The sequence below is a fragment of the Argiope bruennichi genome, chromosome 6, assembly GCF_947563725.1.
Source record: "Argiope bruennichi chromosome 6, qqArgBrue1.1, whole genome shotgun sequence".
Lineage (NCBI taxonomy): Eukaryota > Metazoa > Arthropoda > Arachnida > Araneae > Araneidae > Argiope > Argiope bruennichi.
In genome coordinates, this window is record NC_079156.1 from 120,468,557 (window position 1) to 120,612,735 (window position 144,179).

Sequence of the window (144,179 nt, forward strand, 5' to 3'; positions counted from 1 at the left end):
ATATGTAAGCATTGTTAGATCGATAAATGTTTAGGTTCGTAAGTATCATTTCTAATTGTATTATTCGTAAATACTATTAATTATGTATAGATAAATGTTTAGGTTCGTCGGTATCGTTGCTGAATGTTTTATATGTAAGCATTGTTAGATCGATAAATGTTTAGGTTCGTAAGTATCATTTCTAATTGTATTATTCGTAAATACTATTAATTATGTATAGATAAATGTTTAGGTCCGTCGGTATCGTTGCTGAATGTTTTATATGTAAGCATTGTTAGATCGATAAATGTTTAGGTTCGTAAGTATCATTTCTAATTGTATTATTCGTAAATACTATTAATTATGTATAGATAAATGTTTAGGTTCGTCGGTATCGTTGCTGAATGTTTTATATGTAAGCATTGTTAGATCGATAAATGTTTAGGTTCGTAAGTATCATTTCTAATTGTATTATTCGTAAATACTATTAATTATGTATAGATAAATGTTTAGGTTCGTCGGTATCGTTGCTGAATGTTTTATATGTAAGCATTGTTAGATCGATAAATGTTTAGGTTCGTAAGTATCATTTCTAATTGTATTATTCGTAAATACTATTAATTATGTATAGATAAATGTTTAGGTTCGTCAGTATCATTGCTAAACGTTTAATTCGTAAGCATTATTACTTGTACAGATAAATGTTTAGATTCATCGGTATCTTTATTAAATATTTTATTAAGTATTAATGCTTGTATAGATAAATGTTTAGGTTCGTTGGAATAATTTCTAAATGTTTTTTTCGTAAATATTATTAATATAGATAAATGTTTAGATTCTTCGGTATCATTGCTGAATGTTTTATTCGTATATTTGTAAAGATAAATGTTTAGATTCCACGTTATCATTGGTAAATGTTTTATTCAGAAATATTATTACTTATATAAAATCATGTTTAAGATCGTAAGTATTATTACTACATTTTAGGTTTAAGGTAAAGACAAATGTTTAGGTTCGTAGGTGTTATTGCAAATTATATTATTCGAAAATGTTATTATTTAGACAGATAAACATTGAGATTAGGAGATGTTATTATTCCAAGAAATATATATCTTTTGTTTTTTTGATATCTTCTCTGAAATAAGTATATTTTTAGATACGTAAATATTATTGCTATATCTTTATTATTGTTATTGCAGAAATAAATAGCATTATTTAGGTACTTAGGTTTTATAGCTATGTTCTTATATTTGTAGGTTATTATTGCTTAAGCATACAACTTTTTTCAGGATTGTTAGCATTATTATAAAGTGTACGATGATTTTGAATTCCCAAATTTTGTTATTAATGATATAAATTTTTAGGAGCATTGATATTATTTCCTAGGTTGGTAATTCATAGGTGTTATTCATAAAAGATAAGTAATTTTCTAAGTTACAGATATTATTGTTAAAATATGTAATTATCTATATCTGTAGGTATTACTTTTAAAGTAGAAATTTTTTTAGGTGACAAGTAAATAATTTTTTAAGGTTCCTAAATATCATTGCTAAAAGAAATGTCAACAGAATGATCCTTAACTGTTGCAATAAATCATCTGTATTATGAAACGTTAAGAAACACATTACTGATTACTTTTGTGACAGCTTTCGCCTGCAATAAACGGATTAAACATAAACCGTTTGACTTCCGTTCAGTGAGGTACGCTATAGAGGTAAATAAACTGATCGTAGTGACCTTAATCGGGACATAAAACGTTTATATCACTTTCGTTATCGCTAATCCGTTTCTTTAATAGAGGAACCATCAACCATCCGGTTGCAACACCCCTGAAATCGAAAGTGCCAAAGACATGTGCGATGGAGTATTAATTTCCGACGCAGTTACCACACTTCCGACATTGAGATCTTCGAGGAGTCATTAAAGAGGTTCCGTTCGACCTTCGATCATTGAATTTGAAATAAAATCGTGTTTTCTTCGGAAAAAATGGCTTTTGGTGGATGACGGGCCTTGGAAGAAGCATTTTTTCCCCCTTACCCTGTTACCATTTTTTTTTCTTCCTTTTTTTACCACTGGCAAGGTCGCCTGAACGTTTAGAAACGCATGGAAGCTTCCACAGGTGTTTTTCGGGGGTTGCCAAACAATTGCCGCCATCCAAAATGAGGTCAAAAACACCAACTTTTCCTACTGCGAAAGTTTGCAGACTGTTAAGTCTTCGTTTTTAATGACCGCCTTTCTTGTGATTTAATATTGTTTGACACTAATTAAGATCTTTACTTAGAGAATTATGTCATTTTGAGTGTTTTATTGTTACAGTAATAAAATAATTAATTAAAATACAAACTTGCTTTGGTAGCCTCCGTTTGATGAGAATGTAACTTATCTTTAACCCTTTGCTCTCGGAAAAGTAATTTAATGCCTAATTATTCATTTAATACATGGACTTGCTTATTACACCAAAAAATGAATGCATACAATTGTTTTAATTTGAATTTCCTTGAAAAAAATGAATCGTCATCTTTTTACCATTGTATAGGTATTTTTAACAATTAAAATGAAAAAATAAATAAATTTAAATGTGAAAATGATGCACCATCTTGAATGGTGCTTGAGAGAAGATGTTCGAGCGCATAGGGTTAATGTCTTATGTCTGGTTATAAATTTTATATGAAAAATCTTTTTGATGTACGCTCCGCAATGGTAGCTAACGAAACCAAATCTAACCATTGAATCAAATTTGCTGTAAAACAGTTTTTTAATGCGAAAGTTTTTAATAAACTTCTTGTAAACAAAAATTAATGTATCTAATTTGGCCTTTTAACCATCTTAAATGAGAAAATTTTAATATTTCTTTTATCTATTCCCTTCTCATAGAGTGCAATAGTATTATGTTAATATAATATAATATAATATAATATAATACAATATATGCAAGCAATACTCCTACCTAGCCAAAGGCCATGCGGGAAACTTGATCCAGAAAAAAAAATTACATTTTACATTACATATTGAATTGAAAAACATTAAAAAAACATTAAATATATTAAATGTGTGTTAGCTTTTTACATAAAGAGAGAACAAAAGACAATATAATATAATATATAAAACTCTAACGTATATGGCACAGAAATCGTTTTCATTATTTACTGCCGAACAGTCAAATGTAAAAAAACTATCGTATGCATTTCAGATGCATTTTATGAACAGTTTTAAAGCTTCATTCAAATAAACGCTTCGTGAAGCTAATTAATGGAGCTATAAATATAATTATAAAAGTTTGGAAATCGGTTCGCGTCACCAATTTTTACATTCAGTCAGATGGAAGAAGATATAAAAGAAATCAAGAAATAAACTAAGAACAAAGAGTTTAATCGAGCGCAAAAATAGGCTTATCCATCGCCAAATGGGTAATAGTTATGACTTGCTTACCTGCTGAAATTGATATTTATGTCTCGCAAAAATATTTATTTTACAAAAATATTGTTTGCATTATCTTAAGATTAAAAAAATTTACATCTTCAATAATATTACTTTTATTTCCGTAGAATTTCCGACTAATTTTAATAATAATTATAATGCAATTTGATACACCAAATATGATAATGTTTTTAAATATTATCAAGCAATTCAAACTCGTTCATCAAAACATTCATTTGCGCGATTTTGCCAAACTAAAGTAAGATTTTTATTTTGTAGTATATAAACTTTTTAATTTGTAATAAGCTGATTCAATTGAATTCACGATTTTCACTAGTATTAAATAACCACGGAAATTCCTTTTTTTAATAACTACATTCCATATTCAGGGTGTAAGAGACTAAAAAGTCAATAATCTGGGCGAACAAACTGGTTGCTAAAGACGACTAGTATAATATAATATATATGCAATGAATTCGATTTAATGCATTCTTAAAATTAATTAAAAATGCATCTTATCACTTAAATTCAAACATAAAATAAACTTTCCAAAATCACTTTTACTTTTTCATTGCCTAGGCATTTAGCTTATTCATGTCGCAGGGAATCTAATTTCTGTAACTTTAATTCTCTTGTTTGAAGCTGCTGTATTACAGGAAACAAGTGTCTTACGAGTAATAATTGTTTGCTCGGCTAAATTTCGAAACATTCCATTTTGAAACTATACATGCTCTGAATGCCTTTTTGTATATTTTTTCCTATCTGCCTTATTGAAGTGAGAGCGTCTCTCCCTAAGCTTGAATTTGAAAAATCTACTAAAAAATAAAACAAATTGATATTTTGCTTAACTATGAAGAATAAGATCAAAGTATATTTATCGCCTGTTCATTTCCCAGAAGGCGTTCGTTTTCTTGTTTCCATTCTTGCTTTGCGGAGAGTGCCGTTCTAAAGCTGATCATGGATTCGAAAAAGAAAAAAATTAAAATCGGTTCATGATGAGTTAGTTTGCAATAATTATAAAAAAAAGAATATAGCTATCATTTAAAGAATTCCACGTCTTTTTCCATTCCTAAATGATATTTGTGCTACTTCTCTAAAAAATAATTCGTTTTATTTAAATAATTGATTTATAACAAACAAAATAAAGAAAAAAATGTACAATAAGTAATGAACATGAAGTGTCCCTCCCCCTTTAAATATTAAAACAACATATTTAATAAAATATTATATCAAAGATTGAATTTAGAAGAGCGTGAAATAAATATAACGAGAAAGATTTTGGAAATGTAACAGTTCTTGATTTTCCCTGCTATTAAGAATCTCTATTAACTTTGTAGTCCTGATAAGGATACAAAGGCTTTGTTTTTCACTTTTTCTTTTTTTATCATTTTGGAGATTCTATTTAAAATATTCTAATTCTAAACACTCTTTTCATTTGAATGAAGATTTGATAGAATAAGTAAGACATTAAATATCAAATTGAAACTATGTGATTAGATTAAAAAACAATTTTTATATGTTAATGCATTTAATCAACAAATTTCATTTTAAAAAATCTGGCTCTTTTTGTAAAATAATTTCAGAAAATGTAGCACTTCTACAATCCTAATGAATAAACCGCCATTTATCCACTGTATCTATGATATGATATAAGTGAACTCTATTATATTCAATTTCCTTTTAAACTATATTTTTTTTCTTCCAAATCCAAAATACTAAAGTTTTATTTGAGATTCAAAGTTATTATTGCTTAAGTAAATGCGCAACTTTTTTATGTAATTTTTTAAATGTCTGTATTGCGGATCCTTACAGACTACACTTAATTAAAAAAACGATATTTTCGAGCTTAGATTACGTCATAAAACAATTATCTCGGATCTACACAGCTAGATTCATATTAATGGATAATATGGATATTATAGATGGGCTTTTTCTTCTTATAACATAGAATTTCCCAGATTGTGGAGAAAAAGAAATATCAAATTACCTACTTATTTCATTTGTAAAGTTGGATGGTCATAGTTGCGTCCTGTCAATTTTATTATTACAGATAGACTTCCTGGATATTCTTCAAGTTTAACATCGTTATTACGTTTGACCTTGTTATCATAATTCTTGATAAACAACTCATAAGATCTAGTTTTCTGAATTTGTTAATGAAAAGTGTTGTTTTATTCAAAAAGAAGACATTTTTGCTTTCTGTTTTTCATCATTATTTGCAAAAATAAAGTAATTAGCAAAAGTCACCAAAATGTATAGAGAATCATTGTCAAATTCTGCATTCAACGAGTAAATGAACCGGATACAGATGACAGAAAATGAATAGGAGCTTTAATCTCACCTGTTTAAACACTGACAAAAAGTTTCCTCAAATTTAATGCTAAAAAGATTATAAGAGTCCTTGCGTTTCTATCAATAATAGAATGTATGTCCAATTAATGGCTTAAATTTTTAACTTTTAAAATGAAATAAATACAGGCATCTAAAAAAAACTATAAGAGGTAAAGAACTGTATCTCAGTACTTACTAAACAACACTGGCACTGAAATTGAATATAATAGATAGTATGTCTTTTTTATTTTTTCATTTATAAAAGTCCAATTTATATATAATTTTAAAAAAACATAATGAAAAAAGAAGTACGTTTATAAAGTTAGATGATTATATTACAAAAATTGTATCCAACTTTTTAAAAAAAAATTCTATTTTGTAATTTGATGAATAAAAAATGATAAATTAATACATAAAAAAAACAGTAGAAGAGTCTTAAATTTATCATTTTAAACTCACTTTTAAAGGAACAAAATGCTTAGAAACGTTAAGTTTCAAATATGATTATGCCTCCTTCCATTCAACACAAACTATAAAAGAAGCAGAAAGAAGAAAAAAATGTTTATTTGCAAGAATATTTTAAAGAGAAAGTTAACAACACGACTGCAAATCTGAGGATCCCTGTTTCGATGCTGCATTAAATATGTTAAGTATCAAAGGCTTTTATGTCTCTTTCACGTAAACTCATTCGATAAAATTACCGGAAGAAAAAGAAAATGGTTTATTCAAACTGCTCAAATTTAATGTGAATACTATCAGATACCTCAAAAATATGGGAAACCAATATAAACCAAGCCAAGATAGGACATTTTATGTCGTATTAATCTACTCCAATTCTACATTTTATATTATAATTTTCATACACCTAATTTTAATTACATTAATTTTACATATAAATAAATAAATTTTCTATTAGAATAATTTCAAAATTAATTTGCATTTAGTTTTAAAATATTTCTCAGACATATCAGACCTTTTTTCTACATTAAAGCCACCTTAAATAGACAAGATTTAAATGGTTTAGTGCACGTTATTATTTTATTTTTAAAATCTTATGTAATAATGATGAGCTGTCTACTCGTAAAACAAATATCAATATGGTTTTTTGCTATTCAATTATTATTGAAAGATTACACAATCATCATATACAGAAGTCACTCAACTGTGACATTTTTTTTTATTTTCATGCACTTAGCACTGATAATTTAGCATGTAAGTAACTGACAACCTACGCCCTACCCGTAATAAATCTTTTATCTTACGTCGTCTTCATAAGAATATCGAACCTGAAAAAAAATTAGTGAATGCTGTCTAGAATATGAGAAAGTCGTGAAGAGAATTAATTATAATGCTTTGTAATGCAGAACAGCTGACTGGGAAGCAGATAAAAAAATCATCAGTTTAGAACGAATAGACAAAGATACATTTTTAGTTGTCATCAAACCATTCCTCCAATTAAAAATTCAGTTCCATAGAGGTTTAAAATGAATCATTGCCTTAAGTGGTTGCTTATTTTTTTTCAGGCGCGCTGCTTACAATTTGATTAATAACTGCAATGGAATATTTAATCTTATTTTATATGTGATTCCTTTTGTACAATTTTCTTGGTAAATAAAAGTTTTCTTTCAGTTCGAGTGAATGAATTTAACATTCACTCGAACTGAAAGAAATCGAGAGATCGAAACGAATTTTTACAGTGTCTTAAAAATAAAATGCCGGATAGATTTTTGCCCAATTCTTATTGGAGGTATTGTGAATTATAAGAAATATTTTAGCGAAAAATTTGTTACAATTAAATAAATAGTTATTTTTTTATTAATTAAAAGCTAAATGCATGTGCGCAATATTAAGAATGGGAACAACTCAGAGCGGCGTCCATGATTTGTAAATTGAATTTAAAATAACCAAAACATAAGAAAGATAAATATTTAATTCAGATTTATTTTACCTTATTAATATTCAGAAATCGTTTCTTTTAATAAGATAACTGTTTTGCATTTTCTTGTTGTTCGAAAATTGATTGAAAACCTGTCTTCTTGCTTTTAAGGATTGATAAAGAATGGAATTTTGTTTTTAAAGTGAATACCTCCATATTCTATTTTGTAAACACATATTTTAGTTGCCATTCATAAAATTTAATTAAATTCTGTATCATATTTTACAGCTAATAGAAATGGGGCAACTTTTTATCTGTGGTAATTATAAATCATTTGAGACAAAAAGCAATTTTTTGGCAAACTACTAGATATAGAAAGTCTTTCTTATAACAGATTTTTATCATTTTAATTGAAAATAATATTTTATACAACAGATTGTTTATTAAATCAATCTGTTATAATTTTTTTGTAAATATTGCGTTTTATTTGCTTTGTGATTGGTAAATTACTAGTCACCTGACCCATGACATTTGAGATTTGTTTTGCCAGTATTGCTTGAAATATTTAATAAAAAATTATTATTCGTCATAGAAAGTATTTATATTGCATATTATTATATCTTGAAGGAGAAATGGTGGCAAAAAAAGCTTTAATTAATATAAAATTAACAACAAATGAGTTTTAAACAATATTATTTGTTAATTCTGCTTTTAGATACACCGTTTATGGCAACATTAATGAATAACATTGCATTTTGTTTATTTTCTTCGAGTAACGAAATTAACGAAATTTTTTCGTCTCTTTGTTACCAATCGTCTGAATATCTAAGCAATACATGTGTTAAGCCAGCATTGTATTTAAAAAAATAATAATGTGGCTTCCAGCGATATTAGGTGAAAAAATACGAAGAAAGACCGACCTAGAGTCTAACAATTTGAAAAAAAAAAGTTTGCCGTAAAACGGTATGTTAGCTGCAAAATATAAAAAAAATTAATTCAATGTATAGATACTGTAGATATAAACAAAGAATGCTCTCATGGTGAGCCTTTGAATTTTGAATCGGAAAAAGGCTGATCTGAATATGTATGTTCTCATTATGGAAAAATTAAACTTCCAGCATTGAACGAATGGCCAGGGGAGTTTACAAACTTGCTAATTCGAATTGACGAACATCGCGTACAATATCGGATAACATAGGAGTTACCCAGCGAAAGCGAGCAGCAAGCGAAGCCCCTAATTTCATAATATTAATCCTTGAGATGAAAAATATTTAAATTACTTCATTGGAATTAAGCTGAGTGCTGATATTACGTAAATTGTTATTTTTAATTTCTTATATATATCAATATAAATTTGCACACAAATGCTAAAGTAAAAAACATTGTTATGAAGTGTTTTAATAATTAATCAAACCTTTGATTTTTCATAAGTAAAAATGTGGAAAATTTTATACCATGCAAAGCTGGGTAAATATCAAATAATAACTTAATACAACCATTCTTGAGTGAATGGTTGTATTAAGTTGAGTGATTCTTAATGAATATCATTAAGAATTCAGATTTGTTATAATTAAATTGGCAGAAAAATGTAATTTCTCAAAGTCATTTTGTTGTCTTGCATTGATTAAATTATTGATTTAGTATCATAAAAATAATGCATCGAAGGATTCAAAATATAATCTTTGGAAATAATTTATTAAAAATTCTCTAATTAATTACAGTAATATAAAAATGTGCGACTTAATATTTATTTTTGACAGAGTATTTTATCGATGGAGATCGCAGGAATTATTTTAACTCTTAAATGGAGTCAACTGATCCTCAAATAATGCACTGAAATGATCGAGAAGATTTAAATTTAAAATCTTTTTACATCTTAAAGGAAGATATAGAACAAGATATTGCAATCGAAAAAAAAAAAATGTGGACTGCATTGTTAGATGATATGCACGTTAGATGAAATTACCGTTGCCTATTGGTAATAACTAAATTCCAATATCCAAATTCGAAATTTAAATCGACCAAAGAACCATAGTATTATTAAAGCTAAAACTTGAAATTCTGGCATATAGAGTCAAATATAATCTCGCTATTGCGAAGAGTTTTAGGAAGTTGAGTGCCAGTTTAGAGGGTACCTTCATCATTTAACCGTAGACAAAATTTGCATCAATTTACCGCATATATCGATCCCCAAAAAAGCCCTCGTCTTGAATCGAAATAAGGCATTAATATATACCTTAACCTTATCTGATAGTAGGGATTTCATTTCTGCAACTACTTAACATTTTTAATAGGTTGAACATTAAATAAATAATTCAAAAAATAATTTAATACGATTTTATGGAAAAAAAAATTTCAAAATTTAATATTTTTAATCAGTTTTTACTTGATTTATTATTTAAAAATAAATAATTTGTTAACGAAATATTTGGATGTTTGCCTAGAAATGGGAATATGTTCCAAACTCTAACAACAAATCCCCATAAAATCTCAAACATTTTAGAGAGTTTTGATAATATTTGCTTTATGTTATCACTGTCTCCCACCGGGGGGCACCACGTAAATGAGGACGAGATGCTTCCGGTATGGTGGTTGGATCTCGCCACCTTATTGGGTACATAAATAGGTGGGGGATCTAGCTCCTCCCATCGATGACGGGACGTACTTCCCAAGGGAAGGTTTGTAACGTGGCCGGTGATGGCCCTTAGGACTCGACCACAGTTCCCTTCAGTGTTGCTATTGCGGTGGTCCGGTCATTCAAGTTTTTCCGTGTGCCTTCGGGCTGGGCGGAGTAGCCAGTTATAGGTCAAGTTAGGACTGTATTGTCTGAAAAATAAAACAAATCATTAAGTCAAGATTTAGAGTTTTATAATAAAGCAAACAACTGTAAGAGAGTATTGAGCGCAACATAAATCATAAGATACTTTCTTTACTCAGAATTATTACTTATTTAAAAGATGAGGAGAAGAATTTTATCCCAGACTTCCTTAAATTTTTTGACAATCTTACCCCTTTTGGGTTTGGATTCTAGTCGAAAGACAAAGAATTCTATTCAAGAGAATGGAATATTCTTTTTGGATTTTAACCTCTAAGAATAACTTAAATCAAAATTTAACACTGATTTGCAAGGTCTATGTGAAGTTAATAGACCTTGAAAATCAATATTCTATATGATCTATGTGAATTTGAGGTGAGGTGATCTAAGTGGGGTTGAGTGTTTTATGTAAGTGCATCTATGTGAGGTTTTAGATCTTAACTCACATAACCATATATGAATTAAGATCACATAAACATACCCATCTAGATTTTTACATTTCCAAATTACCACTTCTGTATATCTACAAGCAATCAGGTCAGCGGATGATAAAACCCAATGACGTATTTTGTCCAAAATTCGGCATTTACTTATAATTCTGATCATAATGGCATATACCAAATTCTATTTATCTAACCTTTTTCGTATTTTTTGCTGTTGTTATTCACTTACTCGTTACGGTCAAATTTCCTTACTTCTATGCTTCTATCAGGTTTATTGACCGGAAGACTGTCTGCTGCATTAAAAAAAAAAGACTCATATATCTAAAATGTGAAAAATCCATAAAAATCCTGAGTTCCTTTTTCCTTTTTTTTTTAAGCGATTAAAATATTTTGTATAGAGCATTGATAAGAGAATAAAGATGAGATTCTAAACCAAAAAATCTTTCTGAAAAGTTAATTTACTTTATAGTGCTATACTGGTTTCAAAATCATTGACATCACATTGCTTCTCTGTCAAAGGTGAAATAACATTGCAATATGAAACCATCTATACTAGAAAATACATCTTTATGAGACAATTTTATGATATTAAAAAAATTGATATTTACCTTCTTTTTTTAGTATACTTATGATACTACTTTAAGGCAAAAAACAGCAGCGACGATTTATTAGTAGAATATCGATTTTAGAATCCAAGAGCCGTATACTTGAAATCCAGTTTAGCCAAAAACCTATCATATATCTGAGACTGGTTTTTGCAAATTATATATTGTGACGTAATCAATGGAAGGCAGCTGTGAAGTAAGTATCATCCTGGACATTCATCAATCAGTGTACTTAAGTTCGTATGTGTGTTTGTGTATTGGTGTTCTACAGGCCAGACCACTTCCATTAAAACTTCCAAATTTGGCACATGTATATCTTGGAGAGTAAGAATGTGCATCTCAGAGCGATTTTTTAAAAAATATTTATGTAACAGATTTACTTTGAAATTAAGCTGAAGTTTATTGTTTTCAAGCAATAGCTTTCAAGACTATTCATTTTTTAAACCTAAAATTTAAAAGATTTTATTTTTAAAGTTGTCAGTTAAATAATCATGCTATTTTTTTTTCTAAATCTGGGAGATTTTTTAAAAACTTTTTTGTGTGTGAATGTGTTAGTGTTCTGTATACCTTTCATGTATTTGCTCTCTGCAGAAACAGGTCATTAAACTTAATGCTACCAAATTCAACATAGAGATACTTTGTAAGGGGGAAATATGCACTTAGAAGCGTTCTTTTAAAGATTTAATTTGATTTTTGATTCATTAAAAATCAAGCAAAATTTAAGGCTCTTCCATCATAATTTATGAATATATTATAAAACAAAGATGATTTTTACACTCTCTTAAAAATCAAAAATTCATCTTTTCATTGATGTTAATTTGAATTTTTACCTAATTGAATTTTTAACTCATTATAACCAATTTTGAAATAATTCTAATTATAATCAATTAAAATGTAATTATGGTAAAATCTAATTATAATCAATTTTAAGTATATTACAAAGCAATTCATTTCATCATTGTAATAAAAAATTAATCGTTTTCATAGTGGCTGCAAATAATTTCTTCTATCGTTGCTGGTCAAGGTATGATGTTAATAAAATTCGACAATTTTTCTCATATTAATTACCGGTTAAACGAATGGGTTAAACACTTTTTAAAAACATTTTTGAAAACCTTTATTAAAAGCATGTTTTAAATATGAACACGTACTTATAGTTAAATTTTAATTTCACATTCACTTCAAAAAGAGGCAACAATGAAAATTTTTCTAAGTTTATTGTTTTTAAACAATTTTTCTCCTTTCAGTAATATTATCAGCTGTATAAAAGTGTATTATGTTTTTACTTAAAAACCGCTTTTCTTATTATACCGCATTAAGGTTATATGTTTACTTTAAGGATGAATTTTTTTTGAAAAACACTGAAAATTGTAATATTTTTGATTTTTTTTGTGTGCGTGTGGATAAAACAGATTTTAAAAATATAAATGTCACCAAAATATTCCAATTAAATGGTAAAAGTTTTTTTTAATTGATTTTTTTTATTAAAAAAAGATTAATAAAGAAGAAATCTTCTAGTTTAAAAATTTATCTATTTCCTCAAACTCTTGCAACTAGCTTACTAAATATATGAACTAAAATAAATTACTAAATATACTTCGTGCTCCTGAAATAAACCAGCGAAAGTGATCTGTCTCCCCAAAACTTTATTGCATACTCTCTAATAAATGTGAATTTGTGTTTTAGATGCTTTTTTTCCCAGCTTATCGAAACTATAGTTTGATATAGCACAACAATGGTATTCAGAAAAATCATATACAAAATTTGATAAATTTAAATAATCGCGTTTATAATTTATCACATTTGCATGATCTAAGATACAGATTGCAGCCAAATACAGATTTAAGATACAGATTTTGAACCAAATACAACAATTAAATCCTTGTTGGATTTGGCTCAGAATTTGATAGACGTCTACTATATAGATTTTAAATCTGCATACAGAATTTTATCCATCTGACTCTCCGTTTTATTATTATTTTGTTAACTGATACTCAAACACCCAGACAGACAGACTTTCTCTGGATAGATTGTACATAAAATTTAACATAAATCTACGAATTTACCGTAAAGTCCATATGCCAAATTACATCCGAGCGAGATATAACTCAAATGGATATCTCAAAACATTTTTGAGCCATCTTTGTCACAGACAGATGAGTAGACATTTTCCAAAAATGAGTTTTTTGAACTCAGAAATGTCTGAAACTTGGAGTTTCTCTAAAATCTCGTGTTGAAATGTTTGACGATTGCAATACTTTCTGCATATTTTGTATACTAGAAAGTATGTTGGGATTTATGTTACTTCACAAGAGCGTTGACCGTTATCTGTCAACGATTTAAGCCGAGTGAGCGTCTCTTGTTTTTTTCAGTAGAGCCAACTAGGACCAAGAGTATGACTTAGCTACTCACGCGTCACAACCCTTTTTATGGGGCGGATACTTCATTCATGCATTTCATTCACTCATCCACAGATCGTAATTTAGACCTGAATCAGAAAACGATCACCCCTGAACCAGTACCCCCAATGGTATTACTCTCGATATGGAGGACTTTGTGACCACGACAGATTTATATGTGCGCCAGCCACCACACACACGGATACTAGAAAGTAAAAAGGCACTCTCTTTCGGCCCAGCCTTTAAATCCTGAGCTCCGACTGAAAAATAATATGAAAGTTTCAATTGCTTCGTATTGTGAAGCATTAACTTAGAAAACTTAAATTTTAATTTGCGATGTTTTTAGTAAAATTTTGAATTTGAGAAATTGAATTCAAAGATGCAAAATGGTACTAAAACATGTACTATGCAAATATAAAGTTTCAGTAACTTCCCAAAGAATACTTTTAGAAATAAAATTATTATATGAAGATTGTTGCATGAAAATAATTGATGTTGTCGCAAAAAATCGATTTTTTAACGTAGTCACTTACTTAAAATGTATGTGTTTGCTTTTCAATTAGAGTAGTTTTAATTGAATAATCATATGATACATTAATTATAAAATACATTCTATTGTAAAATGAAATTACATTAATTATGAAATACATTCTGTTGTAAAGTGAAATTACATTAATTATGAAATAATACATTCTGTTGTAAACTGAAAACATCTATGACAAATCATTTTCCTTTCTATCCTTATATTTTTAACTCTGTCTTTATTATTTTTAATTCTGGTAGTTTTATTATTTTTTTGACTCGATGAAATTTAATCATTTCCAGTTCCAAATTAAAGCTGAAATTTTAAATGAAATAACATAAACTTATAAACAGAATAGCAGAAAGCGTTTACCAATCCTGTCAAGTATTTTTGAAATTAAAGATGCTTTGATGAAGAAGTATTGAGACCAAATTACGTGTAAACGATTTAATTTTAATTTTTAGCTACCATTAATCCTGCCAGCTGGTCACCCAAATCAGTATAAAGACTCAAGATGAGTTAATTTTATATGTTAGGTGTCATCAACCCTGTTGCAACTATCACAAACATATTATTTGTCCTTGACTCTATCGCTGTTTTTACTTGTCCTCCCCCCCCCCAGCAAATTCACTCGCCTGTATGAGGTCGAAACTCACTAGCGAACTCGTGATGAAAGCACTATATTAAATTCCTCACGTTAATGTTGCGTATAAATTTGAAGCAGAGATAACGATCCGGGTGTTTTCCTTATCCTCTGGACGAAACTAGAACGAATCACGTATAGCTTGTAAACGAGTCATCGTTATCCATGCTAATGAAAGAAAGCGAAAATGTGTCTGTTAGAATACAATGCAGCAAACCATAGCATCAAAAGCAAGCAAAATTATCACAGATATACTATGAAAAGTTGCACCGAAAAAACGGAGTCATTGTAAATAGAATTTTAATAAACAATTAGTTTAAATTATGTCATTTGTCATTTTCAACTCTCAATAATATTATCTCACAAAAAAAATTAAGTCATCCTAAAATTTAATAACTTTTTTAATAATTTTATTTTTTGTGATTTTCCCCCCAAAATTTGATATTATTCCAAAAACAGATTTGTGCAGCAATACTTTCTTTTCTAAAAAATTGTTTTCATTATAGAAATATTGAGTTGCATGTTTTATTTACAAATTTGAAGGCTGAAATGTGAAAAATGCTGTTTATTTTTCTTATACCAGTCACCTTTGATGACCAACTGTTCCATAGGAATATTGATCGTGTTTAATTTCCATTAAATCTTTTGTACATTACTTGATACTCATGATTTCCACAGCAAAGTATTTTCAAATATTAAAATTGTATCAGATATTACACTCGGGTTATTTTAATCACCTTATATCTGTACTGGTTGTAGTGTGCATGAAACTTTTTAATGGAATTGAGTCCTATGGCATCATAATACCATGAAAATGTATTTGAATAACTTATTTCAATTATATATTGCTCTTTGCTTTAGAAGGATTTATCTTTCTATTTTCTCATGCTGACTTCAAAAAAAAAGAAAAGAAAACAGCTTTCTTCCTAGTTTTCGCCAATAAACGGAAATCACGTGATTAAATACTGATGAAATAAAAAATAAACTATTTTAATTTATTAGATATAAGGATATATGCTGTTAAAAATTAGGCAAAAGAATTAAATCTCAAAAATGAGGCAAAATTTGCACGGCAATTGAATTTTTGGCTTGCAAAAGACCATTTTTATTCTAAAATAATTAAAAATCACTTTTGAGCATCCATATTTTCAGGCGCTATTGCGGAAAATGTCGAAATCTCGCCCTAATTTTAAATTGTTAAAAACTCTAATAAAAATGTCTACTGTGCGTCTTGTATAAAGGAAAAGATAGGAAAGTTAAAGCAATGTGAAAGATATCAGAGAATGAAGATTTTCTATTATATGCAGAGTTTACACTTTTATGCGACTGCAGTCCGTTTTTCGGTTAACGTATTTACATATACCAGAATATAGACAGACAAATGATCAGTACATTTAATTTTGTAGTAAATACATTTGAAACAAAATAATCAGTAAATACATTTTGAAACAAAATTTGATTCGCATTTGCAATTCTAGTTATAAAACCGTAGATTAAAATTCAACTTTGTGTTCGAGAAGTGAAAATCGATTTATCTTTCATATAAATAAAATGCTATTATATTAATATTTTTCCTTTCCCACTTAATAGCACTATTTCCCACGAAATGGCATTATCTTTTAATGGTTATAAAAGATCAGTCTTTATTATCTTTAAAAGCTGAGCTTTAAAGGTGATCGTCTGCTCAAAGCTTCTGAATTGATTTTCAGCTTTCAGGCCTTTGCTCTAGAGACAATCTAATTAAGGGATATTCAAAAAATGTAAAGATTAGATTAAATATCTCACAAAAACTAATGTATATATTCGTATATACGTATGATATATGTATGTAATTCGTATAAAGATCATATTCCAAATTTCATTAATGCATTTCAAAATATTTCCGAATTATCGTGTTCCCAAACAGACAAAATTTCAAAAATTGCTTGCAGAATTCTATCCAAATTTGATAGAATTCTCTAGATTTGATGTAAAAACCATGAGATGAATTTCATTTTTCTAACAAAGCGTTTTGGAATTACTGGTTTAATTATATTAACGTCCGATTTTAAAGCAACAAGGGCTATTTTAGGACCGACCTCGTCATTTTGAACGGCGGTCAGATGATGAGAACGACATCTGAGCTGGCACTCTTCTGTCCACACCACACCAGCAGAAGGACGTTTGGCCATGACGGATTTAACGTGCACCAGAACCCCCTTACACAACAGGTTTTCGGCGGAATCGGGTCTCGAACCCAAGACTCTACAACTCACAAGCCAAAATCTTACCACCAGGCCACTGCGGCTTCCGGAATTACAGAATACACGACCAGATAAATCCAAAAATCTGTTGTTATTTTTTTTTTTTTACTAGGGGAGACCTAAAACATGAAAATTCCACAAAATTCGAATTTTTTTTCCGATTATAATGCTTTCGTACACGAGAAAGTAAAAAATATCACATGTTTCATTGTCAAAATCCTAATGATATCGATGTCAAGCCTGTAACTTCTAAGTCAAGCCGTCTGCCCTTTAGAACAGTAATGTATATACAGACAGATACACATTTGGACTTGTTATCACTAGAGATAACGGATCCCCGATAACTTTGGTTTTATTGCACTAATATAGATTAACGTCCGGTGACTTCAAAACGGAACATTTTATAGAAACAACCTCATGCATTGATCTGATAATATGGCGCCCAACAATGTAAGATAAGCATACAAGCAAACCAATAGAATAGGAACGTATAGTAATTATTGGCAAAACACGTTACGTTAAAACGTGATACAAAAATGTAACAAGTTTTCGTTTGTATTTGTATATTACATGTATACTTTTTAATTCCACTACATTCCAGACAAGTTTTATGCAATTGCCTTTTCAGAAATTCCACAATTATTTTCTTTATATCAATGATTAAAATATTTCCTAATCATTTTGTGCATACTTGATTAAATATCATGATAGAAATAAAATATATCTTTTACGGCATCTTTATTTCCTGACTGATGTAAGAGTCGAGACATTGTTTTTACTTTCTCGTCTACGTTGTATAGTGAAAGTATAGAAATCGTTAAAAATTCCGACTCCAACTTTTGTCGAACTTCCAGGTTTCAGACATCCCGGAGTTCGTAAAAGAAGTTTCTGGAAAATGTCTGTCTATGATAAAGATAACTTAAAAATGCTTTGACCTGGCCAGGTGAAATTTTATATACGGTCTTTATACCATATTTTTAGATTTCTATCAAATTTTGAGCAAAATCCGTTTAGAGGACGTCTAAACGGATTTTGGATATTTGAATATTTGTTTGAATATTTGTTAACACGATAACTACAAAATGAAGAGAGCTAGATAGACAAAATTCGGTACACAGATTCAACATCTACAATGTTGACACTCGCCAAACGCTTAGCCAAATTCAACTACGGGTGAACTGTTGTAAATTATTTAGATATAATTCCATGTGTATGAATCGGCCAAATGGACTGACATTAACACCATATTATCACAATTTTCCTAGAATGACTCACTGATGTTTGCTTTAGCATCGAAATTACTCGCTGTATTTTTACTCATTTCTAAAGGTTTCCCTGTAAGCAAAGTACAAACTCCAGTTTCCTCTTTCCTGAAAGAAAATAATCTGTACTTATACATTGGGATTAAGTCAAGCTTCTTCATTAAATCTACTTCGGTTTCTCGAATCGATTAGATTAATAGAACATGATACCATTAAAGAACTTTTGACTCGTTATTTTCCTATGATCCGAAGCAGGATTAACATTATACTTATATGTGAAATGTCAGAAACTTAACTGAATGAAAAATGAAGCCCCAAATGACTAAGCACACACATACACACACAAAAGCATACATAGGCTAAATTTCTCAGATTTCCTTTATGTTTATTTTTTCGTATACGAAATATATATAAAATACTGTAATCTTCAACAAATTCAAACTCATGAGTTTGACGAATCTTCAGTTTCAGAATTCCCTGAAAAACACATTTTTGAAATTATGCCTATCTATCTATCCTTCCGTCTATCTATCTATGAACTTGATAATTGAAAAACTTTTTGAGCTAGACTGATGAAATTTGTAATATGGACTCGCACCAAATTTTTAGATTTGTATTAAATATTGAACGACATCCATTTACATGATGTCTGTCTGTCTATTCGACTACAAGTGAAGACATTAAAAACGATAACTTCAAAAACAAAGAGTTAAGTAAATGAAATTTATGACACAGGTTTTGCATTTTAAACATATATTGTTATCAAATTTTGGGCCAAACCTGTCATATAGTTGACCGTTTGTCAGTCTATACTTTCATATGCATATAAACGGAGTAACTTAACAATGGAATTATGTATAATATCTCATAACTCATTCGACAAAAGGGCATTCAAAATACATATTCGCGCTACAGATATAATAAAAGAACTTATGATTCGAGGTAAAGATCTATATTTCGTATCGTAATTTTAATTCTGTATCAGATTTCGATTTTAATGAAACGAAAAAAGGGCTTACAAAATGCAATTGTGGTTTTGTTCGATATACAGCTGGGGCCGCGGTGGCCAGTGGTAAGATCATGGCTTTTCATATTCAAGCCCGATTCCACGGAAGAACTGTTGTGTAAGAGGGTCTAGTGAGCATTGAATCCCTCAGAGCCAAACGTTCTCCCGCTGGTTTGGTGCGGAAGCCTGCAGAGAGGGTGCCAGGTCGGATATCGCAGTCGTCATCTGACCGTGGTTCAAAATTACAAGTCCGTCCGAAAATAACCTTAGTTTTTCTTTAAAACGGAACATTAATATAACTGAACTGAACATTATTCAACTGAAGTACAGAATGCAAATTTGATTTTCTCTGAAAATAAAAGTTCGAGCACACATGGTATTAATAGCTTTACTCAAGGCCCACAATGCGTTGGAGATGGCATCTTTATGAATGAGTACGAGAGACAGCTTTGGAGAGACCACACCCACTGGCTATTTTTTTTTCTATAAATAATTCTTAAATTCAACTTTACAACTAAATAAATTTCATACAAAATTTCTCGAAAATAAATTTTAAATTGCGCAGAGTTTCATTTTTGATTTCACGCAACAATTTATATGCTACTTTTGTTTAAAGCTTCATGGAACTGATATTGAGAAATGTCTAACATTTCTTAACTTCAAGAATTCCAGCATGCGTTGACATGTTTATTCTATTTTGGTTACATTTTCTGGTATTTTGGTTCCAGATAATAGTTTTCTCTGAAATCGTCTGGGTTATTTCGTTTTGAAAGGAATAAAGTATTGGTTTATGATAATCTACAGATAAATCCTTAATCTGTTTTTGAGAATGATTTCTTTCATACCTCCGCTGTAAAGCATTTTGAATGAAAATGATACTCGTGTGATAGATTTGAAAATAATGTGATTGGTTTAATAATAAGTTCATGCCGAAATAAAAAAAAACTGTTTCTATTAATCTGTAAATATTTATTAAATGGTAAAATTATGATTTTTAAATTTAAGTTGCATTTACAATAACTAAGCTTCCAAAATGAATCACGACAATATAATTCAATGGAAATAAAAGAATAATGCAGAAAATCATTTTATAATTATTCATAAAATTATTATCTGCATAATCGTTATTATCATCATTCTCAGTCGCAGAATTCTAAATTATTTTTGTTGATCATGTTAGTTGCAGAAATAATAAATATACACGTTCTTTCTTAAGTTTTAACATTAGGAAAAGTTCCCGAATTGAAATGGAATTGGTTAAACCTCAATTAGAACAAAAACACTTCTTTACTGAAACTAAACATAATTTTTTTTAAAAAATATGAGTACAGAAAATTGTCTGGTTCATTACTGAAATCTTTTATGAGATAAATAATTTTTTATATATATAATTTATCGGTATCTCAAAGTATTATTTAATAAAAATTTCTCAGATTCATTATAAGATTAAACCTTTACTTTTCTTTCAAAATTATTTAGTGACTTAAACAATTATATTTTTTGTTTACATCAATAATTTTTTTCAAATTATCTCTTTTTTTTTATGTCACTAAATTTTTAACCCGCATAAATTTTTTCTAAGTCATACTTTTGAAAAAATTATATGTCTAAATTTTATGCAGTCCCTTACCTCAATTTTCGTTAAGTATGCAAATTTTAAACAAAACAAAACAAAAAATCGGACTAAACAAACTTGTTTAGTCCGATCGATCCATAAATCGATCGGACTTATGAATATTTGAATATCACTATTTTAGGCTTATCAAATTTGGATAAACACAGGGTGCGTATTCGCATATTCTGGCGCATATTCTTTGAGACGATCAATATAGTGATTTAAAAATCACATGTTTCAATAAGATAATGATGTTCAAATTTTCATAATTAAATCAGATTTAGATGATGCTTTAAACATAAACCAATTCATCATATTATATCTATTATATAACTTAAACTTATCATCATCTTATGTTTATCTTAGCATTTTCATACTTTCATCAATTATGGAATGAAGTTGCGATATGTGTATTAATATTGAAAATGCTGTGACAGTGAAATATATTGTTTTTTAATTGCATGTAAAATCTTTTTAAAAACTAATGAAAAATAGACAAAACGACGCTGTATAACAACGATCGTATCATTGAAAAGATTTTTTTTTTTTTTTGTATTTTAAATAAATGCAATCCTAATTTTTTGCTATAACATTTCACTAAATTGTGGTAACCTCAAAATTTCGATAAATTTTTAATTAATTAAAAAATTTTAAAAAATAAATCACGCCACGGTGCAAATTACATATTCCAAAGTATTTATATGTTAAATTTTATGGCTTCAGCTCTAACAGTCTTTCCTCTAATACACCATCACACACGCACATGCATGTTTAAAATTACTTCATCGTTTTTCTCGAGAAGTGCTTGGAGAAATTGATCCACATTTATGTTTCACATGAAAGAGCATTCATGAAAACCTCTAATTCCCAGACCGATCTCAGTGAGCATTCCGGTGCAGAACGAGATCGGCTTAGAGGTTTATGAAAATTGGTGATTTAGAACTTTAGAAGATTAGACTACAACTCTTCTTCTCGATTTCAGCTCATGTTAGTCAACTAGGCCATGTCATACACCAACCCATTAAGCCATTACTAAAAAAAGGAATTTTATGAAAAGATTAAATATTATGTAATAATCCTTACGAAACAGTTCAATTAATTCCATTCATCAAGGAGATTTGAATTAAGTTTAATGTAGCATCAAATCAACACATCTCAAACGTTTCTCCCGCTAAGTCGTTCTTCAGAAGGAAAATACTGTTAAGGATTTTTCCAACACCGGTTTTTTTATGGGTGTATTGTGGGAGAACACAGTCAGCAGGCCTCAGTAGAAAACAATGACGAAGTTTATTCACACGAAGACACAGACGACAAATATTTACAGCAGAGACGAACACAGGACAGCACACAGTATCACACTACAGCAGACAGTAGCCTAGACAGTAGTAATCGTCTACAGCACACGAAGCGGCCAGACAGAATCCAACAGGAGAGGGGATCCACGGAGCTTCGCTGTACGGTCTCTCCAAGCGGCTGAACTTCTCGCTGTCTCTTCTCGCTTTAGCTGTCGATTCACTGCTTCTCACAACTAGCTACTACACACAATATACGACGCTGCCTATACAGTAGATAACAGGACTCGATGCTCACAGCTCAGCTAAGCACTCGGTTCACACAACGCTGGCACTCCGCTGTTTCTTCACTATCCTCTTGAAGACTCGTTACTTGTCGGCGACTCCGACTACTATTCACGACGAATCTCGACGACACCATACTTGAGAGTTCCGGCCTTTTATAGTTCCTGCGAGGCGGGGTTAGAAGCTTCTAGATAAATTAGGCGTATCTCGGTTCCTAATGAACGGATCGACCAAATTCTCGAAGTTTCGAGCGTTATCCATTTTGTCGCCACATTCGTCGTCACGTCGCCAAATGGTCACCAAGTTTGTTAAGGTCACTGAAGCATCACCCGATCAGCAGTCTCAAGGCTGATCGTTGAAACGGTCTTTCTTACGATGGCACTATTCATGCTGGGAAGCAAAATTACAGGTTTGTAACAATACTTTTACAACATCAACTGTGTTTATCACTTTATTTAAAGTTGACAAAAAATATCAACATGAACCATAAATCGATCAATATTATAACTCCCGTCAACCAATTTTAATTTTCCAAAAATGGTCGGAGTTAGATGGATTAAATTTGATGCATTGTCATTGCATTAGAATTATGGATTTCTATCAAATTTTTAACGAAGTCCGTGCAGAGGAATTTCTTTCTGTCCGGCTGTCCCAGTACAAGTGAAATGGTTACTACAAAACATAAATATGAAGATGATAAAATTGGTTTCACTATTAAAATGTTGATAGTTATCAAATTTGGAAAAATATCTATAAAGGAGTTGAATATTTGTCGGTCTGTACGTTTGTACGCATGTAAATGTAATTATTCACAAACAAAACGACTTATATAAATAAAATTTGGATCACAATTTTAATTCTTAAAGTTTAGATTTTTATCAAAGTTTGAACTGTCAGAGTGTTGACTGTCAATTTTCTTTTTTGTCAGAGAGTTGATTGTCAAATTTCTTTTTCTGCCAGAGGGTTGATTGTCATTTTTTTTTTCTATCAGAGGGTTGATTTTTAAATTCCTTTTTCTTTCAAAGAGTTAATTGCAAAATTTATTTTTCTGTCAGGATGTTTGTTGACTGTGAAATGACTTTTCCGGTCAAAGGGCTGACTGTCAAATTTCTTTCTCTGTCAGAGGGTTCATAGTCACGTTTGTTTTTCTGTTAGAGATTGACATTAAATTTATTTTTCTGGTAAGGGTGGACTGTTAAATTTTGAACTGTTTAGAGGGTTGATTGTCAAATGTTAAGCTATCAGAGTGTTGACTGTCATTTGACTTTTTCTGTTAAAGGGCTGACCGTCTGTAAGGTCTGTATTTTGCATGCATGTAAATACGAGAACTCAAAAATGCAATGATTTAAATAAATGAAAAGTAGTATGTCATCTTGCTAAGACATGCCTGCTTCCTGCCATAAGGATAGCTCGTCTTCGTCGTGGTTCGGGCGTCCCGAGTTCGAGTCCCTGTTCGGGCATGGCTGTTGTTCTTTGTTCTATTTGTGAGGTGTGTGAATGTGCCCCCCCCCCCTGTAAAAAGCGGTTGTGCAAGCAAATGTGTCGCATGAAGTAGCTAAGTCATACTCTTGGCCCTAGTTGGCGCTACTGAAAAAACTAGAGACGCTCACTCGGCTTAAATCGCTGACTGATCTGTCAGTGGGCTTGTACAGTGCCATAAGTAACAACAACAACAGACTATGTAAAAATTAGATTTTGATCTGATGGAAAAAAAAAGACATCCAAAATTACATGTTCAATTTTTGGATATTTGTGCATTAGCCGCTTAAATGTTTTTGTGCAATTCATTAAAAACACAAGATTTACGTCAAAGATCGATATTTCTTAACTATTGTTTGCCAATATCATGCAATCAAGCATTATTTTTCTTTACTCTAGTATGAAACGTACAACTTATGTGTAAGACTCTGAAAATAAAATTCTGAGTACTCGTGACACTCATAGCCTTGCCAGAGGTTCACAATTTTATGCGAGATAACACTTTTCTTAAAAGTGAAAGTTTAAAAAAAAACACCACAAAGGTTATTTTGTGTGTGTGTGTGTGTGTGTGTGTGTGTGTGTGTGTGTGTGTGTGTGTGTGTGTGTGTGTGTGTGTGTGTGTGTGTGTGTGTGTGCGTGTGCGCGTGCGTGCGTGCGTGCGTGTGAGAGAGAGAGAAAGAGAGAGAAATTTAGAAAATTGATTTAACAAAACCAAGAATTTTTTTTTCAAAAATTTAATTTATTTCCAATTTTATTTAATATTCAATAGAAAACTTACAAAGTTAAATTTATTACATATTACTGACGTTCAGACCAGATGGTTCAATGAAAATATAAATAACATTTAATTTTTGTAAAACCTTTTAGGTATAATTTATTCATGAATTACACAGCAAAGTATTTTAAGCATTAAATTGTGTTAGACATAAAATTGTGTTATTTTAATATCCTTACATATATTCTTTTATAGTATATAAACTCTTCCTAATTAAGTTAAGTCATCTTTGTAGTATTCACTCTGCGGATATTCCATCTTCTAATTGCAAATAGTCTTTCGAAGTAATCGTAAATTCACTCTCTTATTCCGTGGACACTGAACAGATATTAAAAAACGTCTTTCTTCCTTATCTTTCAAAAATACTAGAAAATCATACGGCTTAATATTTCATAGAAAATAGAAATGAATTTCGTTATAGCAATGAAACTCATTGATGAAAATTATGCAAGAAATGTATTCGAAAATTATCAAAACCCAGGAAAAAAAACTGCATGCCAATTACATTCTTATCGATAAAAGGATTTTTTTTTTTAATTTTGAAAAAATGAAAATTATTGTTTATAATATTTTTGGAAGTTATAACGGAAGTTAAAACATACTCACATTATCTTTTATTATTAGAAAAGATTAAGCCTCATTATTAAATATTTAGCAATAATGCGCTGTATCCTTGATAATAAGTTCAAACCAAATATTAATTCCAATAATAAGTCCAATTCAAATATTAATGAAGAAAAGAGAATTTTTCCAAACTATCTTTTACCGTATGAGAAAAACGAAAATAATTATTTTCACAATTTTTTACTTTCATTTCTACCAACACTTAGCAAATTATTTTGAAAACTTCAAGACACATTCATAAACTCCCTTATTATTGCTTCGCAATGGAATTATAATATACTAAAGAAAACCTTTAAAATAACTATATCACAATAATTTGTTTATATTAGAAATAAATAATAAAAAAAACTGAAAGATGTGTTAATTGTTTCCAAACATTAAAAAATAAACCTTATCATTATTATTATTCCAGATTTTTTTTCATTCTGAGTTCCATGAATGTTTTTTATTGGTTAATAAAGATAACAAGATAAATAATACATAGATGAATAACAAATGACCTTCGATAAATTAGCATTATTATTATTACTAATGTGTGATTTTTTTTTAATTTTGCATTCAGCGGGGTTTTTTTTCCTTTGAATGATTAAGGAAAAATAAGAAAATAAAAAATACATTAATGAATACCGTTTGATCTTTGATAAGTGGTGCAATATTATTATTAATAATAATAATAAGGTATTATTATCATTAATAATTAATAACCATAATATTGTAGATTGTTTCATTTTGCATTTCGTGGAAGTTCTTTTTTTAATGGTTAATCAAAAATAATAAGAAAAAATGTTTGACGAAAAGGGATTGACCTTCGAAAATAATGCCTTAATATTATTATAGGATGTGAATTCTTTCATTTTTCGTTTCGTGGAAGTTTTTTTTTTTTTTTTTTTTTTTTTAATGATTGATGAAAAATAATAAAATTAAAAGTATTATTAATAAATAACATTTGACCTTTGCTAAGTGGTGCCATATTATTATTATTATTATTATTATTATTATTGATTGTTTCATTTCGTGTTTCGCAAAAGATTGGAAGATTTTTTTGACGATTAAACAAAAATAATAAGAAAAAATGTTTGTCGAAAAGCGATTAACCTTCGCTAAATAATGCCTTAATATTATTGTAGATTCTTTCATTTTGTGTTTTGCAGAGGTTGTTTATCAATGGTTAATAAAAAATAACTAAATAAAAAAATGATATCAACAAATAGAGATTGACCTTAGATAAATCTAAAACTATTCATTTTCAAATAGTATTTCTAAATAATTTCAACATCAGTTATTACTGATATGAATTCTTTCATTTTGCGTTTCATGGATATTTTTCGAATGATTAATGAAAAATAATAAAATAAAAAAATATATTAATGAATAGCATTTCATCTTTGGTAAGTGGTGCCATATTATTATTATTATTGTAGATTCTCTTCAGAATACTTTTTGTAAGGCGCTTTTTATTATTGTAGATTATTATTATTATTATTGTAGATTTTTTTAAATGGTTAATAAAAAATAATAATAAAAAATTGCATCGACGAACAGCGATTGACCTTCAATAAATAATGCCTTATTATTATTATACATTTTTTCATTTTTGTTTTGTAGATTTTTTTAATGGTTAATAAAAAATAAGTAGATAAAAAATACCATTGACCTTCGATAAGTCTAAAAATATGATCTCTCAAATTATATTTCTAAGTAATTTCAACATAATTCGGTCATATAATCATTATTACTAAATAATTTCAACATCAGATGGGTCATATAATTCACATGGAATCAAAGAATGCTAATAGTCTTAATAGCGTTATATAAAGCGCTCTCTAAAGATGAAGGTCTTTCTATCAAAAAGCTCTTGTAAATGTGTCAAAAGCGTTTTATCTCATAAAATACCGAGCCTTCATTTCATTGCGCAATACATCACACGTGTGCTGACGCAAATAAAAAAAATGGGAACAATGTTTTCGAAAATTCAAAATTAAAAGCAAATAAGATTAAAGAAAAAAGTTGTATTGTAGTTACAATTTACGATCTTCGTACTTTTTCATAAAAACTTCAAATAAATTTATGGAAAATAGAAGCAATAAAGCAGAAAATCCATCTGAAACAGTATAAATCCAAATAAATTTTGAATATCCAGCTTCCTTATGAATTACCTAAAATAACTCACCATGGTCAAAAGAGCTAAAAATAAAGAAAATTCAAATCTCTACAAATATCAAATTTCATCCGTTTAACTTAATATGTCTGCGAATGTTAATATTGACTTCCAGATAAATAAACATCCTTTTATTAGAGTTCTTTCAAATTTTAGCGCTCTAATTTTGGTATAAAATCATGTGCTAAATTTCACTCATTTAGTCATTCTTCAGTGGTACCATCGTGCGTATAAAACTGGCAAACAGGAATAATTTTGAGTAGAAATATTTCAAATATTTTAGATAGATTCCTATAGTTGCAACGATACTCCTGACAACTTTTGTATTTACAGTTTTTCAATAACTCCAATATCTTAGACGTTAGGGGCTGTAAAATAATTTTTAGACCCCAATTTTGACTGCTTCTAAGATCAACAATTTATGTTGCCAGATAGTAATTCAGATGTAAAGAAATACTTTTTGTCTTCCATTTTGTTTTGAATTGGGATGGAGTTGAATCTGATAAAATTTAATAATCAAAGATTTATTAAAATAATGAAGTCGAATTTCTTTCACGATTTTAATTATTTGTACAAAATAGAAGAAGGAAAATAAATCTCCCCAAAAAATCAATGGCTTTACGAAGATGTAACTGCACCCACTAAAATACTTATAAGCAGCTTCAGTGACTCTCTCTTTCAAAATAATTTTATTCATTTCATTTTTAATTTGAATTCAATATTTTTTATAATAAGTTATGAAAACTTTATTTTTGTATTTAAATTTAATTTCATGCTTTAGATATATAATCGTTTTTTAGATTAAATCAGAGGAAAACTATCAATAAATAACAGTTTCGTTTGTTTACAGAGGAACCAAACGAAATAAGAAGAAGACTTTTGTACTAATAACGTCGCTACAAGTCAGAATCTACGCCATATCCTATAGGACGCTGCATCGATATGAAAAAAAGAGTCGAAATAAAATAAATCTGATAAAAATATCAAAATAAGCAAAATTGAATTTATAACAATTTACCTGTGAGATATAGATATTGCACTCATTAAATATCATTACATCATTTTTTTCCTAAAGTCGAACACTTTAAGAAGTTTATCTGGTAAATAATGTTAATAATATAATTTCAAAGCATTGTTTTTTTTATTATTATTATTATTATTATTCGTCATGGGTGACCAGATGGTTCATCGGAAATACTGGTTGTGTTTCATTTTATTCTCTGATGCATAATCTGATTTTCATGATTCTTCCACCAAAGTATTTATAAGTATCAGACTATGATAGACATCAAAACTGTGTTTTTTTTTTCATAGGTTTGCACATGTTCCGCTGATTGCGTACATGAACGGTATACAGTATCTTGACAACATAATGTCATTAAAATATTAAGTGTGTGAATAATATATTAGAAATTGCACATTGTCTTTTGTTGTAATGTAATTTCACTTCCTGATTTTTTGTGTAAATATTCTTGATAGTAAGTGGAACCATACCTCTTGAACTTTAAACGGTGCAAGAAAAATTCGCTATTCGATATTTAATGGAGCAGTGAAAACGGTGAATTTAATTGCACAATAAAATTTCGGAAGTTGCATCAGTTAAATTATGCGATAAAGAAAATTAAAAATGTGTTATTGTATAATATTCAATAAAAATTATATGCAATTAAATAGGTATTAGTAAAAAGATATGCTTTTTCAATTTAAAAGTGGTGTAAAAATCAATTTTGTGCACAAACTTTTTGAGAGTTTTTACGAGAAAACGCCAAACATTTAATTTTTAGTTTAATTAATTTTTATTTTATTTCAAAAAGTTATCCATGATTTGTAAATTCTCCCCACTGATTCTGTGCCACATTTCATAGTTATAATTCGAATGGTATGACCTGTTAAGAATCAATACACACACGTTTTTATTATTATTGTTAGCGATAGAAATAGACAGATGTTTGGGATTCGCAGTTCAAATTCTGACTGTTCGTTCCGGATTCGTCTGACTTTTCTTCGCATTAAAAAAGAATTATTTACTTGCATATTAAGTTGTAAATAAATCATATTAAGTAGTTAATAAAAATAAAGTAAGTATCAGATTACCAGATTTTGCTGGGCATACAAAGTGACCACAAATCTCAAACAAAACAATACTGTTCTGACTTTTGAAACTGTTTCTCCTAAAACATCATCTTAAATTTAAAATTATCGCGAAATAAAATTAAATATCCTTGGTCAGTTCAATAATCTGTCCATTTTGAACTTAGAAATTAATTCATGTCCACTAGTAACTAGGTTATGTTGGCTTGTCCACTAGTAATTAATTCATATTGGAAAAAAATAAGACCTACTTCATTTAATTTTTCAAAAAGTTAGATTCCGAAGAATTTTCCTCCTCTTCTATTATATTTAGAGTATAGTTTTCTTAGTACGATTTTTATAGATAAATCAGCCTAAAGGAAAAATTGCAAAAGAAATAATAAATGTTCTGTGGGAATTTGATTCTTCACTGTTTTGAATTGTATTTATTATCAACTATTTTATTGTTTGTAGTTTTTTTTTTTTTACGATTTTTTTCTTAAACAATTCTTTTTTTTTTTTTTTTCTTTTACTCAAGGTTTCGGATTGTATATTTGGAAATTACAGAAACTAGAATAAAATTCGAAAAAATGGAAGCACTTAACAAATGCATGAAAAAGAAAAATTTTTCAAAAACCATTAAATTGTGATAGTATGGTATGATATGACGCAATGGCCACCTACCGCGGTTTCATGGTTTAATATGATAAATTATTTGACAGTTTTACCATTCTTGTCGGTCTAGTTCTTCAAAAGAACAGAAAATCTTCCATTAACCTCAAGGTTGTTCCATCTATTCTCCTTGCACTACAAACCCAAAACTGTAAATAATTTACTACGCAAGATATATATATTAACTTCCGTCAACTATCAAAAGAGCAAACTATTAAGTTTTACAGAAACCTTAGTTTTTATTATTATTATTATTATTTCCAGAAACGAATGTGTTCCATTAATTTCTCGCCTCGCCTGCATCAAACCGGTCAGGGATTCTGGCCTATACAGCCAGGCAGTATCTTCTTTTTTCATGTCGCATACTTTCAATCTCAGTTTGTGTGTGTCGGGTACCAATCAATCCGTTGCTCGCCAATCAATTTCCTATCCCAACTTCCGCTCGAAATATTTCCACCAAAGGAGGCCAAGGGTAACGGAGGGACTGATTGTCAAGATATCAATCCAGTTCCCCCCACACTGCCCGCGTCTTACGTCACAGGCGGTTCGCGCGCGTTTCGCGTGCCTAATAATAACCCCGCCGGATATAGGCTACAAAAGAGACATCGAGTTGTTTATTTGAGGGAGAAAAAAGCCTTGAAATGAGTTTTTCCACAAAAAATGTACATGTAGAGTTAGATCTAAAGGCGTTGCCATACTGGAAAGGAAATCAATTTATTAAACTGAAAAAAATATGACAACCTAACGCGCATGGGTTGCAACAAATGCAGTATCCCTTACAACAACCTTCGAGTTTAAATTCAGTAAAAGGAACGGAATTTGTTATTTTTTATTTATATATTTATCAACAATAACTGTTGTGACCCACTAGCGGAAGACATTATAATAGATATCCCATAAAGTCGTTAAGTTGTTACCGATTACTACATATTACTATTTAATCAGCCTTCAATAAAATGTTTATTATTATTATGTTTTATTTAAATTTTTAATGAAAACTTTTGTCATAAAAAGTAGGAAAACTGCCTGGAAAATGTTTAATTTATAATAAAAAACTTTGAGGTTATTTTGACAGTATTGTAACAGTACAGTAGCGAATTTAGGCGTTTTAATACCCTATAGAAAGCATATTAGGACAGCCCTCTTCAGAATAAATTAATTTCCCGTTTCAACATATTTTTAATTTAAATAAACTGTAAATAATTTATTTTAAGTTTTTTTTTATTTTAATAACTGTATCAAAGTAACTATGTTATTAATTACTATGACTTATTACATGGCATCCATGTTTGTGTACAGTATAATTGAAGCAATTGCTACATTCAATATTTATAAATACAATAATAAGGCAAACATAATGATACAGAAAGGAATACGTTAATTCGATAGTCATATTTTATTATTTATCATAACTCATATTATTAAAATTATATTATGAGTTATGATAAATTACTATGACTATTATTATTACTATGACTTATTACATGGCATCCATGTTTGTGTACAGTATAATTGAAGCAATTGCTACATTCAATATTTATAAATACAATAATAAGGCAAACATAATGATACAGAAAGGAATACGTTAATTCGATAGTCATATTTTATTATTTATCATAACTCATATTATTAAAATTATATTATTAATACACAAGCCACCTTTGGCTACCAGCTGGTTCGCAAGGAATATGGTTATATTAATTTTCTTTTAACTCTTTAAAGGGTCATTCTTTTCTAGTCATATTATGTTAAAATATTTTAGGCTTGAAATTAGAATAAGAAAAAGGATTCATTTAGCTTATTAGATAAATTTAATTTGATTCATTAATTAATTTGGTCAAAATATAACTAAGTAACAAATCAAGACACATCATGTTGTCTGAGATAAAGAACTGAAGCATCTAAGTTTCTGACTTACTAAAAAAATTTGCCAGAACTTACGCCAACCTGCATAATTTCATACAAAGATTGATAAATTTGGTGGGAAGCATACTTCCCACGGCCCTAGAAAGGGTTAAATTGCTTAGACGTGATCCCATGTTCAAGATTCTGCCAAAATAATAAACATCAATTACATGCTGTTTTAACAGTCTTACATACTTTCTATGCATTGTGTGCTTGGACGCATTTAATGGGGACTAATCCCATGACATCAAAGCGCTATTAAAGCAGCGACTGTCCTTTTTATCTCTCTTCAAAGTTTTTTCGATGTTGCAGATTCACTTTGTATACGATTTTTAAACTATTAAACTGAATGCTGATGCTAAACTGAATTTGGAAACTACACAGATATTAAACTGATTTTTTTCTTCTTTAGCTTTGAACTATGAAAGAAAATCACGCTACTAAATATTTCATGAAACCATAAAAATAGTTTAAAATTCAGTACAACAATGTATTTAATTGTTGAAATTTAGGTAAAAAAATATTTTTAAAAAATTATCAAAATTCGGGAAAAATTTTGCACGACCGATTAATTATCAAAAGAAGAGTAAAGAGTATCTTTAAAAAGACAATTTCAATTTCCTAAATTTTAAATCGCTATAAATTCAATTTTGTGCAATAATATTTTCCGAAGTTATTACAGAAAAACTCCAAAATTCAGCTTAATTTTAATTAATTAAAATTTCAGAAAAATTCATTCCGGGAAAAATTCATTCTCTTTCTCCAAAGTGTATAGATGACAAAATTTTAGCTGAAAATCAAGCGGTCTGGCTTGTACAGTGACAACACATTTACAGATAGACACACACACACACATTCATGCTTATTGTTAATAGAGGTTTTATAGAATTTTTATATTTTACTAATTTGTTATTTAAGAACAGGCTGATAGAATTTATTAATCGTGTCCTTCCCTCAGCTAAACAGCCCTAAGCAAGTGTAACCAGTGGCGCGATTTTCATTAGGTAATGAGATATTTACTTTCAGTGAAACTTGTTTCCGAGGGAGGGGGGAGGAACAGATCTACGGAAGAAAACAATGGAAAATGAAACAAAATATTATTGATATCATTTTACGTTTTTGAAGCTAAATGTTACCAAGAATTGAAAAGAATTTCTATGTACCAGCAGTTATTTTCAATTTCAACGCAACTATACGTGTTTATTTTATCACCACACGAAGTCAGAAATCTCATTTATAAAACATTTCTTTTTTAAATGTTCCGTAAATGGCCGTCTTTGGCGACCAGTTTGTTCGCCTATATTATTGACATATTAGGCTGTTAAATTATTAATATGGTTATATTGCTATAAAAAAACATTTCACATTGTAATTTGATCCGACCAAAATGCATGAATTCGATTAAAACGGTTTATTGCAAATAACAAAACATAATATTAAATAAAAACAGAAGTGAAACTTCTACTACGTATTGAATGATCGGAAAAAGTGCACGCTTGAATGTTTTGAAGGAGAAATTGGATCCCATAAAAGCATTGTCTGTGACAGTGTATCAAATTTAATTAAAAGTTTTATTAAAATTAAATGAAAATGAAATTAATATAATTGGAAAGGTAATTTTTTTAGTCTTAAAATAATACAAAACATTTTGATAAGATAACTGTTTTAAAAAATATGAGTATCAATTTCCATAGGCAAATCATAACGATTACGGCTAGATTTAAGATTAATATACGGGTACCTAACTTGAAGTATTTTGGATCGATTGCGCGCCAAATATAATCGTGGCAATTTTTAATTGCAACTTTAAAAGCCTTTTGTTATCTTTTCTCTTATATACCCAGGACTACAGACTTTTATATGATTTTTGGATGATTAGCACGATTTTGACTTGCTTAAAGGCCATTAATATTAATTCTTACTACCTAGTTATCTAGCAACGATTAAACCGATTTTTGTTTCCATGAAAAAAACACATCTACATTAAATCAAGTAAATTAATTTCTTCCTATTATAATAGGAAGGAAAACACACTTAAAATTTTACTTTTTTACTTTAACAATAATACTTTATTTAATATTCAATTGTTTTTGTGATATGTTTTAATACATATCAAAGCAAACATGGAAACAAAAAGTTAAAACTTTTTATAAAATTCCCTTTAAAAGTTTCAGATAAGTAACGGGGGAAAAAAAAGAAAAGAAGACATGATACATGTTTTCTTTGAAACAACAAACTTGCTTTTGTAACAAAATAAAAATGTAAACATAAAAAAAAAGAAGAAAACTTTATGTTTTGATTTACTTTGTTTAAACATTTGCTCAAAATGGATGATGAATTTTGCAGTTCAAGTACCTTTTTTTAAAAATCAAGTCCAAAACAAGAATTAATTATTTTACTTTTATGCTTGTATTTTTTCCAAGGGCTTGACCCAAATTTGCGTGAAGTACGTGGAAGTACAAGTGTTATTGTAAAAAAAGCAGTTAGATAACAATTTAAATTTCTTATTTCTCCACCTGGTGTGAGCAAGTTATTCAAAAATACTTTTTCCCTCTTCTATAAATAAATCTTTCAATTTTTTTTTCAAAAATCATTTTTAATTAAAGCACTTCTTTTACTGAGTTAAAAAAAATCGACAAAAATTCTTTTACATTCCCAAATAATCTGCTTTTGCTTCAAATGGAGTTCTCGAAACTGAGATAGTAAAATGTTGGAGGACATTGAAAAAATAATTTTATTGCAGCAATTTTTAACTAAAATTTCTTTTCTACCCTATCAAAAAATAAAATTGACAACTAATAGTTTAGGGTTTGTAAAAAGGGAGCGTTACAAGATAGAAAACGTGTATTCATTGTTGAACAGTATTTAAAAAATAATGAAAGTCTGACGGCCGTTGTTAGAAAATGTAAGAATTGCCTCTCCCCCAGATCGTGTTTTTTTTTCTATGGTGTTATTTAAGGTCAAAGATCTATGCCAATAATAACACAAGCACGCGTGCTTTGAAGGAGAAAATTCAACGCTGCATCAACGAAATTCAGCCACATTTAAGCAAAATTATCATGGAAAATTTCTATAAAAGAGTGCGTATTTGCCAACAAAGACGTGCAGGCTATTATTCCATCATAACCCCATACTGCGTACTTTACGATTATATAAAAATATAACAATTTAATGGGAAAAAAGTGTGTTTTTTATTTAATTCAAACCTTTCGTTAACGCTTTATTCCATCGTATAATGCTCTATTTTTACTAACCCTAAAGTAGCATCCGTCAAACGGTTTTTTAATAGGGTTGCCTACACTTTTCTGCATTAATGGTGGCAAATTCAAATCTTGCGTTAATTTTGAGGCATGCTTTACATCTGTGGTCGATTTGGTAGCCTTCAAACAATTTGCTCTATCAAACACAAACACATTTCTCTTTATCAGTTGCCATAACAAAATCTTTCATTTATATCTTTTATGATGATATTCAAAATAAATCTGTAGTGTCGTAGCGGTGTTAAGTGGCTTCGAAATATAATGTGATTATTTTGCATAATTTATCAACATTTGTTCGGGAAGCATCAACAGTGTCCGAGGTATAATGCGATTTTTTGTCCCGTAATACCCATTAGTAGATTTGCAAGTATGGCATAGTGTTACATTAGTAGCATTACAAGTGTGGCATAGTGTTGCAATAGTAGCTTTGCAAGTGTGGCATGGGACATGGTGTTATCCCCCCCCCCTTTCAACATATATATTCTTTTAAAAGTGATATATCCACATTTAAGTTTTATATCCATGTCTAACAAATTGTTTTATATTTAAAATAAATTTTATTTTCATGCGTATCTATCTAAAATGGATGTCTGGGGTATCTATGCCTCCCTGGTCGTTATACCTCTATAGATGTGTTTCCACAGCAATATGCCATACACCATGAACATTTAAAAAAGATAATTGTCTCTTGATAGATATTCTGTTAATTTGACCTTGACGTATCCTAGGATATTCTTTTATTATTATACATATTCTTCCGATATATTTCAAATATCTCTCCCCATATTTTATCATCTTTAGCTACACGACAAGCAAATATGTTTCCATAACAGTAGGCATCAACACCGAAATTACAACACCTGTTAGCAACAACCTGTTGTTTCTATATCTATCCCAGTATAAGAAAGTACATGTATGTGACGACAGAAGAATAAGAAACGACCATAAATAGTCATGCCTGCAAAAGACGCGACAAGGAGTGTTCATCTTTGTTCGATTGTACTGTCTCTTTCCCTTCCCCTATCCCCAAATTATCAGTGGTTTTTGCAGTTCCTCGATATGTCTTTGTTCTCTATCCGGCATTGACCCGAAGTTGAAACTGTGGATCCGTTCTAGAGTTCCACACTTAATCGAGAACTCGCGATAGCGTCAAATGCTGACTTTGAATCGTTAACTGTTGACAAAAGTACTTGAAATCTCCTAAGAGAGCTTTGTCAACAGAGATTCTTCGGTTGAAATGGTGTTTATTTTCCCTTGTTCGCTACCGATCATGTGAATGGGATTGGCTCATTCTGTTTATTTTGTTTTGAGATTAGAATATTTTGAAATGAATCTTTTGATACAATGGCCGGAAAGAGTGGAGTTGAGTATCACATAAGCTGCTAAGTGTCACCTAACTGCAAGAGCAAACACGCCGCTTTGTCAAAGAAATTGGATCGACTTTGTGTCAAACGTTTTTTTGACAATGTCGTTTTTTCCAGAAGATAATTTAGTTTTTATTATCTCTTATACGAACATACAAAGAGAAAGAAGTAGTTTAAAGTCTAGAAATTCGATATTTAGAAGCAAATATGCGGACCTCTTTCTAGGTATTTTAATGAATCTTTTCATTTCAAGCATCATTTTTGGAATTGTGTTTGTGAAATGGGATACAATTGGGCTGTGTATCACATTTTTGGAATTGTGTCTATTATTCTGTGAATACAATAGCTCAAAAATGATTTGTAATAAGCAAATAAAATTTAATATTTCTTTCTACTCCAAATTTGTAGATAAACTATGAAAATTTGAACAAAATTCAGTCAGAATAAGCCTATTTGTCAGGTTGTTTGGCTAAAAGAGATCACGTTCATTGCAAAAGAAAATTTGGTACACAGTTTTTCTATCTAAACTGCAAATTCGCATGCATCAATAGATTGATCCTTTGTAAGTGTGTAAATTCTAATGCATAACTGAGAAACGCAACTACATAGGTAAATTAAATTTAATATATAATCTTAATAATAAAATTGCAGTTTTGTATCAGATTTTCAGTGAAAAAGCATATTCAAATTCTTCATTACACTTGAAAGCCCAAAACTCTCAAGTTCGAAACTCTGAAAATGATAAATTTAAGCACACTTGATATTCATAATTTTTTTTAAGACCCGCATTTTTTATGGCGGGGAGAGAGAAGTTGTCATTTTTTAGAGAGTTTACAAGAAAGTTTCGAAGAGATCACACCTTCCGTTTTATATTCTGAACGGTCGAAATCTTTGAAATTTTCAAATCTGTTTCTGTAAAGTCATAAAACGAGAAAGCATTTCTTATGATCTTGCTTCTTCTGACATTTAAATTTGATTTGATATCTAATAATAAAATCTTGAATTTGGTTCAAATTTTAAATATCGTTTATTTAATTATTTCGTAAAATTAAAACTAATGGATTATTATTATTACCATTAAGCAAATGGATGGGACCCAATTTTATAAAGTTTATGGTAAAACAGCATCCATTTGACTTTATGTCAAATGGATGCTGTTTTACATCATCTAGAGATGGATGTTGTTATACATCATATAACGATGGATGCTGTTTTACATATTAGAAACATATAACGTTTACTAAAAAAAATCACAATGAATGTCTTAAAGCCTAGTGAAAACATTTAAATTCATCCTTAGTTAGTGATATTTTGCCTTCCTTCATGGGGATTATTCCATAATTTTCATTACTCATTCAACAAATCTTTTGAGCAATATTTTAACAGCAAGTCGATTTTTTTTATTTGGTGAAATGGAATAAATGAGAAAATTTCAGGTCGCGATTTTATGAAATTCGCGTATAATTCACCTTATTGTCAAATGCAAACATTTCCTCCTTTCATTTTTCCTCTCACCCCATTTTGAAAAAATAAATGCATTCTGGCGCATGCGCAAAAGTACAGAGGATTTTCGAATCAGAGAATGAACAGTATCTTCATGTCTTGACTGAACAATGAAAAAAACACCTAGGTTGAAAATTAATACCAACAATAAAAATGATTTGAGTGTCACTTTAGCTATTGCTAAAAATATACTTAAACTATTTCTTTAAAAATTAAACATTAGAAAACTTCTAAGACAAAATGTTGATAGTTGAAAAAAAAAAGAATTTTTTTTTTCTAATTTTTATGCAAAAATTTTTTTTGTTCGAATATTTTTGAATATTATCGAAAAAAAACCCTCAAAAACCCATTTGATTTTTATTTAATCAAAATTCTACTTAAGATTTGAAAAAACGGAATCTGAAGTGCGTATTCCCAACTTCCAAAGTGTATATGTACAAGTGTATAAACAGGCTGGTTAGTAGAACAATACACACACACGCGCATGCACACACACGTGCGCGTACACACACACACACACATACATTCATCTTTATTAGTAGTAATAGTAGAGATATTTTGAAGAAAAATAAAATAATTTACGCAGAATTTTCACAAGAAAAATTTATTCGAAAATATCATTGTTGTCATTGTTCTTTAATTCCTAAAAACTTTATTCAAAATCGTTTCATCTTGTAATCATGATAGTAGTCATTTGATAAATACAAACATTATGATCTTAGAATAATTTTTAAACTCCATCTTTAATTTATTCCTGCACTGTTAGAGTCTACACTACTCCTTTCTCTCTTTTTTTTCTTTTTATCAAATCTGCATATAAAAACACTGCAAAATAAAGATTGTTAGTGTTTCTCGTTGAAACGTAAACAAAATCAATTTTCCATGAATGCAGTCATAACAAAAACTGACAAACAACCTTCTGTGATAAGCTTAGTTCCCTTCAGCGGAATGAAACCGGTTTCTGGTTTCACTGGAGGAAATTTTTTGTGATGAATTCACTGGTGCACAATTATTAACGTTAACTTAATGAGTAAGTGGTCCAGTTTGATGCGTCTCGGACTCACCTTGAAAGCTTGAAGTCTTAATCATTATTCTGCAACGTTTTGAATTTATGTAGTAAAAAAAGTGGCAGCAGATATCAAGATATCTCCTTTTTTCTTACATTTTACAGGAATGAAGATGACTTTTATTACTTTCTTGTGTACGAAGTATAAAGAAAGTATATTAATCGTCAAAAAATTCGAACTCGAGATTTTAGGGAATCTCCATGTTTTAGACCTTCTCGAGTTCCAAAAACACATTTTTAGAAAATGTCTGTTTGTGAACAACGACCAATCTTCAAGTTTCAAACCTCCTCTAATTAGGAAAAAAAATTGTCTATCTGTTCGTCTGCATGACAAAATTAAGTCAAAAAAGCTTTGAGCTAGACTGATGAAATTTGGTATACATTGTCATTGTAGATTTATATTCAACTTTTGTGCAAAATCTTTTCAGAGGAAATTCGTCTGTCCGACTCTTCGACTATATTAACACTAGAACTACAAAACGAAGAAATTTAATCTATAGTGATTTAACATCTATAGTGTAGACGCTGGATTATATATAACATCTACAGTGGTTTTAATTTGGCGGGAAAAACGTGTCTAAAACATAAATTCAATTTTCGTATACTATACTATCTGCCAATAAGTAATTGGACATCTATAATAAAATAGAGAAACACAATTTATTCATATTCAGTAGATGATAGAGTATCCTCTTGAAGCAATTACAGCCTTAACCCTCGATTAAAGCTGTAAGGCTCGGTTAAAGCTGTTAATTACAGCCTTAACCTATGATAAAATAGAGAAACACAATTTATTCATATTCAGTAGATGATAGAGCTTCCACCTGAAGCAATTACAGCCTTAACCCTCGATTAAAGCTGTAAAGCTCGGTTAAAGCTGTTAATTATAGCCTTAACCATGCTTTCCACAAGTGTTTGGATGATGGACAGTGGTATTTTTTTCCACTCGGCTTGGAGAAGACATGCAAGTTCTTTCATCGATTTTGGATGCTCCCTAATTCGGCGATCCAACTCATTCCAGTGGATTTCTATAGGATTCAAATCTGGATTAATGACAGGCCAGTCCAGTCGGTTCACTCTATTGTCCTCGTACCAATCCATGGTGGATCTCGCAACATGACAAATTTCGTTGTCATCCTGGAAATAGCAATGATCCAACCCGTAATTTGCATGCTGGCAAAAGGTGGTCTCCATGCATACACCAAACCCAGATTCTGCCATCCGATTGATAGAGATTAAACCTTGATTCATCACTCTAGAGAATCTGTTTCCACTCATTTACGGTTTAATTTCGACGTGCCTAGCACCACCTCAACCGAGAAACACGGTTGTATTTTGTAAGTCTTATGGGGGAAGGAGCGCACAACCATGGAAACCAAGCGAATGAGCTTCCTTGCGGATGGTATATCGAAACAACAGGTCCGAATGCTTACTGGAATTCCTGGAGTATGTGGGTCATCGGTTTGGAATGGTTTTTACGAATTTCTTTGGACAGCACTTGTCTGTCTCAGTTTCGTGGGTCTGCCGGGTCAAAGCACATTCCGACAATCATTGCTCTCCTTCCACTTCTTAATCACAAAAACCACTGTCGATTTTCGAAGGTTTAACTCACTAGATATGTCCTTTAAAGATCGACCATTTCGAACTATAGTCTCTAATTTTCATGTTACCTCATCTTAAGATTACGTTTTGGCGACATTTCATTGTCCTCTTCGAAATATATATAAGTTATTTGGCGATTTAATTCTTTTGGCCGAAATAATAAAGAAGAATAGAATAATAAGCAGATATCGAATGAAGAATTTAATTATTAATTATAAGGAAGCTCAAATGATGTATTTGAAAGTGTATGTTTGGTCAAGGAATTTGATGACATTAAAAGACCAAAATTTTTATATGTACGAATGTTTCCAGAATTTAATACAAATAATTTTCAATCATAATTTCGAATAAAACTGCAATTTCCTATTAAGTAAATATCCTAAAATCAAAAATATTTTGGAAAATACTGCTGAAAATAAACGTCAAATATTCCTATTAAATAAATGTAAACGTATTTCTTATTAAATAAATGTAATATTTTCTGTTTACCTTTAAGAACCTTTAAACTTAATTTGAAAATGTAAACGATTCGTAATAAATATTCATATGCATTTTCCCTTAGCACAGAAAATAACTTTGTTTTTGACATTATTATTTATTTTCACAGAGCAGAAAAGGAGCTTTTTTAATAGCAATAACTGTATGCGAATCTTATCTTATTTCTTATATAAATAATCTATAAATCTCGGTTTTGACTTTCAAAAAATGACTCATAGCAATTCAAACGGTTCAAATAAAAGCATAATACGATCAAAGTAGAACCGGTAGAAAATAAAGCAATTTTGTTTTATGAGAACATTTTATCAAAATTAGGGCAAGGAAATTGTATTTTTAACATAATAAAGTGAATTAAGAGGTTTGTTTATCTGATTTCCGTAACGGTAATTCTAGAGTGGTTAGAAAACTTCAGTGTTTCATGAAAATATATGACTTTTGTTTACTGAGATATGAAATGTACTAAACTTTAATTATATGTTTCGAATTCGTTGCCAAACGTTCCTGAAATTTTAAACTGTGTGTTAGAATAAAGCGACAATGTTTTTCGAGCTTCACTCCTAGACACTTAACTCTGAACTCTGACCATAAGTAAGCATAGTAGGTATAGAAAATATCTAAAATACATAGCAATCTTTTACTCATAATATGTGATAAGATGATTGTGTGTGTATATGCTAGCGTTGGTTCTGCAGGCCAGATAGTTTGACCTAAAGTTACCAGACTTGGCAAATACATACGAAGGTGGAAATGTGCAACTCGGGGCGATTTTTTAAAATTTCTAATTATAATTTTAATTAATTAAAAATCAAGCTTAATTTTGCCTCTTTTCCGTGTGAATTTGCAAACATATTATTGCACGAAAATAAATTTCATATCATCTCAAATTTTTTTTAAAAAAATGATTCAACTAAAAACTAAACATTAACTAAATATTTCCCAAATTCTATCAAATAAAATATTTACTATAGAATCTCAATCTATTTTGGATTTTCTGTATCACAATGAAAGCAGGATTTCCCAAATAGAATAATAATTAATCATCGTTTATCTCCTATCTGGACTAATCTTTCTTATTTTGGGCTTTGTCCTCTGCGAAGCCATATGTTATTTTACTACAAAGAAAAAATGACTTTTAGTAGGTATACAAATTTTGCATTCCTTTTAATACTTCAAATGTTAATACCTTTGTAACATTGTAAACTTTAAATAGAACTCGACCATTAGCCTGAGCCCTTCAAAGTATGCATAGATAATGTGAAGCACTGTGAAAAGTAGACTGTATCTTGTGAGTGTAAGGGGGAAAAATGCGAAGCAAACTCTTTTTCTAGACTTTTTTTCCTGATCATGGATTCCACTTTAGATTGAGCCAATGTATATATTTATTTTTTCCTGTCTATTTTTTTATTTCATTTATTTATTTATATTATTGATGATTACGATACTGTGTCTTCAAATATGAAGAGGCATTAATAAAATGTTTTAAAATGAAAGGTTTTAAAGAAACATAATAACAACAAGTTTTTGAAGAGAGTAATAAAAAGTTTTCAAAAGCTTGCTTTTATTACTTTACTTAAAAGAAAGAATAATTTTTATAGCAAGATTATAGAGGAACAAAAGCAACTATGAAAATATAAAATGCCAATAGAAAATTTTCAAGTAAATGGCACATTCAATGTCATATATAATATAGCTAAAATAAGATTAAAAGTTTTTGCAATATTAATTTTGGCTTAATTTCCTTAAAGTGCTTTTTTTCAACATCTCATGATTTGACGATTTTATTTTGGTCTTCAAATGTTAAATAAAAAATAACTTACTACTTTTTAATGAGGTAGTAGACGTGTTTTTTTTTAACTCTTTGTGTATTATTTCTTGCTCTTTAGCTTTTAATATACTTGATAATTTTTTATTATAAATTTTGTGGAACATAACATTCATGCTGTTTCTTACATAGATTCAGAGTTTAATTTAAATAAATATGTTAATTTTTATGTCCGGAAGATAATAAAATACCATTACGAAAGTGTATAAAACATTAAATTTCAAGGAAGCAAAAAGACAATTATAAAATCAGTTCCCCCAAAACTTACTCGCATACTCTGAAACAAAAGTGTTATTCCCATCTCCCCCCCCCCGCATAAAATTGGACTTTGGGTAAGGTAACGAATTCCTTGTGCAGCATTAGCAAACAATAGTTGCCAAACATTGATCTTTCGCGTAAATTTAGCATTTTTAATGAATCCATCGAGTGATCCTTGGCGATTTTGTGGCTATATATTACTGGTATGTGGTTAATAGAATCCGATAATCGCATTTATGTTTTAGGCACATTTCCTACGGTCAAAAACCAAAATTTATCATAGAGTTGCAGTTACAGAAACAAAATCTTGTATCAAATTTAAATCACTGAGCTTTTGAATTATCACACTTACATGCTTGTAAAAATATGGATCGACAGGCGATTAATGTCTTGATGGATTTGGTTCCAGATTTAATAGATATCTATACTTTACATATCAAATTTAAGTACCAATTTTTAACTATCTAGCTCTCTTCGTGTTAACGTATTGACCAGCAGCCACACCGACAAATTTCCTCTGAATGGATTTAACCCTTTCTAGGGTCGTGGGAAGTATGCTTCCCACCAAATTTATCAATCTTTGCATGAAATTAAGAAGGTTGGCATAAATTCTGACACATTTTTTTAGTAAGTCAGAAACTTAGATGCTTCAGTTCTTTATCTCAGACAAAATGATGTCTCTTGATTTGTTACTTAATTATTAATTAACCAAATTAATTCATTGATCAAATTAAATTTATCTAATAAGCTAAATGAATATCTTTTCTTATTCTAATTTCAAGCTTAAAAATATTTTAACATAATGTGACTAGAAAAAAATGTCCCTTTAAAGGGTTAATTAAAAATTTGATGGAAAATCTACAGATTTGAAGTAAAAAACATATACCAAATTTCAACCGAAAGTCTCAAAGCGTTTTTGAATCTTCGTTTTCATAAACAGACAGTTTGAGTTATATTTTTTTTTACGGTTACAATACTTTTTTCATATATCATACACAATATAATAATAAAAGCATATAAATAAATATTTATTTGAATACAAATGCAATATTTTTTTTCATATATGTTGTTTTCCTCTGACAGCAAATTAATAAAAATATAACGAAAGAAACCATGTTGATTTGTTTGTAAATTATTGCTGATAGATGATAACTTGAAATTCGTTTCTTCCAATCAAGATGATTAAGTGATATATTTCTTGTAGAAAAGATTCCTATAAGTGGAATTCATTTTTGTTTGCAAATATGAAAAAAAGACCTTTATTTCAATATGAGTAATATGTCCTTGGCCAAGACACTCATACTAGAGGTCAGGATCAAGGATAAAGTGCTCGTTATTGAAAAGCTATCATTAAAAGCAAAGCATATACCTGTATATAGAATGTAGTAGAAAATCAGCACTGTAATTGTTGAAACTAATAACAGAGAAGACAGTTATAAAAGCAATTTATGAAGTACTGTTACCTAAATCTTATATAATGTCGTGAAAAAGAAATCTAGCAAATGATTTAACTGTTGAGTATGTAGATTTTATTTCTAGAACAATATAGCGTAAGCGATGTTTTAGAAACTTTTTCCGTCAGGGTAGTTTTATACATATGATAGTTTTCAAGCTTTCTTTAGCGTTTACTAACATGATAATGTTTGTATACTAACATATAACATATAAAGTGATTTTTAAAAAAAGTAAATATTGAACAAAACACTGTACAAGACTGATTGTTGAATGTAAAAGTAGATAACTAATTCTTGGGTTAGAGTTACTCACTAAAAAGGATTTTTTAAAACTTTGATTTGATTTTTAATCAAAAAGCAACGAAATGTTAATGCTAATTCTAATTATTTTAAGATTTATTATCGCATAAAAACTTTTTTTCAGTACTTTAAATTTTTAAATATACCCAGCCTTTCATTGATATAAATTTTACTTCATATATATATATATATATATATATATATATATATATATATATATATATATATATATATATATATATATATATATATATATATATATATATATATATATATATATATATATATATATATATATATATATATATATATATTCTTATTTTAGTAAAATATTCAAAATATTTGCTTGTATAGTTAACGAAAATATTTTCATTGTTTTAAAAACTCCATTTATATACATGAGTCGTGCGGCGATATTAAATAATTTTTGTATGCAAATTATTTTTCTGAAACTAAAATAAATTTAAAAAACAAAACAATAGACAAATCAAGCCAAAAATAGTATCATGCTACGATGGCTAAAAGCTCGAATTTACTCCAATTTTTTGAGGTTATTAATATTATCTCCCCGCTAATCGCAATTATTGGTAGACTTAAGATTATGATACAATTACATCGCCAAACTCATGAAACGGTCGCCAAATAACCATCAACTTAAAGACCAAAAAAAAGAAGTTGTTTTATTCAAAATTGTCTGATATATTCTCTAATGAAGATGTCATCCTCATCACCCCACATAAAATTTTGAACCTTGAATAGGACCAAAAATACCTTGCCTAGAATTGGGGGACAGTAGTTAGAATTATTGATATTTGGCATAAATTTAGCTTTTTTACTGAATCTAGCCGTGGCGAGGTGCTTTGAAGATTAATCCCTGATATACGATCAAAAGTATCCGAAATTTGGGGGGTTAACCGATTAATTGGTTAATTTGGGTTTTAGGCTCGTTCTTCCCAATCGATTGAAACAAAATCTGACACAAAACTACACTTGTAGACACAACATCCCATACCAAATTTGATACATTTAGGTCACTGAATTTTGAGTTATCGCTTTTACATATTTCTGAAAATACAGACCGACAGACGGTCAATCTCTAGTTGAATTTGGTTCAAACTTCGATAGGCGTAGATGTAAATTGTAATAATAGTAAATGTAAAATAGTAAAATGTAAACTGTAAATGTTAAATTTGTAAACCGAGTTGTATCTATTTACCTATCTTCGTTTTGCGGTAATCGTATTGACTTATATTCGAACAGCCGGATCGACAGACAGACACACTTCCTTTGAATGGGGTTTGCTCAAAATCTGATGAAAATCTACATATTTGGTGTAAACACTATATACTAAATTTCATTCGTTTAGGTGGCCATTTTCCAAAAATATATTTTCCGAACTTAGGGCAGTCTAAAAGGTTTATCAAAATCTCGAGTTTGAATTTTTTTAATAATTACATTACTTGCTCTATACTTTGTATAAAAGAAAGTAAAAAGAGAGAGAAAATGCTTTCTATCCATTTTTTGCATTCGAGACCTGGACTTTTCTAAAAAAAATACTGATTCGCCATTTCTTTTAATATTTGTGTTTTTCATGTGATACATCAATTGAACGTTATTCAGTAAAAGGTATAATACTAGATCCAGAGAGGGAAAAAATGAAAAGACTTATCAAACTAGAAATTAAAATAAAAGCGTTTTTATGTTTGAATTTAAATAGAAAAGAACCATTTATAAACGCAAGACATTTTAACTTATCATACACACATATATATCCCTCTTAAATATATGTTTGAAAAATAGCAAAATTTGCTCTCGCTTCATCTCAGAATAATTTAATGTTTATGCAGTGTCAGATTTAAGTGTAAACTGCAAAAGCTACATTTTAAGGCACCGACTTTCTTAAGGATTTCTTAAAGAATTGTCCCATTGATCAAATATCATTATACTAAATGTATTACTTAAATAGACTTATAAAAGATCCCATACATCAAATTCGGTATTGTGTTTGGGATCAAGTTACATCCATTCTATCAGGAGGGCTATTTCCTACCGTAGAAGTTGAGCCGTAGCCGGTGGAGGTTTATAAGTTTTTACTATCAGTTCCTCTCCGTGAGTAGGTGTTACACTTCCCTTATATCTTGAATCCTTGCTTCAATAGCGTTGGTCAAATATACCAGATAAAGTAAGATTAAAACCTTAATTTCTTACATTTGTTCAGCATGGGTGAGTCAGTATTTGCAAAAGGGACATTTTCTAAATAAGGGAAGCATTCTGATGGATTACACAAATACGAATAATTTTTATTTATGGTAACGAGTTTTAGATTATTAATTTGGATTTGTTCTTACAATTTCCGACGGATAAATTAATTTTAAATGCTCTAAAAAGGAGTTTTTTAAAACCATAAATAAAAAAATAAACTCGCCAAAATATTGTTTATTAATGCAAAAAAAAAAATCACATGCTAAATTAAAAACATGGGCATCCCATTGGTGACAGAAAATGTTATATTTTCCCCCTAAGGTTGTACTATTAGAAAAATAACGTTTATATATGTAAAGGATAATAAAATGTATGGACAAAACTAAAGAAACAGGCCAAACCATTGATAAAAAAAACGGTCACTTTTTTTTCTGAATCTACACTGTTAGGAAGCATTCCTAAGAAATTACTTTTATAAAATGCATAATTCCTTATGGGATATACACCTTCACAACATATTTAAAAGAATGCTAATTCGGGAAGAACACCCATTGACGCTTTCATTATCTTACAATAAAATATGAGAAGAAATACTCGAAAGTGCATTTAAGAACTTTGAAATTATGGTTAAAGCACGATTTTGGTAATATTGTCACGTAGATACTGTAGTGCGGAACGCAATGACACACACAAGTAGAGCTAAACCAATTTATTAACTGAACTCTGAACACAGTAACTGACAAATCTTCTGCTTTTATACTAACAGAGAAAGTTCCAGAATACTTTTCTGGAGACAGTAAGAAAAGTCCAGAACACTTGTCTGGTAAATTAAAGAAAGGTCCAGAATCTTCTGGGACATGAAGTAAAGGAAAACATACAATCAAACAAATTAAATATTTACACAGACTGTGAATCGCATCGTCTCTAGCGGGATTCGAACTTACGATCTCTTGATTAAAAGACCAGTGCTATGACCATTCGGCCATGGAGAGTCGGCTATCTTTCTTCAATGCGGCAATATTAATTTCTTTAATTTATTGGACATTCTTGAATTTGTGTTTTTATTCCACAACATTTAAATATCCTTGAATTGAAATAAAATTTGTTTCAATTAAAGCTTAAAAATAAAATGCTATTTCTTATAGAATATTGTGATATCCAACTTAAACTAGGCTGGGAATAGAGCAAATGTAATTTAAAAACAAACCGATTTACTCAAATACAATATTGTTCAAATTCCAATAAAAACATAAAAAAAATCTGTTCCTTATAGTTTAAAATCTAGACCCCCTCCACTCAAAAAAAATGAATCAAGTAAATTCAATCTTTCAATCTTAAATCAATTTCACATAAATTCAATCTTTACATTCTTTCAATTAATTTTAAAAAACCTAAAATTGCTATAAATTAACTAAAGAAACTTTCTTTCATTGTGCTCTTCTAAATACATTAATTTTATATTTATTTATTTATTTTATTTCATTTGATAAAAATAAATTTTAATGCATTTCCAAATTTAACTAAATTCCAGAAAATGTGTCAAAAAGTAAATAAAAATAATAAGTTCATACATAAGCATTTTATTTGACTACTAAATAAAACTACAAAATAAAAATACAGCTATTGGTCATTCTCGGTTTCTAAAATCCTCCGCACTTTTGCGCATGCGTCAGAATGTGTTTATTCAATCAAAATAAGGGTGAGATGTTTACATTTAACATTAAGGTGAATTCGTCTAGTAGGAGGCGAACAAACTAGAAGTAATTGGTATGTTGACGGAAAAAGATACTTATTCATAATAAAATATTTTAGAACAATTTGTATTTACTGTGAGAAGTCAAATTATATTTTATGCAAATTACAAATTATATTACAAAATATTATATATTATGATGAGTAAATAAAAGATTTCAGTTCTTAAAATTTAATAATTCACTTTTTATAAAATAATAATAATTTTTTAGATTAAAACAATTTTTTTATTTGTTTTTGAATTTTAACATAACATTTTGAGATTAACAAAGGTAGATAACCTCAGTTTCATTTAATAATATTATATAAAATATTTTTCTTTCTGAGCTTGAAAGTCTTTTTGCCAGTTGAACTAACCAAATACACAATCAATACGCAATTTTGAGTTACAATAAAACAGTACGATCAGAAACGACATGGTGCTTACATACACATGGGAAAAAAACATCGAAAAATATCTAATAAGGTGGAAATCAAGGTTAAAGAATAAATAACTCCAGAATATGCTCTCACCTTTCCGCATCTCATCCCTTAGCGAAGTATAATCTCAGAAAAGTGGTAGTGTCAGGATACTGGAAAGAGCAACATCTTATTAAGCTCAAATACAGGACATTAATCTAGTAAATCAAACAAATAAGGGTAGGTATTTCGAAAAATAAAAATCTCCTTGGACAAAAAATTACATTAGAATAAAAAAATACTCAGTTTCCTTATTCAATTTCATTCTTTTTTTAAAATAAAAACCATCAGTTTAGATAATTAAACGAGTTAAACACGTAGTAGACCTCCCCCCCCCCTGTTCTACAAAAATTAAAATATTAAAAAAAGTGACTAATTTACATTTGTAATGAAACTAGAATGTTCTTTAAGAAAATGCTGAAAAAAAACCGTCCCCCTGACGAGGAAACTAATGGAAAGCCCTTGATGACAAGGTTAACAGGCGAATATTTCCATCTGCCAGCTCGAATTAATTGGGTGTGTCATTGGATTCGATTCGTACGCTGAATTATTTATAATACATAACTGCTGCTTCCGGAAGCTGGCATGAGTGCTGACGCACAAAAAAAAAATGTTCCATCAAATGGCTGCTCCGTCCATTAAAGTTATGTAACTGATATAAAAAATACAATTTTTTTATTTATTAATGGTGAAAGTGTCCTTGAATATGATATAATAACTATTAGGGGTTTTAAAAGAAATTCCAGGGAGTTTTTGAGGTAATTTTTTGCAGCACGAAAGAGAAATTAGATGCAATTATGTAATGTGCAATCAACCACCATTTTGAATATGAGGTTTGCAGGTTTGCATTTATAGACGTAGGGTTTGTTTTACGATTTCAATTATACTTGGGTGCTTATTTTCTATGCAAAATTAAACAAATACCAGTTTATTGCACAACAGACAATTCATAATTCAATAGTTAAGTTGGCAAGATGAACTAATCCATTGCATAATGCAATATTTATAATGGTGTAGTTATTTTTGGGGAAGTTAATTATAAACCACAAATAAATTAGATTTCAGTTTTAGCTATTACTCATCGATCTAAGTATATGTTTTTTTTATGCAAAAATTGAACGAAATCCAAATAGACATCGAACATGATGCAAGAACTAATTTCAGAAAATTGCTCCTTTAGCCTTTTCTACACGACTCTATGAATACAGATAGATCTCAAAATTTACTTTTGAGATGCCTACATGTTGTATAATTATTCTAAGTTAAACATTGTATTTCTAAAATTTCTTTTTCCTATTATTTTGAGTAAATTTCCTATTATTTCAAGAAATCTATACTTATAATAAAGATGTTAGATTTACAGCTACCAAATTTGGCACATGCATACCTTAGAGGTCGAGAATGTGCACCTCTGATAGCTTTTTTTAAAATTTTTAATTAGAATTTTAATTAATTGAAATTAAAAGACATTTTGGCGTTTTTACGTGATAACTTCTAAAACTATTATTGAACAGAAATGATATTTACATCAAATTAAAGTTCAAAGAATTATATTTTTAATGAAACCAACGTTTTAACCTATAAATTAAATTCCTTTTATTTAATGATTTTTTTTTTAATATTTCAACCACATTTTTTAACAATTTATAAGTTTGTTTTTTTAACAGCTCAGGTGTCGTTCTCGTCATATAACCGCGGTTCAAAATGACGAGGTCCGTCCCAAAATAGCCCTATTGTTGATTTAAAACGGGACGTTAATCAAACTAAACTATAAATTTCAATTTTTTTTCTATGAAAACGATATTCTTCATCTTTAAAGAAATGAAATTAATTATTTCTTCTCAAATCATGACACACCCTTTGGGGACGCTGGGTCATTTTGGGAAATAAAATAAAATTTCTTCTCTAAAAATATTCATTTCTATTTTTATATTTATAAATTTAAAATGTTTTTGCATTAAATGTCATTATTGTCATTGTTATAAATCATGTTAACAAGTGAATTTCTGAGAAAAAGTGAAAAACAAAACTCTTAGTTCCAGAGAAATCAACAAAAACATGAAATGAAATATATATTATATGATCATAGTCACTTTGAAAGAAGAATTCTAGGAATTTATTTCTAAATGCGTGAATGGGTTTATAGGTGGAAAGAATGAAATATGGTAAGAGGATGGGAAAAAGTAAACATTTTTTTTTAGAGCATAAAAGTTGAAAACAAGTTATCTTCCAGCAGGTAACCAGTTTAAGACAGTTTTAATATGGTTCACTATACTTCTTTTAGACGACACTTTTGTATATGCTTGTGCTTCAACATTATCTAATGAAATTGGGCATTTTAACACTGCATACAAATCCCATTTTGCTTGGTTGCTCAAATATACTTTGCATTTAATATCGACTAAATGAAAAGCAACACTGAAGGATTAAAAGGATACTGCAGTTGAGAGAACAGAGCAATTTCTTAAGAATTGAAATTAAAATATTTTTAATTTAGCGATATTAGCGGTGTGATGGACAGCCTTTCTGAAATTCTTGTCTCCGTTTTGAAGATAAGATTATTTCAATTTTTTTTCTATTTCTAAAGTGAAAATAACTATAAAATAATGCACAAAATAAATATGACGAAGCATCTTTTGCTTTTAATGATGAACTAGTTTAGAAAAAAGTTTCAGTTATTTAAAGTTTACATAAATTTTAAACTCGTGAAATGTTTTAAATCACAAATTAATTAAATATTAATATTTCTGTGAATGATCTTTTAACAGTAGGATACGGAATTTTCAACAACGAATCGCATTTATGTCGTTAATATAAAGGATTCTAAAAAATACTAGAAAAGCATTTTTAAAAAATTAATTTTGAACTCAAATATTATAAATATTAAACTATTTAATTAACATGTTTTTAATTAAAAATTATAATCATTCGATTAAGATTTTTATATTTAAAAACTGCAATCATTTAATCCATATTTACTGATTGTATTATAGTATACTAGCCGCTTTTGGCGACGGAATTGATCGCCCAGATTATTGACTTTTTAAGTAGTGAAATGGTCAATAAGGAATGCATTTAAAAAAAATTCGACGTATTATTTGATAAAACTGGAAGACGTTAATTTAATTGAATCAGTTTTTACAAATTACTGAGGCAAAAGTAAAAAAATTATATTATTATTATTATAAACTTATATATACACTTATATACTATAAAATAAAGGCTGAAGTGAAAATACTACTTAATTTCAACATTGGAAAAGCATGCGATTGATGTAATTAGAGATAGATTAGAATTTCATTATATTATTGTTTCGAATTGAAAGCAAAGTATATAAAACGATATTAAATAAAAAATATGGAGATGAAGTTGATATCATTAAAAAAATTCTTTATTATTATTTTTTTAAGATAATGCAAAAACCATTTTTGGGGAAATAGTACTTTTTCAATATATGAACATCAGTTTTCATGGGCAAATCATAGCAACTATCCATTTGTTTCTAGGATTAATTTTTTTAGCTCACTGAATCTTTAATGCTTGTTTCTAATCTCTTGACATTTTTTTCTCCGATTGAAAGGGGGTTTTAGTGTCACAGCAAACCACGATAAATTCTAATAATATTTTGTAGTTTGCCATTAATTATTGAAGTGAAGTTTTGAATTAAGTTCAAGCTATAAAAAACTTCAGTGAAGCAGTCTGAAACGTTTGTAAGGCATTTTGTTTATATTTGCTTATTGCGAGTCCAGAATTTTATATATATATATATATATATATATATATATATATATATATATATATATATATATATATATATATATATATATATATATATATATATATATATATATATATATATATATATATATAAATTATATATATATATATATGTAGTATGAGCCCCTATGCTACTCCCTTTACCTCGGCGGCAGATGGCAGTAGTGTTCCAACTAGAAGTATAAGTGAGGCAAACGGCAGAAGAAAGACACTTGGTGCGAGAGTGTGTGAGCTTCGAAGTTGAAGGATAACAGCCATGCTATGTTCGCCCGAACTGCAACAAACACTATACTTTTGTTCTTTTGCTTAATGTTCGTGTAGTCCTGTGTTCGTTTATTAAAATATGGAAAAGACAAACGTGTATATATATATATATATATATATATATATATATATATATATATATATATATATATATATATATATATATATATATTCAAACTTTGAAATCTATAAATTCGATCTAACTGTCATAAATTCCATCCGTCTGGCTCAGAGCGTTTTTGAGCGATCTAGATGGTCGGGCGGATAGCTATAATGTTAAAAATGTGTTTTCCAAACTCTTGGATATCGGAAATGTACAAATTCGACAAAATGTGAAGATCGAATTTTTAATGATTGCATTATTTCCTTCTTAAAACATAAAAAAGAAGAGGAAACGATCTGTCTCCATTTAGAGGGTATAAAATGCTGGTCGTCAACGACGACTGTAAAAAAATACAACCGAAAACCACATATTATCACCTGCTCACGTGCTGCTAAGATTAAATCTTTAAAAAATAGCATTTTTCTTTTATTTAATAAGACAGCGTAAGATTTATAAATGAGAGTACATGCAGCGAAGTTGTGGGTCTGCATAACCTTGTACAAAAATGTTTCATTTTGTTCAAGGTTGTACATTAATTTAATACTGTATGAGATGATAATATCAGTTCTTCGGTAAGGGAGTAAAAAGTTAACAAGAAATTTATACTATAAAAAACAGTTCATTTATTTTATTAATTTAAGTGAGCATTTGTTTATTATTAAAAAAAAGATTGTATAACATAGTATTCTCATTATTATTGGCAATGCGTTTACAAAATATTTTTGCTCCTAAAAAGTCACATTCTTTTTTTTTAACTTCATGTTAATCTCATCGGGAAAGGACTTCTATAAGGCCCCTCTTAAAATCAACTTATATAAATTTGTAAATTATGGTAAACACTTTTTCAAGAATTTTAATTACGACAATATTTATTATGAGGAATTCATTAAAACATATTTAATTTTGAAAGAAATAAACCAATGGCAGTGGTCTTCCTAAAACATTCTTACATAAGCATTTCCTCTTCAATAAATGTACTTAGTATTGTTTACCGCATGCCATTGGAAAATAATAGTTAGGAAAGAACCTACTATCTGCATTCGTTGGTGATTAATCACTGGGATGTCATAAATACACAAGAATCGGGAAACCGAATATGCATTTTGGATGCCTTTTTTCGAATGATTAGAGCCAAAATGTGGCGCAGAAGTACAATTGCAGTCACAAAATCGCATGCCATGTCACATGCATTTAAGTTACTGCATTTACATATTTGTAAAAATATAGACCGCCACATGGTAAGCCCCTTAATGGCATTGGTTCCAAATTTGATAAGGGCCTATACTTTAGATACTAAACCCGTATACCAAATATTATTCATGTAATTCTTTACGTTTTCCAGTTGCTGTGTTAACTTATATTACGGAAGCCGGATAGACAGATTTTCTCAGAATGTATTTCATTCAAAATATGATAGAAATCGACAAATTTAATCTTTGTCCATGTACCAAATTTTATCCGTCTAGCTCAAAGTATTTTTGAGTATGTAGGTTACAGGCTATATTGAATATACAGATTAATAAACAGCCAAGTAAACAAACATAATTTTAAAAAAGTTTATTTTTTTTATTTTTTTTTTTTATTTATAGATGTCCGAAGTATGGAGAGTCGTCAAAATAACAAATTCGAATTATTTGATGATTAGAACCTTTATATATACTTTGTACATGAGAGAGTAAAAAACTGTCTATAATAACTAAGAATGGACTTTTGATTACATCGGAATATTGAAAGAAATCTCAAAAATATACGTCACTGTATATTCTTCATAAGGATACACCTTGACAAATATCCCCAGCCACAATCACTGTACCGATTTCGACAATTGTTTTTTACTATGAATATATATGTTATCCTATACTTTAGATACATTACCTGCCCACTTACGAAATCTATGATATCTCCATTCTAAGACACATTCTCCGTGACCCCCTAGAATTGAATGATCGCTTGGCTTCCATCGCCCTCTATTTTCGAGAGTGATCTCAAAATATAATTTTGACAAGGTCCCCAAAGTTAACATCTGTACCGATTTCACCATTTTGCAAGAAGGACTCACTAATGAAAATTATCTAACTTTATTAAGCAATTATAATTTAAAACAGCACATTCCTTTATTCTGGTAAGTTGTGGTTCATCAAAATTTATTGACATGATTAAATTAATATGGTATGTGGACAGCCGAAATCGGAAAATTTGCATAATAATGTAATCGATAATAAAATAAAAAGAAATAAATTATATTCATATAAGTAAGCATAAAGCATAAAGATCATTAAATGATATTCAGAAGTTATATATTAATAATTACATACTCATTTCACTTAACAGGAAGAACTGACGTGTAAAAATGTATTCAAGAGAAAAGAAAAATATCAAGTCTTTAACGCAATTTACAAGAAAAAAGTGATGATAATATATATTCATTATCTTTACTTACAATAAAAATGAGTGTGTGTGTGATGGAGGTCTCCACACGTCAGACCGTTTGACTTACCGCATATATAATTTTAAAGTCGTGTCGCTTTTCTTTAATATTAGAAAGACTGAAACTTAGTATATACCTATATTGCCAAATGACTGAGTTAAAATAAATTTTAAAAGCAGTTTAAAATAATTTATTTAAGATTAATTTTTAATATTCTTTTATATTATTTAAAGTTATATAATATGTTATTAGTAAATATTAAATAATAATAATAAAATTTACTGAACTTGGAAATTAAGAAAAAGGTAAGACAACTATACAATATTATTTGTACAATTTTTTTTCAAATTAAAGAGGTATTTTTTCCATGCGTACATTTTCCACAAACACACTTTTTACATTTTTCACAAATATTATTTATTTTCTTATTGTAGCAAAGTTGTACTTGAAAAATTCTGCGTTTGTTGGGATGATTTGCATTTGATGATGTTGCAGCTGACCTTAGTGGATCTTCAGAATCTGTTGAAATTTTCTGTCTTGCATTTATATATTTGGTGGAAAGCTGTTCTGCTAATTGAAATAAGGACTCTTTTCGTTGTAATTTTATTCCTATCGTTTCTTCGTAAAGGATCCAAGCATTTATAGCAGCCAAATCTAAAACATTGAAAAAATTTGTAGAGGGCATCTACGGGAACCAGCTTTTACTGTATATTTTCCGGCCATTTGATCGCCCATATCAGCTCCAAATTTTGTGCTGTTATAAAATTTAACAGATTTCGGTAAAAAATTTTTATTACTTTTTTATCAATTTTGACAAATGTATGCTTCAAATTTAGAACAGTCACTCTTTTATTTGGTTTCCTTTTATATAACCTAAGAACACATTTTTTTTATTTATTTATTTAGCAGTGTGGATTATAGGATCGTATAGGATCAAGACACTGTTTAATGTTTAAAGCTCATATTTTTTTCTGAATTACATTTATTTATTTAAGGAAAATGAAATATTATTAATTATACCATCTAAGTCTTTTTCAATGTAAAACTAAAAACCGAATTTTATAATGAACCAAAGTAATTTTTATTAAGTAATTCTTTGTTGTTGCTTCTGATGGCACTTGACATGCAAGCCCGCTGATTTCGAATTCAGCGATTTTAAGCAGGGAGAGAGCTTCTCTTGTTTTCAGTAGCGCCAACTAAGGCCAAGAGTACGATTTTGCTACTCACGCATCACATTCGCTTGCACAACCCCTTTTTACAGGGGGGCACATTCACACATCTCACAGACAGAAAACAAAAGAAGAACAACGATGCCCTAACCAAGACTCGAACTCAGGACTCCCACACCACGGGGGAATTCGCGCTACCACTATGCCAGGACGCCGGAGAGTAATTCTTTAAAATATTGAATGCATTATGAAAAAAAATCTGTAACACACATACAGACTTCAATGCTGAACGATTCTGTTTTCTGTTTTCAGTTTTATAAAGCATGTTTAGCTTCAGTTAGAGGTTTTTGTTTTAATTAAAATTAAATTACTTCTGCTTCAATTTAAAGTTCAAATTTTACGGAAACTGACAGAAAATTAAAGGGGTACAGAATACAATGAGCAAAACAGTGAAAGGCTTCTATAATAGTAACAGTCATATAGTATCAAAATTTGAAGTTTAAAAATATTTTGCTATAGAAACTGTTAAGAGGTCAAGTTACATAAAATATTTAATTCAAAATTTTAGAGAGCATTACTTCTGGCAAGCCAGCTGGTCTCCAAAAGCGATTAGCTGTATGATAGTAATCATTTCAATTAGCATGCTAAATTCAGAGAAAAATACTGTTCAAAGAAAAAAATTTAATTAGACAGTTTAATTTTTTATAAATTTATTTTGATAAATATAAATTAAAAAAGGAGATAAGGAAATGTTTTGCTTTTTTTTTTGGCTACTTCCGATCCAGAAATCAGTTTTAAGCTCAGAGGAAGATAAACATGTTTATGTGTTTCGTACTCAAATTTAATATTTTAGTAGGTATTCATAAAAATATTCCAAAAATATCAAAAATAGCTTTTTACATTGGCATTGACGAAAACGAGAAACTGCAATTTCGAAAAATATGATCTGAAAAAGAAAGCATCTGCATCTTAAATTTAAAAATGCATACATATTTTCATTGTTGCCGGTATATAATTCTCGTTATGTTTATTTTTTAAAAATTAGTTTTTAACTAAGATAATTTAGCAACAAACAAATGTTTTAAACATTTCTATTTATTGTATAATAACACATAGCTGAAAGAAATTATTGATAATGCACATAATATTTTTCTTCTATGGAAGTAACAATGCTCAATTAAAACCGAATACATTAATTAAAAATACACGAAATGAAAAATACACGGATGTTTGCTTTCATTACTCAATAAATGTTTTTAAAATTATCTGGTTGTTTCAATTCATCTGTATAATGTATTTAAAAGGCTTATTTATATTTAGTAAAAGATATATTTCTGTAGACGAATTTGGTCCTACATTTAATGCAAACATCCTTAACTGTGAATGTAAAAACAGCCTATAATTGCCGAATTAGGTCCTACACTTGATATAGATCCATAACTTTGAATGTAAAAACTGCATATTATAGCCAAATTACGTCCAATATTTGATGTAGATCCATAGCTTTGAACGTAAAAACTGCTTTTTATTGTTGAATTGTGTCCTATACTTGATATAGATCCCTACCATTGAATGTAAAAACTGCCCATTATTTCCAAACTGGTCCTACATTTGATATAGATCCATACCATTGAATGTAGATACCGCTTATTATTGCCGAATTTGATCCTACATTTGATATATATCCATAACTTTGAATGTAAAAACTGCCTATTATTGCCGAATTGAGTCCTGCACCTGATATAGATCCATAACTTTGAGTGTAAAAACTGCCTATTATTGCGAAATTTCATCTTATAGTTGATATAAATTCAATATATATAGATAGGTTAAATGTAAAAACTCTCTATCATATATCACTCTTCTGACATGTTACATTTTTTTATTCAGTTTGTTCATGCACAAACAAATAGATAAAATTCAAAAATCCTTCTCCGAAATAAGCTCTGTAAATTATTAAAAATCATCAAAATCTCAAGGGCGATTACGATTTTTTACGATTACGATACTTTCTTTGGGCATTTTTTTTTCTTATGAAACAAAGTAAAACATTATTGAGTTTTAAAAACTAGAAAAGTGACATATATCCTGCAATTTTCGTAAGTGATCTTTGAAATTTGATATTTAAATATCAAGAAGTCAACCTTAATGACATGTCTCGCAAAGCTGCAGTGACATTTTCCCATACAATCATTGTTTTCGTGACTTTGAGTGACATGGAACTACGTGGCTCTCTACGTTCTCTAAAGAAATGGCAGTTCTATCATCTGGCGAGGACGTCTTCCAAACAGCTAATTTAGCCAAAAGTAATTCTTTTCCATATTTTTTTAGAAGTTTTACGTAACAGTAAGAACTTCTGGAAGTTACAGGCTCAGTGTTTTCCTTTCTTTTTGTATCAGCTGTTAAAGTTTAGCTGTTTTGCACTGTACCTGGAAATAAGTCTGTACAATCTATATATTTAGCAGAAAGTATATATATATTTAGTAAGTATTCTGATTTATTCCATTTTTATTGTTGGAAGAGGATATTTTGTTGTTATTTTCAAATGAATGTACATTAAGACAAAACATCTTGATTTTGTAAGTCATTTTTTTTTTTCATTTTATGGTTAGAATGAATTTAGAAACTACTGCTGACATTAAAATTTAATTGAAAGCTGCAGAAATGAAAAAAAAAGTTGAAATATTATAATTGTATATTTCAGAATCGATATATTTAACCGTATGCAATTTTCTTAATACGCTATACAATAAACATGACAGATAATGAGAGAATTGGATTAAAGTAATTACTGATGCAGTGAGAACTTTGCACCTTTACATCACAATTATATAAATTTAAATATAGCTTTTAATGTACATTAAGACAAAACGTCTCGATTTTGAAAGTCTTTTTTTCTTTTTATGGTTAGAATGAATTTAAAAATAATTTTTGATATCAAAAATTAATTGAAACAACAGGAATGAAAAAAATTGAAATACTATAATTGTGCATTTAAAAATTGACAGAAGTGGCTTTTCGACTTTTTCTTAACAAGGTATACAATAAGGAATTAATTACAGTTGAGACAAGTTTTTATTAATTGTATTACATTACATCTAGAAATGGGAATAAAGACTAATTCAGTGAGAACTAGCATTGCTATATCAAAATTATATCAATTTAAATATAGCTTTTAGTTTAAGGTAAGAAGATACTTTTTCATTTGAGGCTGATTTAAAGGAAGTACTTTTTCTCGTACAAATTTTCATTATATATAGATAGATAGATAATGATATCTCTTAATTTAATTCAAATCCTAATTAATTTCCTAATTTTTAGCTTCACTTAGCCCATATTAACTTCATTCTAAAACGTTCTCTTATTTCCTGATCCAATTTCCACTTTTTATTTAATTAATGCTAGACGCACTCTGTAAAACTTCCGAATTCAGAAAATTCTCATGCTCTGAATGAAAGGTTAAAAATCCTTAATGCTTACAACATTCTTTTAAAGATGCCTAAATTTCCCTTCTCTAAATCTTCACGAGTCAAAGAATTCCGTATCAAAATCTCATTGTAAAACCACTGAAGGGAAAAATTTTGTTCTCTTCTGCTCTTGTTTCACGATGTAGATTAGCATATTTCTTTCCACTTATTCTTTGTAGATAAATGTTGCCTTTGGTGGTGAAGAAAATCGGAGTTTTAAAGTTTCAAAAGTTTCTTCTATTCGACCACGCAACTGCTCAAATATGTTTACATTTCAAAAATAGTCGACAGGATGTAATTTACCAGGGCAACCAGGCTGTTTTAGAACAGCTCCATTGGCTACCTGATATGCATTACAAAAAAACATAAAGAGTTAAATTAGGGTTATGTAGCTGTAACACTGGTTTAGTTAATAATTTATTTTTTAATGCTTTATTTTTTAAGTTTTTTTTCTTTTTTGACATTCTTCAGTACATGGTGCCATGGTGTATCTTTTTAAGGAGATTATTTAAGGGCTCTCTAATTTTAGCATAAGAGTCATTAAACTTATAAACATTGAACCAAAAAAAACCTTGGAGTGCTCTTACATTTTTTAGAAATAGTCATTCTTTTTATACTTTAAAAACTATGATTATCGGGAGAAATGCATCCTTCTTTGACTTCCTACCATAAGAAATTAATTTTACTCAAGGCAAATTAAAACTTAAATATATCAAATTTGTTATGCGATTTTCTGACTGCAATAGTAGTACCGCGTCAAATTTTTGTTTAATAGGTTCGGAAAAAAGCGTACAAAGCACAAATTCAATTTTCGAATGCAATTAACGGTATGCCAGGGATTAATCGCCAAAGGTTAATATTTCGTAACCATTATGCGCCAAAGTCAGGCAAGATGTTCTCTAGGATAACACCTTTGATAGAGAATATGCTAAAAAACTTCGGGAAGACCACATCCACTGCTTAGTTTTTGAAAAAAATAACGTATCTATAGATAAATTATAAAGAGTATAATAAAACAAAGGACAGTCGCCAACCCAACAATTATCGCCAATATTTGTTGCCAATTAATTTCGATACTTTTCAAGCATAGTTAACTAAAGAGAATGCCGCTGATATGCATTCAAAATTTAAAATAATACTTTCTTCTATTTTGATAAGATGTAGTTGCTCAAAATTGATCGCAAAATGGTAATAGTACTGGTATTATGGTCATCATCTCATTGCGCTTCTTTATTTCCTGGTTTTTAGTTTTGATTTCGGTCGTTTACGGTTCGCAAAGCCATGTTGTTATAACAAATAAAACATAATTATCTTTACTTAGTTTATAAAGCTTTATTTTATGTTTTTTCAATTTTGATTTCGCAATCGGCTATCAGGTCGCGAACAGAGCCAGCTCGTTTATTCTAAAAACAAATGGAAAACAATGTAATACTTTTACAAAGAGCTATAATATTGAATCCAAGCAACATAATGATTTCAGTACAATGTATTAAGAAGCCTTATTTCACCTTGAAATAAAAAAAGAGAATTATAATAATTATAGATTTAGTTATTAAATATTGGCGTGCGGTTATTAGTATCCGAAAATCGAATTTGTGATTTAGACGCGTTTTTCCCAACCGATTGAAACAAAATTTGACCCAAAATTACACTTGCAGTCACAGAATATCCTACCAAATTTGATGTATTTATGTCATTGCGTTTTTGCGTTATTGCTGTAGCACCTTCTGAAAATACAGACTAACAGACGTTTAATAGGTTGGAACGAAAATGGCCTTAGTTTTATTTTTAATTTTAGTTTGGTAATAGTGGGGAAAAGTTAATTTTTAGTTTAAAAAAGAATTTTTAAAAATTTGGTTGAAATACAACAATATCTTGAGTTGCCGCAAGAAGCTTAAAATTTGTAAAAAAAAAATAGAAAAGGACAAATTTTAAAATAGGCTTTTAAAAAATTTGTTTAGATTTTAGTTTGATAATAGTGGGGGAAAGTTGCCTTTCAGGTTCAAAAAGAAAAAAAAAGTTTGGTTACAATACTACAACATCTTAAGGTGCCGCAAAAAGCTTAATTTTGTAAAAAAAAAAAATTGAAAATCTATAGACTTTGATAAAATAATTTTTATGAATTTTTCGTGAGAACAATGTTGCAAAAGATGGTTTTAAATACATATATAAGCATTACAATTAGAAAAATTATTAATTACAAAATGTAATGATAGTAATAAAATGTTTTTAATGTCAAATTTTGTGTTTCTTACTTCCGTATCCTTAATGATTATAAATGTTATAACTGCAGAATGTTTGTTTCTACTTCAATGACACATTAAACTATTTTTTTATGTGTTAACTTTTGACATATTCACACGTGAATCAATTAATCTTTTCTCTTATGTATCCTTCTCTTGCGATTAAACCATAGACATTTTGAGTCAATTTGGTCTCCAATTTCACAGCTCTTTCCACTGCTTGCGTGTGACAAGGAAACTGGGGAAAGTCGATAATCTCGTCCACTATACTATTTGGCTCAGCTTCACATGCCTTGTGTATAAATATAATATTACCAGTTAAATATAATATCAATATTACCTAAATGGTAATAAATAATATTGATGCCTAGTTAGTTAAAGCGGTGTGAGGCAGATAGAATAAAAAAAAGTGAAGAACTATATAAAATAGTTAAATTTAATCAAAAACGGGCAAAAAAATACTAGTGTATCAGAAACGGTTACAGGAGACAATGACAGAGTTGAAGAAAAACAGTGATCTTTACAAAAAGAGGCTAACCAACTAGATCCTATAAATATATCTTATGACTCTGGCTGAGTATATTGTGTAAGTATATGTGCTTGTGTAATTTAATATTAAGTTAAAACCGTCATGCACTTATAGTTCCAACATCTGTTCAATCTTATCTCATATTCACCTCATATTGACGATCTCAAATTGTTATAAACCTGATTATTCAAAGAAATGGGTACTTTGCTTCACCTGAAAATATCCTTTTGTTCAATATATATAATATATCCTTTGCTATTCAATGAGAATTTGGTTTACGGCGTGCTTTAAAAGCAAGAACAGAAAGTAGAGGCAGAATCAGGAAGTTTAAAGTTCCAAAGATAAACTTCGATTCAAAGGATTACATGGCTTGAAAATGAACTGAACTCCCCCCTCTTTGTAAAAGCATGTTTCTAAAGACTCTCTCAAAGTTTTACATATTTCACTTACAGAAGGATCCTTCTCTGAAGCAGTTTTGATGTTATAATAGAAGCACTTCATAACAGATTCGTTCGTAGTCAGTTCAACTTCAAGCAAATCATTAAATTTCCCAAAAATAGGACATTCCGACATTTTTCTTGTCTTCAACAATTTAATCTGAACCCTTTTTACTCATAAGAAAGCACTCAAGTCCGCAAACTAACAAATCGGTTACGTTAATCAGTTACACAAGCCATGGAGTAGAGACGCCAACTTAATTGAATTCGACAAAGTTGCTGACCGGACACCAGCTCTGACCTTTTAATCACGCGCTGACAAGTCTCCGCCTCCCCTCAATAACATCCGCTCCGGCGATGATTCAGTGCCCTGAATGCCATACCAATGCAATAGTAAAACTGTTTTTATATTTGGATTCATAATATAACTCCTATTTAAAAAATTTTATTTCATGTAGTGAATAGCTTATAAGCCAGTTAACAACTACGCTGCACGAGCAATTGCTTTTGTATCGTGGTCATCTTACTGGACTGCAAACCACAAGGTCCCAGGTTCTATCTTAGCTCATCGCAAATTCGCCAAATTGGTGACTTCAGACGATGAACCTTCAACCTTCTTGCAGCTGTTGTGGCGCCATTTACCAGCAACACAAAGCCGTCAGACTCACTTGACGCAGCAACAGCATCAGCAACCACTCACCCACATACGCTCGCCATAACGCTTGGCAGGTGGGTACAGGTGCATTAGAATCAACAGCTAAATACATCACCACTCAACAGTCATATCGTTCGTCTCACCTCCGACTCACTGGAGGGAGAGTCTGTAGTGAATAGCTTATAAGTCAGTTAACAACTAAGCTGCACGAGCAATTGCTTTTGTATCATGGTCCTGTTACTGTACTGCGAACCACAAGGTCCCAGGTTCGATCCTCGCTCATACCAATTCGCTACATTCATAATCGAGATACTCAAAAATCTTTGAAAATGTTCCAAAAAGTGTGTTTTTATGAAACTTTAACGTCCTTGTGGCATCTCAAAACGTACTCCAATATTTTTCATATTTTCAATTTATCTTATCCAAAAGGCAACTTTTTCCTGCTATTGCAAATTAAAAATCGAAAGTTTATTTTTTTCGTTCCACACTGACGTTCAACCATTTATTGGATTTGACTCAAAATTTGATGAATGTTTACAAAATGTCGAATCTATGTACCGAAGATTATTTATCTCGCACCCATTGTTTTGTAATTATCGTGTTAACTTGTCTTTAAACAGCCGAATAAACAGACTTCCTCTGAGCAGATTTTGCTCAAAATTTACAGAAAATCTGCAAATTTGGTGTGAAGACGGGATACCGAATTTCATACGTAGCTCAAATTGCTTTTGAACTATTTTTATCACAAACAGGCATTTTTTAAATGTGTTTTTCAAATTCAAGGAGATCTAAAAATGTAGAGATTCGTCAAAATCTCAAGTTTGAATTTTTTGACGATAATTTTAATATTTTCTCGATACTTCATAAATGATAAAATAAAATTATTACCTTCTAAAAATTTTAATTTGTACATATGTCTGACTATGGAAATGTAAATCTGATTCAGATTCGTTTGCCACTTCTTGTTTAGTTCAATTCACTGCATAGTTCAACCTACATTCTTTAGATTTGTTTCATTAAAATTGCTTATTCTGTTAGTAGAATAATAAACATTCCAGATAAAATCATTGTGATTTTTCTGTCTTTAATAATAAGTAGTAAACCAGCAAATATAAAAGGACGAGAACATCTATCAAAATAAGTTATTGACTTATTTGACAAGTTATTGGCTTATTTTATTTGATTCAAAGGAAACAAATTTTTTGCTATATATTAATGAATCATCTTCAGCTTTCAATGTATTTACTGTTGCATATCTTCTGCTTCTTGATACAAAAGTATTCTCTAATTCGATACTTGTTTCTCCAACGCGCCCACTAGTCTGACACACTTATTAGAACATGTTATTCGGCGATGAGTCATTCTTTACAGTTAAAACTTTAAACCTCTACCCTTTCGGTATATGATTTTTTTGACATATTCCTATGCAACATATTAATACAATTCTCTGCACCTCTCACCTTTACGGAGCTTTTTTCGATCGCTAAAAACAGAAATAATATTTCTTGGTGTATTCCACCAGTGCACCACTGGTATCGAAGTGATCATCCGGGTGGCTCTCTGGCTCTTGTTTGCAGCCGACAAGAACAAACCACCCTCACTCGCTTCCTCAGTGGCCATCTTAGATCATTAAAATATTCTGGTGGCTCCGAGTGCTTTGATGTTTGCACCGTTTGCTCTAAGGTGCAGGCTTCACCTGAACACATCCTTGCCTCCCTGGTGCTTACCACATGGGATATGACAAACAGTCCACTGATGCTTTTGGACTTTTTTACGGTGCACAAAATCATGGACCTGATCTAGCCTTGATAATCTTGGGGATAGGCAACAACGACATGTTAATACAATTTTATCTTTAATATAATATTGACCCTTTTCTCTGTGTAAAAAATGTATCATTGAATAATTCACTGATATCTATTCTGATTCTTTATAACCGGACACTGTATATAATTCAACAGGTGTCTAGTCTCACATATGTCGGATCAAACAGACTCTACAGTAATTGCTAATTTGTCAACGATTCTTAATACTAATTCTGTCGTTAACTTAACTTTCTATAAATTATGAAAGATTTAAATCGTTAATGATAGTTGCATTAGGTAACAATAAGAAGAAACCTCATTTGCATAGCATCTCCTCTCTACTGAACATTTCGTGCAACTATCTGCATTTATATTTTCATTTTATTATTCAAGATGCAGTAATGTTGCTTGCTAATCCTATTTATAACCAAAACAGTCCGATTTGCACATCCTTTCCACCAACAAATTCAATATCTTTATTTCTTTTCCGAAAATTAGTTTTGGATCTCAACCATAAAAACGATCTCCTTTCCACGATCTAGCATTCTTCGACAAGATGAAGCTTTTATATTTGCCATCTTTCTCCGAAAATGAAAAGCGCTTCGATCTTCAAGTAGCTTTTGCTCTAAAAGACATATTAGAGCTCGTTTTAGAGCGATGTTTAATTTTTACATGCTTAGTGTATATTTATTCCTGTGCACATTTAGTCACTTGTTTATTTTGCAATCTGAACATTGGTGCTGTCCTTCTTAGAGACAGTTCATTCGATGAAGATAGTCATCCATAAAATGTTTCAATGCTTTGGATTTCTCTGATGATATGTGTAACGTGTCATTGCAAAAACAAATGCTTGCCTTGCAAACAACCAGGCGTTTTTCTCTTTTGTCAACAAACCATTTGCCAATAATACTTTCAAATTTACGAATTAATTGTCCATGGTCTAATTCGTTCTTACATTTCTAAATATGTTTTTCATCCAGCAATTGATTAAAATTATTATACTGTAATAACTATTTGAAATCTTATGAAGGTTCATCTTCTCTTTCCACAAAGCTGTAAGTTTCTTACCTAAGCCATCATCCATAATTCCCGTTCTAATAATATGATTCTTTTTTCTGTTCATTCATTTCATCTGAGGATCAAAGCAAGGGGATGATGTCATAAAGAATTTTGAGTTATTTGTACATAAAACTAATAAGCGGAATAAAACCATATTTATTATACAGACAGTGGAAGGCTTGAGAAAACGAGTTCTTTCGAAGATTTTTGTATTAAAAATTTCGATAGGAGAGATTTTGAAGCTGTTGGAACCGAAAACTCGTTATTAATTGCAAGGAACGCGCATAACATTAATTATGCAGAATTTTAGTAATGTTCAAGTAATGATTCAATAGGGTTTCTCCACCTTCAATAGGGTTGAGACTAAACAGATTACTAGGAAGAAATTTTCGGGTAATGAAAAATATGCATACAGAATTGAATAACTGACAGTATGAAAAAGTTTGAATATTATGTTCTTGGCCTACTTGCAATATTTTCATTTTTCTTATCTTTCCTGTTTGCAAGGTATTGCATCGGTAACTTTTACTTTCTCAATTTATTACCCTGTGCTTTGTACAGTCTGCGTATGAAATTTAATATCATCAGGCATAGACACAGATCCCATCAAACATAAAAAGTTAGTTCATGGCAATCTTCCAATATCCCCTTTGAATTTATCATTCAGTGAAGTGCTAGTTGCCCTAATTTTGCTAACTGCAACTCAAGACTACTGAATTACCGACAACTTTAATGAGTTGTTTCCACGTTGATTGTTTATCAAATGGTCAAGTGCATTATCAGTGGCGGATTCAGACATTTTGTGGAACTTAGGCAGTGCATATTATGATGCCTTATTTTAATAAGATGACTAGCTTAGTTTCACAATTCCGCACACTTTTAGTATCTAGTGATAAATTTTATATTATTTATTTACTCTATTTACTTTGTGACAATAAATGTTTTTATATATTATGATTACAGCCTGCTCAGATGTACATATGTATTCAATATTATTGAAACATTGATTAGGTGTTTAAAAATATGCTAATAATAAAGTGATCTAATAAAACATATAGGAACTTAACAAAACTATACTCGATAAAGTATTTATATTATCTTAATATTTTATCATTAGCATTTTTTACAAACTTATTTATTTGGCAACAACGAAAATAAAGTTTTTAAACCTATTTAGACAGGGTAGCTAGCTATCTCTATATCTATCTATTTTAATCTATTTTTTAGACTAGGAAATTATTTTGTATGCATAGTTGGTAATACACCATTATTTGTTATATCTTCACTTTCGTTGTACCCTTAACATAAGAATAGCGAATTCTAGGACACTGATGCATACTTTTAGTTCTAGCAGACATTTTTCTTTGGAAAACTGGACGGTATAACCATCACGTGTGGCAACTTGATATGGGTTTATTTTGGGAATAAGGCTTGTATTGTGAGCAACCAGAAAAATAAAATAAGGCCTTAATTTCTGTTTAGATCTAATTCTGGAGAAACTAAAGCTACTTTGCGGTACAGTATAAACCATCAAGTATGCATTTCGAAAATTTTACATTTCTTTCAATCTATTCAAAATTTGATTTCAATTAGCATATCATAAATAACTTATACTAAGAATGATTGCTCTGTCTTGTTCAGTTCTTGCATTATCTCGTTTACATGTACATCCACACACAAATAATGGATTCGCTGAAGTACTTGGATGGATCAAACTTTGATGCAGAACAATTCTGAAATAATGATCAACACCAAATGTCGTTTTTCTTGTTTACTTTATTTTCAAATTGTATTCACAGACAGGTATAATGCCAATAACCTTTTTATGAATTGGGAGTTCTTAAACATTTGTATTCCTTGAAATCGCAAGGTAATTTTTTTTACATTTATAACGATTTCTATAATTCGCATTGAGAAAGAAAGAAATTATTAAATATTTTTACAAGAAATAAAATTGTTGTTTTTATAAAATTCATATTAATTATCCTTTGAGTTTTTTATTCCATTAAATTTAATTTTTAAAATTAAATGGATTTTTAAATAAAGATCAGTTTTTTTTTTCCTCTAAAATGTTACGTTACTCACATACACATTACAAAGGCTTCAATGCATAATCCTATGACACTGATAAATATTTGCAGTGGTTTAAAAATGATATAAAAATTTAAACAATATGTTCTGATTTTGTAGGACTCGTATTTCTATATTTGGTTTGATGAAATCTATTAACTCAAGAACCATTTATGACTAAGGTGTGCAAAATATATGGTATAATCTTATTTTAAAAGGTCTTTAAAAATTATCATTTTCCAGGACTTGTCAACTTGTAAAATCTGCTTACACTAGTAACAAGATAAAATGCAATCTTGAAAAAAAAATTGAAAAAAAAATCAGATCAAATAGTAAAAGCCAGTATTTTTTTAAAAAAAAAGTAGAAAGATGAAGATAGGGAACTTTATGAAGGATGACTTAATGTTAGGTTATAAGTTTGCATACTTCTTCTTCTTGTGTACCGCCACCACTGAACGAGGCAGTATCGACAAGATTTGTTGTGGCCGACTGCTGTTTTGAACTTTTTGCTGTCTTTGTAATAACATTCATAATACTGATCGATTTATCGAATTGACATCCTGTTCGGGACGGTTGGCCCCCAGCTACAAAGTGGTCAATCTCTGACCTTTCTTCTCATCTTCTCGTACACCTATCTCACCTATTAAACGAAGAGCAAGCCACCATTTAAAGACAATCTCCTTGAAATTCTCCATATTCCTCCAAATCAGAGCATTCACATGCTGTTGGTGCTGGTTCCTCCTACAGCAAATGCTTGTGTGTGAACCATATGTGGTTAATTATTCATCTGGTGAGAATTGTATCGAGTTCTCTACTAGGTTTTCTACCGAATCTCCTAAGTAATTCTATCAGTCAAATTTAATAAAAGTTAATAGATTTAAAAAAAATTGTTTTATTCTTTTGTTCTCTTGTATTTCTATTGATTGTGAAGTCGCGCAGGTGTTTTCAAGATCAAATAAATTTGTTCATTAAAAGAAAATCGATTGGAAAAAAAATAATGGGGACGGTCAATAATCTGCAGCTGTTTCGGTAACAATGACGCGTGATATTGGACCAATGAGAAAACAGAAAAAAGTTCTGTGCTTTGAGAGATTTTGAGGTCTCGTACACACAGAACTCTAGTAACAATGAGCTTTGCAAAATTCTAGTTTTATTTGTCGACTATAGAGGAATAGGGCAAAAAGTCTCACCATAAAACAACCTGATGCGAATATATCCCGATCCTTATGAATCAGGCATTTCGGAATGATGATTCAAGGCATTTCGGAAAATTATTTAGAATCTTTTGTACCAGTGGTTGAATGTGGAATGTTAAACATTCTTTTCATAAAAACGGATAATTCAGAAAATTGGACGAAAATCGTAAATTAGTTGCAAATTCCCTAATCTATCTCTTAAAGAGCCAGAAATCTCAACTAAGAAGTACCAATAACAAAAGTACAGTGAATTACATGGAGTCAAGCTGATGCCATTGCAGTTCCGGAATCATACAATAACAAAATATTAGGTGGAAAAAGAAAGATTAGATAGTCAATTAATTGTTCAAGCAGTCATCTCTATAAGCAATCCAGCACGTCGGATGGACATTATTTTGTTTTTTTACGACACAACAATACTGTAATGGTTCGTAAAAAAATTTAAAAATAAACGATTAAAAATGTTTTTAGTGTAAAACGCGAATGCTTTTTTACCTACCATGTGCTTCGAAACTGAAAAAAAATTTATTTGTGGAAATTTTAATGCAGGTATGTGTAAAATAGCTTTTTTTTTTTTTCGAAAAATTTCGTCCAAAACGCTAATGTGTCAAACCCAAATACTATAAAATGTTGTTAAAAATATTTTTTTCAGAAACTTATGAAATACGAAAGATATTCTGCGATGTTATTCTATATATACAGTAAAATACTAAAAAATGAGAACTTTTCAGAAGGTTTTATTTTTAACTTAATTCTTAACAGGAGTGCTTTTCACAAGTGCATGTTTACATGCAAGTTATGTTCGGAACTTTTATTCTAGTTTATAAACTTTTAATAAACATTCATTAAAAACGCAAACATTTCTGCTCAAATGTTGGATATTCTTTACTTTTGAAGAAATAAATAATGCCGCTACTACATATGCATATTCCGATATCAATTAAAATGATGCATAAAAATTTTAATCGATTCTTCATTCATTCGCGTACAACGAAATTATGTACAAAAATCGGAATTCTCGAGTGCGCTAAAAAGAAGCCGCTGGGAGACCCTTCCTTTTGAGGAAGGGTTTCAATCATTTTTTATAGGATCACAAATTGCCGATTTAGTCAATACTGAGTAAATGAAGCAGAACTTCTAATTTTAGAACTTTCGATATTTTTATGGGCTTACGTATATGAATATGAGTCCATGAACGTTTTCCGGAATTATTGCTCGCTAGCTGAGTCAATACACAGTTTTATATGCTATAACCGGATGATTCATTGACGCTTATATACAATAGTGGAACATCGGAGGCTTCATCAAATCCGCTCTGGTAAGGGCCCAGTTCGCAGGCAGCTTAGCTGAGCTTTGAGGTAGTAGTTAGCTGATATTTTAATCGAAGTCAGATTCGTAAATTCAGGTAAGCATTTTCTGAAAAGCAATGTTTTAATACTTAATGTTGTCTAATATTTATCGATTTATTTCAAATGAAACTGATTCTATTAGATGCAGCATAAAGGAGTTGAAAATGTTCGTTGACTTCGCAAGGGGCTAACTCTAATTCTGCATTTTCAAAATCAAATAGAAAAAAAAAATTAGAAATACATTCTAATATGTAAATTTTATGAGATTGTTGCCCCTTCTATTTTGTTTGTTCTCTTTAGATATTGAAATAATATCTTGACACTGAAACTTAGAACACCAAAAAAATATTGCAATTTTCCTCATGCATTGCCATAGACATCAAAATTTTTCAGTAGTTTCAAAACCTGTCTTAGCTAAACAATTTAGAATTTCTAAGATTAAATTTACCCAGTTTAGATATGGATTTAACCAAATGGCAGCCTAAAAAATGATTATACCAAACTTTTTGATATTTTTTGTAAGATTTAATACACCATACCGTAGCAATTTTACACCATATTAAATTCGATTTTTTTATACCAAAAATTTTCAATCTATTTAAATTTTGCCCAAACTAAAAGTATGAAATTTTGTCCATTTAGTTCAAATCCAAACAATAACAATAAAGACTAGAAAATGTTTTAGCGTTTCTAACACTCGCTAAAGCTAAATTAAATCAATTTTCTATCTACCTGATTCAATTTTAAATCAGTGTTATTGAAGCCAAATTAAGCAAGCCATGCACGAGCCAAAAAGAATTAATTCTTATTCATTCAAATCAATCCCAGTCAGAATTTCCAAATGTATCCAGCTAAAAGAGTTAAAATATTTAACCTTTAACAATGTTTAACAATGCATTTAATCATTAACAATGCTTAATATTGTAGTTAATCTTTAACAATGTAGTTAATTTTTAACAGTGTTTAACAATGTTTAATATTGTAGTTAATCTTTAGCAATGTAGTTAATTTTTAACAGTGTTTAACAATGTTTAATATTGTAGTTAATCTTTAACAATGTTTAATATTGTAGTTAATCTTTAACAATGTTTAATATTGTAGTTAATCTTTAACAATGTAGTTAATTTTTAACAGTGTTTAACAATGTAGTTAATTTTTAACAGTGTTTAACAATGTAGTTAATTTTTAACAGTGTTTAACAATGTAGTTAATTTTTAACAGTGTTTAACAATGTAGTTAATTTTTAACAGTGTTTAACAATGTAGTTAATCCTTAACACCAGTTTAATCTTTAATAAGTATATTAAACTGAGACGAATTCGATAAAATATGTGGTTAAAAAATTAATTCCATTTTAAAGTATGGATGTAAAGCTGAATATAAATGTAAGACTTAGTTTCCAAGATATTATTTTTTCTTAAATATTGAATTCGAAAAAGTGATGCGACATTCTTAAAATTTAATGTGATTCTACAGGAATTCTTGAAATTTCATTTTAATCAGTTCCATCAATTTAGCATAGTAAAAATTGCATTTCAGTCAAAAGATGAATATTACAAATCTCCATTTACTTTTTTAAAATTTGCTTTTGGAAATTTAAAATTCTCTTGCACAATTTAGGATGTTTTGAACGATGCACCTCTAATTCTCATTTTGCAGACAATTTCCAGCCTTTAATATTTTTTTATCATTCTTTGCTTTTTATTTCATTTACTTCATTCACATTTAATTTTTTATCGCTTGTTTTATTATTAATAGCTTGGGTATCATTCTTGTATTGATATTCTTGGTGTATTCTTGTATTGTTTAGGTATCATTCTTGTATTGATATTCTTGGTGTATTCTAGTATTGTTTAGGTATCATTCTTATATTGATATTCTTGGTGTATTCTTGTATTCTTTGGGTATCATTCTTATATTGATATTCTTGGTGTATTCTTGTATTGTTTGGGTATCATTCTTGTATTGTCAAGAGCTATTATTCAAGAGTTTGGTATTTCTAATTCTGTTACATGTAAAACAAACAATATTTCAACAACAATTTTTCAATTATTTCAACAATATTTTTATTGCAATAAAAAGGCAAAAATTGTGGCAAAAGTTAAGTTGCATTGCAATATTACATTAACAAATTTACAGGAATGCTTTAAAACTTTTAATGAATAATTTGTTTTGTGTTAACATATTCTGAGAAAAGTCAAGACAAAACCCTTTTCTTAGCTTTGACCCATGAAATTCTGTTTCTATGTTTGTGACAGCAAATAACAAGAACAGAAACTGAGAGTGATTGCTGCTTCTTTCCTCTTGCAGACTTTATTTTTAAAATATTTTCAATATATTAAAAATGTATACAATAATTTATTGTTAAAGATCAAAAATACAAACAGAAAAAAATCACAGACATGGAAGGAAAACCTGTTCTAAATCTTATAACATTCAAAGAATAAAATTATTATGATTGCATTATTTTAAAAAAAACCACTTGGAATATCCTTCGAATAAAAGTAAAGATCAACTTAATAAGTCACGAAATGTACAAAGAACGTAAAGTAGTGTTCTTTTCTTTTCGTAAAAAGTTTTGAGAAGAGATTCTTTGTTGAATTTTAATTATTAAAAGAGACTGGATGGGTCGATATTGTTATGGCGTCAAATTCTCATGAGTATATTAGAATTAAAAACCTGATTGAAAATTCGACATTCAATTATTTATAAAGTTGCAGTCAAAATATTTAAGTGATTCCATTCTGTACCTGAAGCAATTTTTAACAGTTATAAATTGTTAAAAATGAATATTTTAATTGTAAGACGGACGTGTACCTGTGACAGGAGATATGTTGTAAAAATCGCGCAATTTCCTTTAGAATATGCAAAATACCTGCTTTATGGATTAAGATGTCCTTGTGAGTTTTAACTGTCTCGCAATAAAACTATTGAAATAACTTTTTATTAGTTTCAAACATTACTATAAACTTTTATTTATTGTAATAATTAACGGAACTTAATAAACAATTTTTGCGATGCAAGGAATTTAACGCAGAAACATCACCTTGTCAAAGTGTTTACAGATTTAGATTCAAGTGTTTCTTTTTTTAGCTTATATGATTCAATTACGGCATCTTTAAATCTAATAATGTCTCACCATACCTTTCATGCGATGCCAAAGATAATAATCACATGGATTAATGTTTGGTGAATACCGTTTCCAAAGCAACAATGTGAGACAACGAATTGGATATTAACAGATTATATCTCATGTTTCAAATGTTGATTGGCTAAAACCAGTTTTTAAATGATTAAGACAATTTGCACAAAAAAAGTGAATTTTTGACTCCTAAAATATGAATTTTTAACTAAAAAATGTAGGTCGAAATTGAACTTGATGATTTGAAAGATATTTTGAGAAAGAGAGGAAGTAAGTAATTTTCTTTTAGTTGCTCTCTTATTGCATGCATTTACAGTGACATCTGGTGAAACCCTGAGAAATTACTTCGGTTCAAAGATGTACTTTAATTAAAAATTCACCTTGTGTATACTATTTTATGTAGCTAGGCTGATTCGTTTTTAATTTCAGTTCCTTGGAAATTTTATTTCCTAAAAACATAATGCTTACATATCGTCTATAATTTGTACCAAGCCAAATACTGCAGAACTTTGTTTTCTTTCTTGAATCGTTTTCATTATTAAATATATATCATGTCCTTATACACAGTAAGAGAATAACCACTTATATAAGGTATTACTGCTCTACAATAAATTCAACATAATAAACAATATGAAATTTTACAGTTTTAAAAATTCTTCAATGTATTGTATGTAAATTATACACCCAATACACGCTGTTTTCTATACGGTATTGTAAAATTTTTTGAACGCTTTTTTGAAATGTATTATTCAAAAATTTGTATACTACTTGTTTGTATTAAAATTAATTAATATTTGTTTATTAATAATGGATCATTCAGTATAATTACTTTTCGTTTATATATAATTGCTCAAATAAATATTTAGTGTCTTTTCTAATTTGAAGAAGGCCTTTTTCACCACTTTTCGCTCTCTTTTTTTACCCAGTTACTCGAATTTTTGGATTAATCAACTTTTTATTCGTGTTCTGTCAGTTCGTATTTAATCCAGTTCCACTATAATTATATGAATAACTCAATAATAAAAAAAGGGAAATGAATTAAAAATGTATTATTCATATTCAGATATTTTTAAAAAAATATTGAAAATGTTACGAATCTTAATAATGATATTATAAGAAATGACAAACACTTAGGATGATACTTCATAAAAGATATTCTAAAAGAGTTAACTTTTTATTTTTCGTCCAGAATCTCATAAATTAAATGCAAAAGCCTTATCCGTTTTGAAGAAAAAGAATGATAATATATAACAGATACTGAATCAGAGTGTGTAAAAATAATGTTTTATAAAATTTATTCGCATAAACACATCACACCATCATTTATATCACTTACACCAAGTGTGATATTTTCTTTATATAATAATTATATCTCTAAAATAAATGTGTATTTACTCATCCAAATCACTAAGTTGCATTTGCATTTGTGGAATAAAAAAAACCCAGTTATTAAATTAATATTTTGCGGATTTTGGAATGCTTGCGGGCTTGTTTGGGTGGGGCAGTTTGCTATAATAATAATATACATGCCTTTAAATGTCCTTATTTTTTCATCAAATACTATTTCTGGACAAAAACAAGTTGTCAAATTATAACTTTAAACTTGATATTTAGCTTGAATACACTAGTAAAAGAGTTTAATTCTCCGGAATAGAGCATTTGTTTTTATCTAAACACAAAATCTGGTATGTTTTTGATATTTGTTCAAAAGAATTATACAGAATGTAATTTTTATTTCTTATAAAGTTTCTTTGAATTTTTGTTTTTATAACTATGTTTATGTAACTCTCTATATAACTTTTTGTTTTAATAACTATTAAAATTTACTGCAACTATAAAATCCTGCAATAAGTAAAAATATATTCAAAATTATTTGAAAATGCAACACACATTAAGAAAACATCCACGATAAGGCTTAAAGATATTTCATTTACAAATCAACTATGTGCACACTGCTCGCCTGTACATCGCTTATTTGTTTTACACATTCTCAATTTTCAATGATGATTCATTAATAAAATTATTTTTCCGTTTTTGTCTTAAACAAAGAAAAATTTTGTAATGAAATTTTTAGTTAAGAAATAGGTTTATTAAATTAATTTTAAATAAATATTTTAATGGAGATACATTTTTTCATTCTTTTATATGAATTTATATCTATTTTTAAAGAAAAAATTGCCTACCATTCCAACTTCAAAGATACCAATAATAGAAAATAAAGTATATAAATTAAATGTGCATCAAAAAAACCAGACATAAACTCTTAGATGATATGTTTTAAATTAGTTAGAATAATATATGACAGTATAATTAATATTAAATATTATGAATTTTTTTGACATAATTTAAGTGAAAGTTTTCCTTTCCTAAACGAATAGTATTACGAAATTCAAGAAAAAATTTCCGAGAAATTTCTCAGTAACTGGATAAAAATTTTAAATAAAGTAATAACAGAGGACTGACCTTATTTCATGAAATCACAACCAAAATGTAACATAATTTAATATTTTTATATAATATTAAATATTAATATAATACATAATAATAAAATCGTTTAATATTTATAATATTAAATTTTTATACTCATATTATAAATAATTTTGACAAAAAAAATTCTTTCCAAATTTTTTAGCCGCTTTAAAAAATCATCAAGATATAAAAATATTGAAAAAAATTTTCCCGCCACAAATGCATATTAAAGATATTTATTTTAGCTTCTATTTTTACTCCAACTGCTACGTAAATAAAAAAAAGAATTCCTAGTAATAAAAATCCCCAATTCAATTACAGCTTTCAAAGTAAATAAAATAATTTCAGTCTCAAGGTGATACTGCTTGCAGACTCAACCCATTAAAGAGATATGTAGTACACATAACCATTTCCAACGGTCACTCTACCCTTGCATATTGTAATTGGCCCTCAATAAATAGGGACCTTACTTGGAAAAAAATTAAACTGAAGTTCAGTAATAGGTGAAGGCCTGCAACTGTTTCTTCGTTCGAAGGGAGATTTTCAAGTTTTGTTTAGTCTCCGCGCTCTGTCAATCAGATGGAAAATCTTCCGTTACGAACCTTGAGTCATATTGCAACAATAGTGAAACATTTCAATAAGCAGCAAATCTTCGATTTCGGTATCATTTCACTCGTAATTGCTCTCGGTGGCTGATAAAGAAAATGATAATGGATATTCTTTGCCTTTTTCCAAAGAAAAAGTTACACTTATAGAAGCAAAAGATTTACTTGTCACAACAACTGCGTTGAGACAATAATGTCATGCAGGTGAAATTTATGTTAAAAAAATCAGCGGGCTGTACATTCTGGGATCTTCAGCTATTTTTTTAATTATTTTGTGTTTACATATTTCATTTGTTTGTGTTTATATATTGATTTCCAAGGCAACCAATAGTAAACGGCATTTCACATTTCGGAAAAAAAGTAATATTTTCACAGCGAATATTAAATTTATTTATCTTAGAATTCAACAGAGGATTTAAGTTTCTGTACATCTCATAGTATCATCAAAAACATTCAGAAAATTAGAGATTCTATCGAGAGAATATTACAAAATATTTTATTCAGTATTTAATTGCCTTAATTTAAATTTCTCCAAAACTTTCCCTAGCTAAATTCATAAAAATTTGATATGCTCAGTTTTTACTAAAGATACAGGATCATGATGAAGCCACATTATTATGTTTATCATTATTGTATTTATTTAGAGCTAACCACCTGACGTAATTATTTGATTCGCTAAGAATATGGGTTATCATTATTTCAATTAACTGTCTTTTCTCCAAGGTTCTTTCAGCAAAGTATTATTTTTTGAGCATTAAAAGATGATATATAATAAAATCATGATATTTCAGTAGTCTTACACCTGTTATGTTTATTGTGGAAATGAACCTTCAATTCTAATGGAACCATAACAAAGACATTAAAAAACTAAGTATCTGGATAATAAATTTCAAATTTCTTATTGTCTGTTACGGTAATGTTATTTCACGTTCTGATTCCCATATAAGCTTCGCGTACAGTTAGAAGCATATATTAAATCTTTCTTAATTTTTAACACTGAAAGAAAAACCTGTGATTAAATGTTTTAAAGAGACAGTAAATGCGGGTAGAATTTCATTACAACATTAAAATTTATTGTTTAAATCTGTAAAAAATATTTTTTGAAATTGTCGAAATTCAGAAACCTTTTACTGGATAATTAAACTGATATCATCAGAAAAATTTCAGATTTTATAGTGGAGAATTAATAAGTTTGTGGACTTGTATTTTTTGGAAGTTATCGCATTAAAACAATAAAATATTGCTTAACTTACATTAGATTGGAATTTGAAAAAAGTTGCTCTGAAGTATGCATTGAAACCCCGCAAAATGTAATTTTACCAAATTTGGTAGCTCTAGGTCAAATTGTCTGCCCCGTAGAATGCGAATAAATGCAGACACATTTTTTTTTTCGTTCATGAAAACAATAGAGATATTAAATCTATACTGAGATTTTATTTTTTCCTTTGCAATGATATAATTCTGCATATAGACCAATAATCCATGTAAATCAATAAGTATATCTGAAAATAATTGAGATATTAATACTGGTTACCTATTTTTAATATGATTGATTATTTGATATAGCAACCATCAAAGAAAATTTTATTAATGAATAATTTATCACTTATCAAAAATACAATACGGAAATTATTCTAAAAAGCGATTCTAAAAAAATTCGAAATAAATTCATCTAAATAAAAATATTATCAAAAATGTTTCCAAAAATAATGCACATTACTGCGTAGTATAAGGTTAATGTTAAGTTCGATTTGTTACTCATTCATATTATATATACGGTGGGACCTGGCTTAATGAGCTTTAATCGTAATGCAAAAAAACAGTCGTTAAAGGAAACAATTTTTTTTTCATAGGAATTTATATAAAGTCGAACAATGTGTTCCACACCGAAAAAAATTCACAAACAAATTTATAATAATGTAATTTATTATTTATAAGACATAAAAATTGTCTAAAAAGGCATTTGTCTTTGGCTATGTTTTAAAATTTGTTGAAAATCAGACAACGTGTTATAGGTGGATGAATATAGCTGCTACCTTAATCAGAGTGATACTTCCCAACGTAAGATGCAATAATTTCCCATGCTTTCAGCATCTCCCTTATTTCACTCGAAAGTATTGCTCTGTTGAGTCTATTATTTCCTCCTCGCCTTATTAAATCTCCTCCGCAGCTTTTTGCTGTGACACAGAATAAAGTTTCATAAGTTCTTCGGTAGTCCTTGCTATGTTCTTCCACCAGCTCATCGATGCTTTTCCTATCCATTTCTGGCCATCATAATCTTGGTTCTAGACGTAATTTCGTCAATTAAGGCTTCGCAGGTACTTCCTAAAGGCACTAAGAATCTCGTTCGTCTGACTCTATCTTGCCAGAGCTCCATTCATGAAGAAATAAGGATTCGTTTCGAGCAAGAGCTCAACATAGAGTAATAACGAGACTCAGAAGAATCCTGCATATAATGTCATGATGTCTCCTCGCAACTCGTTCTATGAAATCGCTCTTTTTTTTTTTTTTTTTCATTTGTTTTCTCGTTATGGTAGCCACTTGTCATGAAAGGTCCTCGTTAAACTGGGTTTGACTGCATATATGTGTGTGTGTATGTGTGAAGAGAGAGAGAGAGCGAAAAGTGGAAAAACTAATGAGATATTTATCTCCATGATTATATACTGTGAGATTTTGATAGGGTTTTCTTTACATGTATCGATTTAGGTAAGGGAATTACAAAGAATTCGCTTAGTTTGACAATTTTTTATCCTCATTGAGTGGACTGAAATATGTATGAATCATTTGCTATTTTATAGTACACTAAGGCTTAAATAAGTTAAGATTAAAGATAATGCAAAAAGTAATTCTGTTACGGTTAAAAATATATACATAAAAAGTAGTTGAATAAAGATTTAAAATTATGTTAAAAGTTATTGCAATTAAATAAATTGACTGGACTCTGCACAAATTGCATGAATCGTTCTCTAAAATATGTCACAATTCAGCAAAATCACTTCTTGAATTTACCACAATTTCCCCTTCACCGTTCTTTTTTCTGTGAATTGACCACAAATTTCCCTTTACATTTCTTACAACGTTCTTCGAATGTACCACTCAAATTTTTTTTAAATATGTTTGCGGTGACAAAGAATCTGATTGGTTCCTTAAAGAAACGAATAAGATTAGTAAAAAAAGAGACAGAGAGGAGTCTATAATTTAGGACTGTTTGGCTGAGTTACTAATTTTACTCGCCAACCTTCAGGAAATTCCCAAATTAGCGTGGCAGTCTGCATTAAAGCCTTACAGATAAACTCTGCATCCTGAAGATTTTTTTTCTTCTTTTCTTTGAATATAAATTTGATCAATGCAATCAAACAAACATTACTTTCCTGCAATAAATACTCATCTTTTTTCTGTATCAGCACATTAACCACATAATTATCGTCTGAAAGAAGAAAAAGTATTCCCTGTCCTTTTCCCGCCTTTCTTCAATCATTTAATTAAACCACGTGGAACGCAACGTGAAACAGCATTCTCGTCCAGAAATGCAGAGTTGTTAACTTTTATTCTAGTTGTGTAATTTAATTGCATATCCATTTCGATGTATTTTTATTATTTTTGTTGTATTTTTATATATGTATTTTATGTATTTCCTAGTTTTCACATAAAATGCGTATCAAGACTTTCTCAACCAAAGGTGCAACAGTATTTATTTATTTATTTGTATATGAACATGAAAGAATTTTTTATCTATCATATGATCCTTTGCGAGTGTTTCGGTGATTAATCCTTGGTAGGTAAATAAATAGTTTCCGAAAATCGAAATAGTGTTTTAGACAAATTTTTCCCAGCTAACTGAAACAAAAATTAGCCATAGAACTACAACTATTGTCTAAAATTCATATAACAAACTTCAAGCATTTCAGTCATGATTTATCGAGTTTATATGCCTCTGAGCTATATTTGTCAAATAGACAGGCGAATGAACTGACAGACATAATACCAAAAATGTATTTTTCGAACTCACTAGAGGTTTAAAATCTGGAGGTTCGTCATAATCTCATGTTCAAATAATTTGACAATTTCAATGTTTTCTATAAAATTTGTATAAGAAAAAGTATTCAAAATTGATATGATATAGTTATATTCGAAGGCTTTCGTATCCAAAATTAAGAGCCTCTTAAGTCCAAAAGAATTTTAGAAGACTTTAATGACTGAATAAGTTTTTTAGTAAGGTTATTGCGCTTATTTATTAACTGCCGTTTTTGCGACATCAACTGGTGCACCAGAATTAATTTCCATTGAATCTCTAATGCAAAACTTTGATATTCATAATTTCCTCAAAAATGATTTTTAAGCATCGAATTATGATGGAATTAGAGACTTTTAATTTTAATTGCCTTACACCTGTACTGTTTATTGTGTACATGAACATTCCAAATGGAATCAAATTCCATGACGTAGAGGGTCATTAAAACAGTAATTGTCAGGGAAATATGTTTTTTTCCATTCGCAGCACTGTGATTTCACTTTCTTATTCTTCAGACAAATAACGCAAATATTAAACAGAAACCTTTTCTCTTAACTTTAAAAAAATAGCAGAAAATCGAACTATTGAATACTTACTGAAAAAATGAAAATAATATGAATTCCATAGCAATAATGAAATATATCTAAAAATTTTGCAGTCAAATGTCTTTTCAAACTCTGTCAAGAAAAATTGATAACTTGTCTATAAAAAGATTACATGACAAATAAATAGACGTAATTTGAAAATCATTTTTTTTAAATTTTAAAATGTTATAAAAATTATTTTGATGCATTAATATTTTCAGAATTTATTATGGGAAGCATAAAGAATCTCACGAGGAAATTTGCTCTGAAATGCAAATTTTCCCTTTCAAAAATATATTTAAACAAAGTTTGGTAGCTATAGGTAAAACAATTGATTAGAGGAGTGCTAACAATCATGTAAATTTTCCTTTTCTAACACTATGCCGTCTGGTTACAATAGGTTGGTGTCATACCAGAACTATCGCGCTAATACAGATGATATAACAATGGCGCCCCAAAAATTTTCACTTACCTTATGCATCTTTCATTTTATATTAATTAATATTCATATTATGAAATTATTTTAAGAAAATGAAAAGTATGATCATCAGAAAATATCGAAAAACCGACAGGAACAGAAGTCCTGCAGGTGCCAAACAAAAAAATTCTAATCAGACGTGAGAACAGCATAGCATTAATAATATATTGACTGTTTTAGCGTTTTTTCACGTTAATTCCAGAAATATTTTTGTACAAAATAATTTTTTGGACAATAAAAAACATTATTTTTTCAAAATTCGCAACAATTACCTTTTCAGGGAAAACCAATTTATTTTTAGGGTGTTTTTCTCCTTGCTTCAATTTCCAATTCTGTCGTCTAGACAAAAATTTCAGAGAAAATAAGGTTGTGAATTTGTTTTTTCTCCTCTCCTGAAAAGGCACAGAGAATGAGAAAGTTGATAGAGCTTTCAATCAAACGACTTTTCCTGGTAAAATCCGATGCAACGACGAAATACTTCTCCGAAACTCATCAACCACTCTACAACAGGGACACAGAAAAGGCTATTACACTCTTCTTAATGACAAGACATAACAAAACCCCTATTTCCTTCTCCAGGCTGGATTCCAGTTCCTTTCATTTCACTTTGCTTTATATTTTGGGTTAACCCTCCATAATCGTAGTAATAACATGACCTTTATAAAAGTATAATTATCAGGAACATTGCTCATTAGAATGTGGAAGGCACGAATGTCGTGATAAAACAGGTTTTAACTAATTTTGTAATTTTTTTTCTTCTGTACAAATGTTGCTACTTCTAACGATCTTTGGTCAGCTGAAAAAAAAATATTTAAAAAAATAATAGAGAGTATTTTTTTCTTCGTCTATTTTGTTGAATTACACAAAATGGCGCATATTCTGATCATCATCTTATTGTAGTAGAATTCCAATTATTAGAAACTCAATTATATGAATCTTTTACCATCCTAATCGAATTAGGGAGGAAATAAAGCTCTCGGATAGAAAAATGATAGATACGAGATATAAACATACTTTGTTTCCAGTATGCCTGTATTTAAATAAGATACATATATATCGTAATGTTCAAATTTAATTTTGATATATACTAGGTACCTTTGGCAATGTACCAGTTTCCCCAGTAATACTGGCAATTTTTAATTTATATTAAATATGAAATTACCTGTGCCATAGTTTGTTAAATGCATAACTAGTCAATCCACAATAATTCTCTAAATACATAATTTTTTTTTATATAAAATGCAGACGCATGTGTCTCAGAAATCGCTCTTATTACATTTAATCGAATGGCAACAATCAAATGTAAACAAATCATTATACGAACTTTACAGACTTCTTCATTGAACATTGTTACAGTTAGCCGTTACTCAACGCTTCGCTAATTAATGAAAAATGAAATCAGGAAAATATTATTAGAAATGCTCTCGGTAAGACTCACCAAAAACTCTGTTCTTCCAAAAGAAAGATGTAAAAAAAGATAAAGATAAATGCGTCAAGCAATGTTTAAATCGGCCGTAAAAACAGGCCTTACTATTATCAGATGGGTAATTGTAAAGACTTACTTATGGAAATTGATGATTGCATCTTTCAAAAATATTATCTAAAAAATGACCTTAAATCATCTTAAAACTTAAAAAGTTAACTTTTTAATGATATCAATTTCATGCCTATGCTGCTTTTTATTTTTAATAAAGTGTTTAATACATAACATTATATATAATACATTTGTAACAATTTTATTAATTAATGCATTTGTATCAATTTTATACATTTGTAATATTAATTATTAAATTCGAATTCGTCCGTCAAAGCATTCAATCACATATTTTTGCCGATATTAAAATTAAGACTTGAAAAGATCTTCTTTCGATGTTAATTTCTTCGTAGGATTTTCATTTCCGCTGTTATTTTACAGTATATGCATATCTTAATTTGCATGCATTATATATATATTTTTTTTTACTTACTCAAGTAAATTCATGTTTTTCGGTCTTATAAAAAACAAGGGGAAATATAAAAATATATACATATATCAAATTAATATTTAACTGCCAAAAAATACATCATCTGGGAGAACAAACTGGCCGTCAAAGGCGGCTAGTTTGTTCATATTTCCCACCATAAAGTATTTTCAAATAGACAGATATTAAAGACTTACTATATTAATGGCTTTACACATATTATGTTTCTTCTGCACATGCATCTTTTTTTTAGCCCAGTACCCTTGGATCATGGTGTCATTAGAAGCAAAAACTGTGCAGGTGATCTGTTTTCTAATTGCACATTGTCATTCTCAATACATTCACTTCACTTTTTGCATTTCTTGTACAAACTATGCTGGAAACAAATAAGATCTTTCTCCCTTTGTTTTTCACAACAAAAGGAAATCATACGATTAAAATGTTAAGTTAAAAAAGGGTTTGAATGAAAACTGAGAAAAACCGTTATTTAAAGTTACGCAAAAAAAGAAAATTTATCGAAATTTTAAAAAAAACAAAAGAAACATCTTTGCATTTCAGAATCTTTTAATCATGTAAAATCATTTTCATGCAATAATATCTTTGGAAATTGTTGTGGAAAATACACTTTCGCTTCACTTTTATATCATTAAAATGTCTAAAAATCGTTCCAAAGTGCACATTCCCACCCTTCAAAGTATACTTGTGCCAAATTTTGTAACTCTAAACCAAATGTTCTGACCAGCATTCACAGACATTTTCTTCTTTAATATCAGTAGGAAAATCTGTAATGATTCTTAACTGAATTTTTATTTCTTTTGTACGTAAATCTTTCAGCATTTATTGTATTTTTACATTTTATATATATATGCTTATAATTTCAAGAATCAAACAGAAGTTTTTTAAACTGTCTGAAGTTTTTCTTTTGCTTAATTTATAAAATCTATCCGATCATCCGAGTTGCCTCACATGCGAACCCCTTTGATCCTCTGTTGAATTCTGATAATCAGAATTCAGCTGTCTAGCAAACATAAACATATATACATTCTGTACTTCTTTTTTTAAATTATTTTATCCAAAATTCGATATAGATCTATGGATTTATTGCTAATATTACCCTATAAATTCCATAGATTTATTAAGTTAGATTTTTTACTTACAACGTTCATATACATAAAGATAAACTAACTAACCGATAATCAACTTTTTGACGGAAATATCTTCGAGTTGACATTGATTTACGACAGAGGAAATAAAACACTGTGCCAAATTTCAATCACCTAGCATGTTGCTCTATGGAGTCATCATAACCGACTGTATATGAAATGATGAACATTTAAACTTCTGGGTGAAGGATTTAACCTGAAATTGGATACAGATGAACAGTTCTAGTGCACATAGTGAACGTATACCAAATTTCAATAATCTAGTTTTATGAATATGTGAATTATCGGGAACCGCAGTGCCTTGTTGGTAAGGTATCGGCTTCAGAATCGGAATCGGAGAGTGTCAGGCTTGAGACGTGATTCCACTGAAGAACCATCGTGTAAGTGGGTCTGGTGCATGTTAAATCCGTCTGGGCAAAACGCTCTCCGGCTATTGTGGTGTGGAAGTGTGGGGAGGAAGTTCCAGCCCAGATAACTGAATTATGAATTATCAGGCTCATAGGTATACAGGCATAATTTCAAATATAGTTTTCTTTTTTTAAATCAGAGAGGAAGTTGGAATCAGGAAGTTGCATTTTTTGTTAATGTTAATTACAGTAATTTTTCTTTGGAGACTTCGTATGCAGGGAAGTACAAATAATGGTCAGAGATATCATATCGGTTATAAGTTTGGGAAAATTAGAAGCATAGCAGTGTGTCTCCCTTTTCATTATTTGATATAGTTAGCATGTTCTATTAATTAGTGATATGTAAAACTCCCTCCAAATTTATGGGTTTCAAATATGATATGATTTTAAAATCTTGTAAAAGCGGAAATGCCACATCTGATATCTTGCACCATTTTCAGAAACGCATAGCGAGAATAAAGTGTTAAGAAAAGCTTTCTTACGCACCTCGAAATGTAATCATTTGTTTATCTCTTTATTGCACAACTGAAGCAAAACTTTTAATCTTTTAAAGACTTTGTCTTGAGTTTCGAAAGGGAAAGCCAATTGTTTATCGCTAAAAAGCTTGTTTATTTTGAAAAACTAGCGGGAATGGTCTCCTCAAAATTTTCTCGCATACACTCTAATAAACTTTTATGCCAGGGAACGCCGTGAATGGCGTTGGCGTACAATAATTATGAAATATTAATTTTGGCGTGAATTCTGCATTTTTACTGAATTTGTCATGTTATCCTTGGCGATAATTTTGGCGATTCATCCCTGTCATGCAATTTTTAATATTCGAAAATCGAATTTGGGACTTTACCGATTGAAACAGGGATTTGACACAAAACTGCACTTGTAGTCACAAAATCCTATACCAAATTTGATATATTTGCATCATTTCATTTTTCAATTATCGCATTTATATGTTTCTGAAAGTAAGAATGATAGACAATAAAAAAATCAAATTGCGCTCAAAATTTGAAGTGTCTACACTATAGATGTTAAATCTGTGTATCGAATTGTGTTAACTTCTATTCGAGCATCAGGATAGACGATCTCCATTTGAACATATTTACTCAAATTTTGATAGAAATCTTCAAATTTGGTGTAAAGACTATCTTTCATCCACCTAAAAAAGTTTTTGAGTTATTTTTGTCACAGATAAACGGACACTTTCCAAAAATGTGTTTATCGAACTCAGTTTTTCTAAAATGTGGATATTCTTCGAAATTTCGAATTCGAATTCTTTGACGATTACTAAACTTCTTCTGTACTACCTGTACGAGAAAGTAATAAACTGAATAGATATCTAATGTCGAATGGTCAGCAGGAAAAATTTATTGTTATATAACTTTATCATGATGCTTTGGTTCAAATTGTTTTTTAAAAAATAGTATCCCTTCATTTTCTTTTTAAAAGAATCATATTAGCTCAATTACTTTACAAAAGCATTACTTAAAGCTTCAACGTACATTAAAAGCATTGTACATTTATTAGAAATTTCTATATTCTGCTTTATATAAATTATCTGTTCTTACTTTAAACACAGACTGAAAATAAGCCACTCGGTTAGTTATGAAAGCCCCTGGATCTAATAGATTAAGTCAAATCAAGGTTATGGAATTTGAATGATCTTTAGAAACTTATAAGTTTTTATAATGTTTGCATTTTTAAAGCTTTATTTAAATATCCGTTCTAAACTTTAGAAATAAATTGCTCACTGGGAGTAGAGATGATTGTTGAAGATGTTCTTTGTTTTGACAAATCAAGAGGCAAATGTGAACCACTTTCCCCTAAGAATCTCTTATGATAACAGCTGACCCCATAAATTGGAACTACAAAGGCAGCATGTGGAGTATCATCTAACTACTACAGATTTACCTAGGTGTTGCCAGTCACTTTAACAAACAACTCGTTCTTATGGGTCCCTGACTCAGGAACCTGGCTTAATATCAACCAAATGTTATTAATCTACAAAAATAAAGTTTTTGGATTGAAAACAATTAAAGCACTAATTTCCATCAAAATTACTGAACTCATTTATGTGAATTATGAATTAACTGAAGGCCTTTTGATAGAAATCTGGTGAAAATGTGATTGAAACGTGGAGGGTGCATTGAGTTCCATTAATATTCTTTTTCTATTGGAATTTTGGCATTCTGCTCAATTTATTTTAGAGTGGACGTTTGAAAAGAAATACATGTAGCCGCCTTTGACAGCCATTTTTTCGCCTATCCTATTAATGGTATCAATTTAGTCATTGAACCGATTTTTATGAATTATATCATATCATAACAAAAGAAAGTACTATTTTAAATTATACTTCGGCAATAAATGTGGAGCATTCTTATAGCCAATTTCCGGAAGAGTAGATGGAGTGCGTGTACTCAATGTTCTTAACCTACGTATATTACAGATTATTGGAAGAAAAATGGCTTAACGATGACAGTAAGTTGGCTGACTTTATTTAATTACAAAACGCTTGGCAATTATTGAAGTTTATGGAATGTATTCTTATTGATTAACTACTTGGGAAATATCATCTGTTTTTTACTAGAAGTTCTGACAAAGTTTTGTTGCTTTATTTCTCCGAAATGGAATGATGTGGGTTGATAATAATTATTATCGTATCTAAGGGTCATAAGCTTTCAAATGAAATAAAAATTGACGAAATCGGAATGGTAGCTAGGACTGGGAAACTCCATCATGGGGTTTTTTTCCGCATAGACAATATACAATGAAATTAATAATGTTTTTGAGATTTCTTTCGAAATCTTAGAAGGGTTAGGTAAGACAAGAGACCATTGGTAGTGGATATTGGTATTATGAAATTTCATATGAAAAAAAAAATCCCATAATCGGTACAGTAATTGATAAGGTTTAGGTTAATATCAGTAACGGTTTAGGTTTAGGTCTGAACTAAGGTTTGATTTAATAATTAAAAAAATACTAAGAGAATATATTGAAAGATAATATTATTCAATTTCTAATTTATCTGCACTTCAGCGTTTGTAATTTTATTTTCGATACTATCGGAAACAATAGCTGATCAGTAACGTTCATTATATAGAAATTTTTTGATAAATGAAAAAATATTGCTATTAAATTAATTACTTTAAATAATGAAATTTTTATGCATGCTTTTAATTTTTCAAGAAATAATTATTCAAAATGTGCACCCATAATTCTTTTGCCGATTATATATGTTTAGATATATAGTTGCATGCGTTAACCGTAAAAGAGAAAAAAATACGAAATCGATAAAAAAAAAGGACAAATTAAAATAGCAAATATTTACCAAGATATGCGGATCCAATTAAAAAAAAATTATTAATTCTTCCTCTCTTTGTAACTGGTCCTTCCAAGGTCAAACCATCGTCCTTCTTGTTACCACAACTACGATGATACTTTGAACTTATCAATTAATTAGCAGCTGAAAGAATAACATCAAGAGTTGCTTTTTTTAGCTTAATTATATTATCCTCTTTTCGATTTCCTTTGAGAAATATGATGGAAATTCTTGCATTATATAAATAAAAAAAGCAGCAGATAATATTTCTAATACATAATTTAGTATAATCAATACATTTACATATTCTTAATTTCATTGTTTATCGTCTTGAGGTGGAACGTAGTACACTTCTTTCATTTTCTGATATGGTCTCAAATTCGGATGCTTTTGTGTTTAATTTCATAAAGCATTAAAGGCAATAATGAATATGTTTTGAGTCTCTTTTCTTTATTCATTTCACTTCAAAGCTTCGTGGACATCCAATTTTGGGTCTGAAATCACATCCTCAAATTCGTCTTTTTTCTTTGTTACGCTTTTGAGCAATCATCTTCTTATACGCATAAAATGTGGTATAGATGGATTTTGACTAAAATTTTGCCGAAAATTACGGTTGTAAATGATGAAATCTTGGTGCTATATAAATTCAGCTAGCTGATTTTCAGTTTTGAATTATTGCGTTCTTATTTAGAGAGACGACAGTTAGACTGTCTCTGTTTCGATGAATTTTGTCCAGAAGTTTAAACAGATCTGAAAGTGATGATAAAAGTCAGTGCTAAATACATGCATCAACCTCAATATAATTGTCTTGTTCTCATTCACATGGATGAACAGACAGACATATTTTCTTTCAATGAAAATTTGATATTTGATATCGATTTATAATGATTTTTATATCGATTTATAATTTGATATCGATTTATAATGATTTTTATATCGATTTATAATTTGATATCGATTTTTAATGATTTTTATATCGATTTATAATTTGATATCGATTTTTAATGATTTTTATATCGATTTATAATTTGATATCGATTTATAATGATTTTTATATCGATTTATAATTTGATATAGATATATAATTCTGATTTTAAACCAAGGATCAAATTTCATTTGCCTAATTCGCTGTGTTTCGGAGATACTGTTTCCACAAAGATAGGAATCCAAAATTAGGTTTCTTTTCTTATTACGAAATTCAATTCTTTCTCTAGTATACATTGTGCATATTAAACATTAAAAAAAAATCTTAATTTTATGAAATGAACAATGGAGTCTATTTTCTTAATTGTCAAACTCAAGCCGTAATAAAAATCTAATGTTTTCCAGAACAACAGAAGAGTTAGTGTGTATAGTATTAGTACTAATAAGTATTAGTATAAGTATAGTATTAGTATTAGTACTAATAAGTATTAGTATAAGTATAGTATTAGTATTAGTACTAATAAGTATTAGTATAAGTATAGTATTAGTATTAATACTAATAAGAAGAAAACATTTGAAATTTTCATTTAGTATTTTTTTTTCATGTATCTTCCTTAATATTCACAAATATATAATTTTTATCTTGCTTTTATTAGGTAATAATTTTGTTGATAGCACATCATGTAACCTTTTTGTTGATAGCCTTTTTAATCTGAATTAAAAAATACAAATACCAATTGAAAAATAATATCTTGTAAATAACTTTTTCTGAATTAGAAAATGCAAACTTTCAATTAAAGCTAGAATTATGCAGATTAATTTTTATGGATTCGGAAAATCACTTCATCTTTTTTTTCTGATTTAAAATGTATCATAAAATGTTAATCTTGAAGAATTAATATTTTTAAAATCTACCTTATAAATTTATTACTTCTGCAATACTCTGTTATTTCTTTAATACTTTTTAATATATTGTGCTTGAACAAACTTCTGTGCTACAATCACGTCTGCGAATTGAGAAAAAAAAGCTATCGAAGCGATGACCTTCAGCATTGCCGCATCTCTGCACGGGTTAAAAAAAAAAGAGAGAGAGAGAGAGAGATTTTTTCCTTCGCTGAAATTTCCTGTTTATTTCTTAAGCTCCTGGTTTAAGAAATGATTATTTAATTTATAGTCACCTGATGGAAGTGTTTATTGAATTAAACACCATGCAATCCAATGAATTGAATAGTACGTGGAATATTAATACATAATTTTAATACGGATAGATACATTGTTTGTGGAGACACTTGTATGTATCTATAAATCGATTATGTAACATTAACAACTTCATATAATTTTTTTAATAATTTTAGCATTGAATCAATAATATCCCAATGTTAAATAACCAACCTTATCTCAGGAATTAAACCTCCGCCATCTTTTGAAGAACTGCGTTTCATTTTTGCTTCGTTTGAGATGCGCCATCTCAAGGCTGAATCAATCATTATGAAAATGATTTCTGTGTTGGCATTTTCGACAAATGGTTCGACATTAGATGAAATTATTGGCGACAATTATTACCACCAGAATTATGAATATTTAAAGGAAAGATACCCTGTCCTTTTTAAGTCAGCATTGAAAGGTTACTATTTATAGAAGTCTGTGAATCTTCGCATTATCGATTAAATAAATGAGACAGCTGCATGTTCAACAGAATTCTGCCAATTCCTTTTATCTTTGCATCGCTTATTCTTTATCTGAGTTGAATAAGATCTTTGCAAAATACCAATTCCTTTGATTTTTCTTGTTTCATATCAAGGAATTATATATTATATATTCTTATCTTCCCATGTTGTAAGATAACACAAACAGACAGGGGAATCAAACTATTTATAAATTTTGAGAAAGTAAAACGTATTAATGATTTAACATTTGTAATTGACAATATTTGTAGAATTGAACCAATATTTGAACAGCCATTGATTAGAGGGAATTCTTATATAGCATTGTACCAGTATTTGTACATTAAGGTATAGCGTTGTACTAGTATTTGTACAGTCAATAAATAGTGGAAATTCTAATTGCTTAATGTTACCGAATTTGCATTTGCCAGTAATTTATTACAGTAATAGGGGGACATTCTAATAGCTTAGCGATAAAGCATCTGTACGTGCCAATATTTCGCTACCATTTGTACCAGACAATATTATTAACGTTACAGTAGCATTTGTACACCCAAAGAGTGATAAAAAAGACATTTTAAACGGCTTTGTAGAACAGTATTTGCCCCAATTAGTAGTGTTCGAATTATATCTGCAATTGTACAGCTAATTGTTAGGGGAAATTGGTGATACATAATTTGTACCAGCCTGCATTCAAAGAAGAAAATATTACTTTACTGCTTAAAAGGAAATGAGTAACTATCTGTGTTGAAATACATACAGCCACAGCGCTTTTTTTATTTCATCAATTCCTTTAAGGGTTACTTTATTAATATCTTTCTAATATTGTATTAATTTTTTTTAAATCATGATCCTTTTATTTTACTTTCAAAATATTTCAATTTAAATAGTAATTTTTCAACTGATATTGAAATTTTATTTTTCATGGGATATTAACAATTATTTTAAGAAAAAAAAAATGCAGATAAAGTATAGATTTCTTAAAAATCAAAACATTTTAAAGTATGTATATTTTAGTTTTCAAGAACCTCTAAATAATGTTCTTGTTGATAAAAGGATATCATTCCGCTTCAAATCTATATTGAACAAACACATTTTATGTGTTTCCACGTACAAGAATTCAGAAATTTTTACCATCAAGTTAGGATAGTAAATCAGTGTCTTGGCTTTGGTTACTTGTTTTATCAGGTGACAGTTTCCTCGAATATTTTCAAATACTTGAACATATTTTTTGAAATATATATTGCGAATTCTCTAAAAACACGATGGATACATTACGAGTAATTGTAAACATTACCAGACGAATTTATACACTTTAAGACATGTGTCTAATTATATTTGCACATATTATTTATGAAATGTTACTATTTTTTAAACTGTCAGCTTCATTGTGCGTGTAAATAATAGGTAAGTGTATGCATTTTCTTTTCTAAGCAAAAAATATTCAAATTTACAAAAATGTTGAAAAGCGTTGAAAAGTTGATTTTTGGTGAAAATATCAGTTTTCTTTTTAATCAATATTCTTAATTTTTGATTAGTCTTTTTCATAAGACCGTTTGAATTTTTCCGCTAAGTCCATTCTTTAGAGAATTAAGAAGAATTTTATATTAACAATTAGTAAATTTTAATGCTATTTTATATCTTTAAATGTACTTTTACCACATTCCAAATTTTGGTAGAATTTTCTTACGAAAAACCTCATAAATTAAAAATTTTTTTTTGTTGAAATTCGGTGTGAAAATGTCTTGATATGTTTTTAGAATAAGCAATCGGTTCATTTAGAAATATTCTATAGTTCTTTTAATGTTTCAGAATGCCAAGAAAATTGAAAATTTCATGCTATTTATCAGTCGAACCCTAGTGTTTAATGAATAAATGGAAATACATCTTAGATTTAGTTAAGGAACAAGGCAATATATATATATTTTTTAACTATTTGTAAAATTTTAAGCAAATCATTTCATAAACTCTAAATTAAAAGATTTTTAATACCTTATACTTCTTTAAAAAAATCATTGGATCTTTTTTTTAGACTTTTTTAAAGCGGCTACTAGAATGAATCTCTGGACTGAGAAAACTCCACATCGATACATTCTTTCTGAAAATAATGAATTTTAATTAAATATAAAAAGGAAACTTATTGGTGAAACAGTTGCACCAATGTTTGACAATACATTGAACAAGTTTAACAAGTTTACAATAGAGTTTTAAATTAGCCATTGATGGCAGTTACGAATAGTTATTATTATTTAAAAATCCACATTCTCACATCTAACATCGGAAATAATAAGATTTCCAATCCTGCATTTATAAATAGTTACGTCTTTAATTTAACATTATAATTAATTTTGAATTTCTTTAATTAATTGCCATTTACAATTAATTTTGAAAAGATAAATACATTTTGATTATATTGAAGGAAAATATAATACAATGCAGAGGCTTCAATTTAATATCTACTTAATTGTAAAAATAATTATTGATTTTATATATAAAAAGAAATTTAATTTTGAAAATATGAACAAACAATTTCAATCTGAATGCTCATTTCTTAATATTATCAATAAATAAGCATGTTTTGATTAAAATATGACCTAAATATGATAAACATTGAAACCTATCCTTAATGAGTGTTTATATTTTATTGATTTTTATATATACAAAGAAACTTAATTCTGAAAATATTCAATTTCAATATAAATGCTTACTTCTTAACATGTTTATTAAATAAACATATCTTAATTAAAATAATACCTAAATGTGATAAACATTGCAACATATCTTTGATTAGTATTTATATTTTATTAATTTTATATATAAAAAAATTTTTATTCCTAAAGTATGAAACCAAATTCAATCTGAATGCTATTCCTAATGTTTTAAGTAAACGTAATTTAATTAAAGTAGCTCCTAAATGTATTAAACAGTGCAACATATCCTTACATTGAGTTTATATTTTATTGATTTTGTATATAAAAAGAAACTTGACTCTGAGAATATGGCAACCAAAGTCAATCTAATGCTCACTTTCTAACATTTTCACTAAATAGACATATTTTAATTAAAATATGACCTATATATGACAAATATTGCGACATATGCTTAATTAGTGTTTATATTTTGTTTACGCCACGTTGTCATGCAAACCTGGGAATATCTGTGGTTTCCAAAGTACGTAGTGAAACTTGTTCAATTCTTACAATGGATGCGTAAGATTATTTCGGTTGCGTAACGTGATCCCAAATATAAAGTCCGGTACAATCTTTTCTCACAATTCCCAAACGTCATGCAGACCACTTTAATATTATCTGCAAAAAGTGAATTGAGGCTTTGTTATTGTTTAGGAAGATAAAAAAAATAAGTCCTCCATCTTTGATATTTAGAAAGGATAAAAGGAACGCATTTCTTCACATTTGCATCACTTGGTTTTTCTTCGAAGATAGTTTTTGGCGGGAATTTTGAAAGTGACATTTTCCGATCTGAAGAAATTGTGTGTTTGGAGAACTTTAACTGGAACGTAAGCAGACGTTTTGATTGTTCTTTTTCTTCCTTTTTTGTGGATTTGCGAAATGGATTTAAAAGACTTTTTATTTACATATGTGTGGAATATTTCTATATTGAACATTATGTAACAGTTCAGAGTTGGGTATGTTTGAATATTTTTAGAAACACAATATTTCTTAAAAGAAACTTTGTTCTTAGAATACTTGCATGTAAAAATATTTGCCTTTTTAATATTTGTTTAGTATTTATAATTTGGTTCGGCTTTTTAAAAATGTTTTTCTAATTATTTGAATATCATGAAATTCTAGCAATTATCAAACTTCATGAAAGAAAAATGGCAATCATTAACGAATATTATTAGTTGATAATACCACAGTTCATATATTCGTCTTAGAATACTTGCATATAAAAATACTTGCCTTTTTATAATATTTATTTAATATTTATCATTTGATTTGACTCCTTTTTCAGTTTTAAAATGTTTTTCTAATTATTCGAAATTTTACCAATTATCCAAATTCGTGAAAAAGAAATGACAATTATTTATCCATATTATTTGTTAATAATACCACATTTAAGTAGCCGTCTCTCAAATGTTGTGTATTTATAAAATTTTCCGATAACCTTGTCTTACAAAATCATATTTGTCTTTTAGTAAAATATTATGTTTTCATTTTTTTTAATTCTAAGCAGTTTAATTATTTAATATCTTGGTTCAAAAATTTTACCATTCTTAACATCTATTTTGGCGTTGAAGATTTCCAGCAGCAAAAGAAACATTTAGGAATTATATATAAAAATTAAGTTTTAAATGGTTATTCAAAAACATTTTAATAAAACAAATAAAACATTTTTAACTTAAATTATTATGAATATTTAATGGCTTATAATTATTAGACTTTCAATGAAAGAAAACTGTTAATACTGTCATGATTCTAAAATTATTTATTCTAAAATAAAACTTCATAAACATTGTAGAATTGAGAATCGTTTTCAACTTTAAAAAAATTTATTATACTTCTTTTTTTTATTTAAAAAATATCGTTTGTCAGGATTCCAACTCTGCTTATAAGTGTGAAAATAAAATATCTCCGTGTAGCTTTTATTAACGGTAAATAAAATTGATACGTAATTGCTTGTATAAATAGGAAAATAAAATAGTGCAATATAAAATTTACTTATTGTGAATAAACTGGCCAGTTAAGTCAGTTAACAATTAATAAAATAAACAGCCTTATAAGAATGAAAACAAATTAGCCCAATGTACTATTAGATGATTAGGAGTGTTTATAGATGTGAAAATATAATTTTTGAATTTAGCATTCTCTTATTGTAAATCTGATAGACAGATAATCTTCCTTTATAAATATGAAAATAAAATGATTTAATATAGCATTCTCTAATTATATATTAACATTATAAACATTATGCCATCATGAAATAGAAACTTATTTCCATATAAAATTATATACTAAAATTATTTTATGAAGAATTATATAGAAAAAAAAACTTTTTTATACAGATTTCTAAAATATTTTGCTTATTAACATAAATAATTAAACACTGTGCTGACAGTTAATTTAATGTCCGAGAATTCATATTTACTATCCAATTTTGACAACTACTTTAATGTCCGAGAATTCATATTTACTATCCAATTTTGGAGGGTGGGGAAGTCAGAACACGAGGTTTAAAAACCTTGTTCTACTTGTTCAGACATAGTAATTTTTCAAATAAAGTAGACAGAGAACACGCCTTTTTTTTTAAATTTGTTATCATTTTTTTTTTTGGAAAATAAATAACGTTTTCATTTTCCGGTTTATACACTCATTTATTAATTAATTGCTATTTAAAACAAACTTCTCTTCCTTCTCGAGGTAAATTAACCATGGAAACCTTGTCCAATAAGTCTCATAATTTGAGGAAACAGAAAGTTGTGTCCTTTATGTTGGATATTAGTCTGGGTGTTATTTTTAGAAAGGCCAAAGAATTCGAAACATTGCCGTTCTTAACTATAGCGAATAACAAAAGCGAGGGTCTTACGTAGTATAATTATTGAATTGTTAATTATTTGTCATTAATCATGCAGCAGAAGTCATTGGAACAAAAGCGAATGCATAACCTTCGTTCCTTTACGGAAAAGTTTTCATTCATGGTTTCTCTTCGCGGTTTTTAATCTTCTTCCGTCACCGGTTTTGTTTCTCTTGGTTAATGGCCTTATTATAGAAAAGGATTTTTTGTTTTTATAATAAGGCTTTCTTTAGAATAATTGATTTTTGTAATTGTTTACATTCCTATTGCATTATGGGTTCTATTTGCACAACTTCGACTGTCTATTATTGTTGTTGTTGTTATTTTTAAACATAATTTTTTTTAAATCGGTTTAAAAATAGAGAAGCAGTAAAAATGACAAACATTTTAACATAATAAAAAAAAATTTGCAAGCAAAACTTTTGAATTTTAAAGAATTTGTTAGTACTTAAGATAAAATAATAAGGAAATTAACTCGAATGAAAAGAATTCAAAACTAAGAATAGTCCTTATATTATTTTTAAAGGAAGATTTAAACATTATAAAACAAAGAAAGCATTTTGCAATAATGAAAAGTATTGTTACAAATCGAAATATTTTTTTATCGTCTAGAAAAAAATAATATCCTGATAACTAAATAAACCTCATTAAAGATACAATTTTTTATCATATTAATAATACAGCTACCAATAAAAATAATTTTTTCTATAATATTTTAGGAAGTTATTGTTATTTGATTTCAATTGATTAAAATTCCGAATAACATTCTTTTGAAAATATTGATCCGAGGTGCATATTAAAAGATGACAACGATTGATGGAGTACCCGCCCGAGATGGGCTACCTCCGAACCTTGCAAATGAGTAGACTTGGCTTTACATAAACTGCCCTGAGCTGTGAACGTCAGCTGGTAAGGGTGGAAGAAGAAGAACTGAACATAGTCCCCTGGAGAAAATTCGCATAAAGTATATGTCATCTCTGTAAGCTCAAGGTCTAATGGTCTGCGTTACAGAATGCCAGCCACATTCCGAAATTCGCTTTTAATGGTAGAAAAGAATCTTTAATTTTTCTGTATGAAATGCATATGTAGAAAGGACTGAAACAAATAAACTTGTTTTTCATGCCCTCATAATAGTGAAAAGTTGAATAATTATTGAAAAACTAAAACATAAAGTAGAGGATTGAAAACATATATATTTGTATCATCCGATATAACTTGCACCTTAAAAATCGCAATCATAATGAGTGAAAATCGATTGCTTTTATTACCTTTGGAAATGTTGCAATTTTCTGTAATCTACTTGGACAATAAGTGGTATGATTTGTTAAAAAAAATTATCAGAATCAATCACTACTTCCTGGTAGAGAATGAACTATTAAACTATATTGTAAATTGAAAATGAGATCATAACAGTAGGACTTCCATAGGCTCACTTATTTCAGTACCACTTTTGCCTTCATCATTGCCGAGTATTTCATATTCATTTGATATACATGGTGTTTATAGATGAATATCATATCCCTACTTTTCAAGGCTATTACGAGAAAACAAAAGATACTATAACTTTTTGGTACATTGGAAATTACAAATAATAGTTTCAAATTTAAATTCAACGCAGTTCTAAATACCTCCAAAATCACTAACGATATCATGGTGATACGATAACTCATCCTATACATTTTCTGCATTTTTGATGTGATGATTTGAAAGCCTGTAGATATGCATATTTTAAATTTGTCAACGGTGGAATAAACGTCAGCTATTTGACGTAGCTCCAGAAAAAAAAAAATCAAATATTGCCACACATCAAATCCACCAACCACAAACGATGCATATCTGCATCGTTTCAAAACTTCACACTAAACATACAGAAAAAAATGTGGGGTGAGTTTTTGTATCACTCCGATTTCTGTAGGGGCTCATATTAAACGCCTATAACTGTATGAAATTTGAATTTTCAACTGCTATTTTTAATTTTCAATGAATAATAACGTTGTGCCTCGTTTTCTTTTCTCTTAACAAACTTGCAAAGCTAGGCTGTGCATTTATAAACACCTTGTACATCAAGTGCACTATCCCCATTAAATTCTGAGATTCATTACGTATCTTGCAAGGGAAAAAAAAAACATGACATCACACATGATACAAAGGGAATTCAGATATTAGATGATATTCTCTGTTATATTTATCACGTGATAATAATATCACAAGGCTTAAGTAGATTAAATTAATATTGTAAGATCATTGACAGTAAAGAGTTTATAACTTTACCATCTGAATTTTAAATAGCATCAGTATTTTTATGAATTTGCAAGTCATATGAATTATAAAATATTTCTCAATCCTTACGAAGTCGAATTTCCCTTTCTACCTACACGGCTGTTCCGATTCATTAACCTTAAAGGCAAGAAAGTGAAAAGTTTAACGTAGTAATTAGTCAGCATTAGCGGATATAAGAAACGAACAGCTTGCAAAATCAACATTGAACTAAATTTTTTAACGAAGCATATCCGAAATTAAAGAGTTAGTGACCTGTTCATAATTTAGTGTTAGAGTAAGCATCCCAATGAAATAGGAATTGCAACTAGGGGAAGGAGAAAAAAAAGTTCAGATTATTAGAATTTGTTCTTTAATAACAGTTTGAGCTTATTGGTGTTTTCGGTTCAATAATTAATTATTAAATTTTCAAAGCAAATAGAGAGCTGTGGAGCTACCTTTAGACAGTCATGTCCGTGTAACTGATAATATAATTTAACAGATGATGATCACTTCTATTAGTCAAGTTCCGTGGATAATTTTATGAACTTCTGTATAAATGGCCTTTCTCGAGGACGGCAGTTTGGAAACTACTGGTGGTTATAAATAGTTATTGTCCAATGGGATATCAATGGGGGGGGGAGATGTTTATAAATCTTTAAGGTTGCTTGAAAAGACAGAAGACGTGAAAAGTGATAAAAAAAATTTAGAGTACTGTTTTGATTCTTAAAACTACATTGAGAAGAGTTCTTCAAAAAGAAAAAGAGGGTGAGGGAGTAAAGAAGAAAAGAAAAAAAAAGAAAATATCCCATTTTATTTATTCTTTGTAAGAGCAAATGACAAACAAAGAAAAATTAAGGAAAATAATTCATTAGTCTGAAAAATACCATGGCACTATATATACATATATAAACATGGTTCTTATATCTTAATTACAAATTTGTTGTTGTTGTTGTTGTTTGTGATGGCACTTGCCATGGACAAGCCCGCTGATTCGAAGTCATCGATTTTAAGCCGACAGGGAGCGTCTCTTGTTTTTAGTAGCGCCAATTAGGGCCAAGAATACAATTTTGCTACTCACGCATCACATTCGCTTGCACAGTCCCTTTTTATAAGGGGGCACATTCACACATCTCACAGATAGAACAGATGAAGAACAACCATGCCCGAACCGAGACTCGAACCCAGGACGCCCAGATCACGGAGAGGACGATTTACAAATTAATTGTATAGCAACGTGGAGTAACTAAAGGAATGATATAAAATATGTCGTATAAAATTTACATAATTTTTTTAAATAATTAGAATTAAATTATTAAAAGACTGCACAAAAAAATAAGATTTCCAATAATACAAAACAAATTCTTTTGAAATTTAAAATGATGCAAAAAATTTTTGCACTGTAATTTTCTTCGAAGTTATAAAGAAAAACGCAGAAAATTCATTAATTTTTTTTAATTAATTCAAAGCCTAATTAAAATTTTATAATTTTTTTCTATTTAGTTCTTACTATACAAGAAATAAATAGCACTTTTTTTTTTCGTGATTCTAGTTGCAACGTTCTATTTGATAGAGCTAGAGTAAAACATTTTCATTTATTTTTGCATCGTCCAATTTACAGACATTTCTCAATCTATAGACATTGTCATATTCAAAATATTATATATATTTTTTATACATATTCAAATAAATAATTTTTGTCAAATTTAACCTAGTAGATTCTTTATTATTTTCACAACTCTTTAATGAATTTTATTCGATGTCATTACATGTAATCTGCAATTTCAAATAGAATATTCCAGAATGGATTTCCATTAGTGAGTGTAATTAACAAAATGAATCTATTCATATTTGTGCATAGATATTTTACATACTTAATTATCAATAATGCATTTTGATTGGACCAAAAAACAAATGAAATAATTTGATCTTGATTCCATTGATTGCTGCTTAGGGAAAAAAAGGCGGGAACTCAACCCTGGTCATGGGTCATGCATTTATTTACTTCGAGAAAGACGAATTAAATATTTCCATTTTCTAAAAGTTTTTATTTGCATTTATTTATTGAAATTCAGTTAATTAGGCGGAATTATTCTGTCACTCGTACGCATATCTTAAAAGTATATGGAATACATTAGCTTTCTGTATTTCAATGCTTCATTTAAGGAAAATCATTTCCGTTTCATAAGCAGGTATGAAAGTCTACAATGCCAAAATTTCGAACAAAACAATTTTATTCAATCAAATCGGTCACTCGATTTCTCGCTTTCATTTATTTCTTTGAAGGCCTTAAGTTATGAAGTAAGGAAAAAGTAACGCATCAAGTAACTGGTTATTCACGATTACAGTCTGTTAAGGTTCAATTACAAACATCAGAAGGACACAAATCTCCTGAAATCGAGCGAGCAAACAAAACAAAAAAAAAGGCAAAAGAAAGAAAAAATGAAGTGTTTATTTTTTCTTTTGTACAATTCTATCCCCCCTCCCATGTCAGAAAGGAATCGAACCTGTTTGAAGGGGTTTTTTAGCCAGTGACGTTGAAAGATCAAGATCAAAGTCGTTTTTAATGAACGATTACCCCGCCTCTGAAATTTCTGATACGGAATGACGTCACGTTTTCCCTTCATTTCTGATTCGACAGCTGGCAACAGTGCCTATATAAGTTCGCCGATCTGCAAGTGACGTACGTTTCACCGTTAGCTCCCAATTTGTGTGTATTGCAGTAGATTTTCTGCTGCAAACCTGGATCGCCGTATTTTCTTTCAAGTTGTTTCTTAAAATTTTCACCATTCCGCCAATAAATAAATCAGAAGTCCACCGGTGGGAAACTTCTCATCAGGTAAATTGAAATATCTGACCTTTTCCGATTTAACAGCTGTAAAGACAATTTTTGATATCTGAAATAACATATATTTTAGTTTGTAGTTATGTTACCTATATTTAATTTCTCTATCATCGAGATATATGTACATTTAGATGTATTGAAAAAGTTTATATTAAAATGCCGTATGTGTAAGATTTTCTATTTTTACAAGATTGAATGTTTTCCAAGAATGGCGCAGTCACGTTTCTTATCGTGTGCCATGGTCCCATTGTCAGAAAAAGTATTTTAAAACTTCCGATTGATATAATTCTGAAAATGTTATCAAATGCCTTTCTGAAATCGGTATTCTCTTTTATAATATGTGTAAGTGATGTTAAAATACTGTAGAAATTTAAAAAGTTTGTGAATGTAAATGACCTTGCAGTTAGTTCATGTGATTTTTTTATCAGTACTGAAAATATCTCGAAGAATTTCTAGAGTTCTTTTCACTGCTATCTTCAACCGAAAAATTTACTGATCAACTATTGAGAACTTTCTCATAAAAATTACTCATGTCATAAAAGTAAATGATGATATTCTTCATTATGGAATTGATAGTTAAACGTAGTTAATTTATCTCTAAAAATTTAGGTTGATTAAAAAAAAAAAAAAAACTTTAGAGTAATCGAACAAATTTATTTGTAAAGTAATATAACTTGCAACAAACTTCACATTTTATTGCTGTTATAGTGTAATGTCTTATTGCTCAGAAAATTTAAGAATGTTGAGTTGTTTCAATGAGAATTGGTTATACAAACCCAGTGCAGTAAAACAGTATAATGATAAAAATGCAATATTACTTAATAAATGCCATTTTATATTTAATGAAAGATAATAATTGGACAAATCTTGAACTTCTTTTCATTTTGATAACAGTAACATTTTAAAAGTAATTATAGAATTTTTATTTTGTTCATTATATTTATATCTTTATTTATTTGGTATTGCTTTTATTTTTCCTTAATGTTTTAAAAATTAGCTTTGAATCTAACAAACTTACAGATAGTGGATAAAATTATTTTGGAGTTGAGCTAAAGAATTTCAATCTCCAAACTGTAAATTTTAAAGACTATAAGTTGCTAAATGCGGTAATCTACCTGTATTCTTTAGTTGATGTTTGACATGTTTGGTACAATTTGTCACAAACCAACACACAGAGATGCATGTTATAGAGAGAAAAAAACCCTGCATCACATTCTTCTCATGTGTATGTACAAAGTTCGACTTGCTGAAATTTTATCATAAATTATATTTTAAGAACAGTAAACTAAACTCTGAATATTTTCATGCTTCTTGCATGTCAGTGCTGTGTTTATTCAAAACACTAGACATTTACTCCTAATTTTTAAAAATCAGTGTATATTATTTGAGGTAAATTTAGATAAAACTCGGTCGCTATAGCTGAATATAACTCCTGATTAATAATGCCTTTGTACTGTATAACTGCTTTATCTTGTTAAAGAAATAATGCTTTCCAGCTAGAATAGTAATTACAATATGGAAATTATATTTTTATTTGTGCAATTTTTTATGAAAATGATATAAAAATTAAAGTCAAATGCTGCGAATTGGAACAATTTAGCCTTAATGTGAAAGTTGGATATTGTTTGCTCAAGACCCATTTAAGATTGCCATGATAATTCCTTGGTGTACATGTGAGTGAAATGTATTATTAATCTGCTGTCAAGAATAAAATATCCTTTCATTGATATTATGACAATTTTGTAAAAAGGATGTTGTCCTCATATGACCATAAATAAAGATTGAGAGTTTCTTCTTGAAGCAGTCACTGTATGTCTAAAATAGTAGATAAGATTTTAAAATCCAAGAACACTTTGTATAAGAAAGTACAATACACTGTATAGAGCTAATACATTTTAAATCTATCTACATGGACCAAATCCTTATTTTTAGTGTAATGCAGAAATTTGGCAATTGATTATTTATGGTTCAGAAATACCAGATTCATCTATAATCCAGAAATCTTGGATCCAGGCTCTGTTATTTCAAAATAAGAAATGTATATAACAAGCAGATTTTTTTTTTTTAAGTAATGATGTTACGATACTGCAAATTGAACTTAATATAAAATACCAAAAAATTAACCTAAGAGGTTTGTTTTGAACTGAGCTAAATATTTGGATTTTGGGAAAAAATTTCAATAGAGATTGTTTGCTTTATTTACATATTACTTTTCTTAAGATCGTAAATTATGAGCACTTAAATTAATTTTTATTTTCCTTTTTTTATAGGGAAGGCTCGCCTTCATTTTCCAAGCAGTTTTTATTCTGACGCACGAGTGCGAAGGTGGTCCACCTTGGGATACCAGCTGACTAGACCTACGAAGCTGATAGTTAGCCACGTAGGTTTAACTTATTTGTTCATTTTTTTGTAGAAATAAAGCAATTTCTTCTGTGATATATATATATATTCTTATTGGTAAATAATATTTAATTTTCTCTTTAGATTTGAAGCATTTCCTGGAATCTTCCACTAAACTTGTCAGTCTTCGATACTTCTTCTGAGGATTTTTTTTTCTGTCCATATATATATATATCAAATATGAAGTCACCAGTAGGAAATCCAACTGTCGAGCTCACTACCGACAAAACAGTTTTTGATATCATTACAAGTACCATCAAAACTTCCGTGAGTATTCTTTATTTTTAGACTTCATATTTTGATTTTGATTTCTTATTGAAATTTTAATACTCTGGGGGGGGATGACTTTTAAAGAATTATCTTCCTGTCTTACAATATATAAATCTCATTATTTTAGGATCAGGAAGAGCCCTTTATTGTGGCAGACCTCGCTGACATTGTTTATAAATTCAAACTATGGAAACTAAAAATGCCTCGAGTTGAGCCTTTCTATGGTATGTATTAGGTTTCAGTATGCACTGGAAAATTTTTATTTAACATTATTGATTTGTTGTTTTTTTAAGGTCATTTAAATCTGATAGAGCAAAAAAAAATACTCTGTGCATGTTGTTAATCAATCGTTCTTTACAAATCTTGATTAAATATGCAGGATTTATATATTTAGATTGTTATAGGAGTAGTAATTTAATAGTATGAAACTCTTATTATATGAAGAAATTGGAAATTTTAATATTTTATACATTTGTAAATGAATTAAATATTATATAATTTAATATGTCCTCTGTATTTTTTAATTATCTTACGAAAAATCCTCTTTCATGCAGATATTGAAAATATCAGAGTTGTGCTGTTATCATTAAAAAAAAAAAAATCTTTATTTTTTATAAAATAAGTTTTTTTCTAGAAAACGAGAATTTTTCTTTAGATATTAGATAGTATTTTTTCAACTTCCTATGTTTTAAGTAATATTTATTTTATTTTCAGCTGTTAAGTGTAACGATGCTCCAACAGTACTCCATCTTCTAGCTGCACTGGGAACTGGTTTTGATTGTGCCAGCAAGGTAAAAAAAAATCAAAATTTTTTAATGAAATTATTGCATTCTTCTATATCTATTGCATTGTTTAATTGCATTCTTCAGATTTCCTAAAATGATGATGAAATTTTTTTATCTTCAGAATGAAATTGAAAGCGTTCTGAGCATTGGTGTGGAACCAGAACGTATCATCTATGCAAATCCATGCAAAACCCGTGGATTTATCAGGCATGCAGCCAATGTGGGAGTAAAAATGATGACCTTTGATAACGAAATGGAATTGCATAAAGTCAAAGCTCTCCACCCTGATGCTGAGTAAGAATTTTTTTTAATTAGAAATATTATAATAAAAATTAATTCTTATACAATTCAGTTTAGAAAATTAAGATATTAAAATTAGCACTAATTATGGTTTCTTAGCAGTAAGCCATATTGAAAGATTTGCAAATAATCTTTGCATGTTCTATTTTTGTATATTTGTCATTTATGTTGCAATTCATTTTTTAGGCTTGTTATCCGTATCAGAGTGGATGATAGTAGTTCAATCTGCCAACTGGGAGTAAAATTTGGATGCAACATAAAAGATGTTCCCCATCTTCTTCAAGTTGCAAAAGAATTAGATCTGAATGTTATTGGTGTAAGGTATGTATTGCTTATTCAATGAATAAAAGGGAAAGGGAGGGACCTTTTTGTTAAGTCATTCATTATATTTATGTGGGCTTTATTTCTGTAATGTGAATTCAATTATTTTTCCCCCTTTCAGTTTCCACGTTGGGAGCAACTGCCAAGATTCTGGAGCTTACAGTTCTGCCATTGCATCTTGCAGACATATTTTTGATATTGCTGAAGATATTGGTCATCATATGGACTTCTTGGACATTGGTGGAGGCTTTCCTGGTTTTAAGGGGCCATATGTATCTTTTGAAGAGGTTTGTTTCATTTTAGTACTCAAATGTTTTTTTTTTTTTTTTTGCATTGCTGGTAATGAGGATACTTGTTATAAGCAAAAATGTTTTGGAAAATAATATTTGCAAACGACTTAAAGGAACAAACATATATTAAGAAAAGTTTTGTATTTAACAGTGTTACTAATTTAAGGAATATTTGTATCTTTCCCACATCTCTATACTGAAAGCTGCAAGTTATTTTGCATGTTTTTTCGTAAATGGTAATGATTGAACCTAAATAACTGAAGAAGTTACATTAATTTTGTTGTGTAGTACAATAACCCTTATATTATTCAAATAAGTATTAAAGTCCTTAGTAGTATATGAATGCCAGAATTATATTTTTAACTAAAAAATAAGACTTGATTTTACTTTTTCTGAGTACACATATAAATTGGATTTTCAAAATTTTATTCTTATTTTGCTTCTAATGTACATCAATGTTCAATAAGCTATCAATTTTAAAAGCAGTTATAGCGCAATGAATATTGATGGTGTAGTCATTATTTCCCATATTTGATTTTTAAGTATTTATCCATAGAAGAATAATTTAATGTAATTTGACTATATAGCTATAAAGTATATAAACAAATTTTCATTTAGACAGTAGCAGATGTAGTATAAAACAATTAAGAGGCTTACAAAGTTTTTTAATCTTTCAGATATGTAATGTTGTTGCTGAATCTTTGGATGAGCATTTCCCACCAGAAAGTGGTGTACGCATCATTGCAGAGCCAGGCCGATACTTTGTTGCATCAGCATTTACTTTGTGCACAAACATCATTGCAAAGAGGGAGACCTTCTCTGAAGATGGTAAGTTTTGTTCATTAATCTAGAATTATTTTTAAATTTTATTTTAGACTTTTAAAATCTAGATTTTTTTTTATATTAGAAATATTAAAATATATACTAATTTTCTTTTTCATTTTTAGGGGAACCAATTTGTATGTACTATGTGAATGATGGCGTCTACGGATCCTTTAACTGTTTAATGTTCGATCATGCAGAAGTAGAACCCATTCCACTTGTGGTAAGCTCCCCTCCTTTTTTTTTTCTTCAGAAGCTTTAAATTAATGTGGAAGTGTTTAATCTTAATAACTAAAACTATAATTTAAACTCAATTACTAAATATTTAATTACAAATTGTTTTTTCGGTTGTACCATAATATTACAGAGTAACAATATTCATACACTATTAATGTACCACCAAGCCTGTAAAGTTTCATTTTAAATTGTAAATGTTTTACTAAAGAAATTAAATTTCATCTCCTTAAATACAGTACAGCTCTGGGAATTTAAATTCTGTGTTGGATGCATGGCTTAATGGTTGTCCAAATACTTAGTGTTATGAAACAAATACCTATTTGTACATAAAATTTTAATAGAATTTATTTTAATTGATTTCAAAAAATGAAAGTTGTGAATTGCATTATATAATTGAAATGTTTTATCCTATATTTGCAGAAAAAAAAAGTTGATTATTAACTACTTGTAAGTAGTTAATGGGTACTGATTTAAATTCTATAATAAACTAGGTTTCATTTGATCATAATGGCTATATATTTGAACCAAGTCTTTGTTGTTCTCCTTACCTTAAAAATATTTATCACAAGTTGATTCTTTTTGTTTAAAACTTAAAGCTTTAAAAATTGCCAGAAAATATAAATAGTGCGAATTATTTCTTAGATTTGCTAAATTTTTACCTTTTATTCCTAATAATAACTTTGTTTTTAGGATCCTAAATATCGTCCAATGGTAAGAAGCAGCGTTTGGGGCCCAACCTGTGACAGTCTTGACTGCATCATGAAAACGTGCGACTTGCCAACTTTAAATGTTAGTGAGTGGTTGATGTTTGAAAATATGGGTGCTTATACCATCAGTGCTGCGTCTACTTTCAATGGATTTCAGAAGCCAGAAATGAGGTGCATCCTTCCAGTACATGTAATGTAAGTGAAATTCACCTTTTACAACTCATTTTTATGTAGGTTTCGCAAACTTATGTTAAAATTCATATTTAAAATTTATGTTAAAATTAATATTTCAATTTTTAAAAATATATACTTATATAAAAAAATTTTTTAATTCTTTTATGATTACTAGACTGAGAATTTGGAAACCTGAATTTCCTTATGGGTGGGGGGGGGGCTTCTATAGCTATATTAGAACTTGGCTTCATTATAGAAATTTAGTAAATTTAAAACTAAACTACAAGTTAATGTAATACAAAAAAAATATATATAATGTGAAAAAATTGAATAAATAGTAATAGAAGGTAATTGAGGATTTAAGGGTTTTTATCATTATTATTATTATTATTTAACAAGAATTGGATTGAATTGCTCAGGAAATTATTTATATTCCTTGTCATAGATTATTTAAAATAAGAGATCAACATTTTTTCCTTCAATAGTTTTACTATGAGATTTTGATAGTGATTTCTTTGACGCATGTCGATTTATGCAAGGGAATGTCGGGTATTTTTAAAAGAATGTTGTAAGCATTAAGAATTTTTATTCCTTCACTCTGAGCATGAGAAAATGCTGAGACTGGCAGTTTTATAGAGTGCATGTAAAATTAAATTTAAAAAAAGTAGGAATTGAATCGGGAAATACGAGATTATTTTAGAAGGAAACTAACATCAGCTAATTTAAGATAAAAATTTGGAAATTAAGATTTAAATTAGATTAAGAGATATCATTGCATATATTTATTTAGCTACATAATTTTGCTGTAGTTACTAAATTTTCCTTTTAATATTATATCATTTCTTAATATTTTTTTTTACTTTTATCGATTTTTCTACATATTGTTGAATAATCTGAGTTTATTTATTTTTCTTTAAAAAAAATCATAATAAAAGTAATTTTGCTTTTTCTGACTTTATTTTAATGACGTACTTTTTTTCTTTTTCCAGGAAATATTTACAAAGCCTTCCCACCTGGGCCAATTTACTTGAAGCATTTGGTGATCAGGTGCTAGACTTTTCCAATGCCAATGTCAGCACCGACTGTGACATCACAAATGGAAATACTGACAATATCCACCTGCTGCCACATCAAGAATCTGTTTCTGCTTGACATGCAAACTTCTACATCTCCTCTTCACTGCATCTCTCCCTCATGAACTCTATTCTCATTTGTTAAATGTTCTATTACACTTGTTTTTAACCTTACGTTTTCCGCAGTTTTAACCTTAAAATTTTTTTATTTGCCTTATATTTTTTTTCCTCCTTATTTATTTTCAAAGGCAAGAACAAAATTGTTTATTCTAAACCTTTTGTATCTGGTTTATGTGTTTGGGAAAAAAAAGTCTGGTGGCAGTACTAGTATATTTTAGCTTTACTTACTCTATCTACAATACAGTTGTAGATCTTGTAGTAATTTCAATATATTACATTCCATATTATCTTTCTACTCTATTTTTAACTACGGGAATAATGTTGGCGTTTTGAAAGTTTTGCAAATAAGTGACTTTGGAAGTTTCCAGGAAATGTTTTCTTTAAATGTAAAGGCTAGCATGATCCTGCTTATTATTTTGAAAACTTGTACATTGTTTAAATAACACTATGTATGTATTTATAAAATCTTTGTTCTATACTCTTGACGTATTTAATAAATCTGTAAAAAGCACAACCTGTTTCTTTCATTATTCATTCAATTTTAACTTAACATTTTTTGTCTGGAGTTTATTTTGTAAGCTGACATAAACTATAACATAATGTTAGCAAAATCATAATTACAATGATATAAAATTGTGAAACGAAGTACAAAAATATTGAATTTGCACTTTTATATTTCTGTGACAGTATCAACTGGTGAATCACAGATGATAAAAATCTAAACAAATGAAAAAATTTTAAAAGAAAAGAGAATAAAATTAGCAATTTTCTTCTAAATAATGCTATTAAAATTTGAATTATTTTTTAAAAATTCATTATTTCCTAATTTGGAAACAAAGAAGACCTTTGAAGTCATTGGCAAAAACAAATAAAATCAAGAATGAAGGCATTTTGAATATTCTTGTTTTTAAATTAGAGGAAAATGTTCAGTTAATGACTTAAAATTTGAAAATGACAAGAATTGAATATGAGAATCTCAGTTTTAAATCCTAAAATTTTTCGAAAGAATGATACTAAAAAATAATAATTGAATTAAAGGAACATAACAATTTTTTCTTTGAAGGTACATCGACTTTTCCCCTTTTTTCTTACCCCTACAATCATTAGAAACAACATTACAGACGAATGCATATAAAAATATTTTTAAATGTCACGCTTGAAATTTTTAGAAATCAGAGTGTTTTAAATCATTGTTATGACTGAGTGGTAAATTTAGAGATTTTTTGATGTTTTTATGTTACTAAAGTCATTATATTCAAACTCTTTCTTTTAAAACTAGATTCATAAACAATTTATTTTTCTTTATCAAGTCCATTTCTAAATTAACACACATTAGACATTCATTAAATTTTGCATGTCTAACTAATTCAATGAATTACAGAATTTTTGAAACATAAATATCTATTTAATTTTTAAATAATGGGAAAAGACAAATTACTTGAATACATTAATACAGATGTACTTATGTGGATTGGTAAGATAATGTCTCAAATATGATCCATCATCCATATACAGATCAAAAATTAGAAGAAAAAAAAGACTTTTTAAAATTAAATTTTATTAATAGTTTAGTTTTATTCATTGAAATAAGAGCTATTTAAAAACAGAATTAGAATTTATTGTCCTGACTATTTGCATATACCCCTCCCCCTGTGTATTCTTTTTTTTTTTAATTTATTTATTTTTAAAATTTGAAGAATTTTTTTTCTAAAAGTATTTTTAATCGTAAACTTATTTTTCAATAAACAGTTCTTATTAAATACTTTTCACAAGCTATTATATGCTCACTTAGCATATGAAATACGAAATTTTATTTCTTTAGAAGGCTCATGAACACTAGAATATCATCAAAAGTCGCCAGTCACGCTCTCTGTACTTGAGAGAAATTTTAAATGAACTCACTGTGCATCCTCTATAAGGAAATGTTACTACGGAATTCTTCCCCAGCTACTGAATCGATTTCGAACATTTTTGTTCATATGTGCACTCAAGACCCTTCGATATGCCATCAATGGTCGTTTACCCTTTCCTTTCCGATTCGAAAATGAATCGACACACACCTCACCTTCATCAATTGGAATAATTTCGCCAGTTTTCACCGACAGCTTGCGACTTAATTATTTTGATGCATGCATAACCATCCAGAATACTGAATCATTAACTCGCAGATTTTACTTCAATTATTGAGCTATTGTTGCTTTCTCGAACTTTCGATTTTGACGAATCTCCAAATTTTAGACTCCCCTGAGTGTAAGAAAGACATTTTTGCAAAACGTTCCCAAAAAATGCCTCCGTCATTACGTCTGTGACAAAGATAATTCAAAAACGTTTTGAGCTAGATGGATGAAATTTAGTAGACGGTCTTTATAACAAATTTATTTAACTGCCTGTCCGGCTGTTTGAATATAAATTAACATGATAACTATAAAACGAAAGAGAGCTAAATGGGTAAAATTCGATACACATATTTATGTTGTAAACACCTATGAAATTTTGAGCCAAATTCAATGAGTGGTTGGCCTGCATTTTCAGAAACATGATAACTCAAAAACACAATGACATAAATATCTCAAATTTGGTATGAGATTTTATGACTACAAGGTAGCTTTGTGCCTTATTTTCGTTTTAATCGGTTGGAGACAATTTCGATTTTCAGATACTGTTAACCGCCAAAAAGTTCACTAGGATGACATGATAGATCTAGTAAAAATGCTACATTCACGCCAAAGGTTAATATTTCGTAACTATTTTACACTATTTCCATGGAAGGCGTTTTCTAGGATAACATTTTTACTAGAGAATATAGAAGAAATTTTTATGAATACTACTCACTCTCCTGGTTTTTATTATTATGGGATATAGTTATTATAAGTTGGCTGATATGACTTAATTAATCTTATTAAGTAGGTGTTGTCAGTGGGACATTAATATAGTCCTGCCAGGGAATACATTTTATCAAAATAAAAAGAAAAAATTAAATTAGAGAGAATATTTGAAATTATGACCGTATGTTAATAGATTAATTCAGATTGATTAGCGTGCTTTTAAATGGCGAAATCAATCCAATAGGTAAGATACAAAATTTCGTTTAAGTTTATTTTGCTATATCTTTCGAAAATGATTGTTGAGGTAACAAATGACCTTTGGTCATGGGTTTTCATATGAAATAAAAATTTGCATAATTGTTAATTAGATATTTTATTTGGTGACTATGCCTGGCAAACTCTTTCAATTATATTCCAACTTTGAAATAATACTTTCGAAGTTCATCTCGAAAATGGGTGATAGTGAAAAGACCCCCCCCCATTGATCTGATATGAAATTTATATCACATCAATGGGAAATTCATATCAAATCAATTCACCAGTAACATTAATTTCATAAGAAATAAAAGTTGGCAAAATTAGTACAGAATTTATGGCTGGGGAGATAGTTGTTTGGATTTGCCAATTATTTTAAATATATAGTCTGTGGATGAACTTATTATCACTTAAAAGGTGACGGAACTTAAATTAATTTGTATTCATAGACCAATAACTTAAGCATTTTTATTCGAAAAAATAATTTTAACTAAGATTTTTTTTTTTTTAATATTACTATTATTTTCCCACACAGGCATATTATTTTTGTCATTTTAAATTAAGTCTCACCCCCCCCCCCACACACACATTCTGTTATATGTTTCCCCATATTTTAGGATTAAGGATGTTGTATTTTAGTATTCTGGGGATAAGGAATTGATAGTGAATTTAAAATGGCAAAGAAACTGTGGTTAAAGTTTTATTGCTTTAATCGTTTTCCTAAGTTCCAGTATGACTATTTCCTCCCTTTTTGAGACTTGAAAATTGTAAAAAAGGAAAAAAAGTAGTGGTGTTGCTTTTTTTTTTATTTTTTTATAACCATTTCTTAAATTACTCGAAAAACTCATATTCAATTCTTAAAATGATGAACTGAAGAGTTGTGGAGCATTAAAATCTGCATAAAATGAAGAACAACATTATATATTTCGCTGCAGGAATATGAGTACTATAATAATTTTTCAGTTTTCTAATAGAAATGTATTTTTTCTGAAACCAAGTACAGCATACATTCAAATTAAGATAGTATGCAAAAATATACACTTTTATATGCATATATATATATATATATATATATATATATATATATATATATATATATATATATATATATATATATATATATATATATATATATATATATATATATATATATATATATATATATATATATATATATATATATATTATTGTGTTCCAAAGCCACAGCTCAAGTGTGGTGTGGGAGTTTGGAGAAAAAGAGTTTCCTATTAATTAGCACCAAATTTAATTGACCAGCGTTCAAATTTATGTGGTGTATACTATAGAGAAAGTTGGTATAAACACAGGTATAAAAGTGGCCGGAAGTGGTACAAATTGGAATAAAATATTTAAAAATTCATAAATCGTAATTTGAAATAATCTACTGAAATATTTTATGATTAATAGAAAGCTTGGGAGAATTAATAAAGAGTTATGTGATTTAATATATTCTTATAAGTCAACTAGTGTAAAATTTTCATTTCAAATTTTTCGCTTTAAATCGCCGAATTTGGACCAACTACTTTATTATGTCAACTTTAACAAAAAATTATTCCATGTGGAATAGAATTTCTTTTTTATAATTTGATCGAATTTTTTATAGAAAAGAGAAAATATAATTTAATTAATCTGAAAGATCCTAATTGCATGATACATCCGAATTTTGCTACTGCACAACAAACGCGACTGCTTTATTTATTTATTTACATTAATTTATTTGTAAGTGTGTGTGTCCTATATTTAATCTAACACACGAAAAAAAAGTTCGGTGCAAAAAAAAAAAATGTTTCAGATGACTATTTATTAAGGTAAATTATTCTACAACTAAAATTTGGCTGAGCATAACAAATAAATAATTTCAGTCGCTGAAATCATTTTGATGACATCACGGAGAAAGATGACGCAATCTCTCCATCATAGACGTCATAGTTTCAAAAAACAGAAACAAGTGAGATGGCGCCACTATCTATGTAGAATGCATTCTTTTAAGGAGTTGCCAAGAATAACTATGAGAGTAATTTCCGTTTTTCTTTTTATATGGAAATTGAAATATTGAAACAACTTATGCGTGTTTAATTCTAAAAGGGATTTTAATGTTAGCATCCGAAACTTTAACCAGGCAAATTTAACATTGTTTTTTAATGTGAATAAAAAAAAGGAAAAGGAAATATTTGAAGTTCTCATGGCACTTTGTCTCCGTTGATGGATTTCTAGTTAGGCAGTAGCATAACCCTTCTGGGGTAAAATGGGACCACAAGCAGGTCGATTAAAAAAAATATTAATAAGTTAGATGCCCATAAAATAATGTAGCAAAAACGCGAATTTTATGAATTATAAAATTGTAGGGGATTCTACGGAAAAAATCTTAAAATCTATTATTAATAATTAATTAGATTAATATCTCTCTCTATGTACTTCTTTAGTTATAATAATTAGAAATATTTTATTTAATGATATTGTGTAAAATTTGGATATCGTATGATCATTAAACATAAGTAAATAAATAACTATGAATGTATTCAAACTTATTCCTTTAAAAAATTAAAACAAATCATTAAAAATCGATTCAGTTTTTTAAAAAAAAAACCACCGTGAAATCGAATTTATCATTTTATAAAAGATTGGCCTCTTGATGTATAATGCATAAGGCCGCAAAGTGCCTATATTTGTCACTGCTTGCATTCGTTCTATTTCTGCAAGACCATAGAACATAATAATTTATAATAATGTGATGACTTGATCCTGACCGATCAAATAAGAGGATGGCGCTTAAAGACATTTTCTTTATTTACAGCCTTATGTACATAAGAACAACTCGCTCTCATCTAGATTAATATGATTGATAATATTTACCAGAGATGCATAATCCACGATTTTTTGAATAACAAATAATTTTGCTATTGTTATTTTTAAATATTTGTTCCAAATATCTGTTGTTTCAATCACATTATTGATTAAAAAACTTAATATTAAACTTACTAAATATTAAATATAAAATTTATTAATTGTAATTAATACTTAATTTACTAATTTAAGTAAAGTGTGAATGAATTAATTTATCTATTTCAGCTTACTTCTTAAATTTGATTTTTCTTTTCAAAACTATTTATTTAATTTCTTTATTGGAGTAAACCATTTTCTGAAAAAATTGAATTAAATATATATGTCATTTCTTTAAATTGTTTACTTTAGTTCTAAATTCTACCAATAGATGGCGCCAGCAGTAAACGGAATACATGCAAAGTCAAGTCACAAGCAATTAAAAGGGATTTGTATGGAATAGTGCATCATCAAATGCGAATATCGGAAAGTCAAGGTTACTTTCATGAAGTTGAGCGGCGACTTCACACTTTCCAGTGAAGTCACCGCTCCGATAAATTTCAGTGATATGCAATTCAATGATACGATAATTCCAATAACCAGTCCGTTCACTTTTCAATCCATTCACAGATATCTCCTTTTCTGTTTTGTTCGAGAGCTTCCATTGGACAGATCGTATCGATTGTTACTTTCCAGTGAATTCACCGCTCCGGTAAATTTCAGTTATATCGTATCGATTGTTACTTTCTATCGTGATCCAAAACCTGTAATCGAAATATCGGCAGTAAGATCGTATCAAGGATTTGAATCACACCCTTCTTTGAAAAGTATTGATCACTGGTATTTGTGACTTTTTGATATTGGCTATGTAATAACCTCTCATAAAATATTCGTCATGCCTAATATTTCCAACACAACTGAACATTAAACATGAACGGTTCCTCGATTAAATCGAGAAACGACCTCACAAGAAAAGCTAACAGGCTGTTAGCGCATCCGGCTACTACAGGGGTAGCTCTAGGAGTCTACCGATCTTCATCGGGTGGATCTTAACTCAGAAGTCCGAATCAGAAGTCCACGGAGCTTCTCTGACTTCCTCAAAACGACTCTCCCTGCTCTTCCAAAAATCTCGAGTTTTATTTTCTGTCAAATCCCCACCTCTCATTTTCCCATTGGTGCACTTTAGCTCCCTGTCACCCAAAAGCTGTTCAGAAAAATTCTCAATGGTCTCTAATCGATCGTGGGAAATGTCCGCTAATGATCCATCCTCGTAGCTGACCCTTCACAATGAAAAAATAAAGATTTACATCCGAAGGGTTTGATACCCCCCCCCCCTTGAAGATATGATTTATTTCCCTGGAACGACGAAAAACGCACTTGTGGTTCTTTATCTGGTCACAGTTAATGATCAGATGACCCTACTAAGAGAGAGGATCTCCCATCTGGCAGTCTGGAGGCACTTAACAATGTGGGGGTGTTGCACAGTTGGTGACACAGCTGGTCGGAAATGCCAATTATCAAGTAGGGAACCAGGGAACGTTACAAAGGTTAACAGGTGTCTCAGAGCATGGGATCTGAATAATTTATAGTGAATGCGAAATATCATATGTGGAAACTTCGTAAAATCATCTTACGATTTTTTTCTATTAAATTTAGAAAACAATATTACATTTGTATAGTAATACATTAAAAAAGTTAAGTCCCGTTTAGAAACCACATAGAAGCTATTTTTGTGTAAACCATATAATTTTGAACAGTCATCAATTAAATATGATGCTACGTTGAAACTCCACATCCAAACTTCCACACCACACTAGAGCTCCGTTTTGGTGCTTAAATATGAATGTGTGTATGAGAGAGAGAGAGAGAGTGAGTGAGTGAGTGAGTGTATGTCGTGATATCTTTTAATATAATTTAATTTCTAATTAATTTCCTAATTTTTATCTTAATTTAGCCAATATTAACTTCATTCTGAAATGTTTTCTCTATTTCTTGATCCAATTCCCATTTCAAAAAAATTAATTAAGCGCTCTATAAAACTGCTGGTCTTAGCATTTCTCATGCTCCGAGTGAAGAGATAAAAATCTCGATTTCTTACCATATTCTTTTAAAGATATCTAAGGTTCTCTTTTCTAAGTTAACATGTGTCAGGGAAATCCCTATCAAAATCTCACAGTAAAAACCACTGAAGGGAAAAATGTTGGTCTCTTCTGCTCTTTTGTCGCGATATCGACTAGCGTATTTTTTATCACCTGTTCTTTGTAAGTAAATTATGCCTCGCGTGGTGAAATAAATCGAAGTTTTAAAATGTCAAAAGTTTCTTCTATTCTTCCAAGAAACTTCTAAAATATTTTTACATATATGTATATTAGTCACCTTTGGCGAGTAGCTGGTTCATTGAGATTACTGCTCGCTGAAATGTTAAATTAAATATTTTATGTAAATTGATCCCTCAATAGTCTCTTCAGCAAAATATTTTTAAGCTTTACATTTCGATAGATGATGATCATGTCCAAATTTTATACAATCCTCAGGTCTTAGGAAATTGTATTCTACGAAATATTCTTACCACTTCAGCTTTTAAATAAATAAATAAATGTTTTTATCTTCTGTGATCCAACTTGTCCGAAGTATAAAATTTTTAAAATTACAATTTTAGAACAATTAATACTTTATTAATTTTAGACTAATTAGCCTTGACAAAATTCTGGACACTGATTGGAGTATCTCTTCGACACGATCGATGGAGTGGTCAAAAATCGCGTGATTTTATAAGGTAGTAATATTCAATATTTCATAGCTGAATCAGTTTCAGTCGAGAGCAGCAGCGAATATGAAGCAATAAATCTATTCATCTTTGGCGGCTGGTGAGTTCTTCTGGAAGTATTGGCTGTACTTAATTTTCTTTAAAGCGTGTAGATATAGCTTCATTTTAATGATTCCACCAAATTATCAGTTTTTAAAGTCATGTTATTTTTATTGACTCTTACATAAGCTCTATTTATGGAGTGTGTAGCTGATTGTTAAGGCTTATAAGGTTCACTACAGTACTCTCCCTCCGACTCACTGGAAGGAGAGTACTGTCCAATGTAGCGGATTGTTATGAGCGAGGAGGAAACCTGGAAGCTTGTGGTTCGCATCCGAACAACAAGACAAAATTAATTACCTATGTCTCTTAGCTGTTATCTGGCTTATAAGGTTCGCCAGAGTACATCACACCCGGGTCACCAATATAGAGGATTGTTATGAGCGAGGATAGAACCTGGGACCTTGTGGTTCGCAGCTGAGTAACAAGACCACAAGACAAAAGTAACTACCCATATCTCGTAGCTGTTATCTGGCTTATAAAGTTCACCACAAGTGTATGAGCTCTTTTAATAAAGACCAGTGCCATGATTTAAAGGCACAATTAAAAACTTAAACATTCGGTTAATCTAACTTCTAAAGTTAGGGATATTGTAAAATAAATTGTTATATCTGTGAAAATATTGTTCAAATCCTTGTTTAGCAGGATCATTTGAGACAATTATGATATATATATGCTTAATTTTCTTCTTAGAATTTTATCATTTTCAAAAACTAAAATACAAAAATGAAACACCTCCACCCCCTACTTTTTAAACAGTTTACTAAAGTTTCCAAATGCTTCAAATTTTCCAAAATATCAACTTTACTTCTTCATTTTTCAAATAAAATGTATATTTATTTCCAATATTCAAATGGTGTATTCACATTCAATATTTATTTTATGTTACAGAACACTGATTAAATCATAGCATGTGGATAAAATTATAAACTATAATATTTGACCTAACCGGTTATATTTGTTAATGTATTTAATATCTCTTGCTTTTGTTTATAAATTTCCCAAGAAAGTCGATGAAACAAAAAAGTAATCTTACCTTAAACCGTCTACTCCAACCCGCCCGAAGGCACCAGAAGAATCTGAATGACCGGACCGTCGCAACAGCAACATTGGCAGTCCTAAGGGCCATCACCGGACACGGTACACACTTTCCCTTAGGAAGTAAACCCTGTCATCAATGAGAGAAGCCGATCCCCACCTCTTTTTGTACCTACCAAGATGGCGAGAACTAACCACCATGCCGAAAGCTTATCCTCCTCAATTACGAGGTGACACACAGTGCAAGGAAATAAAAAAAGTAAATAAAATTCATTTCCTATTACCAAAGAATGTGAAAAGCTGTAGAATCTTCATTTCTTAACTTTCAACATGGAAAAAAAATAATATAATAAAATATTCAAATGCTGAAAAATAAAGTATTCATATAAATGATGAATATGATTTGAATTTCTTTGCAACCATGAAATGTATTATAAATTAAGTTTTAAAAAATTAAATCTCAAGTAAATTGACATGCCATTTTTGTTTTAAATTTTAAGGTAACAAAACAATTATATTCTTACTTTCTCGTACTTGAAATATAGAAAGAGAAAATATATTAATATCTATATGTTATGTTAATTTTATGTTATATTATGTTTTTTGATTATATATATATATATATATATATATATATATATATATATATATATATATATATATATATATATATATATATATATATATAAGCAATTTTATGTAAATTCACGTTAAATTCAATTAGTAGGAAGCATTTACCATTGTCGCTCGTGGTGCCATCTGTTGACCAAATATTCACACTAAAAAATTGAAATTTTTAACAATTCTTTACTTTGATTTGATACTTTTGTTTTGCCACCGCCGAAATTTTTTGCTTGTTCTTACCTTGCAACAATGTGAGAAATAATATTTGATAAAAAAAACGCATGATCAGTTTGGTTTGGGTGCCAGATAAAAACCTGTTAATCATTTGAAATTTATGGAATGTATGAATAAAAGTACCGTTTTTAGAGCAATGCAGAACATTTAATGCAACACTAAAAATTATTCATGAGAAAGAACTAAAATTTTGTATGATCGCATAAAATTGTTTTGTCGATTGCTTTAGTCCAAATTTAGATGTGTTGTCATTTAAAAATTATTAAACTTTAATTTTGAAAATTATATCGTACATTTATAAATATTGATAAATATATGTGCATAATGTGCAGGATATGTTATATTTTTAAAACCAAAATTTCAAGTAACGATTTGAATTATTTTTAAGAATACGAAATAAGCTCAAAGTTTTATTTTAACATCATAGGAACAGCATTTTGTTAGGTCAGAACTTCGGAACAAATAACCCTATTAACACAAAACGTATAGTAACATTATTACGATATCTTCACGATATTGGCCAGTATTCACGATATTGGTCAACAGCGAGGAGATATCTTACAATATGTATTGCTAATAGGGAGATCTAGGCAGGTTTCCAGAAATAACTTTTGATGTAATTTTAAATTTCGATAAGAAAAAAGAATGCTGTCATTTAAAATCCTGGATTTTGCTTATATATTTTCAACTTTAGCTTTCAGCCTATAGATGGCAGCCTGTGATATTTTTAAGACCACGTTCATTCCTTTCAATAATGGCTTTTTTTTTTCTTTTTTTTTACTTTTTTGGATACGTAGTATATAGAAAGTATAGTAATCGTTAGAAAAATTCGGATTTGTTATTTCTACGAATACCCGCATTTTAGACTTCTCTGAGTTCGAAAAAGGCAGTTTGGGGAAATGTCCGTCTTTCTGTCTGAGATAAAGATGATTCAAAAACTTTTTGAGCTAGACCGATGAAATTTGTCTTTATAAAAAATGTGTAGATTTCTATCAAATCCGCTCAGAGAAAGTCCGACTGTTTATATATAAATTAACTCGATAACTACAAAACAAAGAGAGCTAGAAAGAAAAATTCAAAGCACAGAATTGACATCTATAATCTAGACACCTTTTAAATTTTAATCAAATACAACAAGGGATTATCCGTCTGACTGTCTGTACTTTCAGAAACATGTGAACTCAATAACGCAATGACTTAAGCATATCAAATTTGGTACGGGATTTTGTAACTACTATTGTGGTTCAGATTTTTGTTTCAATCGGTTGGTAAAAAACATGTCTAAAACACAAATTCGATTTTCGGATACTATTAACCGTAAGCCGGGGATTAATCGCCAAATAATTCGTCAGTGATTAGATTGATTCAGTAAAAATGCTATAGTTACGCGAAAGATTAATATTTCATAATTATTGTACACCAGCACCATACAAGGCTTTAGCTAAAGTAACACCTTTATTATAGAGTATGCGAGAAAGTTTTGGGAAAAAACACCCGCTGGTCATTTTCTTGTATATGAAGTTGTTGCGAATAGGTATGAGCGAGGATAGAACCTGGGACCTTATGGTTCGCAGCCGAGTAACATGACCACTATACAAAAGCAATTGCTCGTGCAGCGTAGCTGTTAACTGTCTTATAAGCTTTTACCACAAAGTATAGAGGGAGTAATACAATACTAAAAACATAAGGGTGGAAAACGGGAATTGAACGAATCTCCACTTTTCAGACTTCTCTGAGTTCGAATACATTTAACTGGCCACGTATATCATCACAGCGTTCCACGGACACTCAACAATTAAATTGTGACAATCGAAAACTCTTTCTGATTGATAACATCACATCAAATAGGGGAGGACTCGATTTACTCCAAACGTTACATCTGTAGAGATCTGATAAAGTTTGAATACCCTTTTTGCTATCAAAGAAATTACCTATATTGTTGCTGTCCTTCCTTTGAATTTGAAAAAAATGTTTTATAGATATCAGAAATGGCACTGCAATTCTTTATTCGAAACCGATCCAAATAAATTGCATAAATACCAGAAGGCTTGAACTTTCGATTAACAGTCATTTAAATATCGACACCCTTTGGATTTTGGATCTATGGAATCTTTCTTGCACAGTTACCTTTCACAAGTCGATTAGGAAGATTATGGGTGTCATATCACTGATTTCTCTGAATATACATTCTTTCTTCCAGTTCTCAAAAACAATTTAATAATCATGAAGAAACCTAGAACTCTGATTTTATCAATCAAACGTTTACACTTTTTTTTTTCTGTTTGGAAGCATTGCAATATGATCTTTGAACTTAGGCAACAAAACAGCATATTTCCCATCTTGCTAAGAAGAATTCCGAGTCAGTTCTTAGTCTTCTACTCGAGTTCCATTTGACTTTGATTATCGATAGGGTTCATAATGCCAATGATGTCCAGATTCCAAATGTGTCCAACAGCAATCGCCATTTTTCTTTTTAAGATTATTTTCTTCGGATCGTGCTCAGCAGAAACTTTTTTCATCGCCAATGAGATTTGGTCTTTCATTTTCTGTCTTTTTTCAACCAATGGTAGTTGTTGAAAAAAGGAAGACCCAAAAAACTTTCTCGCATGCTCTCTAACAAGTTTAGTTATACTAATGTCCCGTTGTAAAGCAACATTAGGACTAAGTTGGCACGGACCTCGTCATTTTGAACCGCGATCAGATGATGAGGACGACACCAGCAGGAGGACGTTTGGTCATGACGGATTTAACGTGCAAAAGACCCCTTTACACGACGGTTCATCTGTAGAATCGGGTCTCGAACCTGAAACACTACAGCTCACAAACCGAGACCTTACCATTTGGCCACCACAGCCGATATGCTCTCTAACAAAGTTATTATCCAAGTGAATTCATTGCATGACATTGGCGTGGGCGTGTTATGAAGTTAATTAGTACGATTGCAATTCGTACTAGCGAATTGTATTTAATACTACAAAGTTAGCAGAAGTATTAATTCCTAATAATACGAACGAATAAATAGTAGTAGGAACAACAGTTATGGAGTATTAATCTTTGGCGTGAATTTAGCATTTTTACTGAATCTATCGTGTGATCCTTGTCGAGTGTTTTGACATGCGACCAAAAGTATCCAAAAATCGAATTTGGGCTTCAGGCGCATTCTTTCCAGCCGACTGAAACAAAAATTTGGCACAGAAATACACTTAAAGTCTCAAAATCACATACCATATTTAATATATTTAAGGAATTACGTTTTTGAGTCATTGCGTTTGCACGTTTCTGAAAGAACAAACCCACAGACGATCAACTTCTTGTTGTATTTCAGTAAAATTTGATGGGTGTCTGCATTATAGATATTTAATTTGTGTATGGAATTTTATCCATTGAGCTCTTCGTTTTCTCTTATATTCGAACAGTGAGGCAGGCAGACTTTCTCTGAAAGGAGTTTGCTAAGTTGGATAGAAAACTTTAAATTTGTTTTTAAGCCTGTACACCAAATTTAATCCATATAGATCAAAACGTTTTTGAGTTATTTTTATCACAAACAAACAGACATATTCCAAAAATTTGTTTTTAGAACTCAGGGTGGTCTAAAACATAGAGATTCGTCATATTTTTTGATGACTATTATACTTTCTCTGTACTTTGTATACGTTGGGAAAATCAAAATTGGTTTAAATTCTAAAGCCAAGATTATATTTTTAAGCCATACTCTGGAAACACCTCGAAAAAATATTATTCAACAGAGAGGGACAGACTTGCAATAGATTTGTTTCTTGTCATATACAAGTCTTCCAAAACTCTCAATTGCGTATGAATCCTACCATATTAAGCCGGTAGAATTCATATGCAATTGAGAGTTTTGAATCCTACCATATTAAGTAGAATTTTTATTTTTTAATCTATAAAATTCATAAATAAATTTACGTTAGTAATTTGCGCATGTAAAATTCTACATTGAAATTAAAGAATTGGTTGCTTTAGGGTAATTTTTATTTTCTCGTATTCGTAGCATAGAAAAAGTATAGTAATCGTCAAAAATTTCGAACTGGAGACTTTAGACGAATCTACAAGTTTCAGACATTCCTCAGTTCCACATTTTTGGAAAATGTCCGTCTGTCTGAGACAAATTTAACAAAAAAAAATCACTTTGAGCTAGAAAGGTGAAATTTGGTACATGGACTTTACGCCAAATTTGTGGATTTCTATCAAATTTTGAGTAAAATCTGTCAGAGGAAGTCCGACTGTCCGGCTGTTCGAATAGAAGTTACCACGATAACTACAAAACGAAGAGCGTGAGATAAATAAAATTCGGTGCACAGATTTAACACCTATAGAGAGATCATTCACGCTGGTAACATCTATAGACACTTATCAAATTTTGAGCCAAATCCAACAAAAGGTTGATCGTTTGTCGGTCAATACTTCCAGAAACATTTAAACGCGATCATTCAAAAACGCAATAACATAAATATATGAAATTTGTTATGGAATTTTGAGACAACTAGTCACAAAATTTCTTGCAGTAGTTTTGTATCAAATTTTTGTTTCAATTGGCTGGGAAAAACTTCTCTAAAATAGAAATACAATAAAAATTCGACTTTCGAATACTATAAATGCATGCCAGGAATGAATCGCAGAAGATGACACGATAAATTTATTAAAAATGATAAAATCTAACTAAAAGTTAATATTTCGTATCTATTGTATGCCAATACCATTCAGGACAATCTCTGGCATGACAAGTTTATTTGAGTATCCAAGAAAATTTTGGAGAGACCACTCAAGCTGGTTACTATTTATTATACACTGTGCTGCTTGTATGAGCATTGATGATTGTCAATTTCTTAAGTATCTGAATCAATAAATTGCCCTGAAAAAGACAACCAACTTTCAATTCCTTCGTTCAATTTCTTTAATTCCAACAGCGACTAGATAAAATTTTCTTTTGGAAACACAATGGACAGAACTGTTGCTGTTACTCTCATCAATTGTGTACTTTCAGTTTATACTGTAATTCAAATTTCTTCATATGTATTTTCTGCTATATTTATTCGTTGACTGAAAGTTGGCGTTTAAATCTTTAGTTTTTTTCATTTCATTTTTATGTAATACTAGCCGCCTTTGGCAACCAGCCGGTTCGCCAATCTTAATGTTCGTTAAAATTTTAATAATTAAATATTTTATGCAATTCTTACTTTAATAGCTTCTTCATCAAAATATTTTAAAACTTCAAATTTTGATAGTCGTATAATTCACTCCTAATATTATAAACGCCTTCAGTCATAACGTAATATGTATCTCTCTCATTTTCTATCAGCTTCTGTAGAATTTATGCTTTAAATTAAAGTGGAAATGATTAATCTGCAATTAATATAATAATATTTTTTACTGAAACAAAGCATTTTTTTATAATATGATTTCTGAAAACAGAGTCACTGAGCATTTAAACCTTGTGGGCACTAAAGAACATCTATCGTAATTTATTAATATCTCAAGAATTTGTCAATAAAATTTTCTCAGATTCATCGTAAGCAGATCGATAAATTAACAATGTTTAATTTAAAATGCATCAACCACTAAGAAAATAAAATGAATCGTTTAAAATAATCGGTTGAAAACAGGTTAAAAATGACTACTTAAAAAACGATGTACTTAAACTATAAGCGTTTACAAAAAATATATAACTAACATAAATACAATTTAATTACAAAAACATGCAACTAACCTAAAAATAATTTAAATCATCCGTTGATAATGGTTGTCATGTCAACAATCAGAACACAATGCGCATGCGTGAATTTTCAACGCCAGTTACGGTAACGCATATGCGTGAATTTTTCTACGCCAGTTACGGTAACGCATATGCGTGAATTTTTCTACGCCAGTTGGGGTAACGCTATGCACAATAGAAATTTTTATTTTCCTTTGTTCTGTGTTATTTTAATTCAAAAGTACTTCAGAATGAATCTGAAAGATCGATTCATTAACAATGTTTAATTTTAAATGCATAAAACATTAAGAAAATAAACAGAATCGTTTGAAATAATCGGCCGAAAAATGTTAATCCTAGCCTCATTACTGTTGGGTTAAAAAACTAAAGCCTTACTCATTTAGCGTTGGGGAAAATGAAGATTTTTTGGCGGGAAAGTTAGTTTTTTATTAATAATTAAAATTATAGTTAAAAATTCAAAAAAAAGGACCCCAGGTGCACATTTCCGACCTCTAAGGTATACATGTACCAAATTTGGTAGCTGTAGGTCAAACGGTCTGGTCTGTAGAGCGCCAACACACACACACACACACACATTGAGCTTTAAAGTTTAGTATAGATATAGACTAGCTATGCAAGCACAGCGTTGCCCGTGGCATAACATCCAAGTGGAAAACTTCGCTTTAAACGTAAGTACTGCCTTCACTCGATATGACATGGGCATGTCAAGCAGCATCAAACAAACATAAAAATATATTTAGAAATCATCAAAAATAACTACAATACAATTTTTTATAGCACACATTCTGAAATGTTTAGACTGTTAAAACGGTAAAAATATGATACGTTCATAAACAAAACAATTCACTAAAAATATACAATAGAAAAGCTGCTTTAAAATTTGAAAATATACAAATAACTCATTGTACCCACGGTTCCACACTTGTTTATCAACTCTGTATATCTGATATGAATATAAAATTTAACTTGCTTCATAATATTTCTTTGTAAACTATATTAGCTGGGCGATCACTTCGCTCCTCATAAGATTCATTCAATTCAATAATGTAATTCTTTGTAATTCAATTGCAGTGCGATTTAAAGAGAGACGGTTACTTCACTCAACAGAATACACCCCTTCCCTATGAGTGGACATTCTCTCTCTGATGTTCGCTAATCGAATTTTTCTTTCCTCTACATTTTCATTATCGCGCAACAAATGAAGCGTTTTGGCATTTAATGTGGTCCTGCCAAAGTTGTATTCCTTTTTTTTTTAGCGGGGGGAGGGGGCTAATGAGTTTTAAATCGCCGTTTAAAATCAGACGTAAACAAAGAAATGTATCGTGTATGCATACCACAGCTCTTGCTATTTGCGCATGCGCAGTTTCAGATTTCCGCAAATGCGCGGATAACTGCAATGCACAGATACCACTGTTTTAACGCATGCGCGAAACTTAGTAGGAAAATAATTAAAATTGCAATTATAAAACTCTTTTTTTTATTTTGATACGACTTCAATATACTGAAACCTTCCCCAATAAATGCTCTACAAAATGGTACAAATATCTCCAATATCAGTTCTCGAGTTTTTCTCTTTCAAACATACAGACGCTTTCAGGAGACTTCATTTTATACTATGTATAGATTAAACAAAGAATTTCTTTATTTAAAGCGCAGAATCTGTAATATTTTTTTCTATATATTTCAAATTTGGACAGTAATGGAAGCCTTCAGTTAGTTAAATGTCAACACCTTGTGAATATCAACATTAATAACTTTATATTAACAGGTGAATGAAAAATGAACAGTTCTTTTTCTTTTATAAATTTTATAAATATGTTTTAAATCCTTTCAATATATTGTCACGTAGGTACTTTAGTGTGGAACTCAATGACACACACAAGAAGTAGATCTAAACCAATTTATTTACGCAACGCGGAACACAGTGACTGACAGATCTTCTGCTTTTATACAAGCAGGGAAAGTTCCAGAATACTTTTCTGGAGACAGTAAGAAAAGTCCAGAACACTTGTCTGGTAAACTAAAGAAAGGCCCAGAATCTTCTGGAACATGAAATAAAGGAAAACATAAAATCAAGCAATTAAATATTTACACAGACTGTGAAGCGCATTGTCTCTAGCGAGATTCGAACTTACGATCTCTTGATTAAGAGACCAGTGCTATGACCATTCGACCATGGAGAGTTAATTGCCTCTTTTCAATGCGGCAATATATTAAATTATTAAAAATAATTCTCCACTTCAAAATTCCTTTGCCTTATCCTAACTTATTTTTCACAAGAATCGTACATCTCATCATGGATGCTGTTAGTTATGTTGTATTAGTATCTACCGCGACAAGACAAAAACTACTTTTATAATTAAAATTCCGGATAATCAGATTCATTTATATCTTAACACATGATTTGGAAGCAGGCGAATATATTCGTATGAAGAAACAACGATGGGATGCAAAATGATCTTAATTCACATATATTTTATCATTTATTTCTGGTAAAGCTAGTGAGAGTGATCTCCTGAAAACTTTCTCGGATACTCTCTAATAAACTTGTCATGCCACAGAATGCCTTGGATGGTGTTGGAATACAATAATTACGAAATATTAACTTTTAACTAGAATTTAGCAATTTTAATGAATCTATCGTGTCATCCTTGGTTAGTTTTTTGGCGATTAACTCCAAACATGCGTTAATAGCATCTAAAAATCAAATCTGTGCTTTAGAAATGTATTTCTCAACCAATTGGAACAAAAATTTCACACAAAACTACATTAGCAGTCATAAAATATCACAAAGAATTTGATATATTTATGACATTGCGTTTTCGAATTTTCACGTTTACAGGGTTCTAAAAGTACAGACCGACAGACAATCAAATCCTTGTTGGATTTGGCTCAAAATTTGAGGGGTGGGTAGACTATAGTTGCTAAAACTGTGTACTGAATCTTATCTATCTAGCTCTCTTCGTTTTATAGCTATCAGGTTAACTTATATTCGAACAGCAGGACAGACGCCTTTCCTTAAGAGATTTTACTCAAAATTTAATAGAAATCTGAGAATATTGCGCCAAGACCGTATATAAAATTTTATTCTTCTAGCTTAAAGCGTTTTGAGTTATCTTTGTCACAGACAGACAGGAGGACATTTTCTGAAACTGTGGTTTTCGAACTCAAGGAAGTCTAAAACGTGGAGATTCGTCAAAATCTCTAATTCAAATTTTTTAACGATTAGCATACTTTCTCTATACTATGTATACAAGAAAGCAATAAAAGAATATATTCTTTATTTTGAGTTGGAAGTACTAAGTACAATCGGTTGTGCTACGATATAAGTCAACCAATAAACTAGTTCATAAGTCACAAATTACGATCCTATAAGTATTTTCCATTCAAATAAAATGACTATGAAATGTTAGATTACATTTTTTATAGCGCCACTCGATAATGATATTCAAAATTAGAGCTCATGTCTCAAAAATTGCAATTTTAGTTATATTAAAGTCTTTTTTGGAATCAATGGTGCATTTTGGGACGAAATTCTTAATTCTAAACCTCTCTCAGACGACGAGGATGCCATTTCAGCCGGTATTCTTTTTTTCAAATCTCCGCACCACAGCAAAAAGAGGAAGTTTTGACCACGGTTTTTAACGGTCAACCTGACAGCTATACGACGGATCTTTAGTGGAATGAAGTTTCAAGTGTGAATGAAATCTGTAAGAAAATATGGAAGAAAGGAAAATTACAAAGTTGCAAAACATTATCTTTTTGATACAAAAAGGTTCTTGCACTTAATCATACTAAAAATGAATTGCATAAAATGTGTGTTTACCTTGCAAGGATCTCTTTTCAAGGTCCACCAGTACATATTCAGTGAAGGTTGATTACTCAGCATATTACTCAGAGACACAAGATTACTCGGCGAAAGCTTCAATACTGAATGACAATTTTTCTAAGTTTCAATGTTTCGCGCAACTTTTTTTTCAGCAAATATTATTTAAATTCAGCATGATTTTCTATTTTCTCGTATATACAAAGTATAAAAAAAAAGTATTATAATCGTCAAAAAATTTGAATTCGAAATTTTGACGTGTTTTAGCGTTTCAGGCTTATCTCAATCGAAAAAAAAAGTATTTTTGGAATGCTTGTGACACTGCTTGTGAACACAAAAAGTCAAAATCGTTTTGAGCTGGACTGATGAAATTTGGCATATTGACTTTACATTAAATTTATCAAATGTTAAACGAAATCCATTCAGAGGAAGCCTGTTTCGCCGGGCGGTTGAATACTAGTGAACGTAATAAATACTAATCTTTATGAACTAGATCCATGAAATTTGGTACACAATTTTAGAATCTAAAATATAGATTCACATTATATATGGAACCAAATTTGTGGACCGTCTTGATCGTTTGTTGGTCTGTACTTTTTACTTCCTAGATATATCTCCGAAATATAGAAAAAGTATAGTAAGCGCTAAAAAATTTGAAATTTTGACGTATCTCCGCGTTTCATACCTGCTTGAACACGGACATATTTTTTGGAAATATTTCTGACTGTTTGTGAACACAATAGCATTTTGAACTTGGTGGAGCAAATTTGGCATATTGTCATTATACCAAATATGTAGATTTCTATAACATTTTGAGCAAAATTCACTCAGAGGAAGTCTGGTTTGGCTTAGTTATATTAATGTCCCGTTGTAAAGCAACACTAGGGCTATTTTGGGACGGACCTCGTCATTTTGAACCGCGGTCAGATGATGAGGACGACACCTGAGCTGGCATCGCCCTCTCCACACCATACCAGTGGGAGGACGATTGGCCCTGACGGATTTAACAGGCAACAAACCCCCTTACACGTCAGTTCTTTGGTGGAATCGGGTCTCGAACCTGAAACCTTACGGCTCATGAGCCGAATCCTTACCACCAGACCACCGTGGCGCCAGAGAAAGTCTGTCCGATCGGTTTCTCGAATATAAGTAAACAAGGCAACTACAAAACGAAGAGGTAAAATATGGCACGTAGATTTAACATCAATAGTGTAAACGCCTATAAAATGTTGGGCCAAATCCAGCCAGAGATTGGCAGTCTGTCGACCTGTACTTTCAGAAACAAGTAAACACGATAATTAAAAAAACTCAATGATTTAAATATATCAAATTTGGTTTGGGATATTGTGACTACAATTGTAATTTCGGGTCAAATTTTTATTTCAATCGGTACGGAAAAACGTGTTTAAAACACACACACATGTAAAAATGTTTAAACACGTGTTTAAATATTTTTACGAGGTCGATTTTCGGATACCATTAACTGCATGCAAGGGATTAATCAAAAAAAATCGCCAAGGTTCATTAAAACGTGATATTTACGCCACAGGTTAATATTTCGCAATTATGGTACACCAATGCTTGCAAGGTGTTCTCTTCAAGGTTCAAGTTGTTCTTCTTTACTAGAGACTATGCGGGAAAATTTTGGAGAGACCATTTCCGCTGATTCATACATAAGGCTACAATTCAAAGGCACAACAAATTAGATAAATAAAATTTGGCATTGTTTAGTATTTAAAGTATATCGTCTTATCAAATTTCGAACACAAATTGCCAACGGATTGACCATCTATCTCTCTCTATTTTCTCATGCATATAAACATGAAACTAAAAAATGTAATGGCGTAAATAAATGCAATTTGGTATGTGATCCTTTTGTTACAATCTTATTTACATATCATATTCGAGCTCAATCGGTTGGATAAAAAGACACCCCAAATATCGATTCAATTTTCGGGTATTTGTGCATTAACCGCCTACCAGCGATTAATCATTGAAAAAAAATCGCCAAAGAAAGCGAGTTAGATTCACGCCAAAGATAGATTTTTCGTAATTATTGCCCGCCGATGACACACAGTTAATATACACTTACCCGCTTTCTTTACTGTTCTTCGAAACATGAAAAACTCATAAAAATCTAAACATGCTTGATATTCACGGTCTTGCCCAAGTCCACAATTTTATGAATGGAAAGAAGGGATGATATTTTGTGAGAGAGTATGCGAGAATGTTTCAGGGGGACTACCTCCTATAGTTTCTTCCTATATGCCTTGTTTGCCTGCCCTTCATTTTGGATGTTAGATATTTTTAAAAAACTCGTTTAGAAATTTCTAATCGACTTTGGAGCTCAGTATCATCAACTGATGTCGGTGAGATAAGCTACGAGTGATGTAACTTCTCGTAACGTTAAATAGAATTTTTAATCATAGGTTCAAGATGTAATATGGATGTATGAGGCATGCGTTTTGGGCGATGACCATAACTTCTAACAAACTTCAAAAAATGACAATAAAAATAGTAATTCCTTGAAAAAAATTGTGGTTAGTGGGGATATGTTAAAAAAAGTCTCTGGATTTTTTTCCATTCAAAAAATATGATTAAAAAAATTACTGATAGATAGCGTCAATCCAGGATGGTTTATGCAAATCAGGAACTCTATAATACACAAAGCTCGAAATGCCAGCACCATGCTGTCGTTACCGAATCGAGCATTAAAGGCTAAATTTTTCTATGAGAACGGTGAATCCACGACCCATGCATTACGAAAGCTCCGTATGGAGAAAGGAATCAAGACAGATAAAAGCTCTCTTTCCTTAAATGGGATAATGAATTTAATACGTCATTTTGAGGAAACAAGAAGTTTCGATAATCGTCCATGAAATGGCGATAATCGTCCATGACCATGTGCCAGTGCGGATCGCATTTCGGTTGTACAAAGGGTCATGGGAAATAGGACAACCGAGACATCAACGGGGAGTAGCAGTGCATTTGAGAGTAACGGGGATTACTAAAACGTCAATCTCACAATCTCTGTACGGAATTTTGAAACTGCATCCTTGTAAGATACAGGCACATCACAAATTATCGCCAGCAGACTCCGATGGAAGACAAGCCATTGCAACATAGGCGCTTGCACAAATGAAACGTGACCCTTAACAGTTGCTGAACATCATGTGAACAGATGATGCCCACTTTTTCTTGCTTCTAATTTCAATACCCAAAACGTCAAATCTGTGAGAAATCAAACCCTCATGAGTACGTGACCACATCACTACATTCTATGTGTGTTATTGTTTGGTGCGGTTTTACCCCATCCTTTATTCTGGGCTCTTTTTTTTTTTTTTTTTTGGAAGAACATTGTCCTGTATCCGATAGGAAAACCTGTTCCGTCATTGCAGAACGGTATCTTACGCTTTTGTGAGACCACGTTGTGCCTGCTTTGCAGCTAAGATATTCGTTACCTGCAGTCACCTTCATGCAGGATAGGTCCCATCTCCAAAATATGTCAAAAAGTTCCTCCATAACACATTCCCTCATGACCGAATGATAAGCCGAAAATAACCCTCAGGATCTCCAGATCTTACTCCAGCTGACTTATGGTTGTTGAGATATCTAAAGTCTCTTGCCTACCAGAGTGCTCCAACCACTTTGACGGAACTGAAAGATGCCATTCAATGGGTCTACGCCTACTCCGGTATAATAAGCGTAGTTATGCCCCTTACTTGCTTAATGCATTGTAGTGGTGATAATGTTGAACATTTTTTGCTTTAAAATAGAATGCTTTTTTTTGCTATGTTCTTTTCCCTTGATTTGCATAAACCATTTCATTCTGACGTATGAGTGCCATCTATAGGTCATTTTTTGAATCATTTTAATTGGAAAAAATCCAAGGGCTCTATGAACATATTCCCGCAAACCACAATTTTTTTCAAGTATTACTTTTTTTTATTGTGATTTTTTGAGGCTACCATTAATTTATGGTGTACCCTGTATTTTAATGCAATGAATCATGCTGTTAATGAATATCTCTGCTGAATTTCTTGTTATGAATAACGACATTTTTGAGCAATTAAATAAAAAACATATCCAGTGAAAAATTATAATTATTAAACAAGCAAATAAAGCGAAATTTTAAAATTTTCTGAGAAATTCTATAACTATTTGTATGATACAGGCCACTAATAAGTCGACTATATTCCAAACTTGAGCTGACAATACAAAAATTCCCTTCAAAAAAACGGAAAGCAAGGATAGATAGATTCCTTTTCATCTAAGTTATTGCTTTCAAATACCTTTCAATTCTTAGGCGAAAACAATGAAATGTTAAATTTTGAAGCAATCCTAGATAATGAATTTATCACCATCGCACAATTCAGTATTTATCACAAAATAAACGGTATTTAGGTAACAAATATTATAAAAACCAGTGGGAGTGATCTTTCTAAAACTTTCTCGGAGACTTTCTAATAAAGATGTTATCCTGGAGAACACCTTGCAAATCTTTGGGGCACAATAGTTACGAAATATCAATCTTTGAGATATCAATTTAGCATTTTTAATAGATCTATCGTATCAATATTGGTGAATTATTTGGCGATTAATCTCTGACATGCGTTAATAATATACAAAAACCTCATGTATGTTTTAGGCACGTTTCTCACAAGTGATTAAAATAAAAATTTGACACAGAGTTACACTTATAGTCCGACAATTACATACTGTTACAAAATTTTTCTTCAACTTGCTTGCTTGCTAATCCTCTAGTCTTTTTACTCGTCGGCGACTACGACCACTCTCACACACACAACTTCCGCCGATACACACACTTCTGGAGATCCACACAACTTCCGATACACACGACACGACGACTCGGACTATCCACACAACAACTTCTTCCGATACACACGACACGACGACTCGGACGATCCACACAACAACTTCTTCCGATACACACGACACGACGACTTCGCAGCTTGATGGTTGGGTTGACGGGGCGCCTAGCCCCGGCAGGGGCTTATCCCCGGTAAGGAGAGACTTCACAGTGCTTTGCTGTCTATACTTTGCCGTGGCCGTAACGACTTCGCAGCTTCAGATTTCCCGTCTTTTATAGTTCCGGGAGGCGGGGCTAGAATCTTCTGACCAATCAGGACGTATCTGAATGTATCTTCGTTATTACTGGATGGATCATGAAGGTTCTCGAACTTTCTGGTATTATCCATTTAGTCGCCAAACTCGCCAAATTTGTCGCCAAGTCGCCAAATGGTCGCCAAGCTCTCAGGTCATTTACGCGGCAGCTGCTCAGCACAGATCTTACAACGGTCTTTCTCACGATGACACTATTCATGGCCGAGTAGCAAAATTACAAATTTGTAACATTGCTCCCCTCTTTAAAGACTGACGTCCCGGCAGTCCCATTTCAATCCAGCAGCTGGCGTAGGCTTCCGAGCGATGTGATGATGTTGATTCATTTGGCGACTTCCACACTTTCGAAGATGACATCATTCGCTAATTTGGCGGCGACTAACGATCCATCCGAACCTTCTCAATGCTTTTGACACGGATCTCTTCGTCGTTTCGGATGGTACATCCAGATTTGATTCCGTTCTTTAAAATGCAGGATGTCCCATGGAGCCAAACTTGGTGTCGCATCAGGATTCTCTGAAACGAAGTCAAGCCTGGCTGGTCGGTTGGTCACACTGATCTTCCTCCATCGAGTCAACCGAATATCAGAATTGTTTAGCAGTGCCATCCGGAGTCCACGTGAAAGCCAGGGATTCAAATTTGTCTGCAGATCTTTCAGAGGAGTATTTCCAACTATCCCCGGCTTATTCTCGATATTCGAGGATTGTCCGCAGCTCTCCACACAAGATCTTTTGAAGAGGACATCTGCCTTTGGGGGAAGGGTTCCTCGGCGATGAGATAACTGATCCGGATGCACAGGAGATTCATCGGTTCCTATTTGCATGATACTCCTCGAAAAATCCGCAGCAAAGCTGAATTCGTGGAGGAAATCGGGATGGAGACCATAGGGATCAGCGATTCGAACCACGTAGTTTTCTTCGGTATCACTATGCAAAGAGATACTAAGAGGCTTGCAAAGAGGTTGCCCAGTCAACCTTCGGGATGAATCCAGTCCAAACAGGGTCTCTTTAACATCTGCATTCATAGGCATCGAGCACGGGTCGCCACTAACAGACCCGTCCAAACAGAGTTCATCTTCTCCATCCCCAAGTGTTTGCACCTTCGATTCCACTTCAGGGGACTCGTTCGGAGAAGCCTGTTCCAGCCCTGCAGATATTTGACAGTCTCCATGTTCGTGCATCTCCTCATTGAACTTTGGTTCATCCTCCGGATGGCTAAGCTCCATTTCGGTGACACTGGTCTCCATTCGATCTTCAGTCTTTTCTTCCACTTGGCTCTCGCTGTTTCCTTCAATTTCTTCTGTGATATCATGGACGTCTTCGGTTTTGTTACTTTTATTTCCTAAAATTTCTATCTTGAATTCATTCATCAATTCCTCTTGTCCTTTCTTTATCTCTGCCATCATGGCAAATAACAATGCGAATTTTTCATCCATTTTTCTGGTTCAAGGCATACACAGGAAAGTCCAACTAATCCCACTTCTGACACCAAATGTTACAAAATTTTTCTATACAGCAAAATACCGTCGATCAATCGTAATGACGCAGCACATTTAATTGCTATAGTTCAGCAGCTTTCTTGCTGTCTAATCCTCCAAGACCTCTACGTGTCGGCGACTCCGACTCTCTCACACACAACTTCCGCCGATACACACACTTCCTTCTGACGATATACACGACAACTCGGGCGATCCACATAACAACTTCTTCCGATACACACGACACGACGACTTCGCAGCTTGATGGTTGGGTTGACGGGGCGCCTAGCCCCGGCAAGGGCTTATCCCCGGTAAGGAGAGACTTCACAGTGCTTTGCTGTCTATACTTTGCCGTGGCCGTAACGACTTCGCAGCTTGATGGTTGGGTTGACGGGGCGCCTAGCCCCGGCAGGGGCTTATCCCCGGTAAGGAGAGACTTCACAGTGCTTTGCTGTCTATACTTTGCCGTGGCCGTCTTCGACGAAATTTGGAGATGACGAGTGTCAGGACTCATTGTGACTGTCTGATATTAGGGTGAGGGTGTGTGGGGGGGGGGGTACGCTGCCGTTGGGCTTAGTAAGTTTTTACTGCTTGTGAGCTAGAATTGGCTATTGAGAAACAGTATAATTTGAGTTTGAAAAAATAAAAGTTAGGAAGAAAAACTAAGGGGCTGAGATAAATTAAAGTAGTATATTACGGGGTCTTCTAGAGTTTGTAGATGGTTTATATTTAGGGATTTTAGCTATTGCTTCATTTTCATTCTTATCCATGTTTTTAAAGAAGTTAGTGGCTAGATTTTTAATGAATTTTTTAAGAGGGGGATAGTCTAGGCATAAGTACATATTTGTATTGGGCATGTAGTATTTCATATTGCAGAAATTTCTAATTAAGTTATTTTGCTGGCGTTCAATAAGTCTAAGATTAGTCTTGGCAGCATATCCCCACACAGGGCAGGCATAAGTTAATACTGGGCGCAAGTAGGCAGAGTAAATAAGCATTTTATTTTGTCTACTCATTTTGGAGTTTCGAGAAATTAAGGGATAAAATTTACGAGTTAACGACTTCGCAGCTTCAGATTTCCCGTCTTTTATAGTTCCGGGAGGCGGGGGCTAGAATCTTCTGACCAATCAGGACGTATCTGAATGTATCTTCGTTATTACTGGATGGATCATGAAGGTTCTCGAACTTTCTGGTATTATCCATTTAGTCACCAAACTCGCCAAATTTGTCACCAAGTCGCCAAATGGTCGCCAAGCTCTCAGGTCATTTACGCGGCAGCTGCTCAGCACAGATCTTACAACGGTCTTTCTCACGATGACACTATTCATGGCCGAGTAGCAAAATTACAAATTTGTAACAATACCAATTTTGATATATTTAAGTCAATGCGACTTTGAGTTATCGTGTTATGTATTTCTAAAAATGCAGACAGACACATGGTCAATTCATTGATGGAGTTTATTCAAAATTTGATAGGTGTTTAGAATATAAATATTAATTCTATGTATCGAATTTTATCTATCTAACTCTTTTTGTGTTGTAGATATCGTGTTAACGTATATTCGAACATTCGGACCGACAGACTTCTACACAGATTTTTCTCAACAATTGATAGAAATCTAAAAATGTGTAATAAAGGCCGTAAGCCAAATTTTATCTGTCTAGATCAAAGCGTTTTTGCGTTATCTTTGTCACAGAAGGACAGACGGGCATTTTCCAAAAACATGTTTTCGAACTCATGGAGTTCTAAAACGTGGAGATTCGTCAAAATCGAAAGTTTGAATTTTTTTAAGACTACTATACTTTCCCTATACTACATATACGAGAAAATAATAATATACAAACATAAGCTTGTTACAAAATTTATATTATTGAAAAGCTTTGATGTTTTTAAACAAGTCCAAAATTTTTTTTCAGTTGTCGAGAACAAAAAATTAATCTTTGCATTTTAAACATATCTGAAAAAAGTAATTATCGTTTGCAGTTCTTTTAATTAAATGCAGTGAATATCGTTTTCTGATAGAAAATACGAAATTATCATTTGAATTTTCAATTATATTCTAGAGAAAAAATCGTCTGCGTCTCTTAATTAATGTTCCAATTAAGATTTTATCTTTTACGGTTTTGAATATTTCAGTCATTCTTATTAATTGGAATAAAAGGAAGTTTTTTAAACCATTAAATTTTTTTTGTTGAAAATATATTTTGGTATTTGAGTATTAACTGTATGCCACTGGCTAATTTTAGACTTAACCGCACGCCATTTGCGAACATAGTCAGTAAGCTAACATGATGTCTCTGGCGTTAATCACTATTAAGCGTTTAGTACAAGTACTCGTACTTGGGTAAAAGCTATTATGGTTGTCTTTTATAATACAATATACTCTCTGTAACACAGCAGGCTACCGCGAAGGCCCGCAGAATTAGCAAAAGCTCCGAAATAACGAATGAATAAAAATATATATGAAATTGCAAATTTCATGTTATCATGTAAGAACATTACTTTTGCAAGTCATTGTTTGTCTTAATTAATTAAGTCACTCACCGGTTTCAACCGGTTTGAAACAATCACGTGAGTATCAAATAATGCATGCTTCGATATTTAGAAAAACGATAGGTCCGCCCCTCATCGCAAAGTCGGTCATGCTCTAAAACTTTTTCTGGTTTAAATCTGATTTAAAATGATTTGGAAGGATCATTGTATTGTGCAATTGTTAATTTTCGGAAAACCGATGGGTTCTTTTTCATCTCTAAATCTTTCGAACTCCAAAACTTATTTACCAACTAGAAATACACACACACACACACCTTTCGATATCTCCCCTCACTGTTTCGTGTTGATTCCCATTTTTTTTTATCTGTGCTTCTTCGGATGATAACTTCTTACACCCTGCCCTTTATTGGCCAAACAGGAGAATCTGGTACATGGTGGACATTCTCGCCAAGTAGTAACTTTTTGTTGACAAAAACTTTTGTTGTTGCGATAACGTTCTTTATCATTTTCTAATAACCATTTTCTAATCAGAACATTTCTAATAACCATTTTCATATCATAATAATATTTAAAAAATTTTCATATAAGGAATATTACAAAATGTGATTCATACTTTGAGCAGCAATTTATTTTATGTTTCGAAAGATAATTGTATCATCGTTATAGTAGTCACTTTCACGATAAGTACTTTCTTTGGCTAGCAAAGTATAAAATAAATCCTTTCTTCGGTATTTAATCACATTTAAAGAAAAAAAAATCTACTTCACTTGAAATAAATACCAAAGAAATTTCAAATGAATACCTAATGGTTAATAAGATCCCATAATCAGTGACTGCGTGAATGATTTTTGTTTTTATGGATATTGTCACGAAGAAAATACAATTTTAGACAATAATTTTGTTTATTTTAAAAGGAGAAATGGCTATGGAAGAGAATCTGATACATTGTAAAGTATGTTGCCAAGTTGTAATATTATGACCTATTTTTCCAAAAGAATTAAAAATCTTCTGGAAATTTTTAAATTGATCATTTTTACGTAATGTTGCCATTAAATTCTTCTCCTTTATTTTTATTTATTAATTTTGTTCAAGTTTTTAATCTTTAATCTACGTGTATTTAAACAATTTCAAATTATGTAAATTTTAAAAAGGTATAAAGGTTTTATGTCATTTTTTTTCAAAATTGGCAACAAAAAGGGTTGCTGTTAGAAACAGTCAAATTAAGGGCTTGGAAATCAACATAAGCCACTAACTTCTAAGCAATTGCAGCTATCGAAAATGTTTAAGTACAAAAATTGTCCGCCTTAATGATGCGCTAATTTAATTTATTTTTCTGTCTTCAATATTAAGAAAGTTATAACGAAATGAAAATTCAAAATTTTACGTTTCTAATAATATATTTCAAGTCGGGTAAAAGCCAAACAAAGTTACTCTAGTTATTTTGCTTAATTTTTTAACCCTTTTTTTGATTTGGCTTCAGCTTAGTTTTTAATCAATTGAAACTTCAATTGAAAAAGTTAACGCATTCTTACATTCGAAAGTACCAAGGCTGTGACACTAGCGTGGCGCCATCGTGCACAGCAGAAGAATACAACTTCATGCGTAGGCTTGAATTTTTTCTTCGTAATCGAATGTGTCAGTTGCTGCCTGTTGGCCGTTGAGTAAGGCTGGCTGCACACACAGCGTTTTTTTCCTCTGCGGGAATTTTACTGTTATCACTCCCAGAAATCGAATTTTCAGCATCGAGTCAGCATAATTTCATATACAAATAAATTTACTATAACTGTGTTGTTTAAACTCTTCGCTGCTAGTGTATTTTGAAATGAAAAGAGAGCAAATTCTAGCTTTATTGTTATTCCGTCGTCGAATGAAGAAGCAAAAATCGATTCATCCAATAAATAAAAAGAAAGAGAGGATATTTGAGTTTTTTACACTTTATTTCAGGATCTGAGGCAAGATGATTCGAAATTCTTCAATTACTTCAGAATGTCGATAGCGTCCTTTGATGAATTACATGGGCGGTTAAAAAATACCATTCAGCGCAGAAACAGTAAAATGAGGAATTGTATTCAGCCTGTAGAAATGCTAGCAATAACACTGGAGTAAAAAAATAACTTTTGAAATCTACAAGTTGGACTATTAAATTGCATTAAGTAGAATAAATGTCTTATTTACAATTATTTTCGTACATTGTTATTATGAAATTTTGATGGTAATTGTGTTTGTTGATGGAGTTCCATGAAAACAAACAGCCTTAGAAACAACCAACAAACCTTATTAACAGAAACTCATAGATACTTAGATAAGCTTTATAGGCATATACAATTAGAAAATAATGTCTATTGATGAATCATAAGAATTTACCGATCTTCCTTCACCAGCTTCTTCGCCAACATAATCACTAAAACGTATGTAGTGAATAGCTTATAAGCCAGTTAACTGCTACGCTACCCGAGCAATTACTTTTGTATCATGGTCATGTTACTGGCCTGAGAACCACTAGGTCCCAGGTTCTATCCTCGCGCATCGCAAACCGCGAAATTGGTGACCTCGGACGATGAACCTTCGTACACTGTTGTGACGCCATCTACCCGCAACCAAAATCGTCAGACTCACTTGACGCAGCAACCAAAGTCGCCAGACTCACTTGGAGCAACAGCATCAGCAACCACTCAACCACACACGCTCGCCATAACGCTTGGTGCTACTGAACTGGATATAGGCCCATTAGACAACAGCTAAATACATCACCACTCAACAGCCATATCATTCGACTCACTGGAGGGAGAGTCGGTGGTGAAAGCTTATAAGCCAGTTAACAACTACGTTGCACGAGAAATTGCTTTTGTATCGTGGTCATGTTACTGGACTGCGAATCACAAGGTTCCAGGTTCTATCCTCGCTCATATCAATTCGGCAACACGTACATAGTTTTCAGCTGTTGTTATTTTATCTTTCATCGAGATTGATGATGATGGATCTTGATGTGGATGGGGCGGATCCAGAATTGTTGAACGATTCTGCCTTAGTTGGGATAGCAATGCATTCTGAGTTGCAACTAAAGAAATGGATGACGGAGCGCAAGGGGGAAGATGGGGTGGTTGTGAGTATTTCGAAGTCGTAGGAGTATTGAAAAGTTGTTGAAGTGGCTGTGAAAAAAAAATGTGGTTGGAGATGGTATGGGGCAGATTGATTCTGTTGCTTGAACTGACCGGACTGCACATTGTAATTTTCATAGTGAGGAATTGCAGCTTTTTGACTTTAATTTCAGAAATGACCTGAAGAACTTCCATTTGGAATTCTTCTTCCATTCATTACTATTAAAATTATCCGTATGGGGCAGCAGACTCTGATAGAAAGACATTTGGGCGTTTGGTTTCCAAGGTACCGTTTCCTCCAATGCTTTTAAAATTTTCAAATTCACTTCATCTAATTCCTTATGTTTCTTTCACGATTTATTAT

At 30.1% G+C, this 144,179-nt stretch overlaps 1 protein-coding gene across 4 annotated transcripts; it reads left to right on the forward strand.

Annotated features, from left to right (window-relative positions):
• Window positions 1-60,151: 60,151 nt before the first annotated feature.
• On the forward strand, window positions 60,152-111,878 carry LOC129971294 (ornithine decarboxylase-like). Of its 4 annotated transcripts, none has more exons than XM_056084917.1 (12): window positions 60,152-60,181; window positions 106,136-106,245; window positions 106,350-106,532; window positions 106,663-106,759; window positions 107,250-107,326; window positions 107,442-107,614; window positions 107,807-107,941; window positions 108,063-108,228; window positions 108,909-109,059; window positions 109,179-109,276; window positions 109,981-110,192; window positions 111,161-111,878. In XM_056084917.1, the coding sequence occupies exons 3-12, from the start codon at window positions 106,446-106,448 to the stop codon at window positions 111,321-111,323; spliced, it is 1,359 nt and encodes a 452-aa protein (XP_055940892.1). In that variant the 5' UTR covers window positions 60,152-60,181; window positions 106,136-106,245; window positions 106,350-106,445; the 3' UTR covers window positions 111,324-111,878. The 4 variants fall into 4 exon arrangements, with proteins under 4 accessions (XP_055940892.1, XP_055940891.1, XP_055940893.1 ...); XM_056084916.1 differs by lacking the exon at window positions 60,152-60,181 and adding an exon at window positions 72,433-72,564; XM_056084918.1 differs by lacking the exon at window positions 60,152-60,181 and adding an exon at window positions 96,725-96,746.
• The last annotated feature ends 32,301 nt before the right edge of the window (window positions 111,879-144,179 follow it).

Bases quoted from the DNA above. Each gene is read 5' to 3' on its own strand.
- LOC129971294 (XM_056084917.1), top strand. From the start codon at position 106,446: ATGAAGTCACCAGTAGGAAATCCAACTGTCGAGCTCACTACCGACAAA. The intron at 106,533-106,662 runs GTGAGTATTCTT...TCATTATTTTAG, and splicing joins CAAGTACCATCAAAACTTCC to GATCAGGAAGAGCCCTTTAT. The intron at 109,277-109,980 runs GTAAGCTCCCCT...CTTTGTTTTTAG, and splicing joins TAGAACCCATTCCACTTGTG to GATCCTAAATATCGTCCAAT.